General features: G+C 37.0%; 1 protein-coding gene and 1 long non-coding RNA gene across 3 annotated transcripts; one reads left to right on the top strand and one right to left on the bottom strand.

Annotated features, from left to right (window-relative positions):
- Window positions 1–8,206: 8,206 nt before the first annotated feature.
- On the top strand, window positions 8,207–88,204 carry Cenpc (centromere protein C). 2 transcript variants are annotated; one of them, XM_013145836.3, is made up of 19 exons: window positions 8,207–8,431; window positions 12,195–12,241; window positions 13,842–13,912; window positions 15,977–16,065; window positions 23,104–23,212; window positions 37,168–37,441; window positions 38,168–38,380; window positions 55,453–56,057; window positions 58,242–58,418; window positions 63,146–63,422; window positions 64,981–65,136; window positions 66,371–66,450; window positions 67,979–68,044; window positions 72,832–72,936; window positions 73,651–73,779; window positions 74,380–74,475; window positions 76,318–76,472; window positions 80,364–80,454; window positions 81,806–88,204. In XM_013145836.3, exons 1-19 carry the CDS (start codon window positions 8,414–8,416, stop codon window positions 81,874–81,876), a joined length of 2,829 nt encoding a protein of 942 aa, XP_013001290.2. In that variant the 5' UTR covers window positions 8,207–8,413; the 3' UTR covers window positions 81,877–88,204. The 2 variants fall into 2 exon arrangements, with proteins under 2 accessions (XP_013001290.2, XP_063096466.1); XM_063240396.1 differs by lacking the exon at window positions 8,207–8,431 and adding an exon at window positions 11,371–11,510.
- LOC134474046 (uncharacterized) lies at window positions 87,177–91,103 on the bottom strand. The gene is made up of 2 exons (XR_010044621.1): window positions 90,826–91,103; window positions 87,177–90,417 (listed from the first exon to the last, which is right to left on the bottom strand). It is a non-coding gene; the product is annotated as an uncharacterized LOC134474046 (long non-coding RNA).
- Between the last annotated feature and the right edge of the window lie 38,292 nt (window positions 91,104–129,395).

The raw sequence follows: 129,395 nt of genomic DNA, 5'->3' as shown, positions 1-129,395 counted from the left end.
TTGTGACTATAAAGTTGTATGAGAAACCCCAGCAGATAGTAACACAGGAATATTTTTTTGAAATTACCATCTGGTTAATTATATGTTTTATATCTTTTTAAAAAGTAAGCCAAAAGGGGGAAAAAAAACATTCTCAGACTTCAGTGTGTTGGATTGTAAGCATAATTTATCCTCAGTGGACCAAGCACCAAATTATGTTCCTCCCTTCACAAAAATCCCCAAAGAATGCAAAAGTCTGACCTAAACATTATTAGACAGTTAAACCTGTCAGTAAGTCCCAAAACCTCCTTACATATATCTCAAAAGTAATTCCCTAGTTTCCACTATTTTTCTTATCTGACTTATTTAAAATGCAGCTTAAAGTTACTCTTTGCTTAAAAACATTTGATAGATTCTGTTTTTTATTCATTCGTGTTTTCATTGAACACTACATATTGAAGTTCACAATATGTCCAACCAGATGCACAAGGTCTTTCATAATAAGGCCTTTTTAAACCAAGATACCCTCTGTTCTGGTAATTTTGCTTACTCTCAGGGATCTCAAAACCTCTGCTACCTTCTCACACGTTTTTCAGTCCCTTGCACTCTGTTCATTTGCTTCTTTTGCCTTGGTTTATCTGTGATCCTTCAAGACCCAGGTGGAAGCTGTCCTTGACTATGAAGAGTTGCTGATTTCCTGAAGCCTTCTGTGTGCTTACATCTTCTGCATTCCCATAGCACACTTTTATTAAAAATATTTGCCTTCATATATTATTATCAGTATATAGAAATTTCATGTTACCCACTAATTTCTCTTCTAGGATCTTCCTAAAAGTGTTAAAAGACATCATATTACAAAGATACAAGCATACTCATGTTTATAGCAACACAACTCATAATAGCTAAACCTTTGAAGTAGCCTATATGTCCATAAACAGATGAATGGATAAAAATTATCATATATACAAATATGTACATATATATTAGCCATAAAAAGGACAAATTTAAGTAATTTGTAGAAAAATCAATGTACCTTAAGATTACAGTGTTGTGAAAATGACATAAATCAGAGACAGAAGCTTAAATATAGCAGTTTCTATCATGAGAAATCCAAAGTATAAATAATTTAAAATGCAAATAAAGGATAGATAATATGGGGGAGGAAATGAGGGAGGAGGGAGAGAGGGAAGAGGAAGTGACAAGGATTAAGAGGTGGTATATATGGATACTAACTCCGCAGGATGAATAGAGACTATTCATTATGTATTGAAAATATATACTAATTTAAAAATGAGTGCTACATAGAAAACATAAAGCTATTTATATGTTTGCTTATCATTGTTAAACACCATCACCTGTGGATTTCTTCACAAATTCATACACCTACTGTGGCCAAAGCTTTCTGTCACATCTGTGCCTTTTTAATGCATCAAGTGAATTGAGGAAATGGTCCCCAGTCAGACACATTAACCTCATACATTACAAAAACTATTTACTGATATACATTCTGTATCTATAGGAAACTGATTTTTCCAAAAGGACAGGTTGTGTAACATTTATTTAGTGAATAACATCTAACTCAAATGTATGATTCTAATTTGATGAGGTTTAACTTCCATTCTGACAGGCATTCACTTTTTTCTGGTATATCTGACCACCTATAATTTTTTTATTGCACTGTAGAAAAATCATTTTGCTATCAAACTATTAGAAATTTGTGAAAGTCTGTTGGGAACCGCTGAAGCCGGATATCATCACATGTTGGGGGCTGCAGCAAGGCCTTCCTGAGAACAAAGAGCACCCGGGGTGAGCCACAGTGATCAAACTCCTCCAGCCCCACGAACACCAGAACACCAAGCCGAGAGATGGGTTGCTAGGCAAAGGGTGTCCCATGACATTATCTTGCTAGATATATAAATCAACACAGCATTTGCTGAGCAGTTCCTTTTCTTACCATCAGGAGAGGGGGCTCCATCTGACCTCGACTTTTGTCTCTTGTATCCTACCTCTTCCCACCAAAATGTGGATCTGCAGCTGGACGTGGCACAAGCACAACTGTTACAGCAATCGGCATCATCTGTGTCATTATTGTAAGTCAGGATATATGCAAATGTAACTCAATGTCTTGGGATATAGTATAAGAATAATTAATATAAACCCAAAATTTATATTAATTATAAATTAATTATATTTATCTGCTCTTTTGAATCATCTGTATCCTAATACCCCTGGAGTCACTGAGGGTGCAATCCTTAGGGCTCTCTGAGTTACTTTACTGTCTATTCAGGAGAAATGAGTCAGTAAACAAGTCTTAATATAGGCCTTCCAATCATCCTGTCAACTGTGAACTGCCTTCGTAGCAGATACTTTTTGCCTGAATTAGTGATTATAAATTCTGTCTTATGTCATTGATCCCTGGTCCATAAAGTAAAAACATATTTCAATGCTTAGGATGTCCCATAGTCTGATTACCTTTTGCCAAAATTAACAGTTTTCAGTATCAGACAAAGTTTGTCATAAACACTATTTCTGCCCCATGTCTTTGCTGACAGTTTATCTTCCCATATCCTCTGCCTTTGGAATAGTCTCTTGCTTTTAGGTACTGCCTGCAAGGTAAGTTTTGAAATTTTATCATTTATAAGTTCCTAGTCTCTTGAATTTACAAATTATATTTAATTAAAAGTGACCCAGGGCTGGGGAATAGCTCAGTGGCACAAGTGCCTACCTGGCAAGTGCAAGATCCTAAGTTTGATTCCCAGTACCAAGCAAACAGACAAACAAACACAAAAATGACCCAACTTAGCAAATAGTATATTTCACCAAAACATGCATGCTTATAAATTATAGCTGAGAAGAGACAGGCATTGTTCAAATGACTCTGAATAACTTTCTAATAAAGAATCAAAAACACTCCAATCTCAACCTTTTATTGGTTTGAGTTACAATGTACTAAACTTTAGTTTTATCATTTTTTTCATTTCCCTATAATTTTAGTGCAGTAAAAATGTTGTTAACTTTTTCCAAAAAATTTGCAGGTCACATTGATTATTACAATGGCTTTACATTGTTTTAGCTTACATGGACATTTAGTCCTGTACTAGCTGCAGAGCAATCTTTATCTGAAATGTAAAAGCCAGTTCCTGTTAATTGCCAAATTTTTATTCAAAGTATAGGAAGTCTTTTCAAGTCTGAAATTTAAAATGCAGAACTGCATTATTAAAGATTTGAAGATTTAAGAAAACAACTTTTAAGTTTCTGAGACAGGATCTCACAATATATTTCAGGTTGGTCTTGAGCTCTCTCAAGTAGTCAAGGCTGACCCTAACCTATGAGTCCCCATATTAGGGACTCTTCCTGCATCAGCCTCTCAACAGCCGTGTTACAGGCATGACCTGTTGACCTCAACTTCTAAAAACTTTTTTTTTTTTTTTTTTTTTGGTACTGGGGATTAAACTCACCTCACACTTGCCAGGCAGGCACTTAGGCCTACCGAGCTAAATCCTGGCCCTTAAAATGTTTTTGATGACAAAATTTTATTTTTATAAGATCTGTAGACTATGGGTAAACTATAGGAGACAGAATGCAGGTTTAATAGAATGGTGTGTTGTGTGTTCTTAAGGGAAGAGAAACAATGTGTTCATAATAGAAGACAATGCAATCTAGAATCAAATGGTTGACACAAATGTAATTTAGAAAGTCTGAAGGTCATTTAATTTACATAACATATTGCAATTAAGGACTTATTGTGGATCTTAATAACTTATTGACTAGTAAAACTGTTTTTGTGAACATTGCTGCCACCTATCTGTACATTGCAAGGAGATGGTGTTAACTTTGTAACTGCCAAGGACTGTCTTTCAGAAGATAATTTTGTTAGAAAGGTGAGCATAAATTGACTTAACAGCACCAACAGAATTTGGCAGTAAAGAGAAATAAAGTCAACTAAAATGTTTAGCAGAAAATAAAAGCCAAGATTATAAAAGTAAATTTATGTCAGCTAAATTGCAACTGCTACAACTTTTACAACAAATTCATTTTGGCATATAATTGCACTTGTTTTCTGTCACTGTGATACAATACCTAAGAGAAGCAACTTATAGAGAACAAAAGTTTATATTGGCTCATGGCTTCAGAGGCTTCACTTTATGGTTACTTGGCCCCATTGACTTTGAGCCTCTGACAAAGCAGGATGTCACACCAGGAGCACAGGACAAAACCAAGTTATTCAGCTCACTGAGACTTCTCAAAATACTTCTTACAGCCAATTAACTGTCTCCTTTAACTGGAGGAAGTAGGTACCAACTCCTGAAGTGCTATGTGCTTCAAAACATTAGCTTTTGGGGGACATTTAAGATCTAAACCATGGCCTGTGGATACAATGCAGTGGCACAGTACCTGCCTAGCAAGCATGAGGTTGAGTTCGAATGCCAGTACCAAAAGAAAGAAAAGCTAAACCACAATAGTAATTTTTAATAAAATTACATGGCAGTAATTTAACATTTTCTGATGCTTTTTTGAATGCTAAGAATTGGACACAAAGCTTCACACATGTTAGGAAGGTGCTCTTCCACTGAATTACATTCCCAGTCCAGTGTTTTCACTTTTGATTTTTTTTTTGATACCGGAGATCGAACTCAGGACTGTGTGCTTGCAAGGCAGGCGCTTATGCCCCTGAGCTAAATCCCCAGCCCCTTCACTTCTGATTTTTGCAGAATAAGTTTTATTGCATATTTGAATGGAATTTAGCAATTTTATTAATGTTGCCTCCTCATTACATAAATTCTACATGATACCTAAGAAAAGTTGTAACTCCCTGTTGGAGTCATTGAAGCTGATTAACGTGCAGGGCTGTGGCACAGCCTAGGCATGGCTGAACTGAGAACGAGGAGATGCCTCAGGGGACAAGACAGGCCACAGCTGAAGACACCTGGGGACTTTCTCCTAGGACAGTTCTTTTTAATCAGCATCATCTGTTGCTTGGAGGGGTCCTAACCCTAACCTCTTTGTTACTGGCCTCCCAGAGACACTGTCTCAGCCACCAGAGTTAAGAACTCAGCAGAGGGTTTGGTCTTCCTGGATCCCTAAAGATCATACCACTTGTCTCATTCATTTGGGCCTCTATCATGCACTCCTTTGGGAGACTGGGGGTGTAGGCAGACCTCAGTAATTCCCTAATGTTATTTGATAATCAATTAGTATTTTATTGTAGTTATTTTATTATGCTGTTTTTTTGAATCACACTCTAATCAAGATTTACAAGGTACATTTGGATTTTACATAGTGTATTTGCTTCTCTCACACACACGTTTATTGTGGTAAAACTGCAAATCTATTTTTAGAAACAGTTCTAAGAGTTTTGAGAAATATATAGTCATGCAACACGTTAAATCATGAAATATTTCTGTCACTGGAAAAAGTTTACTTGTGTGCCTTTATAGCCTCATTATTGAAGTGATCCAATTTTTTCTCCATATAATCCTTTATATTTGACTTCTTTCAGTTAGTAAAATGCCTTTGAGAATCATCCATATTGTTGTATTTCTGACAAGTGTTTTTATTGCTGAGGAGTATCCACTATTTCAAAGTAATTCAGTTTGTTTACTCACTTCTCAGGTTAGATGCTTATGCTAAACTATGCCATAGGGATATTTTGGTTCTGGGAATGAACCAGAGCTACATCCCTAGCCCTGTTTTATTATTTTTGGAAACAGACTCAGTGAGTTGCTAAATTACCAAGGCTGTGCTCAGACTTGCAATCTTCCTGCCTCTGCCTCATTGAGTAGTGGAATTATAGGTGTGTGACACCATCCTTGGCTGAATATGGACTCTTTCTCTTTTTTTTTTTTTTTTTTTTGTTGGTACTGAAAATTAAACTCAGGGAACAATTTTTAAGTGCTTACTTAGTTCACTTGTGAATATTTATGTGATATGTCTTCCATTTCTTCGTGAAGCCTTATAAACAAAGAGACTTTGATAAATACCCATACCATAATTATCTGATGGAAAAGTCCAAATTAAACAATTCTTTGAAATAGTTTTGACATTTATAAATTTGAAATCATCTAAAATTGTAAGCAAAAGTTTTCATTTTCCATTCACCTAAATTTTTGGATACTTTTATTGGACCAATTTATACATCTAATTACATACACTTTCATAGACTGATACAAACATTTGTCATAGTACAGATGTATTTTCATAAGCATTTAGGGAGACTTACAAAAACAAATCTATAAGTAATAGGACTGGAACAGCGGAAACTAAAACATAATTCTAGCCTCATAATTTTACACATAAGACTTTACATCTAAGCTTGTGCATATTAAAAAATTTCCCTAGAGTTCCACTTAGAATTCCTGAGCTAATACCCAGCTCTGCCATTTAGTGGTGGTGTGATCTTGGGCAAGTTATGTAAGTTTCAGTTCCAGAGCTGCTGAGCATGCATGCAATATATTTTAGTTTATTATGAATTCCTAGTGTGACAACACTAAATCGTATATAGATGTAGATGGAATCGTATGTAGATGGAAAACTGTATAGTACAGTACAGTAAAAAAAACTAGTATTTTTATGAATGATCCTATGTTGCCAGCACTGTGATTAGATTTTAAAAGGAATTTAGTCACAACATCTCAACAATTTTAATGTTACTTCCATTTTACAGGCAAAGAGTAACAGATAATTTAATTTAATGGCCAATAACAGTAAATTTAGTGTCACACAGAGCAACTTAGGTCTACGTCCGAGTTGTCTCTTCTCTATCAAAAAAAAGTTCAATAAATTAAAAATTGGTTTTAATGGGAGACAGCATTTGTTAACACAACTTTTTAAAAAAAGAAATCTTTTTTTTTTTTTTTTTGGTACCGGGGGTTGAATTTAGGAACATGCACTTGCCAGGCAGGTGCTTTTGCCACTGAGCTAAATCCCTACCCGTTAAAACAACTTTTAAAATTATGTGCTCAAATCTCGATTAGCAAATTTATTCCATAAGTAATCTATTTTTTCACTTTTCTTACAACTTTTGGTTAAATCATAAAACAAATCATAGGTTCAGAGTTACACACAAGTACGGTATGAAATATTCAGAGCACCTAATTTGAATTTCTATTGTATCATTACAGAAACATTCAGAAAAGTGCCACAATGTTGCCCTTAATGACACAGCTAGTCAAGTGCACAATTCTTTCCTTTCTTGGGCCTCACGCATGCTGGACAAGCACTAACTATCTCGGAACTACAGGTACTATCACCAAATACTTGTTTGGAATCACAATTTAAAGAATATGTGACAGTTATGACATATTCTGATTTCAATTTCTTCTAGTACTTCTAATTATTTGTATAAATTCATGATGAATTGTCAGACCAAATTTACATTGTTTTTTGAGGATTGGTGTTTTTCAAATCAGGGACCTTTAAAGTTACTTTACATCCATTGGCTTAAGCTTGAAAAGCTGTCTCTCCAGACCTTGCCCGTACCCTGAACTACTGTGGATGCACTCCTAGTCCCGCCGGGGATATGCTGCTCACACACTGCAGTGATACCCATGGCCCTCGGCAGATGAACCTCGATGTTGCCCAGTGAGGACAATGGAGGAGCCTGGAGGAACTGCAGCTCCAGCGCATCTTTGGTCCCGGCTGCCTCAGTGTCCTGAGTCATTGAAGTGTTTCGCCCCACGGCCACTTTGCCGTTGGGGAAGAGCCAGAAGTTGCGAAGCTGGCAGGAGCCTGCTTTTCCGCCGTGCAGCGCTCAGTGGGTGCATTTACTGTATTTCTGATCGCGCCTGCTACAGATTTAGAAGAGGACTGCCGCCCGCGGCTACTGGACCAGGCGGCACCGCGGAAATCTCAGAAGTTATACTTCAGTGGTACCTTTTTGCACAGACCATTTCGCAGGCAATGTACCAGTCACTAGAATAAGAACGAAGTCTCTGCTCAATTTAAATCGTCTACTGCAACTTTGACCCCTGATCCTTCCAAGCATTGCTTACTGTTCCATAATTGTCCGGCTGAGAAATTTTACGCTGATCTTGAAACTCAGACAGGCTTCCAAGATAACACCTTTAAGTCAAAGCCTCAGATCGCCGCCCCAAAATGACTCTGGCGGAAGCGAGCTGAGAGCTGGCGGAAGGGGCGTGCCTAACGGCTGCCTTCCTATTGGGCGGCGCGGTCCGTGTTGCGCATGCGTAGCCTGTTTCAAACCCTGGAGTGCGCGGGTGGCTTAACGTGTAGCGGGTGGGGCTCATGGGCGGGGTCTTCTGAAGCGCGCCCTTGGCGGCTCGGGCCCCTGGCGCCGGTTGCTGGTCCTCTCCCGGGCTTTTCTGGGCCACCGTCTGCTGCTAGCCTGGTGGCTCCTTCGGTGCTCGGCCTCCTCGCGCCATCGCCGGCTTGAGCTTCGTCTTGTCCGCCTGACGAAGCCGAGCGGGCCCGGAACATGGCGGTGTCGGGTCTGGTAAGCGCTGCTGAGGGCGGGACGGGAGGCGGCCGGGCCGGGCCTGGCTGGGCCCGGCGGAACCGCGAGTCTCCTAGTTGGAAGAGCCTCGCTGTGCCCTCCGGCCGGCGCCCAGGTCCTTTCCACCCGTAGCAGAAATGCACTTTTGATCCTGTCCTGCTGGTCTGGAGAAACCGGCTCCGTCGTGTGCCAAGTGTGTCTTGAAAAACTGTGACGTTGTCAGTTGTCTTGTGGAGAAGTCGAGCCTTATTCGCATTTTGGGGTGTAGTGTTTCCGGCAGCGCCCCTTGATTCGTCCTGGGAAGGCGCCTGTAAGTTCAGAGGTGCGGGCTGCGGGAGACTGACACGGCTCGAGGTCCGCCTCTCTGACTTCAAAACTTAGCTGTGGTTACTATGACTACGAAACCCGCGTCTTTCCCTCTCTTCAGTTTGTGTTTGCTCATTTCACTCTTCTTTTAAGAAAAAAGCCTCGACGATCTCTCACTGTGTAAAGTTATGTGTTCTGTGTTCTGTACTGTATACTGTATACTGTACTGTATACGTGAAAGGATAGTAAAATTTGTGATCTGTACAAAGGACACGAACATTGTTTCCATTTTACATAATCACAAAAAACAGTAACCATTATGTTCGGCCTAAAGGAGACTAAAATTTACCAAATTTCTGCAGTTAAGTTTTTAAATTCGTGTTGTAATCTCTGAACTGTTTCAAGATGCCCATTTAAAAGGGGGAAGAGGAGTGGGGAGATAACCTTAGCCATTCCTGTACTTGAGTGGTTTTCAAGGGTGTGTGTGTGAATTGTGTCCCTAGGACCTTTTTAGTGAGGTCTGCAGAAATTTGTTTTGCAAGGCGGGAGTTGAGGTATATGGGGAGGCTGATAGCGCTGCAGGCCAGCTAATGGGGAGCCGGTGATGTTGGTAAGAATTCTCAGGGCACAGTACGGTCAGGAATCGGGCCACCGCGAGGAATCGTCCACCCGAAAATGACAGTGAATTTTGGGGGTTGACAAATCTCTGTTGTACAATGTTTTCTTTGAGGAAGATAGTCTCACAATGAATGGAAGAAGTGCAGACTAAAGCCAATTGAAGTCAAAGCTGGCAGTGTTTATTTTGAAGGTTAAACGTTCGTAATGTCCTTTTAAGCTTAGAGTTGGGGACCTCATTTGTTCACCACCTGCTTTCCAATGTGGCTAAGTGCCATTTGGCGTCCTAGTAGATGCTTAAATATGCCAAAGCATGAGTTCGGTGAAGTTGGTGTCCATCAGTTCTAAGATGGAAAGGGGGGATACAACCACTTAGGAAGTTTTTGGGTGAACTCTTAACAGTCTACTGTGAAGAGGCATGGTGGTGTGAGGTGAAAAGGGCACCCATGGTAGAAGGAACATGTTGAGTTAGCCTGCTGTCTTCACAGGATAGTGACTTGGTACAAGATGTCAGAGTCTCTGTGGGAAGGGTAACTGAAACCAGATGGTAGAGCTTTTGGATAGGGGTTTGGGAAATTTGAGACCAAGCAGAGTAAGAAGAGTGTCATGGGCGTTAAAAACTGTAAATGTTGATGCACCTGCAGAATGCTTAAAAGTATCAGTGTTGAAAGTCAGTTTTCATGGAGGAGAAAGTTCTAAGTACAGAAATTGTTGGAGAATAAGTTATAAGTACAGCAAAGACGAAAATAGGTTTCAATTGGAATTATAAGTATCTCTATTCACTGTAAGATTATCTTCCTCAAAGAAAATAGTGTACAATACAGGTCTGTCAATTGTAGGTTTCCAATATTGATAGACAGATGCAGGGAAATAAAAGTTTAATGGTGATGATGTTTATAATGTGTTCTCTCATTTGTCCACTGAAAGTCTGGAGAGCGGACAGCAGCTTCCTTGAAGCAGTGAATATACATGCCACCTAGTTCATGGTTTCTGAAGACTATTCTCTACCAAAAAGGGTTGGGGCAGGAAAAATAGAAGATGAGCCTAGACCAAATAGTGTATTTTGTTTGTTATTTCACGTATGCACAATTATATCTCAAATAATTGTATCATTAAAAATAGGGCTTAATAAACACTTCATTGTTTTCATTGTTAAGAGCGTTATTTTGTTACTACCTGATCTTCAACTAGAAAATTTCTTTTATAGTTTTTATAATTAAAAGATTGAGCCAGGTAGTCACAGTGGGACATATCTGTAATATTAGCACTTGTGAGGCTGAAGCTCAAGGATTGCAAGTTTTTCCTGCTCAGGCAATTTAGCAAGAACCTGTCTCAAAAAATAAAAGAGTCTTACTACGAAGACCTTGGGCTCAATAGCCAGTGCTGCTCTCTGCCCCTCAAAAGAAAATCAAAAACAAAAAGTCAGACCCAAAGTTTCTCAAATATTATCTTGACTTAAGTATCAGCATTTCTGTGTGTTTTATTTTTACTGTTACTCCCATTTCCTGCCTTATTGCTGGGAATAGATTTTCCAGAAGCATTTTAGATTTTTTACTCTCAATTTTTCTTGCAGTTTCACTCTTACATTCCTACCTATGGTTCTCTAATTCATTACTCTGGCTCTTTATGTCTTACAGATTTGGGAAATTTGATTGTACTGATACATTATCCTTAGGATATGTATATGTATGTATATATATATACATATATATATATATATATATATATATATATGTATATCTTTCCTCTTTGTTTTGTCTGGAGTAATTGTGATCAGAGGTTGGAGCTCTTGATGGTTATATTTTCCTCATCTTACTCTTCCATTTTTCTCATTTTTATTTAAGAAACACCTCAGCTTTATTTTAGGCAATCATGTTTTTCATTAATTTTTTTTGTTCTCCATTCAGTGTAGATAGTATACAGTTTTAAAAAGTCTAGTACTTCAGTTATTTCTTGAAAGTAATATTTCTTATGTTAAGTAATATTATTTCTTATGTTAAGAAATAATATTTCTTAAATAATTCTTATTTTTGGAATTTTCTTTCTACTCTTGACATTAGTTTTTTTTTTTTTGTCTTCTGTTGTAGAGATTCAAGTGTTTAGTGATTCCTTCAGATATTGGTCATATTTGAGATGGACAATAAGCACTAATTGGGAGGTCTGTATTTATAAGAATAAAACAAGCCTGGTCTCTTTCCATAGGTTTCATTCCCTTGTCTCACTCTGTATCCTTTAGATCTTGAGTTTCCCAGTTCTGTATCTTGATGACTTCCCCTGGAAAATAAGTTGCCTAATGCCTCATTGAGGAGTTGCCTCTGAGCTTTTGTTACTGTTAGATCACTACTGCTTTCATTCTGTTTTCTCACTTATCACTGTTCATCTGTTTTCCATCTTTTGGAAATTTGTTAAATTTGTTTACATATGATCATCTCTTCAATTTTTTTATTGTTGTTTTATAGTGCTTGTTCTTTATGGCTATTTTAGTGGACTGTTTCTATGAGGAAAGGATGTAAGTAGATATTATTAGTTAACCATCTTGAATGATTGGAAGCGAAGATAGATGTAAAAGTATGGTAGTGGGTAGGGCAGGTGGAAGAATAATATAATATAATATAAGATCAGCTTGAGGGAAGGGGTAAGGACTAGTACAAGAAAGGTTTGGAAATATTGCATATGAGGCACATTTCTTTTGCACTTGATTCAGAATTCTTTTTTATAGTATAATAGCGGGTGATTAAAAGATACTTAAGAAGTTTTGTCATTCCCATGTTAGAATGAAATTACATTGGAGATAAGTTGTATTTTATTATATTTTAAATAAATGTTTAAATTTTTTTTTTAGGATCATCTCAAAAATGACTACCGAAGAAGATTTTGCCGGCCTTCCAGGTGATTTTATAGTAAAGATAACTTATTTTCATCTTCAGAAAGTGAATTTTTGAGTGAAGGAAGCAGAAATTTTCACCTTTGAGAAAAATAATGATGTCTGCCCACTAAGAATAATTAATTTACTTACTTTATACTAAGAGAAATGTTAAAAAGTATTGACTTAGTGAAGTGAGAAAAGAAATTCAATGATAAAATGGTAGAATAGAAGCACTCATTCTAACCAAATGACAGTCATAGGAAAAATGTACTGTAGAATGGGATTGAATGGCAATGTTAGAAAGATGGTTTATTTTAATAGGGAAAAAGAAAAATATAATACCTGCTGTTATGCATTTGCTGGGTGCTTATTTGGGTCATTTGGCCCTTTTTTTACTTGGAAAATCTGTACAATTAAAATGTCTAATTGGATATTTTATAGTAATAAAATAACAGGATTGACTTATATATACAGTCAAATGAAAAAATTAACAGATTTATGTGTTGTGGATACTAAGGAACACCTTGAGTTACTTCATATGCATTACTTTTATAACTGAAGTATAATAGGACTGTTGTAGGTGAGGAAGTCTGTGAACTGTAACCCACAGACTGGTGACATAGGGTTTTTTTTTTTTTGGCTAGAAATCAAACACATGACCTCATACTTGCCTGGCAAGTACTTAGGCTCACTGAGCTAAATTCCTGGCTTGGTGACTTTTTTTTTGGTGGTGACATGTTCTTGTTTTTTTTTTTTTTTTTTTTTTTTTTTGTGGTGACATGTTTTGTAGCGGGTATTCCAGTACTGAAACATAGCCATGTCCATTTGCTTACATACTGTCTTTGATTTCTGTTGAGATAGAATGTCACAGTTAAGTAGTTGTGATAGACTAGATGGTATGCAGGTCTAAAATATTAATTGTCTGACCCTTTGAGCAAAAATTTCCCATCCTTGATCGGGGTGCATGTGAGAATTTTATTGTGACTGAAATTCTGTCTTTCAGGTAAGTAGTTAAATGTTATGCAACGCACATAGCACAGAACATTACTCAGAGAAAGAGAAACAGAAAGACATTAACATTAACATTTCAGGACCAATTAATTGTACTCATTCAAAAAAGTTTCTGTTTGCCGGGCATGGTGGCTCATGCCTATAATCCCAGTACCTGGGAGGCTGAGACAGAAGGATCCTTGCAAGTTCGAGACCAGCTTGGGCTACAGAGTGAGTACAAGGCCAGCATGAACTGTAAAATGAGACCCTGTCTCAAAAAGACCAAAAAAAAAAAAAAAAAAATATGTTCTGATTGAGATAACAACAGCAGTCCAAACCAGTTTTCAGTGTGTATGTTCAACTCTATAATATCATTGTTAATATGATATAATTGTTTATGTAGGTAATGATGTATTTTCCTTCATAATACAAAGGAATGAGTTCTTTTGCAGGAACTCTTTAAGTTCTCAAGTATGTTTGGTGTTTATATAATGAAACTATTCTTACTAATAACATTTTATAGTGAGATACAGATTTTCAAGTAGATGGTAACATAAATAGTAGAACATAAGTATAAGTGAAAGAATTATCTTGCAGAAATGATATGGTATATTTTTCCTTTCTTTTTATAAGGGCACCTGGCATTAATACTGAGCAAAGCCAGAACATGCTGGAAATCTTACAAAACTGTTTTGAAGAAAAAAGTAAGGCTTCATTTCCAGATGGACTTTGAGGGTTTGGAATGAATGAAAATACAAATTTGTCATTAATATCAAATGTAGCAAATACTTTCTAGCATTTAAATACAGGTAAAACATTTTCTTTGGAATTTTGATAATATGGTAATTATTTCTATATACTAAAGATAATACTGATTTAAAAAAAATCATAGTACTTTGACATCCAGTTCACAGTAGATCTCTGTAATTTGTCTATATATAATTGTATTAGAGCGTATTTGATGTATAGTTTGAAATTCCAAAATCTGAAATGCAATGTGACAGGTAGAATATGCCACATCGTACCAGGGATTGAACTCACAACCTTGTGTTTGCCAGGCAGTTGCTTACACTGCTGAGCTAAATCCCCAGCTCCATAGAATCTTAATTTATGTACAGATTTATTGAACATATTGTATAAAATTACCTTGACGCTATATATGTATATATAATATACATGAAATATAGATGAATTTTTGTGTAGACTTGAGACTTAATCTTAGTTACTTTTCTCTCACTGCTGAGATGAAACACCCAACACCCAAATTTAAAGGCAGAAAAGTTTATTTAGCTCACAGGTAATAGGAGTTTCAGTCCATAATCAGCTGGGTCTTAAGACAGAAGGGCAGCAGTTCCTGCCCTTCTGCCAGCAAAGGTACCAAAAACAGCCAGCAAGAAGAGAGAGAAGTCTTTCCCTGTCTTGTATTGTATACAGGATGCCTGTCCTAGGGCAAGTGTGGCACTGGCACACCCAGTCCCACACTGGACCACAAGCAAATCACAAACTCTAGATTCAGCCATTTCCAAAAAGCCCTGCCCCCATGACCACATGAGGCTTTGGGGTGAGACCTAGACCCACACCATGACAGGACCCATCCCTGAGATACCTTACTAAGTATATGCAGATGTTCCAAAATCTGAAAAAGTAAAAAATTAAATTATTTCTAGACCCAAGCATTTAATAAGGGAAGCACTATATTGGAAATAATTATGCAGAGTTCTTGGGATCCTTAGATTTTGAGATAATCTTTGATGATTTTCATACCTTTAAAGGAAGTGGTAAATTTTGGCATAGTTTTTCAAGTGCTGATCTGTATCAGAATAAGAAAGTAGGCCAATGAAAGGTACCAGGGATGGTGGTACACACTAATCCCTGCCCTCAGAAGGCTGAGGCAGGAGGATTGCCGTGAGTTCAAGGCCAGTCTGGGCTGCATAGCAAGACCCTGCTTCAAAGGAAAAAACAACAGCAGAAAGATTTTGTATGTTAATGTTTCATTGTACTGTAGAAATTTGAAGAGGTGGGACTTTTGAGAGATATGGTCGCTAGATGCTTCATGCATGAAGAAGTTAATGCTAGTGTAAGTCGAGGCTGCAGATGTGAGTTTTTGCTGCCTGGCACACTTATCCTGCCTTGCGACGGCAAAAGAAGGCCCTTTCTAGGTGCAGGCTTCTTTTGCATTCACTATCTTTAGAACTGTAAGAAATAATTCTCTGTTTTTTGTAAATCACTCAGTATCTTTTTTTGTTGTTTGTTTTTTCTGTGGTATCAGGTATTGAATCTTAGCTGTTACGCTTGTTAGGCAGGTACTCTTAAGACTGATCTACACTCTCCAGTTTGTTCTCAGCACAAAACAGACTGGCATAGTGAAGAACTAGCTCTTCTGTACAAGCTGTGAAAGAAGAGTTGGCATATACTTCGTCAAGAAGCTTTTCTCAGGTTCTGATACCTTTCAGGAGCATTTGGATATTGATTTCTGATTTTTGTCAGTTTGTTTCTTTGTTTTTGGTTTAATTGTGGTACTGGAGATTGAACCAAGCCCTTGGTCAGCATTTTATCACTGAGCTATAACCCCAGCGCTTTTTAAATTTTGAGACAGCATACATTTCCCAGGCTGACCTCCAGGTTTGGAGAATTCTGGGATTATAGGCATGTCTTACCAGACCCAGCTAACTAGAGAGTTCTTCATGTATCTCATAGAGCTACCTTGAATTGTAATCAACAGATGCTGTATTAAATTCACTGTCTAAAATTTCTTGCTTTTGTTTTAGGTCTCACTGATGTCACAAATTCTCCAGAATCAGTGCTTTATTCAACACTCAAAATAAAAAACAGTTTTATTCAGTCACCAAGCAAAGATGTAAGTAAAAAAGAACGGAGTTCTATGTAGTATTTTAATGAATGATGCTACATACAGTGTATGTAAACACATTTTAGTTGTTTATCATACTCTTAAAAGAAAATCCTGTATTTCCATTGATAGGCTATAAAATTTGGAGGGGGTGGGTTATTAAAAATTTTAATATTTCTTATGTTTGAAATTGAAAATTAAAATAACTGAATTATAGCTGTTTTTATTTCTTCTAAAATAACACTTTAATAGGTTTTTAGGTATGCAGTTACTGAGATGTTTTTTTTTTTTTTTTGGTGGTACTGGAGATTGAACTCACAACCTCATACTTGTCAGGCAGGCACTTATGCTGCTGAGCTAAATCCCCAGCCCCGTAGTAACTGAGGTTTATGATTAGGTTGACCAGTTGAGCTATTTTCTGAAGAAGGAAGCCACTTTTGCTATCCAAGGAAGCCAGTTTTATTCATTATATGTCTGTTTTTTTTTTTTTTTTTAATCTTGTGACAGAGTCTCACTATGCAGTTCAGGCTGGCCTTGAGCTCACTTTGTAGACCAGGCTGGTCTGAAACTCACAAAGATTCTCCTGCCTCAGCCTTCCAAGTGCTGGGATTATAGGTGTGTGCCATCATGCCCGGCTAATTACACATTTTAAGATGTTGAGTTGATTTAACTATACAAAATAGTAGTTTTTTAGACAAAGTCTCAGTATGTGGCCCAGGCTGGCTTTGAACTTGCCTGGTAGTTGGAGCAGGACCCAAATTTGTGATCCTTTGCCTCAGCCTCCTGAGTGCTGGGGTAATATTCTATGCCACCATACACAACTTGTAGATGTTCAGTTACTTTTTCCTCTAGTCTTGGGGATCTAACTGAGGGCTTTGCATACCTACCCCTAGGCCTAGAGATTTGAATGTAATATCTAAGGCAGATTATTTATTTATTTGTTTATAGCACCTGATACATTTATTAGAAAAGAAGAAAGTTATGAAATATCCTCATATCTTGCCTTGCAAATTAAAAATAAAAGACAATAAAACCACAAACGAATAGAAGAAAATAAGAAAGATCAGAAAACAGTCCCTTATCAAGCTACCAACATGATTTTTCATAAAAATTAACATTCTTACATTTCTGTAAAAAAAAAAGTCTCAGAATAGCCTAAGCAACTTTGATAATGAAACAGAATTAGAGCTCCAACCCTCCCATGATAAGTCAATCCTAAGACTTATCACAAAGTTACACTAATCATGATAAAATGGCATTGATATTAGAATAGAGAAAGCACCAAAGTACCAATATAAAGTCTCAAAATAGATACCCACATAACTAACGATTGATTTCTGGCAAAGATGCGAAAGCAGCGAAGTGGATAAAGGATTGTACCCTCAATAAATACACTGGAACAACTGGATATCCACATGCAAAAACCCAAACCTTGTAGCACAACAAAAATTTCTTATGACATCCAAAAGTCACCTCAAAATGGTGTACAGTGGGTTAGTTAAAGTAAAGGCAGGTGTGGCCTGAGTCATTGCTTGCTGACATAATTGTCTCTGGGACAAAACACATGTTTTTTCCTTATCATACTAATGAAACAATATGATGTTTATACATGCATGACATATTTATTTCACTAGTGAGTATGTTCTCAAGGTGCAGCCATTTACCTATAAAAATTATCAGTTTATCATTCTTTATAGCTGAATAGTATTCCAATATATAAAAATACTACAGCTTGTTTATCCATTCCTCAGTCGATGGACTTTTAGGTTGTTTCCAAAATCTGTTATAAATGGTGCTGCTATAAACATGCACATATATCACTGTGATATTATGTTTTTAATTCTTTTGGGAAGATACCCAGAAGGGCAATCGCTGGATCGAATGGGACTTCTTTCCTAGCTTTTGGAGGAATCTCCACACTGCTTTCCACAGTGGTTGCACCGGTCTACATTCCCACCAACAGTGAAGAAGGGTTCCTTTTTCCCCACAGTCCCTCCAGCATTTGTTATTGGTTGACTTCTTAATATTAGCCATTTTTTCTGAGGTGAGGTAAATTCTCAGAGCTGTTTTAATTGACATTTCTCAAATCACCAGTGCTGTTGAACATTTTTCCACGTATTTGCTGTTTGTATTTCATCTGAGAAGTGTGTGTTCATCTCAGATGCACATTTTTGGATTGGGCCTTTAAATCTGAGAGGACTTATTTTTTTGAGTTCGTTATATATCCTCGATAATAATAATCATTTATCTGAGGAACAACTGGCAAACATTTTCTCCTACATAATGGGTTGTCTCTTCACTCTGTTGGTGGTTTCTTTTGCTGTGCAAAAGCTTTTCAGTAGGATGAGATCCCATTTGTTGATTCTTTGCAGTAAGTCCTGTGCACTCTGGGTTTTATTCATAAGGTCTTTGTCTACACCAAGTCTTCAAGAGTTTTACCTATTCTATTATCCAGCAGATTTAATGTTTTTGTTTTAATATTAAGATTTCTAGTGCATTCTGATTTTAACTTAGTATATGGTAAAAGATATGGGTCTGGTTTTTTTTTTTTTTAAGTCTTTTTCCTTTTTATCGGTACCGGGAATCGAACTCACGACTGCCTGCTTGCAAGGCAGGCGCTTATGCTGCTGAGCTAAATCCCCAGCCCCTGTGGGTCTGGTTTTTAATCTTCAGCATGTGCAAAGCCAGTTTTTCCAACACGATTTATTAAAGAGACTCTCTTCCAGTGCATGTGTTTGGCATCTTTGCCAAAGAAAAGGTAGCTTAGTTTGTATTCAGTTATTCTGCATCTTCTAATCTATTCCATTGATCTTCAGGACTGTTTTTTTGCCAGTACCACACTGTTTTTATCACAGTAGCTTTATAGTGTAATTTCAGCTCAGAGATTGTCTTGTCTTTGTTTCCCAGAATTGCCTTTGCTATTCTAGGTCTCTTCTGATTCCAAATGAATTTTAAGATTATTTTCTCTTAATTCTGTAAGATATGCTATTGGAATTTTGATTGGAATTGCACTGAATCTGTTTAACAGTTCTGGAAGTATGGCCATTTTCACTATATTGTTTCTTCCTACCCAATAACATGGGCTAGCTTTCAATTTTCTCATATCCTCATCAGTCTCCTTTTTCAGAGTACTATAGTTTTCAATGTAGAGGTCTTTTACATCTTTTGTTTGATTGATTCTTAGGTATTTAATTTTTTTGGATGCTGTTGTAAAAGGTACTGTTTCCCTGATTTCTGAGTGAGTTGTTATTCACGTACAGGAAGGATACTGATTTTTGAGTGTTGACTTTGTAACCACCTCTGTTGCTGAATTTGCTTATTAAATCTAGAAATCTTTTGGTGGAGTTTTTGGGGTCTTTTAAGTAGAATATCATGTCATCTGCAAATAATGATAGTTTTAACTTTTTCCTTTCTTATCTTTCTTTTATTTGTCTAATTGCTTCTGTTAAAGTTTCCAAGACTATATTCAGTAGGAGTGGGGACAGTGCAGATGTATCCTTGTCTTGTTCCTGATTTTAGAGTGAAAGTTTTCAGTTTTTGTCTATTTAGTATGATGTTGGCTGTTGGTTTGTCATAGATGACTTTTATCAGATTGAGATAAAGATTATCTATTCCAGTTTTCTGTAGGGTTTTTATCATGAATGGGTGCTGGATTTTGTCAAAATCCTTTTCTGTATCTATGGAGATGATCATATGATATTTGTCCTTGGCTCTGTTAATATGATATATTACATTTATAGATTTACTTATGTTGAACCATCCCTGCATCCCTGGGATGAATCGCACTTGATCATGGAGTACAAACTTCTTGATAATATGGCAGATTAACAGCACAATACTAACTAGAGAAACCAAATAAAAGTCGGGAACAACCTGTAAACAAGCAATTGGCATATTAAATCTATATGTGTCCTTTTGGTTTCAGGAAATAAAGCAGAGCCATTTCTTTGAGAATTGAGGTGATAAATTTCAGTGATTTTTTAATTTTAACGTTTAAATCAACTTTAAGTTTGTTGGGATAAACTTGACTTCATGAATTGATAACTTTGATCAGCTTTGCTAGTAATCTGTGTGTGTTCATGAAAAATAGCCATTATTTCTTTACATGTTCTTTATTGTTTGGTTATGCTAGAGGTGCCTCTTCTATAAAGGATGTAATAAGTCTTATAAGCCAACACATTTGCTGTATAGGTAATAAAAAAAGCAAAATGGAGGTATAATCTACTGTTAGAAATAGTGAGAGCTATGGAAATAAGGATAGCAGCATGTAATCTATGGCTGGTTTTACTTCTGAGGTAAAAACCTATTTTTTACTCGGAGTACCATGACTCATGGAGGTTTTACCCTTGCCTAGTAGGTGTAAGCATTGTTCTAAGGTTCTATGTGACTGAGAATTATTCCCCCTTAGGTTTCATCGTTCTTTCTCTGGCCTTGCAGGGTATCTCATGTGCATGCTCCTGTCAGTCTGCAGGGGTGCTTGAGGGAGCTCTCTGCACGTGTGAAGTTTTACTTGGTGTAGCCTCCACCTGTCCATTACTTCACCCTGCAAATTCTGACCACCTTTACCTCACATGCCCAACCTTGGTCCCTCAACTGATTATTTCTCCTGCTTGTACCATGACCTGTAAGCTCAAGAGATCAGATAGTTTGCTTCATTTATTTCCCATCTCTCAAGGATGAGTGTCCACTGTTTGATGTCAGGTCTCCTGAGAATTTTGTATGCTTTGTGTGTTTTAAAAAGTATTTTAGGTAGATCACACTTGGTTCCTAATAAGTGCAGTGGTAGCGAACCTAAAGTGTGTTTGCTGCAGCAGGCTTGTTTTTGTCGTAGCTTGTGGTAGAGCATTTGTTTGGTATGTGCCAAGCTATGGATTTAATCTGTAGCACCACACACACAAAAGATACATTGAAAAATAAAGGTTTCGCTGTATGTCCTGGGCTTCTAAAATGAGTTCCTCTGCTATTTTTGTTATCCTAATGTCTTATAAAATAGATGGATTTCTTCCTTAAATATTTGGTAGCATTTACAATGAGTTTTTTCTTTGGGAAAGCTTTAAAATGTGAATTCACTGTTTTCCTTATTTAATATACCATAATAGTATATACAAATTTTAAGTGGGCATTTGGTTAAGCATTATCTAGAGGAAGATATAAAATATGAAGGATTAAGATTCTATTTGTAGATAATTCACATCTTCTGTTTCTTTTTTGGAGGAATTTGATCATTTGAATTTTCTGGTTTTTTTTTTTTTTTGGATGAAGTTGTTGGTAGTGTATTTCTATAATCATGTTAGTGCCTTAAGAATCTATTATCCTTTTTCATTGCTGACATTGGTTGTTCATGTCTTATTTTTTTTCCTTGGGGTTTTTTAGTTTTGTTCTTTCAGAAAAATGAACTTTGGCTCTGTTGATTCTCTCATATGCTTATTTTAGTTTCACTATTTTTCTTTTATTTCATTTATTTTTATTCTTTGTCTTTTTGAGATAGGGTCTCTTTATGCAGTTCATGCTGGCTTGGGCTCACTTTGTAGTCCTGCTGGTTTCAAACTTGCAGCAGGCCTCCTCCTGCCTGAGCCTCTCTAGTGCTAGAATAAAACAGGAGTGTGCCACCATGCTTGGCTCTTTTTATGTTCTTTATTTTTATTTTTATATTAACTTTTCTTCTCTGTTGAGTACTCCCAAACAGTAGAAACCATATGTGTTAGTTTTTCCAGATAGGGTCTTTCTATCCTACAGACATTACCACGGTCTTCCATATAGAAATGAAAGCTGTTTACTTGATTTAATAATAAGCTAGGTTAATTAGACCTAAGATTATATATCTTACAAGATTTTCTTTTTGAGAACTTTAAATTTCTAGACTTGGTTACTGTGCCTATCTATATGTGAAACAGGAGATAGGCTCTTACTAAATCGCCTCTTCAAACCTGGAATCCTCTTTCCTCAGCCTCCCAGAGTACTGAGATTATAAGCTTACTTGACCACATCCAGCTTATATTTGTGTTTCTTTAAGCAAGATGTGATATTTTAAGTTTTAACTGAAATACAACTCAGCGTAATAAAATAACTTAGTCTCTCCTGCATTTTGGGATAGTATTAATAAATAAAAATGACCCATTCCTTTAAATTATTTGTGAAATATGTAGTTGGGGATTTTTTGCCGCATTCCTTTTGTGATTAGGACTTTATTTAATGGTTAGCTATTAATTTTTTTCTATTTCTTTTGCTAATTTTGGCACTTTACATGTTTTTGAAGCATCATTTTCCTGTATTTTCAGTTTGGTGTATAGTGATCTGTTGTGATCCTTCGTCTGTAGTCATTTCTTTGTATTCAGCATATTTCTTTTTATTTATTATTTTGGTCTTGTCATGGTTCTTTGTCATTGTACTAAAAAATCCAGTTTATATTGATTTAGTGTTTTATCTTTATTTTCATTTGTTGCAGAATAATTTTTGGCATCAAAAATTATTGTTATTAAAAGTTCATTTAGTTCCACAAGGTAATTGTGAAAAGTGGTAGAGCCTGCTGTTTCTTTCTTCAAGTCCTGACTTGTTAAGTTTTTAAATAATGCTTATTTTTAAGTAATGCATGTTTTTAGATAATGCTTATATTCTTTGATTTACTAAGTTTTCAGATGCCAGGCAAGAGTTAGCTTTGTAAAAGGGCCCTTCAAATGATCAAGACTTTATGTTAACACTTTACTGCATAGACAAATTCTTCAGTACTGTATTGTATTGAATTGAATCTCCTTCTGTCTACTTTGAAATTGATAGCAGTGGGATTATTAGGTATTTCTGCAACTTGCCTTTTTTTTTTTAAGTTAAGATAGTCATTTTTTGGTGTCACTCGTTTGTTTCACTATGGTATATTTGGTAATGTATGACAATATCTACTCTACCATGTTTATTCAGTCTCCTGTCAGTGGTTACTTTACATTAACAGATGGTTTGTTGTTCTAAAATATTTTTTCTGTTTTAAAAACAAATGAGTTAAAAATCAATCGATAACTTAATGAAGTACGTATAATGTGTTTCTTCTGTGCTCAGTGCCAGATATCATTTCCAGTTTCATCGAGGAAGTCGTTGCCATTTTCATCGAGGAAGAAAGCCTCTCTGCAAGGTGTTATAGAGCCAAGTGAAGCTGCCAGCAGATCAGGTTGGTAGCATGTCCATGGGTATTATTTGCCTGGATATAATGACAAAATCTGAAATGCCAGAGGTTCAAGTGACAAGGTCAGGATCAGCCTTGGTAGAATTATGACCATGGATGACCATGGATTTTTGGTTTTCAAGTCTATGATTAGTGCTGTATTTGTTTTTTCTCCCTTTGCTCCATTTTGTTTAGTAATGGCATAGACAGTTGCTTATAAAAGTTTTATCTTCAAGGCTGGGTATGGTAATGCTGCCTGCAAATCCGGTACTGCAGAGGCTTAAGCAGGAGATCTCGAGTTTGAATTCAGCCAGGATTACATAATGTGTTCAAGTGCAGCCTAAACTGTGTCAAAACCCTGTCTCAAAGACAAAAAAAGTTTACGTTCATTTTTCAAGTTAAAGAATATTATTCCATTTGAGGAAAGAATCAAAGATTTAAAAGAAGGGTCTGAGCATTGCTCCTGTCATCCTGTTCAGGTCATTTTAACATCTTCATTAAAGCACATAAGTGAAAAAATTACAGCATATATGTATGTTTTTGTGTCTTTAAGGGCTTCAGAAGAGGCTGTTAAATTTTCTCGCACACAAATAATGATAAAAGTGCTTTTTACCAGATAGACTATTTTGTATTTTGCTAGTTCAATTGGTCTGTAGTGATCTCATTGTTACTTTAGTATCCATGATTGTTACTGGATTTGAGTGTCTGCTTACATGGTTCTTAGAATTTGCATTTATCTAATAATGTGACTTACCTGTGATTGTTTATCCATGTCATTTGTCTATTTTGTTTTTTCCTAGGAGATTTGACTTGCATATCTATAACCATTTGTAGTTTATGAGACATGTTTTTTCAGTTTTGAGTATTATATTTTAACCATAAATGGGTAACATTTTAAAATCATCAAATACATGATTTTTGTGGTTGTGATAAAAAAGTCTTTACCCTATTGATATATGTAATAACTTAGATTGTTACTCTTAATTTTTAAAAATTTAAGTCTAATCCATCTAGAATGGGTTTAAGGATATACCTTATAATCGTTTGTTTTCTTCCAGATGATTAGTAGCAGAGTCCATTTATTAATGTGGTCTGTTCTGATTGTACTGTGATAGTCATGTGTTAACTCTCATATAATTCAGTATAATTTTGATGTTTCTTCCTATGTTAATACAATTCTTTTATATTATAAATTTATAGTGTGGGCTGAGATAAGATAAAGAGGTAAATACTTCCACTATTTCTCCTACTATTGTCAAATCATTTTCTCTGGACTTTCATTTTTACCCAATTTTCAGTAAACTAGTTGAAATTCCACCTAGAATTGCATTTAATTATATAGTTATTTTGAGAGAATTTGCATTTCTATGTTACTCAGTTTTCTACAGAGACATACTTTACATGTTTCTATCTTAGAAAAATGTTAGTTCGAAGATCACTGTCAACAGCATGAAAGGGCAACTCAGTAGGAGAAAGTATTTGAAATTGTTTTATCTGATAAAGGTTGATTTACATTGACAATATATAAAGAACTCCTACAATTCAACAACCAAAAAAAAAACAATACAGTTAAAAAGTGGACATAGGACTTGAACAAACATTTCACAAAGGAGTTAAGTAGTGGGCCAGTGAACATATGAAAAGACACTAAAAATTATGTTATTAGACAAGTACAAATTAAGACCCATATGAAAATTGCACTGTACATGCACTAGGATGACTGTTGTTTACAAAGGTAAAAGAAGAACAACAGTTGTTGAGAATGTGACTAAATCAAAATTCTCATCTAATGCTGGTGACAAAGTGAAATTGTGCAGCCATTGTAGGCAGTCCCTCAGAAAGTTAAGTGTAGAATTATATGACTTAACAGTTCTACTCCTGGGTATATACCCGAAAGAATTGGAAACAGGGACTCAGACACTTGGACACCAGTGTTCAGTAGTACTACTCACAGTGCCCAAAAGATGATGTCCCTCCACAAGTAGTGCATATATACTGGTAGTACATGGAACAAAATGTTCAACTGGTTAAATAATGAAATTATGATACTTGCTGCACCGAGAAACTTGGAAGCATATTAAGTAAACCAGACACACAAGGACAAACACTTCATGGTTCCAATCATTAAGGTTTAGAATAGCTTACACTGAAACCCAGGAAGTAGACTAGAACCTGCCGTGAACCAGGGGTGAGTTGTAAGGGAAGATTAATGCTTAATGGGTCCAGAGATTCTGTTCTGGAAATAGATAGCCGTGATGGGTGCATAATCTTTCATGGAACTTAATGTTACTGAGTTGTACAGTTATAAATGGTTCAAGTGGTAAGTTTAATTTCATGTTATTTATATTTGGTCTGAAAAGGTTTCTTTTCAGTACTGAGAATTGAACTCAGGGCCTTCATACTGAGCTGTATGGCTAGTCCTTTTTACTTTGAGAAAGGGCCTTGGAAAACTTGATAAAATACCCACTCTGGGCTCAAACTTCTCATCTTAACTGTATAGTCACATCAACTGTAGAGGCTTTTAATCTGTTTTATGTTTAGTAGTATTTCAGGCTGTGTTTGCTAGAGTCATCATCTTTGTTGACTAACGAGATCATAATAGTCATTTATGTCTGTTTTAAGATTTCGACTGAAATAGAAGCAATGGGACTACGAATCTTTGCCTTGGTACTGCTCTTAAAAAGCATCCAGTCTCTCAGTATTAACTGTAATTTTAGCTGCAGACTGTCCTCTTACCTTTCCCCACACCCTCAACTGGGAATTGAACGAGGGCCTTGACACTGTGCTATACCCCTAGTTCTTTTTTATTTTGAGACATGGTCTGGCTGAGTCACTAAATTGCCCAGGCTGGACTTCAATTTGGGACTCACCTGCCTCAGCCTCCCAGAATACTGGGATTACTTGAGCACACCACCACATCTAATGTAGCAGTAGTTTTTTTTTTTTTGGTTATCAGCAATCGAACTCAGGACCTTGTGTTTGCCAAGCAGGCACTTACGCCACTGAGCTACATGCCTGGCCCAAGATATAGGTTTTGTAGGTTGAAAAAGTTTTCTATTTGTAGTATATTGGCAGGCTTTAAGTCATGGCTAGAGGTGGCTTTTGTCAAAATTCACTTTGAACATAAATAATATGATCACATGACTTTTCTTTGACATTGTGGCTTACATTGACTGATTTTTAATGTTTAACCAATCTTGGGTATCTGGAAAAATTTCTGCTTGGTCATTGACTTGTTATCTTTCCTCCTTTTTTTTTTTTTTAGTGCTGGGGATAGAGATGAAATCCAGGGCCTTACATATGATAAGCAAGTGCTGTACCCCTGAGCTACATCTCTATCTCTACTGTTTCCTCGTTTAAATGTTTGACTTAGTAGTATTCAGTTTTTTCCTAGCATTGCTGTACTGCATCCTAAGAATTTTGATGTGTGGTATTTTGTGTTCATTGTTATTTATCTCTAGGTATTTTAAATATTTAAAATAAATATATTCTTATATAATTAATATAATTAGTAATATATAATAAAATGTAATATAATTGAACGATAACTTTAATAGTTATTTCTTTGAGACTTTTTTAAGTCACTTGTTTTTTGTAAGTTTATTTTCAAATGTTTAGAAATTTCCCTTTGTCTTTGCCTTATGGATTGTTGATTGTGGATGCTCTCAACTTGAGCAGGATAATATATGTGTGTGTACTAACCAGTGTAAGTAACATGTATAAATATTTTTGCATGTAGCATTCTGTGTTTTATTTACCTAAACAAGTTTACATTGATGTCTGCAGCTCTAAACTATTGCACTGCAGTCTAGCATCTCCCCTTGTTTGTAAATACCTCCACTGTTCACCATCTGTTTAAATTCTTGTATACATGTATAACCCTATCAGAGTTTTTGACTTATGCCCTATAGGAAAAATTTATCAGCCAGAGTACCAAAATTATATACAGTTTCTTTTGTCTTAATGTTGCAGACTCACTAATTCTTAATCTTACTCGGGTCAGCATCTTTTCCTGTTAACCTATTTCAGAGGTGATTTGTATATACAATCTATCAAATATGGGATATGTACATTATAAGACTTTGAGGATAGGTCATAAGGCTATGTGAGTCTTCTTAGCTTTTTGAAGATACTGCTTTCCTTGTTTCTGACTCTTTTTCTGTCCCTTTGCCCTTAAAACGTATTACAGGCCCTAGGCCGGTGAACTGTTTTCTCTGCCTGGGGTCCAGGATCCTGCTGCCTATGGGTCGAATAAGTTCAGCGGAGGCGTGGAACTCTCCTCTTTGCCTGCAGGCTGGGCTCCTCCAGCTCCCTGTTGGTCCTGTAAGACCAGCGGAGGCAAGGAACCCCGCCCAAGGCTGGCAAACTGTTTTCTTTGCCTGGGGCCCAGGATTCGGCTTCCTGTTGAAATCAGTGAGTAAGGAGGGAGCAGGGACCTCTGTCCTGCTGACCTCTCTACCTCACTTGGAACAAAACTTGAAGTGCAAAAATATAGGAAAATGACAAAACGAAAGACCAAAATGCAATTTCAAATATCCAGCCCATCCCAAGAAAGCCTAGGAGCCATGTGCATAGAAGAAAATATATGCCACATACCTGAAATACCTGAAATAATAGTAACTGAAATAAAGAAGCAACTCTGGGAGGCCTTAAAGGAAATCAAACTAGAAAGAATCTCTCAGGTAAAAGAAGAAATGATAAAAGAAATGAAGGAGATGCTGAACATATCTAAAGAAGACACAGTTAAAAAACTTGAGGAGATAAAAAGAATCCCTGGATGAACAATATAAGAAGCAAACAATATATAAAGCAGATGCAAAGAGATATACAGGAAATCAAAAACTCCATCGAAAGTTGTAAAAACTGCCTCAATGAATATGAAGATAGAATTTTAGACCTTGAAGACAAGATTGCAGCCGGTGAACAGGAAAGAAAAGATCTTTTAAAAATAACAAGAAATCAGGAAATAACAATTCAACACCTGCAAGATGACGCAAAAGGAACAACATAAGGTTAATAGGGATAAATGAAAAAGAAGGGAACAACATAAAGGATGTCAAGAGGATATTTAGAGAAATAATCGCTGAAAATTTCCCAAACATGAGACTGGAAATGGATATTAAGATCAGTGAAGCATATAGAACTCCAAATAGCCATAACCAAAATAAAACTACACCCAGACACATAGTAGTGGCCATCCCAGAAATCAAACAAAAGAATAGAATATTAAAAGCTGTAAGAGAGAAAAGAAAGATCACCTATAAAGGAAAACGTATCAGAATCACAGCAGACTTCTCAGCACAAACAATAAAGTCAAGAAGAACATGGAGTGAAGTAGTTCAGATCCTAAAGGAAAATGATTTCCAACCTAGGCTGATGTATCCTGCAAAACTGTCCCTCAAAATGGATGGAAATAAGATACTTCCATGACAAAGAACAGCTGAAAAACTACATGCCAAAACATGCCAAAACTACATGCCAAGCCAACCCTGCAAAGAATACTGAAAGACAGTCTAGATGCATCTAGGAAAAAACCACTAAACAAAGCAGACAGTTAAACAGAACCGAAAGACAAAGATGCAACAGCAGAAAGATAACATGTCAACAATAAACCAGTATATAACAGTTACAACCATTAATGTAAATGGTCTCAATGCACCAATTAAAACAGACTGACAGAATGGATCAAGAAACAAAATCCAACCATATGCTGTCTACAAGAAACCCATCTAACCCAAAAGGGTACCCACAGACTGAAAGTCAAAGGATGGAAAACAATACTTCATGCAACAGGAACCCTCCAAAAAAGCGGGAGTGGCTATTATGTTTGCAGACAATGTGAACTTCAAGCCAATAATGATCAGAAGGGATAAAGAAGGTCACTGCATACTGGTTAGGAGAAAACTCCAAGAGAAAGAGATAACTATCTTAAATATATATGCACCAAATTCCAGAGCACCTAGTTATATGAAACAAGTACTAACAGAAATGAAATCCAAATCAGCAGTAACACAATTCTAACAGGAGATCTTAACACAAATTGACACCAATGGAAAGATCAACCAGACAGAAAATCAGCAAAGAAATAACTGAATTGCACTTGTGAACAAATGGACTTAATAGACATATACAGAGTATTCCACCCAACAACAAAAGAATACACATTCTTCTCAGCAGTACATGGGTCATTTTCTAAAATAGACCGTATATTAATTCACAAAACATACCAAATTGAATGCAAAAGGGTTGAAATCATCCCTTGCATGCTATCAGACCATAGTATATGAAATTAGAGATTAATGATAAAAGATACTACAAAATTCCCACAAAGACATGGAAACTGAATAACACACTCTTGAGTAATCAGTGGGTCACAGAGGAAATCGAAGAAATTAAACACTACCTACAGGAAAATGAAAACACAAATAAAACTTACTGGAATCTGTGGGATGCAATGAAAGCTGTCCTCACAGGAAAGTTTATAGCACTGAGTTCACACATCAGGAAAACAGAATGAATATAAATAAATAACCTGATGTTACACCTCAAACATCTAGAAAAAGAAGAGCAAGTCAAGCCCAAAGCCAAAAGAAGAGAAGAAATTATAAAAATCAGAGCAGAAATCAATGCAATAGAGACTAAAAAAACAATCCAAAAAATCAATGAATCAAAGTGTTGGTTCTTTGAAAGAATAAATAAAATTGATAAGCCCCTAGTCAACCTTATTTAAAAAAAGGGAAGAAAAAGCTCAAATTCATGTAATAAGGAATGAAAGAGGAGAAATCACTACAGACCCTATAGAAATACAGAAAATCATCAACACTTATTTCGAAAACCTCTACTCTCAAAGGTTTGATAACACAGAAGAAATGGACAGGTTCATAGAAGCCTACGAAGTACCAAAGCTAGGTCATGAAGATGTAACACTACTGAACAACCTAATTTCTATTAATGAAATCGAAAACGTAATTAAATCCTTACCTGCAAAGAAGAGCCCAGGCCCAGACGGATTCACTGCAGAATTCTACAAAAAATACAAAGAAGACCTAATGCCGACACTCCTCAAACTCTTCAATGAAATTGAAAGGGATGCAATCCTTCCTAAGTCATTCCTGGAAGCAAATACTACTCTAGCACCAAAACCTGAGAATGACCCAACTAAAAAAGAGAACTACAGGCCAATCTCCCTAATGAAAACAGATGCAAAAATCCTCAATAAAATATTGGCAAATAGGATGCAGCAATTCATCAAGAAGATCATACACCATGACCAAGTGGGATTCACCCCAGGCATGCAGGGATGGTTCAATATACGTAAATCAATAAATGGAATACACCATATCAATAGCGCCAAAAGTAAGAATCACATAATCATTTCTATAGATGCAGAAAAAGCTTTTGATAAGGTCCAACATTCATTCATGATAAGAACCCTGCAGAAAATTAGAATAGATGGTCTTTACCTCAATATAATAAAGGCCATCTATGACAAACCAACAGCCAATATCATTCTAAATGGTCAAAAATTGAAGGCCTTTACTTTAAAATCAGGCACAATACAAGGATGTCCCTTATCACCGCTCCTACTTAATATAGTACTGGAAATACTAGCCAGAGCAATTAGACAAGAGAGAGAAATAAAAGGCGTAAAGATAGGAAAAGAAGAAGTTAAGCTATCATTATTTGCAGATGACGTGATACTCTATATAGAAGATCCCCCAAACTCCATTGAAGGACTCCTAGATATAATAAATAAATTTAGTAATGTAGCTGGTATAAAATCAACACTCAAAAATCAATAGCATTCCTATACCCTAACAACAAAGTCACAGAGAAATAAGAGACGCCACACCCTTCACACTAGCAACTCAAAAAATGAAATATCTAGGAATTACTCTCACAAAAGAAGTGAAAGACCTGTACAGGGAAAATTATATGACACTGAAAAAGTGAAATTGAAGATGATCTCAGAATATGGAGAAACATCCCTTGCTCATGGATAGGAAGAATAAATATTGTGAAAATGGCCATTCTCCCAAAACTGTTATACAGATTCAATGCAATCCTGATAAAAAATACCATCAACATACCTCTTAGAACTTGAGAAATCACTCCTAAAATTCATCTGGAGTGAGAAGAGGCCTGAAATAGCAAGGCCGGTTCTAAGCAGCAAAAGCAAGACAGGAGGTATCACAAAGGCAAATCAAAACCACACTGAGACTGACTTGAAATTATACTACAAAGCAACCGTAGTAAAATCAACACGGTAGTGGAACCAAAACAGAGCTGAAGATCAGTGGAATAGATTAGAAGATACAACCACAACTGCAAACACCCTCAACCACCTTGGCTTCGATAAAGGGGCCAAAATGTTTACTGGGAGAATGACAGTCTGTTTAATAAATGGTGCTGGAAAAACTGGCTCTCCATATGTCGAAAACTAAAACTAGACCCATGCCTATCACCATGTACTAAAATAAAATCTAAATGGATCAAAGATCTAAATATTAAAACAGAAACAATAAATCTATTGGAAGACAAATTGGGTAAAAACCTTGAAGATATAGGAGTAGGTAGAGAATTCATGAACAGGACTCAAATCGCATGGGAAATACTTCCCAGAATCAATAACTGGGACCACCTCTTATTAAAAAGTTTCTGCACGTAAAAAGAAGTCTCCAGCGTGGTGAGAAGAAAACCTATAAACTGGGAAAAAATCTTAATGAACTGCCCCTCAGACAAAGGACTTCTGTCTAAAACATACAAAGAATTAAAAAAAATCAGACCCCCAAAATTCAAAGACCCAATCCAAAAATGGGCATCTGAGATTAACAAACAATTCTTAGATGAAGAAATACAAATGGCAAATAAATATATGAAAAAATGTTCATCATCATTCGTCATTAGAGAAATCCAAATCAAAACCACACTGAGATTTCATCTCACTCCTGAAAGAATGGCCAAGATCAAGAAAACCAACAACAACAAATGCTGGAGTGGCTGTGGGGAAAAATGAACTCTCCTCCTCTGTTGATGGGAGTGTAGACTAGTGCAACCATTGTGGAGGTCAGTCTAGAGATTTCTCAGAAAACTAGGACTGGAAGCCCCATATGACCCAGCTATTCCACTTCTAGACATATTCCCAGAAGAACTGAAAGTATCATACCACAGTGATATATGTGCACCCGTGTTTATAGCAGCACAATTTATAATAGCCAGATCTTGGAAACAACCTAAGTGTCCATCGACTGAATAATGGATAAAAAAAATTGTGGTATTTTTATACAATGGAGTACTACTCAGCTATAAAGAATGACCACATCGAGACATTTATAATTAAATGGACGCAGCTTGAGACCATACTCATAAGTGACATAAATCGAAGTCACATGTATAAATACCAAATAGTTTCCCTAGTGTAAGAAATGATAAGAATACATAGAAGTATGTGGTAATCATGATTCCCAATCATATTGGTTTGAAGCCATATAATGTTTTCACTCATTAATTGCAATGGTTTTAACCTGGGTTGTTCGATTTTAGTATGTATGATAGCACGAATAGTTATTTTGAAGAAAGCAACACAACATAAAAGCTAGTGCTGATTTAATATCATCTTGTTTTAAAGTCCCATCAAAGCTGTAGTACATCGGTTCCCACTGGTTTTAACATGTTGTATCTTACTATATTTCACTATATGCTATAGTATAAACAAAACTCCTTATTAGGCAAAGAGATAATATAGAAACCATTGTTTGTGTTCTATTAGTAGGTTCTAAATACCCTGTAATTCTTGCATTCTCTTGAAAGGCTTCACACTGTCTAGATACGCTTGATATTATAGCACACAAAGTTACACTCATTTTAAGGAAAGAGGCACTATGGTGACTACTATTATGTTAGATTATCTGGTGGTGAAACACAATGATGCTTGAATTGCTCGGGTCTGCCCTGTATTGTTCTATTACAATATCCTCTCATCTCAATCTTCCCCCTATTTTTAAATTAATCTATTTTCTCTCATTTTTTTAATTAAGGGAAAACTAAATTAAAGAATAACGGGACATATTATAGTAACTGTTTTGTTGTCCTATTAACCTGACTTGAACCCCTGTATTGCTCTCCCCATCTTGTTCTGTCTGATTATTATATATTCTATTTTGTTTGATAGTATCAAGTTTGAGGGTATAGGCAATCACTTTGAAGGCAATAAGATATACTATGATGCCCATTATGGTTTGACTATGATTCTTTTTTTTTTGAAGTCCTGTAAGGTCCTCAGTGTAGATTTTATTGGTTTTGTTCCACATTGTTTTGATCAATTCTATTGTACCTGATGATATAGACAACTCATTTTGAAAATAGCAAGAAGCACAATGGTAACCACTTTTGATCACCTGCTATTCTATTTCTGCATCAGGTGCTATGCCCACCCTTCTGTTCTGACTCTGTTTTGTTTAGTCACATTTGTTTTTATTCTCTTCAAAAAAGTAATAAGAACCGTGAGAGTAATAAAGCTCTAAAAGTCTAATTGTTACTGTAAAAAAGAGAGGAAAGTAAGGTGGACTAAGGGATATAACCGCAGGTATGTTCGAGAGTGTAGGACGGAAAACCATATAACTGAGCTTTTGTTGGATCATTGAACGGAACTGTCTCCAATTCCACTGGATGAATGTTCACTTTATATGCTTTAATTTAGTGATATGGACAACTGTTTCTGGGAAGATAATGTGTAGCCTGTTAACTGGTGATTTCGTACTGTGTGTATTTTTTTCCAGAAATACTGTATTATTTGTACCTTTTACTGCATTGTTTTTTTCTTCTCTCTTTAAATAAAAAAATAAAATAAAATGAAACCTATTACAAAAATGTGAAGAGTTCCAAAGTAGCCCACATGGAGAGAAACAGGCCTCCAGCCTACAGATAGCATTAGGTGTCATAGAAGCTTGCACATGATTCCAGGCCTCAAGACTTCGAATAGCCATAAGCCATCCCTCCTGCACCTTCACAGATTTGATTTGTGGCCTGTTTGTTTCGTCCAGGTGTTATGTCCCTGATGGCATGCCATGCCATGCCATGCCATGCCACTGATCTGAAAACTCAGCTTCCATTAATTCCAAACCCAGTGCCAGTAAAGAACTAAACAAAAGTAAAATTCAGTGTCACAAAAGATGATTTATTTGGAGGAAAAAAGATGGAAAAGAAAGAGAATAGACAGCTACCAGGAAGTGGTAAGGACTTCAGAATGGAAATCCTTTGAGTTCTTATTCCTGGCTCCTTTTATTGGGGACTCCTATCTTTCCCTTCTCCCACGTGGGCACTTGTGAATACCTGATCTGTTGTCTTGACTGACTTTGGTCCTAACGTAGGCCTCCTGGCCATTTTATTCCATATTTTGCCTACCTATTCCTATACACTAACTCCATGAATATAGCAAATGGTGGTTATTGCTGTGGAGTTACAGAGTTACTGTAACTATACCTATACTATATAACTCTATAACTCTATACTATAGATGTAGCATATTATTACACAGGTATAGTTACTAGAAAAACTGCTTCACAAGTGACACTGTTGTCAAGTCTTTTTAATATTTTTAAGACTCTGCCATACTGTTTCCATAGTACCATTTTATATTCCTGTTGAAATTGCAGGGATAATTTTTTATGTCATCACCAACAGTTTTTTTGTTTTGCTTTATTTTATTTAAAATTATACTCTAATGAGCATGAAGATACAGCTCATTGTGGTTTTTGATTTGCTCTGTATCAGTCATTACGATGTTTTAAATTAAAACATTTAGAAATTACATCAAAAAGTACATAAAATCTAAAACTAGTTCTTTCTTATAACTTGTTTCTTTGAGATTTTCTTTTTCATTTAAGAGAAGTTATAATTGACTGTTAAATAATTTTGTTTTTAAATTTTTTTAAAATAATTGCAACATGTGAGTCATTCCGTACATTTATGACCGACCATTCATATTTGCCTGTTTAGCTTTTTTTTCTGTCTTCTATTGTTTGACATGGCAAATCATTTGATAGTGTTTTGGTTAGTTTGGTTGTTATGCTAGGAGATTCTTGGTCATATTTAAATCTTTTTAAATGTATCGGCTCTTCCCTAACTTTATATGGAGTCTGTTTCTAGCAATGATATTGTGGTCTGCTTTGCTTTTTAATGCTGCTTTGATTCCAGTTTAGTTCCTGTGCTTTCTTGAGTGAGGAATAAGGTGTTTCTTGAGCCTCCTTATGTCTTTGTTCCCTCGGTTTTGGGTTCAGGTAGAAACTACTGGGCCTGGGTCTCGTATTATGGGTGTGGGACACAAGGACACTCAGATCTCTTATGCTTTTCTTACTTCAGTTTAGACACTGCTAAAAAGCAGATTGTAAAATTGGAACTGGAATGGCTTAGGGCAGTGACGGTGAACTTTTTAAAGACCCAAGTGCCAAATTGCAACCCAGAACCCACTTATTTATTGCAAAGTTTTGACCCTGCAATTAAACCTGAATATTGAGGTTTTAGTTTAGAAAAAACAACTCATACATTAACATCTTTTGTCTTAAAAACACAGTGACTCATACGCCATAAGATCACCACCACCAATGGCCAAAGGTGTTGTTAGCACCACTGGGTCAAAACAACACTTGGGGTGTGAAGCAGGGGCTAGGAAGGACAGGAATTTCTCTCTCCTGCAGCTGCCAGTGGGTCATCACTCCTGCCATATCTGATTACTGAGCCTTTTTCCTCTTCTGTTGTCTTCCCTGTTGCCCAGTTGTTTGATGGAAGTTCACCACTTCTCTGTTGCCCATTCTTTGGATATATAGGAGATGAACAAGAAACTTAACCAAAGAACCACATTGTAGTTCTTGATCCTGAAGTTTCTTGCTAGTCCACCTTCTTTCTCTACCTTTCAGAATCCTGAATTGTGATTTTTGTTTTGTTTTTTTTTTTTTGGTGGTGGTGGTGGTGGTGGTTAGTGGGGTGTTCAGACAGAGTGAAACTATGTAGTTAAGATTGGTCTTAAATTCACTGTGTAGCCCCAAGCCAGCTTTGAATTTGTGGCAGTCCTCTTGCTTAGTCTTGTGAGTACTGGGATTACAAGTTTGCACCGCCATGCCTGGCCTGTTGATCAATGGATAATTTGTAAGGAATTTAGTTGTACTTAGAGGGAGAAGTTGGGCCATTTTATTCCAGAACCAAAATCCTTTGGTGGTTGTATTTTAGATTTCTAGTCTCTGCTTTTTAGGAATACTCCCTAGCCACTTCTTTTTCTTTTCTTTTTTTTTTTCCTCTCTATAACATCTGCAAGATTTTTTTATTTTAAAGAAAAAAAAACAGAAATCAATCAAACAATTAAAAATAACAAAAGCAAAATGATACAACAACAAAACTGGTGATACTGATTTCAAAACAAGATAGGAATTTAATAATGGTTATGTTGTATATTGTTATCCTCAAAGATGTTTTTTCTTTAACATTTGAAGGTTGAAGATTAAGAGAAAAGAATATATTTATCCTGTTCATATATACTTTGATAAGTACATATGTATGTATATGATGTTGTATATGTAATACAAATACGTGTTCATGTAGCTGCCTTACTCAGCAACTTAGCGTAAATGTAGAAGAATCTTGTGACCTTTCTAGATTGTTTCATTATATTGTATACAGATTTATTCACGCCTCAAGACTTTTTACAATAAACTTGTGATTTTTCTGTTCGAGGATTTGTTGTTGCAAAACTTCTAAAATATATATTTTATCACAGATCTTTTTGATTCTAAACTTCCTGACTTGTGAGTCTTCTAAAAAGTACTTCTCATACTTCGGTTTCTCTTCAGATCATATAAATTTTTCACTTTTTTTACTAAGAAGAACTTACAATTTGCTAAATTTAAAAACCCCTTTGTTTTAACATTATCTTTTAAATTAATAAGTGTCTTCATGTAATTTTCTTTTAGTTCAGGTTCATGAAATTAATCAGAAAGTTCCAGAAGCTGACGTTGGTTCTAAGAGTACACCTGACTTGGGAAAAAAGTCAGATAAAAAAACAAATGGTCTTTGTGCGGAAACAGATGAAGAATTTTACATATCAGTTGGCTCGCCCAGTGTTCTTTTGCATGGAAAACCATCTGAATCACAAAATGCTATTTCTTCTGCCCAAAAGAGAGAAACTCACACTTCTGGAAATATACTGTCTTCAGGTACAGAGATTTCTCTTAAAATCAGAAAAAGGTAACTTTTCACTTAAATAATAACAGTATTGCTTTAAACATTTCAACTTTCATATTAAAAATCGGTAGTATAGCATTTAGATTTAGTTTTTTAGTAGGGATTAATGAATATTAATATGCTATGAGAAAAATAAAATGACTTTTGTGTATTCATTTATGTTTAATAATGAAGGCCTTAAAATATACTTTAAAGAAATTGAGGGTTAACTTTTCTCTAGTCTATGGAAAAATATTTTTTGTTTTTGTTTGCTAAGTTACTGTAAGTTCCTAAAGGAAAAAAATTTGTGTCTGCTTCATTTTGTTTATAACTGCAGAGAATATTATGTCATTTCTAGGGTAGTGAGGCAGATGTACTACTGAGAATGAGTTGTGAATACTGTACCACTTCTTGGAGTTTCTCTTTGACCTTCAGAAAGCACAATAGATTGTTCAAGGTCCTTTGTTAATAGAAACCTTTGTAATGAGTATAATTTCTGTCTACAGTATTGTTTTATTTCTGGAGCCAACAAGTTAAGTATATTCTAAGACTTTGCTATTCAAAGTATAGTCAGCTACAGTGTTCTGGGAAATATGGCGCCTTAAGCCGCAGATTTTCTTGGTTTATAATTTAACTTTTCTAATGCCCAGTGCAAATTCTTGTTATGTGGTCTGTATTGTCACTAAAGGAATTCAGGAAGACTTGTAAGAAATGTAGGGGCATTTTACTTCCTTTCTTTTAACCTATTAGGTTAAACTTTGAAGATAAAGATACTTTCAGAAAAGTAGAGAGAGAAACTGACAAGTCAAAAGTAGAGAATAAAATATTAGGACAAGAAGAAAAGAAAGTATCAGAAACATCTTCAAAAAGACTACAAGATACAGAATATGAAATTAAATCACAAGCTAAAAAAAGTTTTTCAACATTGTTTTTAGAGACTATAAAGAGAAATAATGAATCCAGGTAAGTGCTTTGACATTCTTTTGTTTTCCATTCTGTGAACTATATATGAGAATTTAAATATTATGTAACTTACAAATAATTGACAGAAATATTAATAAAAATTTTGATTGCCTTGTGAAGAGAGACAGAATTTTTGTTGTTTTGCCAGTGCCATTCCCCCGACCCATCCTTTTAACTGATACTAAACTAGATGCAAAAGAAAACGAGTTATTTGGTTCTCATTGCTCACCAGTCCTTTCTAAAGTTCACATGATAACAAAAAATGAAGGCAGTATTTAGAAATATAATTAACCTACTATCATGAGTTTTGTCTTTTTTCTGTTTGTTCTCATTGTGCCAGTGAAAGCATTTAAAAAATTTTTAAATTGTGTTTCCTGCATGAAAGCCTTCATTGCTTCTGTACTCTTTATAGTGATTCTGAAACCCTGGTTGCACATTTAGAGTTACTTAGAATTAATGGCAGCCAGAGTTAAGAGCTACTGGTCTATAGAATAAACTTAGCTTTGTCAGTTGGTATTTAAGGTCCTCTGTTGTTGCCCACTTCATCATATGTATTTGCAGTTCTCTTTACATAGACCTTTTTTCCTTTCTATTGCTAGTCATCATTTTCTTTTAAGGTCTGCATTAGACCTCTAGTGTTTTCAAATTCCACATCAGAAATTTTCAAATTTTTTACCCCCTCATATTATAGTTTTGCTAGTTATGTGTATCCTTCATAGTTAAAGACTTTAGTGTTCCTCCCTGGGAATGCAGAGTTTCTTTTCTATTTTCTATGTTATTTGTCAGAATGTCAGTGAACATATGCAGAAGTTTTTGTAAGGGCATGTTGAATGACTGAACAAAATTCCTCTTTTCAGTCTCTGTTTCGATAGTTAATGTCTCACATACATGTGTGCACATAAAAGCATGCACACATACATTTTCCCCTTAGTTGCATATTGTTTTCACTATCCTAGATGAATATGGGCTGATTATATGTGCAAGAACAGTTTAGTATTTTTAATATTCTTTGATAAGCTACTGAACAAAGTTAATTTTATGTTTATTGCTTTATATAAGTGTAGTAACTCACTCTTTCTAGCATTATTGCTTTTGATTATCCTTTTCTGTTTGTCTTTCTTGTATTTCACATGACCAGCTCTTACTGAATCTATCCAAGAGCTTTAATTTCCTTAACTGATTAGATGGAAGTCCCTTAATTGAACAGATTTCAGTAGTTCTTATTGGCTGATTTGGAAGGCTTCATTTAAAAATTCTCAGTATTGCTTCCTTATATACAGAGAATTTTTAACTTTTAAATAATGCACAATAAGGAAATTTAGATTAATTTGGGACAGATTGGCTATTTCTTTAAATTCTGAAAAATAATGAATCTATTTAGTATTCATTTGTGTGGTTTTGTATTTGTATTGACCTTATTCTTTTTTAGGTTTGTTTATTTATTTGTTCTTTGAGACAGAGTTTCCCTATGTAGTCTAGGCTGGCCTTGAACTCACTGTGTAATGTAGACTGGCCTTGAATTTAAGCTGATCCTCCTGCCTCAGCCTCCCAAGTGCTGAGATTACAGGGTGCCTGGATCAATAATATTCTTTAACTCAAATAAAAGTTTGGATTAAGGGTATGGAGGAAGAGAGTTAGATTAGGGAAACATTATTGATTTTATTACAGATTCTGTGGCATTATCTGCTTTGTATAGTTTTTTTCTCTGTGTGTGGCAGTGGACTTTTGTGCGTATACTCCCTTTTTTTGTCTGTTTGAGACAGGATCTCACTATGTGGTTCAGGCTGGCCTTGCACTCACTTTGTAGCCCCGGCTGGTTTTGAATTTGCAGTGATCCGCCTGCATCAGCCTTCTGAGTGCTGGGATTATAGGCCACCACGCCCGGTTTACACTCTCTTCTTAATACATGACTATATATTATATATAAATTATCATATTTGTGTATCATGATTATAATTTTAAAATGTATATAAAATATTTATAAAATATTCATACTTGGGATGAATTTTATGTGATACAGTTTAGTGTTGTTAATTTTTCATTAAAAACTTTTTTTATTAGTGGATGTTTGCAGTGCATAAGAATTACATTTGTTTTGGGTTATATGTGTTTATATTACATGTTGATTATTTTTGAACCCTTTCTTCCTACTGTTTCTCTCGATTACCTTCCCCATCTCCAAAATGTCTACCTATCTGTTTGCTATTGTTTTTCTTTTATTTTACCTTTTAATTTTGAGTTTTGCATACAAGAAGCCTTGTGATATTTTACTTCACATAATATTATAGTTTCAGGATCCATTCATTTTCCTATAAATGCTTGAGTTAACCCTACTTTATGGCTGATTATATTTTTGAGCATACATACTACATTTTCTTCTTTTTTTTGAATAGTGGCTTTTTTAAAAAATACATTAGTAAATGTTTGCAGCACATAATATTTACATTCTTTGTGTGGATTCATATATCTGCTGATGGGTACATAGGCTGTTTAGTTTAGCTGTTGTGAATTGTACTGTATAGGTTTGGGTATATCAAAAGTATAACTTTTATCTGTTTCAGGAGGTATACCCAGGAGAGGTATAGTTGAGCCAGGTGGGATTACTATTTTTTATTTTTAGAGCAATGTATTCTGACATGGTGGTTGTACTAGTATACATTCCCATCAACGATGTGGAAGCGCTTTTCTGCATATCTTCACCAGCATTTTTTTTTTTTTTTTTTTTTTTTTTTGGTCCTTTTGAGACAGTCTCTCACTCTGCAGCCCAGGCTGGTCTCAAAACACATCGATCCTTCTGCCTTTTGTCTCAGTCTCTGGGTTTGTCATGAATGGCTTTTATCAGTTTGAGATAAGGTCTTTGTATTCCTATTTCTGGGTTTTGTCATACATTTTCTATAGAAATGATCATATGATTTTTATCCTTCTATTTATGTGGTGTATTACAGCTATTAATTTATGTGTATTTTACCGTACTTATATCCCTATGTTGAATCTGACCTGGTTGCAGGTATCATGCTGAGGGATTTGCATCTCTGCTTATCAAGGATACCAGCTGGTAGGGTTTTTGTTGTGTCTTGTCTGGTTTTGGAATCAAGGTAATGCTGGCTTCAAGCAGTGAGTTTGGCAACACTTCTTCACTCTCAGTTTTGTGGAATAGTTTGATGAGTATTGGCATTAGTTCTATGAAGCTCTGATAAAATTCAATGATGAATCCATCAAGTCCTGGACTTTTTTAGTTGATAGAGTTTTTACTTGCTGCATTAATTTCATTGTCTCTCTGGGTTTTATGTTTTCTTGGTTCAGTTTAGGTAATTGATTTATGGCTAGGAATTTATCCATTTCTTCCAGATTCTCCAGGTTATGAAATATGTATTCAAAACAGTGTCTTAGAGTCCACTGGATTTCAGTAGTGTCTGTTGCCATTTTGCCATTTCTAATTGCATTAGTAAGGGTCTTTTCTTGCTTTCTTTGGGTAAGTTTAGATGCGGGGTTTATCAGTCTTATCTTTTCAGGGAACAAGCTCTTTGATGCACTGATCTTTCATATTTTATTAGTTTCAGTTTCATTGATTTCCACTATGATCTTTACAATTTCTTTCCTTTTACAGGATCTTGTTTGTATTGGTCTTATTTTTCTAGGACCTTGGATGCATCCTTACTTATTTATTTTGGACTGTGATGTTTTTCTAATGTAGGCACTCACAAGTATAAACTTTTTTGTTAGGATTGTTTTTGTGTCCCACAAATTCTGGTAAATTGTATTCCCATTGTCATTTTAGTATAAAATTTTAAATGTTTTTTTGACTTCCTGTGAACCATTGATTGTTCAAGAAAATATTACATAATCTCCATGTGTTTGTGTACTTTTAGTGTTTTATTGCTGTTGATTTCTAAATTCATTTTAATGTGATATGGGAGCATGCAAAAGATTATTCAGTTTTTTTTCTACCTATTGATGTGTGCTTTATGGCCTAAAATATAGCCTATTTTGAAGAAAGTTCTGTAGGCTGCTGAGAAGAATGTACATTCTGCTGTTGTTGGATGAAGCACTCTGTAGATAACTATTATGTTCATTTTTAGATGAAGAGATTTAAACTCTGAATTTTCTTTGTGAAGTTGTCTGATTGACGTGTTTGTGAGAGTGGTATATTAAGGTCCCCTAGTATGATTATATTGTGTGTTCATTTGTGTCAAGTAGTTGTTGCTTTATGAAATTGTACCAACATTTGATGTGTGTATATGTATTTTTTTCAATTGTCATCTCTTCTTTGTAGATTATTCCCTTTACCAATATATAGCAACTACTTAGTTTCTTTTTACAGTTTTGGTTTGAAGTCATTTGTAGAAATTAAAATAGCTATTCCTGCTTGTTTTAGGGCTCTGGTTGCATGGAGTGTCATTTTCCATCTTTTCATTTTTAGTGTTTTATGGATGAGATATGTTTCTGGCAGGCAGCATATAGTTAGACTTTTAAAAATTTTTTATTTTAAAGAGATTAAGACAAAAGAGGACATAACAAAGCAGATCAGATCAGAACAATGCAAGTAACTACCAAAGACAACTCATAATTAACAGTAACTACCATAATATCTCTTTCTTTGAAATAGTTGAGCATAGCTTCATATACAATAGTATCAAGCATAACAAAACAGTATAAACCATTCAAGAGAACGAAAGCATTACAAGGCTTTCAGAACCAAATAGAGAATGAACAATGGCTACTGTATTACCTGATTTTCCATAGAAAATTTGTTTATACTTTCACACATAATAATATCCAATAACATAACAGGATAGAATCAAAGGCAACAGGAAAACAAAAGCGTACTAGGACTTCAGAGTAAGATGATACTAAATCAGCTCTGGCTATTCTAATGTCTTCTTTAAAATAGCTGTTTATACTATCACAGATAACAAAATCAAACAAACCATTCCAGCTAATGAATGAGAGACATTATAAGGCTTCAGAGCAATGTAATGGGGAATCATGATTACTATAAACTCTTATGTACTCTTATTTATTACACTAGAGAGACAATATGGTATTTATACATGTGACTTTGATTTTTTTCGCTTGTGAGTATGGTCTCAAGCTGTGCCCATTTATTTATAAATATCTCAATGTGACCCTTCTTTATAGCTGAGTAGTACTCCATGTATAAAAATACCACAGCTTTTTTTATCCATTCCTCAGTTGATGGACGCTTAGGTTTGTTTCCAAGAACTGGGTATTACAAATTGTGCTGCTATAAACATGGGTGCACATACATTACTGTGGTATGGTGTTTTAAGTTCTTCTGGGAGTATGCTTAGAAGTGGAATAGCTGGAACAAATGGGACTTCCAATCCTAGCTTTTTGAGAAATCTCCAGACTGATCTCCCCAGTGGTTGCACAGGTCTACACTCCCAGCAACAGTGCAGGAGAGTTCCTTTTTCCCCCACAGTCTCTCCAGCATTTGTTGTTGGTAGTTTTCTTGATCCTGGACATTCTTTCAGTAGTGAGATGGAATCTCAGTGTGGTTTTAATTTGCCTTTCCCTAATGAGTAATGATGATGAACATTTTTTTCATGTATTTATTTGCCATTTATATTTCTTCATCTGAGAAGTGCGTATTCATCTCAGATGCCCATTTTTGGATTGGGTCTTTGAATTTCGGGGGTCTGATTTTTAAAAATTCTTTATATGTTTTAGAAGTCTTTTGTCTGACAGACAGTTCACTAATATTTTTTTCCCGGTTTGTGGGTTTTCTTTTCACTATGCTGGAGATTTCTTTTGACATGCAGAAGTCTTTTAATAAGACATGATCCCAGCTAATGATTCTGGGAAATATTTCCCATGTGGTTTGATTATTATTCATGAATTCTCTACCTACCCCTATGTCTTCAAGATTTTTACCCAATTTACCTTTCAACACATTTAGTGTTTCTGTTATCATATTCAGATCGTTGATCCATTTAGATTTTACTTTACTATATGGGGATAGCCATGGGTCTATTTAGTTTTCGCCATATGGAGAGCCAGTTTTTCCAGCACCATTTATTAAAGAGATTGTCGTTCTTCCAGTGAGCATGTTTGGCCCCTTTATCAAACATAAGGTGGTTGTGTATGTTTGTAGTTGTGGTTGTATCTTCTAATCTATTCCATTGATCTTCGGCTCTGTTTTGATTCCAGTACCATGTTGATTTTACTACAGTTGCTTTGAGTATAACTTCATGTCAGGGATTGTGATGCCTCCTGCCTTGCCTTTGCTGCTTACAATTGCCTTTGCTAATCTAGGTCTCTTCTAGTTCCAGATGAATTTTAGAATTGATTTCTCTAGATCTCTGAGGTATGTTGATGGTATTTTCATTGAAATTGCATTGAATCTGTATAACAGTTTGGGAGAATGGCCATTTTCACAATATTTATTCTTCCTATCCATGAGCAAGGGATGTCTTTCCATTTTCTGAGATCATCTTTAATTTCTTTTTTCAGGGTATTATAATTTTTCCTGTATAGATCTTTTACTTTTGTGAGATTAATTCCTAAGTATTTCATTTTTTTGGATGTTAATGTGAAGGCTGTGGGCTTTTTATTTCTCTCTCAGTGATTTTGTTGTTAGTGTATAGAAATGCTATTGATTTTAGTGTATTGATTTTGTATCCAGCTACATTGCTGAATTTATTTATTATATCTAGGAGTCTTTCAATGGGAGTTTTGGGGTCTTCTATGTAGAGTATCATGTCATCCGCAAATAATGATAATTTAACTTCTTCGTTTCCTATCTTTACCACTTTTATTTCTCTCTCTTGTCTTATTGCTCTGGCTAGTATTTCCAGTTCCATGTTAAATAGGAGTGGAGATAAGCGTCATCCTTGTCTGGTTCCTGATTTTAAGGTAAAGGCCTCTTGTTTATGGCTACTTAATATGATGCTGACTGTTGGATTGTCGTAGATGGCCTTTATCATATTGAGGTAAAGACCATCCATTCCAATTTTCTGTAAGGTTCTTAGCATGATTGAGTAATGGACCTTATCAAAAGCTTTTTCTGCATCTATAGAGATGATCATGTGATTCTTACTTTTGGCTTTATTGATATGGCGGATTACATTTATTAACTTACGTATGTTGAACCATCCTTGCATGCCTGGGATGAATCCCACTTGGTCATGGTGTATAATCTTCTTGATGATTTACTGCATCCTGTTTGCCAGTATTTTATTGAGGATTTTTGCATCTGTGTTCATTAGGGAGATTGGCCTATAGTTCTCTTTTTTAGTTGGGTCATTCTCAGGTTTTGGTACTAGAGTAATAATTTGCTTCCAGGAATGACTTACGAAGAATTGCTTCCCTTTCGATTTCATTGAAGAGTTTTAGGAGTGTTGGCATTAAGTCTTCTTTGTATTTCTTGTAGAATTCCGCAGTGAATCTGTCTGGGCCTGGGCTCTTCATTGCAGGTAGGGCCTTAATTACATTTTCAGTTTAATTAATAGAAATTGGGTTATTCAGCAGTTTTACATCTTCTTGACCCAGGTTTGGTACTTCATATGTTTCTATGAATCTATCCATTTCTTCTGTTATCAATCCTATGAGAGTGGAGGTTTTTGAAATAGGTGTTGATGATCTTCTGTATTTCTGTAGAGTCTGTAATGATTTCGCCTTTTTCATTCCTTATTGCATGAATTTGAGCTGTTTCTTCCCTTTTTAAAATAAGGTTGGCTAAGGGGCTTATCAATTTTATTTATTCTTTCAAAGCACCAATTCTTTGATTCATTGATTTTTTTTTTTTTTTTGGATTGTTTTCTTAGTCTCTATTGCATTGATTTGTGCTGTGGTTTTTATAATTTCCTCCCTTCTTTTGGCTTTGGGCTTGACTTGTTCTTCTTTTTCTAGATGTTTGAGGGTTAGCAACAGTTTGTTTATTTGTATTTGTTCTGTTTTCCTCATGTGGGAACTCAGTGCAATAAATTTTCCTTTGAGGACAGCTTTCATTGCATCCCACAGATTCTGGTAAGCTGTGTTTGTATTTTCATTTGCTTGTAGGTATTGTTTAATTTCTTCTTTAATTTCCTCTGTGACCCACTGGTTGCTCAAGAGTGTATTATTCAATTTCCATGTGTTTGTGCGGTTTTTGCAGTTTCTTTTTCATTAGTTTCATGGCACTATGATAACATGCAGGGATAATTTCAATTCTTTTGCATTTATTTAAATATGTTCTTTGAGCTAGTATATGGTCTATTTTAGAGAATGTCCCATGTGCTGCTGAGAAGAATGTATATTTGGATGTTGTTGGATGGAACACTCTGTATATGTCTACTAAATCCATTTGTTTACAGGTGTGATTCAGTTCTGTTATTTCTTTGCTGATTTTCTGTCTGGTTGATCTGTTCCTTGGTGTCAACAGTGTGTTAAGGTCTCCTGTTATAATTGTGTTATTGCTAATTTGATTTTTCATTTGTATCAATTTGTATAACTGGGTGCTCTGGAATTTGGTTCATATGTATTTAAGATAGTTCCCTCTTCCTCTTTAAGTTTTCCCCTAACCAGTGACCTCATGTAGTGACCTTGTTTATCTCTTAGGATCATTCTTGGTTTGAAGTTCACATTATTTGCAAACAGAATAGCTACCCCTTTTTTTTCAGTTCCTGTTGCATTAAGTATTGTTTTTCATCTTTTGACTTTCAGTCTGTGACCTTCCTTTTGGGTTAGATGGGTTTCTTGCAGACAGCCTATGGTTGGATATTGTTACTTGATTCATTCTGCCAGTCTGTTTCATTTAATTGGTGAATTGAGACCATTTGCATTAATGGTTATAACTGTTATATATTGCCTATTGTTGGCATGTTATCACTTCTGCTGTTGCATCTTTATCTTTGCATTCTGTTTAGTTGTCTACCTTGCTTAGTGGTTTTTTTTCCTTTGTGTATCTAGACTGTCTTTCAGTATTCTTTGTAGTGTTGGATTGGTATTCCTTAAGTTCTTGAGCTGTTTGTTGTCATGGAAATACCTTATTTCTCCATCCATTTTCAAGGACAGTTTTCCAGGGTACATCAGTCTAGGTTGAAAATAACTTTTCTTTAGGATGTGAAATACTTCACTCCGTGCTCTTCTTGACTTCATTGTTTGTGTTGAGAAGTCCGCTGTGATTCTGATGGGCTTTCCTTTATAGGTGATCTGTTTTTTCTCTCAGACAGGTTTTAGTATTCTGTTCTTTTTTTTTTTAAATTTTGTTTAAGGAGAAAAGGAAAAAAAACAGCAGAGAAAGGGTACAAGTTATACAGATTTACAGAAAAAAAATAAACAGTAGGAAATCACTAGTTAATGGATTACATATTGTCATCTTAGAAATAATTGTTCAAGTCACAAAATTAAAGCTTGTAAACTGGACATTCCAACAATGATACTGCAAACAGTTCTGTTCAATGATCCAATAAAACTCTGTGATATCATTTTCTATCTTATACACTTAAATATACATGCAGTTATATAGTTTAGAGCACTTTCTTTTCCTCTCTTTTGTACAATGACTATTACACATTTTGGGTTTCATTGCTCCCACGGTTCTTATTACTTTTTTGGAAGAGAGTAAAACCAAATGTGACATAACAGAACAGAATCGGTCAAGTCAAAAGGGTGGACATAATAGATAATGTAAAAACATAATACAAGGTGATCAACAATGGTCACCATAATGCCTCCCGCTATCTCTAATAGAATTGCCTATATCATTAGTTATAATACAATTGAACAAAACAGTAAAGAATAAAGCCGACAAAACCAAAACATTGGAGACATTGTAGGTCTTAAAAAGTAGATAAAAGTCAACGAGAATCGGCGTTATAATGAATCTCATTATCTTCACAGCTGATGCCTAAACTTTCGAACCTGATACTATCAAGCAAAACAGAATAGGGGAACATCAGTCAAAAACAAGATGGTGAGAGTAATACAGGGCTTTAAATCGAGATAATGGAAAGTCAAAGTGAGTTACTATAATATATCCTGCTATTTTTTTCCTTTATTTAAAAGGATAAAAATAAAAAAGTAAGTAATGGAGTGGAGATTGAGATAAAGGAGGGCATAACAGCGAAACAGCACAGATCAAAACATAACCATTTAAGCAGAATAGTGTTTCACCACCAGATAATCCTGACCTAAAAGTAGTTACCATATTGTCTCTTTCCTTGAAATCCTTGAATACAACTTCGTATACTGTAGCATTAAGTATATCAAAACAATGTAAAACCATTTAAGAGAATGACAGCATTACAGAGTATTTAGAATCGACTAACAGAAAATGAACAATGGTTTCTGTATAATCTCCTTGTCTTTAAAAGGTTTTTGCTTATACTATCGTACATAATAAGATCCAGTAAGATACAACCTATTTAGACCATTGGAGACAGAAGAACAAAAGCTAGATGAGACTTCAAAACAAGATGATACTAAATCAGTATTACCTATTAAGATGTCATTTTTTCCAAAATAGCTGTTCCTATCATTCAACCTTTTCTGCCTCATTTCTGTTGAGCTCTTTTTCTGTCAATAGTGTCAGTTTGTCTTCTTCATTTTGTTCTCTGCTCCATTCGTTGTGGCCTCCCCGCCACTATTTCTGGATTCTTTGTATTTTTCTTTTTTTAGAATATCCTGCAATACTCTCTGTAGAGTTGAATTGGTGATTGCAAATTCCCCCAGTTCCTCTTTATCCTGGAAGCACCTTGTTTTTCCATCAGTTTCCAGGGACAGTTGTGCAGGATATCTCAATCTTGGCTGGAGATTATTATCTTTCAAAGCTTGAATTATTTCCCCCCACGCTCTTCGTGATTTGATGGTTTGTGCAGAGAAATCTGCTGTAATTCTGATAGGTGTTCCCTTGTACGTGGTCTGTTTCTTGTCTCTGACAGCTTTTAATATTCTGTTCTTGTATTGAATTTCTGGAAGTTTTATTATTATATGCCTGGGTGTTGCTCTGTTTGGGTTGTAGGTAGCTGGGGTCCTGTGTGCCTCATACATCTGAGTATCTTTACCTTTTGCTAAATTAGGAAAATTCTCCTGGATTATTTCTGTGAGTAGCTTTTGTAGTTCACTTGTTTGTGTCCCTACTTCTTCTTTTATGTTCTTAATCCTTAAGTTATGGATCCTCTTATCATCTTCTAGTATTTGTATTATTGCTGTTTGTTTCTTTGTTATTTTTAAGAAGTTTTTCATTTTATTCTCCCATATTACAAGTCTGCCCTCCAGTTCAGATAGTCTGTCCTTAGTTTCTTTCAAGCTGTTATGCCAGTCTTCTATAGACTTCTTAGTTTCTTGGTAGTCCCTTTGAACCTGCTTCACGTATTCTATGCTTTCTCTGTTTTCTCCATCAAACAATTCTCCCCTCATTTTCTGTTCTTCCATTCCACCATCTGTTTTTTCTTGGGTGGTGCTTAGCATTTCTCTAACTATTCTGCATCCTTCTAGCTTCAGGTCGTTGATAACTTCATTCCTGAATTGATCTATGAGGCTCTCTATATGGCGCTTTATGTCTATTGGTGCAGTGTCCGCTATTGCCTGTTTCTCAGAATTGGGGGCCGAGGAGCCTTTCTTGTTGCTGCCTCTTCCCATATTCTCTGTTCCTTATATATGCAAGCTTATGTAGGAGACCCAGCTTCTCTCCCTGTCAGCCACAGCCTTATCGAATTGCGCCGGTTAGGTGTTCCCGCCCACCGCAGCACACCAGGGAGTTACGGACCAGGCAGCCTACATGGGGCCCTCCCCTCCCGGCCACCATCAGGCTCTGGGATCTGGGTTTGGCCAGCCTACCGGGTCCGTCAGCAGCATCACGCAGACCAGGCACTTTTCACCAATCCCGCCCGAGAGGGGGATGTGTGGCTGGAGTTGCCACCTCGCCCTGCTCCCGCAGTACTGCCCGGGCCCAGAAAGTCCTCTGCTGGAGTCAAACTGTGGTAGAGTGTCAGTTTCTCTCACTCACCTCACCACAAGTCAGTGCACGCCTCCCTGCCCGTCCTGTTTTCGACTCCGTTCGCAGATTGCCATTCTCAGAGCTTCTGTGCGTCTCTCTCCTTGCCGAGCTGCTGTAGAGGCAGCCGCCATGCGGCGGGAAACCCAAATCGCAGCTTCCAATGGCACGGGCTCCAGCCTCCACACTGAGGCTTTTCTGTTCCTGTTTTAGCACCAGGACTGCATTCCAAGCTGGTTTCTCTCAGCCCAGGTCGTTCCTGAGTCAGCAGAGCATATCTCCACCTGCTTATGTCTCCTTACTCCACACCCTTCCTGACTTCTGAACCAAGCCTTTCCTAGAGCCTCCGTAGTATCTGTTATCTGTCCGCTGTGTTCTCCCGGAAGTCTAGTATTCTGTTCTTATGTTGGGTTTCTTGGATGGTGATTATTATATGCCTGCATGTACTTTTATTCTGGTTATTGCTATTTGGAGTTCTGTATGCTTCACTGATCCTAATGTCAGTTTCCATTCTCATGTTTGGGAATTTTTCAGCTATTACTTCTGTGAATAGCCTCTTTATATCATTCGTGTTGTTCCTTTCTTTTTCATTTATCCCTATCAATCCTATGTTGCTTTTCTTTGCATCATCTTGCAGGTGTTGAATTGTTATTTCCTGATTCCTTGTTATTATTAAAAGATCTTTCCTTTCCTGTTCACTAGCTGTAATCTTGTCTTCCAGGTCTGAAATTCTATCTTCACTTTTCGTTGAGTTGGTTTTGACAACTTTCAGCAGAATTTTTGATTTCTTGTATATCTCTTTGAATCTGCTTTATGTATTCTGTTTGTTTTTTATATTGGTCATCCAGGGATTCTTTTTGTTTTGTTCCTCAAATTTTTAACTGTGTCTTCTTTAGATGTGTTTAAACATCTCTTTTAATACTTTTATCATTTCTTCTTTTACTTGACAGATTATTTCTAGTTTGTACTCCTGTAAACTTTCCTGAAGTTGCTTCTTTATTTTAGTTGCTATTATTACAGGTATTTCAGGTGTATGGCATATATTTTCTTCTATGTACATGGCTCCTAGGCTTTCTTGGCATGGGCTGGAGGTTTGAGATTGCATTTTGGTCTTTCATTTTGTCATTTTCCTCTATTTCCATGTTTGAAGTGTTTTTCTAAGGCTTCCCCTGAACGTGTTGGAAATATTCACCTAAGCCCTAGGCTCCTGGGACTGAATGGAGGTTGCTGAGCGTGATGCAGTCAGGCCCTCAGGCCCTCCTGTGCCAGCTTCAGTGTTCCAGGTAGCTGGGCAGGCACCTAACCACTGTTGATGATGAGCTAAAGCTGTCCCCAGGCAAAGACCAGTCCCCTGAAACTCACTTCACCTGTTCTCAACTTCCGTAATTGAAGCTCACTGGGCATAATCTACTCAGGCTGCAAAACCTCCCAAGGCTAGTCTAGTGTGGCTGGGACCTGGGCGAGTCCTTGAGCTGGGGGAGCCATGACTGTAGTAAGTCTCCCAGGGCTCTAGATGGGGAGCGGACTCACTCCAGCTGCCAGCTGAGTTTCCCAGTTCCAGAGAAAGTAGATTTTGTTTTTTGATGTAATCGGCCATTTATCTTTTCACTGAGAAATTAAGGCCATTTACATTGATAGGTGTTTACCTGTTCTGGTTATTGTCTAATTTTTTTAAGTGCTGTTTCCTTTTTTTTTTTTTTCATTTTGTTAAACTCTTTTCCCAGTTGACTGTTCTTTTCAGGCTCTTTGATGATGGCCTTGCAGTATTTGTTTTAAGATTTCCTTGAGTGTTTTCTGTGGTACTGTTTTGTTGATCATGAATTTCTTCAGATTCTCATTGTCTTGAAAGGTCTCCATCTCTCTGTATTTTTTGAAGGATAATATTGTGACAATTACCTACAAAAGTACATAGAAATCTGGGTTGACAATTTTCTATTTGGGCTTGAAAAACTTTCCTAGACTTTAAGATTTGTGTTGAGAATTTGACTGTTAATCTGATAGGTTTGCCAATTTATATGTTATTTGGCATTTTTCTTTAATAGCTTTTAGTATTCTCTGTTGTGAAATTTTGGGATTTTTTTTGACTGTGATGTGTCATGAAGAGATTCTTTCCTGTTTCTATTTAGGATTTTAAATGCTTCATTTACTCAGGTATACATTTTACTCTGTTTGATTTGGATTTTTTTGCGATGATTTTTGGGAATAACTTTTTATTACTAGTTTCTCATTCTAATCCTACCTTAATCTTTGTAATTCTAAAGTTCTTTCAGTGTCATCTCTGATGAACTTGGGGATCAATGTCTGTTGTGTTATTATCATTTGAGTGTCTGAATAAATGGCTTACTGTATCAACCTGTTCCTCATGTCTTATTATTCTGTCTTCTGACAGGTTATGCTGTAGCTAAAATTTTCAACTGGGTTGTTCATCTCAAGGATTTCTGCTTGTTTCATACTCAGATTTCTTACTGATGTCATTGTATCCTGCATTATCCTCCTTAAATCATTCAGCTGCTTATTTATATCTTGAGCTAAACAATTTATCATTGTAGTAATTGAATCCTTTAACTAATTATTTTCATCTTCTTTAAGGTCATTTATTTGGTTTTGTTTTATTTTCAGACCAGTTACATTTCAGGCTGTCCTTGGATACACTATGTGATCCAGGCTGGCCTTGAATTCATGGTAATCCCCTGCTTTATCCTCCCAAACCCTGGGATTGTAGGCATGCACCACCATGCTTAGCTCATGTCCAGCTTCTTTATGATTTAGTATTTAATAATTTAATAATTGGTATATTCATCTACTTGTCTTTCTCAACTTAGTCTCTTTAACTACTTCTAAACTATAGTTTTTTTGAAATCTGGAAATTTATCCACTTTATTGCCTGTAAGATCAGCTTTTGGAGAGAATTTTTGGAGACGTCTTGTTGCCTTGTTTTCTCTTAGATTTTTTTTTTTTGTGTTTAATGGTATAGATCAGTTGGGATAGTAGAGATTTCTTTAGGGAGTAGTTTTCTCCCTGTGTTGTGTCTTGGCTTTGAGTATGTGTCATTATGCAGTAATCTGCTCTGCCTATCAGAGTACTGGGTTCAGCTGCTATCACTGCCTTTGTAAGGAAAGAATAGTAACCGATGATGACAGATCCCAAGAACTAATCACATGTCAACACTTAATTTAAAACTTGTTCAAAAAGTTTTATTTTTCATTAATGCAGAAAGCGGAAAGAATACAAGTAATACAGATGGAGAACTAAGATGAAAAAAAGGAATAAATAAAATGAAGTAACAATAAAAACCAAAAAGGAGAAAAAAATTGGTAATAATATTTTATGAGTGAATGGGGGGCAGGGAGAAGGTGTTTGAGAGGTTATATGAGGTGGGCAGAGGTATAGAAGAGAAGGAAATACAAGTGGAAAGTGTGAGAGATTTTATAGGTATTGGAACTAGTGTGTTTTTGCCTGCAGAAACTCAATGCTTGAAGACTCAAGAAGCAACCTTTGGTAAGAGAGAACCCAGTAGGTCTATGTAAATCACGTTAGAAATTAAACAGTTCACCTCATTTAAAGAGAATACACATTTAAGGCCACATTTAGCGAGTAAGGGAGTCTGAGAATGCAAACAGATCACCAAATCTGCCTTATGCATTGACTCTAGGTAGCTGTGGAGGGAGAACCAATGCTTTACCTGATTTCAGTCCTGCTGTCTTTAGTCCACTTTAGTCTCAACCTGTTTTTCTCAGTATCCTTTTCTCCCTCTAGTGAGTTTCAGCCCAGGGTTTTCTGCCGGCATAAATTGTCCTTTCCCACCATGTCTGGAATTGCTGTTCCCTTTTTCAGCTGCTCAGATCTCTCTCTGCAAAGTTAGTAGCTTCCAGGAGTTAGGAGGAGGAGGTTTTTCCTTGTTAGTTCTAGCTGTTTCTCTTCCCACTCATTTCCATTGATCCTAATTGGTATAGGCCTCTGAATTTATCTTTATTTCTTCTGTTTCTCTGTGCCCAGAGCCACATAGGCTGAATCCTGCTACAGTGTGGGCAGTAGTGTTTGGGGTGAGTGCTCAGCTGTGGTTGTCTCTTCCCTTCCATGAAAACTTTTTAGTGTTTCACAAGGTAGCTACATGTCTGTGCCTGGGCTTGAGCCTGTACTCACGTACCAGGAATTATTTTCCTCTTATCATCATGCATTCTGGGCCATTTTATGGTGAGTTCCACCAGTGCTAACAGACTTGGACTATAGCATCTGGATCAAGTGCCCAGTTGGGGCTACCCTTGTGTCCCCCTTCTTTTCCTGGAAATTTGATGCTTTCTAAAGGGTGGCTAATCCTCTAGATTTGGATTGGATTCAGTGCCAGTGATTTGGCAGTCTATTGTATTATCACAGAATCCTGTGTGGGAAACTGTTTGGCTCCCCTGTGCTATGAGCAGTAGTGTTTCTGGGTTTATTTTGGGTGAGGGCATGAGCTTAATATGTGACTTTGCTTCTTATTCAAGCTATTCTGTTTTCTGTATTTTCACTGTTCACTTTATCATCTCATGTAGCCACATTTTGACAGACAGCTATGGTGCATACTCTGGGCTATCTGTATGTGTAGCCTACTTCTCTACACCACTGTGACGGATTTGCTTTTAATTTTTACATTTCTTTTACTCAACATCTTTGTATTGATGCTTCTAAATGTGAAGTTCTGTGGTTCATAAAAAAACATTGAAATTCTACTTTGATCTCTTATAGTTTAATAGTGTCCTTTTAAAATAGTACATATAGAAGGTTTTCAGAAATAATCTTGCCCACCTTGTTTTGATCTGAAGAAATTCAGACTCCAAAAAAACCTTTCCTATAACCTTACAGTTTAATATATACAGTAGGGTACTTCAGTTTGGATTATAAGTTAGTATGGCTGAGTTATGATTGTACAACTCTGATATATATATCGTCTGTCAAATTAGTTGCCCTGCTCTAATTTTCTGTGATACTATCAGTGTCATAAATAGGACTGTGAACCGAAAAGGGAGGATGGAATTTGTAAGACTCAGAGATAATGGGGAAACATGTACTGCTTTTAAAATACATGGGTTCTTTTTTACTATAAAAAGGTAAAACTTTTTTTGAGCTGTTATAACAGTATGTATCCTGTGTTTAGTTCTGTTGTTAGGCATACATCAACTGCTCCATCTCATTCATCACCTCCAAGTGATACAAAGTTGTTAGAAGATGAATTTATAATTGATAAGTCAGATAGAAGTTTTACCAATCAATCTTGGATTACAATACCAAGAAAGGGTAGATCTTGGAACCAACATACAGTATCCTCTACTGGGAGTGCTGCCATTCTTCAAGGTAAGAAGGCAAGAGAACATCAGAGTGTATCGCCCGTGACTCTGACAGGTGACAAATATTTACACAAAACTCACCCAGAAGAGAAATCTGAGCCTTCTTGTGAACAAAAGCGAAGTATAAATTGCACTGTGATAGATAAATTGGAAAATAGTCATAGATCTATAAAAATGTATTCTGAGAAAGCTGAAAGAAAAAAAGGAAAGAGGAAGAACAAAACAGCAAAGCAAGAACAGAAAAAAAAATTTAAGACCAACGTAGTTGAAGAACAGCTTGATACAGGACAGTCTGAAGAAGAAAATATATCAGATATTACCCAAGACAAGATACCAAGAAATTCAGAAAGAACTATTGAAGATTGTGAGAAGATGAGAAATGATCACAGTGCCACAAAAGGGATGCCTCCTGTGGGTAAGTGTTTGCATTAAATAATAACTGTACGTTATTCCACCATTTTATGTTTCTAATGTCTTTGCTTTACTTTACTTTAGTAAGTAAAGCTAAGTCTACAAAGAGCCTCAGAAACCTATAGTTTCTTTTTGATGTGTGATTCAGTTCCAACTCTAAAGGTTTTTGCTTAAATTCTGAATTGACGGCATACATAGAGGTAAATTGGAAAGGGGAAGATGGATAAACAAGTTAGTGATCAAAATGTGAGTAAAACAGCATCATAAATAAAGTTACTAAAATTCAAGCTAAAGAAAAAACTCAGGATATTTAGATGCACAGGATTAAAGTAGAAGCACCGAGAACAGTTATCTAAGCAATATATCATAGGCGTTTATGTCTTGGGTGACCATGTAATTTGTTGTCCCAATCAGGACTTTTGAGAATGAGAACATCAAGACAAAACATAATCTGGAATTGTCCCAGAGAAACCTAGGATGTAGGTAGCTCTGTTTGTATCATCATTGTATAGTTGATTTTAACTTATGATGCAGAAAAGTCAGTTTATGTTCTTTGGTTTTTTGTTTTGGTTTGGTTTTTGTTACTGGGAATCGAACTCAGGACCTTATTCTTACCAGGCAGGTGCCTACTGCAGAACTATATCCTGGCTCCCGGAAAAATTCTTATAAAAAGAATTCTTTTCAGAATAGGTAATAACAAAACACTTTATCAAAAGTGTTAGGCACTTTATATTTTTGTGTAATATAAATTAACTTTTGATAGTCCTGTATGCTAGGAGATAACACACAGAAGAGATTAAAAGAAAAAAAGAGAAGATCCAGGACATGTCCTGTGTAGAGTACGTAAAACTATTAACTAAGTGGAATATGTTTTTGGCTACAATATTTACACATGTGGTTTCTAGATGATTATACTGTATTACTAATTGAGAGGAGAGGAAGACAACAGTATTATAAACTTTTTTTTTTAACATTCTACTTTACTACATTTTTAAAATTCTTGTTTGGTTTAGTAGTAATATAGACTACATACTGTCTTAACATAACAGTTGGTGGATTTCCTTTTTGTCTCTGTGCCTTTCCTTATGTTGCTTAAAATAGCCACCTTTTCTGTTTTGAGGAAGTCTTTTGTAAATGTCTTCGTTGTCCCATATTCTGTGAATTGGATTATTTTTTTGGCGGCTTGCTTTAGTATTTAATTAGTTGTTAGTCACTTTAAGAAAATGTAACATAATGACTGACTAATGTGAGGGTTTAGTTACAAGAGTTTTTTTCTTACTGCCCTTAAGCAGAATGTGAATTCATAAAATTTGAAGGTGCAAAATTTTGATGAATCTATGAGTATTAAGAAAAGATAATACTTCATGCTTTCTTATAAATATGAAACATATTGAGTACTTCTTGTATTATGCATACAAATTTTCATGTTCTTTAGATTGGTTAGTAAATTCAATGTTCTGATTAATTACTGCGCTGTACCAGCTGTACTATTTTATTGTTGTAACAAAAAACTAAAAACATAATGGCTTAAAGCAACACACGTTTTTTTTTTTTAATCTTACAGTTCTGCAGGTCAGAAGTTTTACTGGGATAAAACCAAGATATTGACAGAGCCACATTCCTTTCTGGTAGAAAAACAGTTCCCTTCCTTTTCCAGTGTGTTGAAGCCATCCCTATTCCTTGACTTGTGTCCTTCAGTATCACCAAAGCCAGCACTTCAAGCTTCTCATGTTTGAATTTCCCTTGCCTCTTCTTCCATCATTTCATAACTCTCTGATCTCACCTTTTAGAGAAACATTGGTTGATCCAATCTGGATAATCCAAAACTATCTCATTTGAAAGTTTATGATTTAGTCACAGTTTTAATTTCATCTTCCAAAAATGACATTGAAAAAAAGATTGTTTCAAAATAAAAGTACTAATTACCTATTTTAACTCAGGACATTGATATGTAGTCAGAAGAATAACATTTTTTTCCAAATATATTTTTTATTTGTTTTTTTTGGGGGGGTTAGACGTATATAAGAATTACCAAACAACTTGAAAAGTTTGCATTTAATTGACAGAAAGTTAGAAATCTTTTAAAAACATGTGACTTCAGGACAGATACAAAAAGAAACCTATGATAAAGTTTTAAAGACCTTTAAATTTTCTTCAATGTAGGTTTTCATGTCTTTCTTTATTATAGAAAATATGAAAACAAAATGTAGAACCAAAAAAGATAGGAAAGAATCCAGAAAGAAGCATTTTTCCAGTGAGTCTAAGCGGAAAAAACTTGAACCTGAAGAAACAACTTCCTTTGTCACAAGAAGTCACAGAGTTTCCAGGCGTCCATCTGATTGGTGGGTGGTACATTCAGAGGAAAGTAAGTATATTTAAAATAGGTTTATTGAGTGGTTCCCAAAAATCATTTTTGGACAAGTTTATGTTTCACTTACATTGCGTTATACAGAAAAATAGGATAGAATTAAATTGATCATGAAAAGAAATATTAAATCAATTATAAGGAAGTTCCTAGATGTTCCAACATGCAGTGTTCTGGGTGTGTGGATACTGCAGTAGAAAAAGAAGCTCAAAAACAAAAGGTTCTTGCTCTCATGGAACTTACATTCTAATGGGAGAAGACAATATAGATAAATAATTCGTGTGTTGGTAATAGGAAAAATAAAATAATGGATAGAAATAGAAAGGAGATGACAGGAATGGGCATGGATAAGAGGTTAGCAAAGCATATTATTTTTATAACAGTTAGTATGATAGCCTATCATGACCTTTCAGAACTTATGTATGAGGGAGCCACACAGAGACAGCTAAGAGTGGAGCTTCCCGTACCAAGGCAGTAGTATTTGTAAGTGACCTGATGGAGAAGAACTGTGCAGCATGAGCAGAGTGAATCAGAAGGTAAATTTGGACAGGCAGACCCAATGGGTTGAAAACTGCAGTGGGAGAGGAATGTTGGTCTGGGGAAAAGTGGAAGCATTGTGACTAGTTTTAGGAGGATGGTGAAGGTAATAATAATAATTGGATTCAGAATTATTTTTTGAAGAATGTAAAAGGAAGGGGTACTAATGGGTTGGATGGAGAGAAAGCCTGGGATTACTCACAGATTGGTAGGTTTGCTTTGATTTTTTGAATCAGGGTCTCATTGTGTAGTCAGGTTGCCCTTAAACTCGCTGTGTAACCCAGTGACCTTGAACTCAGGAAATTTTTGCTTCAGCCTCCCAGCTGCTGGGATTCAGGCATATGCCACAACTCCCAGGATGTTTGTTTGTTTTTGAGAGAAAAAGATTTGAGAAACATTGAAAAGTTCAAGTTTTTATATGTTAGATAACATCCTCCTGGATATACTAAGAAGGTCCTCAGATCAGCAATGAGACTACATATGTGACGGCTCGTTGCTATGAATTACTGAATAACAGGAACAGTTGTGAATTATTGGGATCTTTGATTGATAACAATTATTACTCACTGCAGGCTTCCTTGGATTTTGAAGTCAAATTTGAGTTCAAATTGACTCCTCTCTTTTGGTAGTACTAATTCCTCTGCTTTGAATTTTGATAATGATTATATGCCATCAATATAGGTAGTAGATTGAAATATTAACTACTACTATATTACTGCTTTGGGGAGCCAGCTTTTCATCATCAAGTTTCCTGAAATGGGTAATAAAAATGGGTAATAAAAATCTTACAGCAGTTGGATAAATGTGCTCTGAAACTTAGCAAAAAACTGTAACAGTCCTGAAAAACATGTTGGATTTCTGAACAAGTTTAGAGTCATGAAAGCAAAGAAGTGTTCATAGTTCGTATAGTCCAAAATCCTTCAGCTGATAGAAACTGAAATCTGAAGTTCAGGAAACAACATGATATTGTGCATGTAACACATATGTGGCACTGCTGCCCTTTTGTGTATATGAATATACAAAAAATACTAAGTGCTTGTGTGGCAGGAATGGTATGCAGGGCTAGGACTAGTGTAATACAAATGAAGCAGAAAATCTTTAAGAATCACTTGGTTTTAGGATCTTGTGAGTTCAGGCTCTTACTTGAATGACCTCGAAAGTGAGTGCTTTCTTAAAATTTTCACCAGAGTTTACTATTTTGCTTTACAAGTGATATGCTGCTGCTGTTAGGCATTACGAACATGAGGTAAAACACTAGTCAGTGCCTTTGTCTGTCACTCTGCTTAAGGAGAGGGATAGTGATAAACAGATGTGTGATGAACATGATCAGAGAAGTGAGAGAGAGAGCTAGCCTAACATTTAGATTCTTGAAGGATGAATGAGGAGCTACCTAATTGGATGGCAGGGGGAGAAAGAATGGGGGGTCTCAAGGGGAAATAGCATGTGCAAGTTTGGTCTGTATTTATTTATTTATTTATTCTCTCTGTAATGTGCCTCAATTATCTGAAGGACTTGTCTGAGAACATTACTGGGCCCTCTCTGCCTGGTTCTGATTCTGCAGGTCTGAAATAGGACCTGAGAATTTATTTTGTAATCAAAGGTTGAACTTAATACTAACCAGTCTGAGGAATGTCTTTTGAGAGCCAGTGTTTTAGAGAAACTGCAAATAATTCATTACTTCTGACTTTTTTGGTTTCTTAGGGAAAGGGGATATGAGAGCGGTCATTAATAAAATAGGCAAACTGTTGACAGTCAGGAGGGTGTGAAGAAGGCACAACTGAGAAGCAGGACTAAAACATCTAGTGATTGATCTGAGAAGAAGCAAGAGTTTTAAATGACTCAGATTTGTGATTTAGACAGCTGGGTAGTTTTACTCTTCATTAAGAGAAAGTAAAGCAAGAGAGACTGATTTAGGGAACAATGATAGGTAGATATCAGTTGATATTGGCAGTTAGCTATTAAAGCTATTTGGAGATAGGTCTGACAGAGATAGTACATAGTGTGTAAAGTTGAAGCTGGAACCTTGAGGAATGTCAAGATCCTAAGGATGATCACAAGACTAGTGGGGAAGACTCAGAGAGGGCTGCTTGAGATTATCATGGATTTAATCAGTCTGGTACATGTCTCTAAATTTGAATTTAATGAGTTTTTATAAATTTAAAGTGAAAATATTTAGCCTATGAAATTACTTTGTGTGTATGTATTTTAACTGGTTCATGAATACTTTTGTTTACAATTTGGTTTGCAAATTTTGTGGTTTTTTGTTTGTTTTTTGGGGTTTTTGCAGTATCTCTTATCATTAATTTCTAATTTCATAGCGCTATGATCTGATAACATGCAAGGGATAATTTCAACTCTTTTGCATAAATATGTTCTGTGAGCAAATATATGGTCTATTTTAGAAAATGACCCAGGTACTGCTGAGAAGAATGTGTATTCGGATGTTGTTGGATGGAACACTCTGTGTACGTTTATCAAGTCCATTTGTTCACAGGTGTGATTCAGTTCTGTTATTTCTTTGCTGATTTTCTATCTGGTTGATCTGTCCCTTGGTGTCAATGGTATGTTAAGGTCTCCTGTTAGAATTGTGTTACTGCTAATTTGGTTATTCATTTCTGTTAATACTTGTTTTATATAACTGGGTGCTCTAGAATTTGGTGCGTATATATTTAAGATAGTTATCTCTTCCTCTTTAAGTTTTCCCCTAACTGTGTATTGACCTTCTTTATCTCTTCTGATCTTATTGGTTTAAAGTTCACGTTGTCTGCAAACAGAATGGCTACTCCTGCTTTTTTTGGGTTCCTGTTGCATGAAGTATTGTTTTTCATCCTTTGACTTTCAGTCTATGAGTATCCTTTTGAGTTAGATGGGTTTCTTGCAGACAGCCTATGGTTGGATGTTGTTTCTTGATCCATTCTGCCAGTCTGTTCTAGGTGATCTGTCTTTTCTCACTAACAGCTTTTAATATTCTATTCTTATGTTGGATTTCTAGGATGGTGATTATTATATGACTGGGTGTAGTTTTATTTTGGTTACAGCTATTTGGAGTTGTTGAATTGTTGTTTCCTGATTCCTTGTTATTTTTAAAAAAATCTTTCCTTTCCTGTTCACTAGCTGCAATCTTGTCTTCGAGGTCTGAAATTCTGACTTCACTTTCATTGAGGTGGTTTTTACAGCTTTCACTGGAATTTTTGATTTCCTGTATATTTCTTTGCATCTGCTTTATGTATTCTGTTTGTTTCTTATATTGCTCATCTGGGGATTCTATCTTTTTGTTTAGTTCCTCCAGTTTTTTAACTGTGTCTTCTTTAGATACATTCAGCATCACCTTCATTTCTTTTATCATTTCTTCTTTTACCTGATAGATTATTTCTAGTTTGAATTCATTTAAAGCTTCTTGGAGTTGCTTCTTTATTTCAGTTGCTATCATGTCTGATATTTCAGTTATATGGCATGTATTTTCTTCTATGTACATAGCTCTTAAGTTTTCTTGGGGTGGGCTGGAGGTTTAAGATTGTAATTTGGTCTTTTGTTTTGTCCTTTTCCTATATTTCTGTGTTTCAAGTATTTCAAGCGTTATTCCAAGGCTTCCCCAGGGTCTACTGGAAATCCTGTTATATGCCCTCAGCTCCTGGGACTCTAGCCACCCAGTTCCCCGGATTGAGAGAGGGTCACTGGGGGTTGGGCAGGCCTGCTCAAGCCCAGCCTCTGGAGCGGATGGCGCCTGCTTGCTTGCTTAGAGCTCCAGAGTCCGCCAAGCACAGCTGGGAGCAGGGAGGCCATTGCAGGCCGGCTCAGGACCCACCACACTTGTCCAATGCAATGGGAAGCCGCGAAGTTCCCTGGGGCCAAACGAGGGTCCCAAACTAGCTGGCCCCGGGTTGGAGGGGAGGACGGGGGGGGGGGGGGTGACGACTTAGCTCAGGCCGCCCAACATCTGGAACCAATGGCGCCCGCTTGCTTACTTAGAACTCGAGAGTCCGCCATGTACCTTTTGTTTGTTTTTTGCAAATTGTATCAGGTGACAAACATGACTGTGACCATCTGTCCCACATACAAATGAGCCCAACTTTTCTAAAATCATAGAACAAAATTTGTGAACTGAGGCCCCACTATAAATACAATTTTATTCACTAAGCCGGATTATCTGGATAATATCGTAACTTTTAAATTTTGATTGAATCCTCCAGGTCCTGTTCATAGCAATTCACCCAGAAATGATGTATCATTGTATCACAGCAGTAGACAAAAACTTGCTGAGAAAACAAATCAGTCATCTAAGAAGAAAACTGTTCAATCAAAAAAGCAGAAGGCATCTACTCAAGGCAACTCAAGAGTACAACAGTTTTCAAATGTTAAAGGTTCTGGAGGTATTACTGACCATGAAGTTTCCAGTTGTCCCCAGAATGAGCCAATGGAAAGTAGTGAGGCAGACCTGACTACGGAAAAAAATCTTGATAGTTCCAGGTAATATTCTACATGTGTTCAATATACTTATTTTTATTGTTTGGCATTTAAGAGCTGGTCTGTTATTTAATCATTCATAGATAGTATTAGCATGAAAGACTCTGCGTTATAACAAACTGTTGTTAAATCCAGGCTCTGGATTAGCTGAGTGGCACCCAGGCAAAGTACTGCTCTGAATTTGTTACCTTTTATTAAAATGGCGGTAATATATAGGCATATAAGATTATGAGTATTTAAAAAAGGATTGTTGTCTGAGTTGCATCCTTTTTAAAAAAGTTGTGATAAAAGATACATAGCATAAAATTATCATAGTAATTTTTTAAGTATAAAATTTTTGAAAATGATTACTGAGATTAGTGATTAGGGGCTTATCAGTAATTTTCTTCTTAATAGTTAGCATTTTTTTTTTTTTTTACTATTCGCTTATTTTTAAAGGATTCTCATCAGTCCTAACAACCTATTGAGCTTATGTTTTTTGTGTTTTTGCTTTTTGCTATAGCACATGTTCAAAAAATATTTGAGAACACTGTATGCGAGAAACAGCAAGGTGCTAAGGATGCACTGAAATAAACAAATAGAATGTCCTAAAATATATTTGTATGTCATCATTGTGCCTACGGTATTTCATGTAAATCCTGAAATTTTAGGTTTTTCTGACCATTTTTCATACCTACAAAAGAAATGTTGGATTTGATTCACTAGTATTTTATTGAGAGTTTTGGTCTATAGTGTGCTTTCCTTGCAATATCTTTGTCTAGCTTTGGTATAAAAGTAACACTGGCTTTGTAAAATGAGTTGGGAAATATTTTCTCTTTTATTTTGGAAGAATTTTAGAATTTATATTAATTCTTCGAATGCTTGATAGAATTGAGCGGTGGAACCATTTGGGGAACTTTTCTTTGTGGGGAGATTTTTAAATACCAGATCGTAGATCTTTTCAGGCTATTTCTTAAAATCACTTTTTTGTGTTTTTCAGTTTCGTTCATCTCTATTACGAATAAAGTTGTTCGTAGCATTCTCTTGTGGTCATTTTTATTTCTTTTGACTCTTGATGATATAGGACTCAGAAGTATATGCTTAAAACCTCTAAAATTAAACTCTCAAAATAGAATATTTTGCTTGCGTATATTTTGGGCTAACTGATCATGTGAGCACTACCAGAGAGGTGAACTGGGTCCTTTCAAGGGCCTATTGTCTTCGCAAATAGGCTGACTAGGAATGTTAAAGAACATGATTTTACCAGTAAACTGATAGATTAACTGAATAGTATGCACCACAAACTGCCTATCGTTCATCTCTCCCATTTCCTTCGCCTTGTTACTTCCTTCTTGGACCAGGTCGCACCACCTCTCTCATCAAAAATTTCCAAATTATTAATCTTATGAACTGCTAGAATTTGTTTCCTTACCTAGCCAGCTGTTAAGTTTTAGGTCGTGAACATAGTCAGCCAATACATGTTCTACCCAATATTATATTGTTTATATACCTTCCTGTGTATTGTTTCTCTGTTTTTTTTTTTTTTTTTTTGAAGAAATATAAAATGTTAAACTTTTCACAGTGATAGAACAACCAAACACTCCAAAGATCGAGGTGGTGTTATGTGCACACAGAATGTTCACCTACAGTCTCAGACCAACGAAGAAGATACATGTGCGGCACCAACAGAGTCTAATTTGGATTCTGGAGAGCATAAAACTTCAGTTTTGGAAGAAAGGTATGCATGAATTCAAAGATAAAAGGATTTATTCACTGTAGTGAATGTTATGTGACAGATTAACCCAAAACTCAATTTTAATTTAATTAATGGCTTCCTAACATTTATTGTTTCATAGTTACTGTGGATCAAAAACCTGGAAGAGGTTTAGCTAGCACTTCTGGCTTTAGGATTCTTAGGAGATAGTAGTTAAGATGTCTTTTGGTTTACAGTTTTTTGCAGGTTTGACTTGAACTGACAGGTCCATTTTGTAAGATTTCACATGTGGCTGTTGGTTGAAGGCCCTAGTTGCTTACTCAGCCAACAGACCTCAGTATTTTACTGTGTGGAGGATGACTTCCTATAGTGCAAGTAATTTAAGACGAAAGTTTAGGAGGCTGGGGATTTAGCTCAGCGGCATAAGCACCTGCCTTGCAAGCAGGCGGTTGTGAGTTCGATCCCTGGTACTGATTAAAAAAATAAAATAAAGAAGAAAGCTTAGCTGGGATGGAGATTGCACGGAGTTTTAGTAACATAATCTGTGAAGTTGTACAGTCACTTCTATATTCTGTTCATTACAAGTCACCAGAAATCCATACTATATCTTAAGTGAGGGGAATTAGGTTCCATATCTTAAAAGGATGCTTATTAAAGAATTTACAGATATATTGTTAAAACAACCACTAATTCTGCACAAGTCAGCTTATGTGTATTTTGTCTGAAGTCATAAAGCCTTTTAAAATGAATGAATGATAGCAAATTCTAAGGTTTAACTGATGATTAAAGGTTTTTACTTTTGTGAGTTGTAGGCAAGCTTATCCTCGATTCATAATAGGAGAGTATCTAGGACTGGGTCAAGTTGATCATCTGTGACAGTTTGTGGATGACATTTTACATTCCATTTAGTGTGTACTGTAGCTTTTTGTAAGATTAAGATAATGCTGATTTTTCATTTTTTCCTATAATTGCTACTGTAAATATAATTGTTTTTGTCATTAGACTTAACCATATAATTTATCTATGAGTTTAGTTTAAAATGTTATAAATTTAGTATTTACCATGTCTGGCCATCAGTTATAATGTTAAATTGTAGCCTTTGTTTTATGCAGCAAGTTAAGTGTATTCTTGGTGACCCGTAACATCATTGTTGATTTTATAAGAAAGAAAACTATGACAGTTTAGGGGAAAAAATGATCATTAAGCTTAGATACATTAGATATGGATATTATAAAAATACAATTTTTTTTTCTTTAAGTGGACCTTGTAGGCTGAAGAATTATTTAAAGTCTCGAAAAAATATTTCTGATATGAATAATGAGGTTCAGGAAAGTTTAGGTAAGTTACTGTTTGTTTTTTACTGTCTTGATTTTTTAACGGCAATGTGGGTATGCAGTAAGGTGTGTTGTTTTATTTTTTTAGCTTTCACTCATGGCGAATGTGTGTACTCCAAAGCTTACTAAACAGAGATTTGTAACTGAAAGAGGGACAGAAAATGAATGACAGTTTTAAGTAGGGCATAAAGCAATATTGGTGTTCAAAATGTCTCATCCCAACCATTTAAAAATGTTATGTTAATGAAGGCATAAAAGAAGCAAGATTAGCCATCTATTTATGGTTATTGAAGTTGAGTGATGCAACATATTAGGCTTCCTTATAGTTTTTTCTCTTATTTTGAATAGTTTTGAAACTTTCTATGCTGAAATTTTTTAAAAGACATCTTAGAGTTTCATAATTTTTTTTGTGCCCCTGAAGAATGTATGCTTACATATAATCTGCTTTTTTCTTTCCTTGGTTCACTAATTCTTTTTCCTTTTTTTAGTTATTTTTCCTGACTTTAGATTTAGTGTTGTTCTCTTTTTGCATCAATATATATATATTAACTCTATGATTATTATTGCTTTATCAACAGTTTTGTAGAGAAGAAGCAGTGACTTTTCCAGAGTACAGTTTTGACTTCATTTTATAATGTGTGATACACTGTAGTGTGGTTGGACTGTGCTCATACATTACAGTGATCTTTTTCTTTGACCCAGGAGTTGTCAATCATTGTGCAGCATCCAGGTCGTGGATTAAATCCAGTTGTACATGTGCTAGCTAGCTATTTTATTCAAGGAAGATATGTCAATGTTTTTTAACTTCAGATTCCTTATCTGTAAAATGGAGGTATTAGTTCCAATCCCATAGATCAATGTATTTGGTATATATTAAATTCACAGTGTTGACTATTATCTTAAGAAGTTGTGTTAATGTTCTCTGGTTTTATTTTATTGTTCTAGACAACTTTGCCTGTATTATTTATTGCTTGAATGTATTAAATTTTTTTTGGTATGTGTGTTCATGTTCTAGTGTAAGCTGTTTCTGTAATATTTCCAGATACATTTAAAAAAGAGAATATTTTGTATTTAGAAAATATATACTTGCTAATTATTTTGTTGATCATATATGTGAATATATTTTTTGGATATACTTTGAATATTTATAGAACTCTGTGGAATATTTTCAAATTTCTTTATTTTAAAGGAAAAAAAAAACACAGAAAAGAAAAACTTGAAATGAACAAACAACTACAAGAAAATCAAAAGCCCCAAAACAACATGTCCTGAATTTTTATCTACAGTGACTTATTTCCTCCATCCATGAACAGTGGAAAACCTGTCTGCTCTTCATTACTTTTTAAACAATTATGCTATCTAAATATGTTTATATATATAGTTTTTATTTCTGTACATTGAAAAAAAGTAAAGCATATTGTCAGGTCAAATATTATTTAAAATACTTTTACTGAAGTTAAGCAAGTAACAACTTTTAAGTAAGTATGGAGTTAATAGCTACTGCTCATGGTATTATCTTTTGCATTTTGCAGATAACTTAAGAGTTGAAAGATTTGAAGTGGCACCCTGGAATAAAGTTAAAATGCATCACAAATTAGGTAATGATTAACTTGTAATTTTTTGTACATTTATTCTTTTAATATTTCCCATTGAAGCAAATGCTATTAAATGTTTTTAAATTTAATTTTTCCTTAGTAGAGGAAATGTTATTTGAATTAATTAATAGATGAATTAAAGTGACATACATAATATTGTATACTGTAGCTGGGGATTTGGCTCAGTGGCATAGCGCCTGTCTGGCAAGCACTAGGCCATGAGTTCAATCCCTAGTACCAAAAAAAAATATTGTATACTATAGCGAAGCCCTTTCTCAGATCTCTCAGTCCAGAAAGTTCATATTTTTAATCTCATGGAGAAGTTATTGGAATTTCAGTGAGAGTGGTGGGTAATAAGTGAGTGCCATGAGCTGGGCTAGGTAAGAGGCCTCAAATCACCTCTGCAAAATACAGAGGGAAAGAAATTGGAGAGAGTGATCTAAGTAACAACTGAGATAGGATCTAATATTTTGGGGTTTGTGCTGGTGATAGGACCTAGGATCTTGTACATGCCAGCATATGCTCTTAACACTGGGCTAAGTCCCTATCCTAGGGCCTATCACTTTGATGTAATCATGGAGAAAAGAGAGTTTAGTTTTTGAGTTCTATTGAAAAGAGAGTTTAGTTTTTGAGTACTATTGATACTTTTGAGAAAAGTATCAATAGTAGAGTGAAAAATAGAACAAATCTTTGACATGATCAAGAAGAGATTGTAAAAGAAATGGTCATTCAACCAATTAAAGTAGAGAGAAAGAAAACTCCTAGATATAAATAACAAATATAAAGTGAGATGGAATAAAAGGAGAGCATGTTGTTATTATACTCAGAAAATGTGAATAGTCTGAATTCCTCTAATAAGTTAGAGACTTTGGATTTAGTTAAGTAATACGTCAAATTGTGTTCATTAAAAAACATTTGCCTATTTTTAAAGAATTAAGTGGGCTGATGTAAACTCCACAAAATACAGTTTTAATATTAGCTAAAGAAGAGTAAAATTTAAGATTAAAACTGTTGAACATGTTAACAATGAACATACAATGAAGTGAGTAGTTTATGAAGAAGGTAGAAAAATCGTATTCTTGTGCACCAAGCAACATAGCAAGTAACACTCATAAAGAAAAGAATGAATAGAAAAAGGAATGCAGATTTTATTATTTTATTTTTTATTTTCTTTATTTTGAAGAGAATAAAACCAAATGAAAGAAAACAAAACGGGATCAGTCAAAGCAAAAGGATGGGCATAGTATGTGACTTAAAATGAAAATACACGGTGATCAGCAATGGTTACTGTAATATCTCTTGTTAACTTCAGTGGAATTGCCCATATCATCAGGCATAATAAAATTGAACATAACAGTACAGAACAAAATCAATAAAAATAAAACATTGGAGACATTATAGTACTTCAAAAGAAAATAATAGTCAAACCAGAATGGGCATCATAATGAATGTTACTGTCTTCTAAGTAATTGGTTACACCCTGGGACTTGATACTATCAAACAAAACAGATTCGAATAAAATCAATCAAAACAAGACAGTGATCAAACAAAACAGGTTCACATAAAATCAGTCAAAACAAGACAGCAAAAGCAATACAGGACTTCAGATTAAGTTAATAAGAAATCAAAATGGTTACCCATGTATGTCCTGCTGTCTTTGAAATAGCTGTCCATGCCATCAAATCTAGTACAAGTAGACAAACTGGAACAGCATATAACCAAACTAAACAGTGATGAAAACAATTTGGATTTCAAATCATGATACAAGATTAACAATGTCCACTGCCTTCCTTTTTTAGGTAATTCCTCCCCTTTCACTTTCACGGGGCGTGGGGTGCATTGTACATTTTGTATCCCACCAACTCCTTTAGTTTTTAGATTAGGGAGTCAACCCGCTATTTACCTAAGGGATTGTGAATCTTTTTACCCCTGAGTTTGATCTCAAGTTGTATTCATTTTCCTACAAGAGCCTCAAGGTTTTCCTTCCTTATAGTTGAGTACTTCTCCATTGTATAAAAGTGTTACGTTTTTCCAACCAATCTGTACCTGATGGACAAGCTACCCCCACTTTTTCCTGGTTGCCTGTCACATAGAGCATTATTTTCTCATCTTACACTTTCAGTTCATAAACCCTCTTTCAGGTTAATTATATTTCTTACATAGAGCATATTGATGGCCTATCTCCTGATCCACTCTGTTTTTTTTTTTTTATTAGTGTATCGAGGCCATTTTTGTTAGTGATTATGGCCAACCATCTCTGCCATGCTATTTTTCTGCTTTTGGTTGTCTACTTTTTCCCTTCATTCCACTGTCTGTCCTATTCATTAGCCCTCTTCTGCTGCTGTTCTTGAAACCATGGTCTCTTTTTCTCTCTCTCTCTAGAATGCCCTTCAGTACTTTTTGTAGGGTTGGATTGGTGGTCATGAACTCCTCCAGTTCCTTTTTGTCATGGAAGCATTTTGTTTCTCCATTAATTTTGGGAGATAGTTTTGCAGGGTACATCATTCTGGGTTGGACGTTATTTTCTTTCAGTGCTTGGAATATTCACTCCAAGCTCTTCTTGATTTGATGGTTTGTGTTGAGAAGTCTGCCGTGATTCTGAAGGGTTTTCCTTTATAGTTGATCAGTTTCTTTTTTCTGACAGCTTTTAATACTCTGTTCTTGTGTTGAATTTTTGGGATCTTGATTATTATATGTCTAGGTGTAGATCTATTTTGTTTATAGCTGACTGGAGTTCTGTATGCCTCATATATCTGAATATCATTTCCTTTTCCTATGCTTGGGAAGTTTTCTTTAGTTATTTCTGTAAATAGTCTTTGTATTTCCTTTGTGTTTACCCCTGCTTCTTTGTGTTCACCCCTGCTGGAGTGGGCGATTGGCTGGGCACCATTTTAGACTCAGACAGGATAAGTCCAGAACCAGAACTGCAGCCACTTTCATTCAGCCACTCCGAGCGGAGAGCAGATTGGTGAAAATCACTTAGACTCACATTTTTTATTCTTAAGTTATAGATCCTCTTGTCATCTTCTAGCCTTTATATTGTTAATTCCTGGTTGCTTGTTATTTTAAGAGATCTTTCCTTTCGTGATCAGAAGCTACAAATCCGTCTTCAAGGTTTGATAGTCTGTCTTTAGTTTCTTTCAAGCAGTTTTGCCAGCTTTCAATGGAGTTTTTAATTTGCTGGTATGCTCTTTCAATCTGTTTCATGTATTTAAATTTTTTTTTTTCTATTCTCCATCCAGGGTTTCCCTCCTTCTTCTCTGATCCTCTATTCTTCCATCTGTGTCTTCTTGAGAGGTGCTTAGCATTTCTTTTATTATTTTTCTCATATCTTCCTTTTATATTTCTGTTTTAAGTTCTTTTGTAGTTTCACGAAGTTGTTTGTTTATGTTAGATGCTGTTGCTTCAGAAACTGCAGGTGTGCCACTCCTGATCTCTTCTGTATTTACCTCTCCTGGGCCAGTACTGCTTGGGTTGGAGGCTGGAGACTGCCTTTCGTTTCTTCCTCTTGTCATGTTCCTGGTTTCTTCCAGACAAGTGGGTAAGGCGGTCTCTGGTACTTGATGTATTGGTTATAATTACTCTGAAACGTGCTGGCTAGGAGTTGCTGGTTTCTCCAATCTGCTGGTGACTACTTGGGTATAAGCAGAGGTGAGGCAGGCTGGCCTGTCCCTTCTGAGCTGGTTAATCACTAGGAGTCTTCACCAGCTAGTGTGTGCTGCATGTTTGGGGTTGACTAGGGATAGCTTTAGGGAAAACTTGGCCTTGACTATTGGATCACACATGAGTGCGACTCAGTCCAAGCAGTTTTCACCAATCTGTTCTCTGCTCAGAGTGGCTGAATGAAGCTGGCTGCAGTTCTGGTTCTGGGCTTATCCTGTCTGAGTCTAAAATGGTGCCCAGCCAATCGCCTACTCCAGCAGGAGGACTGAGTCCCCGACACTCACTGCCAGCCAGTACAGTTCTCTGGTTACTTCTCTCCTCTGCCACTGTGTCTTCTTGCTGAGGCCTTCAGACTTGCCAACCCCCAACTTCACTATGACCATGCGTCTCTGGAATCTAGTGGTGCTTGGCACACAGTGAAACCAGCTCTTGTGAAAGGGAGTCTGGCTCCTGCCTACTGTTTAAGTTTTTTTGTCCTGTCCTGTCCTGTCCTGTCCTGTCCTGTCCTGTCCTGTCCTGTCCTGTCCTGTCCTGTCCTGCCCTGCCCTTCCCTTCCCTTCCCTTCCCTTCCCTTCCCTTCCCTTCCCTTCCCTTCCCTTCCCTTCCCTTACCTTCCCTTCCCTCTTTCCTTCCCTCTTTCCTTCCCTCTTTCCTTCCCTCTTTCCTTTCCTTTCCTTTCCTTTCTTCACTGTAGTTTATTCCTGGATCAAGAAAATCCATCTCCTTTCTTCTGGTCTTCTCTAGAATGCTATATTCCAGAATCTGGCTGTTTCTCTCTGAGAAGCTTTTTACTTTGCTGCTTATTGTTCAATCATCTTCCCAGAATCAGAATGCAGATTTTAATAAGCCACTTTCAGATTGGGTAGCACCAGCAAACAAAAGATAGATAAGGACATAGGAGTTTGATAATATAGCTAACAGGATTTAATATGTGATACTTTTAATATTGTCAGCCAATCTAGAGGCCTAAATTTTCTATTTTTAAAATGATTATCACACATTTTTTTCTAGTTTTTTGTCTAGAAGCATTCATTCTAAAAAGAAATTCTAAAAATACCTTTCCAGTACTAAGTCTTAACCAAGTAAACATTTACATATGTACCTTTTCATCTGGCATCCTTTTACAGTGTTACCGTCCAACACACCAGGTGTTCGCAGGACCAAGAGAATACGTTCAAAACCTTTGGAATACTGGCGAGGGGAGCGAGTAGATTATCACGAAACAGCATCAGGTAAAATCTAATTTATACTATAATGTCTGTTAGAAAGTAATACAGATTGCTATTACTTATGTATGCTTACCATATGCCAGGTTCTGTCTTACATGTTTACATATACTCCTCATTTAGTCATCACCACCTAAACATGTTACAATAATAGACTCAAATCCAGCACTGTCTTATTGCTACTGATTTTCCTTCTGCCCTCTTTGGTAGCTGTTTGATTCTGTGGCTTTGTATTGTTATTTTAGTATTATCTAACAAGGCTTCTAATTGGATAAATGATGATCAGGTTAGAACATGAGAAAATTATTCTTACTCATTTTTTCTTATCATATTTTTCTACAGTATGATAGGTAGGCAAGAAAGGAAGTCTATTGTTCTCTTAAAGTAATTTCTTCCCTTTGATAAACTAAAGGACATTCAAATGTGGCTTACACTATTTATATTTCATTATACGTTTGCCTTTTTTTAACCCTTCACCAATGACTGTTTATTTGAAACAAATAATGGGCCATTCAGTCCTGTTTTTTTCTGTCAGTGGTTCCAGATTTAAGGTGACAAAATATAGGTGAAATTGGCTATTATTTGTGTTTGAATTACTAGCTGTAGAATGTAATGACAGTAATATTTTCTTTGCTACTTTGAAAGGCAATGTACTTAAAGTGTTTATTTTAAGCTGTTTACTTTCCCAGACGTATTTTATCTTTTTTTTTTATATTTCAGGAGGATTTGTGATTGGTGGAATACTATCCCCAAAAACAGTAACGACTGAAAGGAAGGCAAGAGAAAATGTGGGAAAAGTCAACAAAATAGAAGATAGGAAAAGGATCTGTCTCGATAACATGGAAAGAAGTATGAACTTATTACAAAAGTAACTTTTAAATTTTATTTTAAATGATACAGTAGTTTGAAAAGAACAGTTTGAAATATATCCCTTAAAAACTGCTGACAATGCTATAGGTAAAATTTACTTTTTAATGGGCATTTCTTTTCAAATTTTGAAAGTAAGCTAATTTTACTCACTTAAATTAATAGTGTTCTGTAAAATGTTTCCTTTTTAGTAAATGACTCAAGGTAAGGTAAAAGAAATTTCAAACCCAAACTGTGCTTATCATAGACATTTTAATTGAATTCTTTCTATAGTTCATTGCATAATTCCAGCTCTCTTAGGGAGTATGCAGAACATTATTTATCCTTTCAGTGATGCAAGAGTTTAAGAGTTGATGTACTTTAATGGCCTTACAGAAAATAGGAAGTTTGAGTGTTTGCTTCTGTATAAGTCATTGTTTTTAATTAAAATTTATTTATTGGTTGTATGTTAACTAGAAGAGACTGTTAAGTCCCTGACAGTTTTCTTCTACAACTTGTGAGTAGCTGTGTTTTGTACTGGGCTTTTTTTATGATTAAGAAGAATTTTAAATAGTTTGTATTTCATTGGTATTTCTTTTGCAGAAAGTGAATTAGTGCTTAATTTGGATATACCCGTAGGAGATCCTTTCCAGCCAACGCAAGTAAAGGACCCAGAAACAAAAAAAGTTATTCTCATGGGTAAGATAGGAATGATTCTGAAAATTTAACAATAGCTAAGAGAACAAATTGTTGGCTTGATGACACTCACCTGCATCCTTTATCTTTCTCTAGTGTTTTCAGCACTAATATCCCATGCCAATCATGGTAGCTTATGTGAAAATGATCCTAGGGGAGTATTGATGGCAGATAACCTACAGGGACATATGCTGTTTTGTGCTTGGGACTACAAATGTTGCCTTAATCATTAGGAATGTTATCTCCCCCAAACACCCAGGCCTACTTGGATCGGGGACACATGATGGCAGGGCTGTCTTTGGGAAATTATAGCAAGTTAGCTGGCAGAATCCGGGATATACTCTTATTGTGGGCCAGATAGGGACTGGAGAGAGGGCATACTCAGTTTTGTCTATAGATTTCAATGGGTGGAAATTTTTGTGAGGATGACGTAAGAACATTAATGGCTATACAGATGCCAACCTCATTTTAACCTTATGGGTGTTTAGGGTCCTACAACCCTCCTCCTGGCTTACCTAAATATTAAGCTTTAGTTTTTGGAAGGCCATCGGAGGGCAAAATACAGGTTATGTAGGGATGAATATTTAGGTTATCCTCAGGTATTAAACAACTGGGCATCATTCATGCGTAGCAAATATGTAAATATCTTAACATTTCTACTGACTCTTCTAGTTAGTACTAAGGACTGTTTGTCTGAATGAAAGGACAAATAGGTCAAACCAGAAAAACCTACGGTCTTAGTATTCCCACTTAAAATTTTGACTACAAAATAGGTTCCATATGACATTTGAACGTCTTAGCAAAGCTTGTACTCCCTTTCTTCTTTCCCTTTTTTTTTTTTGAGTCTAGCTTTTGCTATGTAGTCCATGCTGGCCTTAAATTGATCTTCTTGCTTTACTCTCTGCAATGCTGGCGTTAGAGGTGTATATCACCACACCTGGAGAGCAAAGTTTTTTCTTTATTAAGATTATTTGGCAGTAAAGGTTGAAGTACAGAGTTTTGTTTAATGTAAAAATGTACTGTACCAGGTTAAAAAAGTTTGAGTGTTGTTAAGAATTAACTTTCTGTCTAAAAAATTTGTGCATTTTTCCATATCCTGTGTCTGTGAGATAACATTTCCAAATATCCAGCAAAATGGAGTTAGAATCTGATGATTTAAAGTCTAGAAAGATTGGTAAATAAGAGGAAAGTTTGTTTGAAAGTGAAATCGTAATTTGTAACAACTCTTTGTAGTTTTACTTCATGAATAAAAATTTTGTTACTTAATCATTAGCCTAGCAAGCAGAAAATAATCTGTTGTCATTTGTATTATGGGCTACGTTAAACTTTTAAAGACAGAATTCTTGTGTCTCAGCTAATTTAATTTCCATCTTAGCTACAATAGAAATAATGCTCTTAAATTGTTATGCTAAGACTATAACATTCCCTTATATCAGACTGTTTTTAGTTTATGCATATTAACTCCTTGATACAGTAACTCTTTAACACAGATTAACCATTACTCATTTTTAAGAAAGGAAATATGATACAGAGAGCTCTTTAGTAACTTGTCTAAGGTTGTACAGTCTGTAAGAGGCATGATTTGACCTCTGGCATTCCAACTCCAAAATCAATGACCTTAAGTAATTTCTTTTTTTTGTTGTTTTTTTGGTGCCAGTGGTCGGAATTATCACCTTGTGCTTGCTAGGCAGGTGCTTGAGCTGCTAAGCTAAATTTCTGGCCAATCTTAAGTAATTTCTAAGACAGGTTTTATTTGTAAAAACAACTCTTTATTTTATATATGTTCATATATGTTACATTATTGAATATCTTGCTTTATTTTTTATATAACTATATTTTCCTTAGATCTTATAAGGCCACGAGATACGTACCAATTTTTTGTTTCACATGGTGAGTTGAAAGTATATAAAACATTGGATACACCATTTTTTTCTACTGGAAAGTTGATACTAGGACCCTATGAAGAAAAGGGAAGGCAACATGTCGGTGAAGATACACTGGTGAGTATATTTCTTCATGTATGTTTTGCTCTAGGTGAAACTGATTTGTTGGATTTGATGAGTCATTAAATTAGTTCCTTAGTAACAAATTACTTTTACTGAACTGCAGAGAAACTGGTTTTTGTTAACTGAGCTTAGAGACACAATTAACCAGTGCTTCTTTAAAAGAACATGTTTTTATGCATACTGCTGTGGTCTTGAGATCAGAGGTTTAAGGAATGGTTTTTACTTAAAGGAATCTTAGAATATAAGCTTGCAAAGAAAGCATTAGAATTTTAGAGCTGCAAGGGAATATAGAGATTAGGTCTAATTCCTTATTTCTATCATGCAGTTAAGAAACAAGTTAGGAGGCTTTAAGCAGTCACTGGAAGAGTCAGGATTAACAGTAGTTTCAGTAAGTAACAGTACTGACAAAGTTATGATGGGATTTAAGGTGAGTCATCCAGTCTCTCTCCCCCTTATTTTGTGTCTCTTTGGAGGTATACATAGTGCCTTTGCAGCACTGGTTTGGGGACTGTGTGTGTATATATGAAATAAACTTCAAAGTTGAATTGAAAGTGCAGTTGAAAAACGTTAAATTTGTGGATGTTTAACAGTGCATGTACAACATCTCAGGAATCTTAAATCCTAAATTAAGATAAAAAACAAGTGTGTAGGACTGATAACCAGATTACTAAGTTCTTGTTGGATCGTTGAGCAGAACTGTGTGCAGTGTCATTATTTGAATATCATTTTGTATACTTTAATTTTGTAACTCGAGCAACTATTTCTAAGATGACTGTATGTAACTTATCGACTGGTGATTTCTTATTGTTTATTTTTCTGAAATTCCTGTATTGTTTCTACCCTTTTTCTCTGTTTTTTTTTTTTTTTTTTCTTTCTTTCTCTTTAAATAAAAAAGAAAAGAGTAGCAGTGGTAGACCTCTTAAACCATGGAGAGCACCTGAGCCTGGAGCCCTTGTTCTGTCCCCAGGAAACTCCCCCCACCCCCAGTCAAATCAGCCAAACACCCTAAGTCTGAGAGCTGATTGTGGAACTTTCTCAGGAGAGCAAAAAGAGGTTAAAAAAATAGAAAATATAAAAATATAAAAGTTAAGAGGTGTGAAGTACAGAAAAGTAAATATGTCAGCAAAAGAATTTTAGGCTGCTGTTATCCAAAGAGAATACAACCAGGCCGTTTCCTAGTGTAGAAGAAAAACACTGTGTAAGTTTATCTCCCGTACTTCCTTAGAAATGTAAAGTCAGAACCAGAATCTGATCAGGCTATAGGCCAATCTACCAGTTTATACATGATTAATAAAGATACCTGGCAGTATAATCAGGATACAGCTGTGTAAAAATTTTTATGGTAAATTGCTTGATGTTTTTAATAAATAAGCTGTATGGGAGTAAGAACCGCTGAGAACTGTGTATCCACTGTTTAATCCTAGTGCTGTTAAGGTTTGCCCTGAAGAGTATTTTCTTGTAGTGAGGCTGTCGTTTTCCTTGTGGAATGCTTAGAAGCTTTCCTGATTCTGCTCTGTGGGACCACTCCAGTTGTAAGAAGCAGTACATCTCCAGAAACTGCTCCCTGTAGCATTGAGTGAAAGATGTCACCAGTTACTGTGTGTGGCTTTTATTTGGACCCTAACACAAACAAATTTAAAAATATGACACTTAAGACACAGAAGGACCAGGGATATAGCTCAGTGGCACAGCAATTGCCTGGTAAGCTTGAGGTCACGAGTTTGATTTCTGGTACCCCCCCCAAAAGACAAATTTGAGTATTGACTATCAACTATGCATTTATTTTTAGGTCTGATAACAAGATGGTAATATATTTAAAAGCACTTAATATTTCAGTATACTCTGAAATATTGTGTTATCCAGGGTTTTATTTCAAAATGAGGAATAGATGAAGTAGGCTGTGGATTAGACAGGTTTTTGGTGTTTACTGTGCATCGGAGTTTATCATTTATTCAACTTCTGTGTTTCAGAATCTTTTTTTACAATGTAAATATTTATTTGAATCATGCTTAAGTTTGTGTTTTTGTTTTTTTTTCTTTTTCTTTTTTATCGGTACTGGGGATCGAACTCACGACTGCCTGCTTGCAAGGCAGGAGCTTACACCGCTGAGCTAAATCCCCAGCCCCCATGCTTAAGTTTTAAGAAAGACAAAAATTGTACATAAAAATTATATGTATTAATGAGGTAATTTGTGATCTGATACATGAATATATGTTGCATAATCTTTAAATCAGATAAAACATTTATCTCAAATGTTCTTTCTTTGTCTTTTCTTTTTTCTTTTCTTTTCTTTTGAGACAAGGTCTCACAGTAGTTCAGACTGGCCTTGAACTCACTGTGTGGTTTGTGGTTTGTAGTGATCCTTCTGCCTCAGCCTCCTGAGGGCTGGCATTACTGGAGTATACCACCATGCTGGACTCATTATTTTTTTAATGATTAAAACCATCCAAAACCTTTCTTCTTTTTGAGATCTATCATACCTCATTGTTAACTATAGTAACTTCATTGTGCAGTAGTGTATTGAGACTTCTTTCTTTTAGGTAAATGTAATGCAGTATCCACTAATCATCCTTATGACCTACTCTACTACCTTTGGTAACCACATTCTGCTCTCAACTTTGTTGAAATCAGCATTTTAAAAAATGAATGAGATCATGTAGTAGTGGTCTTTCTGAGCATGGCCGACTGTATTTGTCACAGTGATCTCTGGTTTCATTCATAATACCAAGTATGACATGATTTCATTTTTTTTTCATGTTGAGTAGAACTCCATGGTACATTTATAACATTTTCTTGACTAATAAGTTGATGGATACTGAGGCTATTGTACCTTTTTTGGCTATTCTTTTAGTATTGTTGCAGTGAAGGTGGAAGTACACATGTCTGTTTGACATACTGATTTAGTTTCCTTTAGATACATACCCAGTTGTGGGATTGCTGGATCACTGGATCTTACAGTGGATCTACTTTTACTTTTTTTTCTTTTTTGTACTGGAAACTGAACTCAGGGCTTTGTGCTTACCAGGTAGGCGCTCTGCTGTTGAACTGTATCCCCAGCCCCTACTTTTGATTTTTGAGGCATTTCCAGACTGTTTTCCATAATGACTGGAGTAACATACATTCCTACCAACAGTGTGCAAGGAAGAATTCTCTTTTCTCTGCATCCTTGCCAATATTTGGTATCTTTAATGTTTTTGATAACAACCTTTTTTTTTTAACTTTTTATCGGTACCGGGGATCGAACTCACGACTGCCTGCTTGCAAGGCAGGTGCTTATGCCGTTGAGCTAAATCCCCAGCCCCAATAACAACCATTTTTACTAGGATGATTTTGATTTTGATTTGCATTTCCTGTATGATTAATGATGGAATCAAGATGTTGGCAATTCTATATCTGACTTGCTGGGGATTCAGAGAATAAACATTTCTTGCACTTTTATTTATATGATTGGCAAAATTTAGTTCCATCAGCCTATCATATTGAGGCCCTCATTTGATTAGTAGCTGTTAATCAGGATGTCCTTCTTAGATTCCAGAAATGTGTATTTCTTGGCTTCTGGTCTCCTGTCTTTATGATTGTCTATAGTGAAAGTCTGTTTTTATGCAGATTTCTCTTTTCTGCCTCATTTTTTGCTTCCAGGAGAAGTATTTTTTTATTTTTAAGGGCTCATGTGATTATATAGGACACATTTGGAAAACTTAGAACAATTTCCCTATCTCAGGGTCCTATTTGCTGTGTAATGTGTGGTATGTTTACAGGTTCTGGAGATTAGTACATGGATATCTATGGGAAGTCACTCACTGTTCTGCCTACTGTATTTCCTTTAATAATTTTGGGAGTATATTTGGTTTAATTTGAAATGAGATTTTAATTTTAATTTTATAGGTTTTTTATGTTAATGTTGGTGACCTTCTATGTACCTTACATGAAACATCTTATATAATAAAGACTGGGGATTCCTTCTATGTTCCTTCAGGTAAGAATAACTAGACATTTTACTTCACATAGTTGAAATAGTATAGTTACTCACATATATCATGAAAATGGAAGCTACAGTGGTCAAAACAAAGTATGGTATGACCAATACCAGCACAGGTTGGTACATTTGTTTTTTTCATTTTATCATTAGGTATTAGTATTTTTATACATGAAGACTAAGAGTCATTTATTGTTAAATGTGAAAGACTAAATTGTATATTGCATTCCAGGATATATTTTCACCATGTCCTCTCTCTAAGACATTATAAAGGCAAAGTGTTTTTGGTGGATTATTTTAAAGATACAGAGTAGCATACTGATAAACATGTCATTGGAAATAATTTTTTAATTTATTCATTTAACAAATATGAGTAAGAGTTTTACTATGGCCAAGATTTCCTCTTACGAGGGATAAATAAGTGAATAAAACACACACTTGTGAAACTTAAACACTAAGGAGGGAGAAAACAGTAGCTGTTTTTATAGAGTCCTTAGTATGTGCTAGTATTATTGTGAATACTTTATTTATTTATTTATTTTGGTGCCAGGGATGGAACTTAAAACCTCACACTTTCCAGGCAGGTGCTTATGCCACTGAGTAAAATCCCCGGCCCTGTGAATACTTTCTTAACTTGGTTAAGTTTTATAAATTTTGACTGTATAGAAAATAACAATAATTCTTAATGATAAAAACCTGCCACATATAATGCTGTCCATCTGCATTTCACTTTTGCTATTAATTACGTTGTTATTAATAGCACCATTTGCCTTTTTATTTATCTAGTTTTTCTTTTTCTTTTTTTTTTGAAGAAGGGTCTCATTTTGTAGTACAGGCTAGCCTTGAACTATGTGATGATTCTCCTGCCTCAGCCTCCAGGCTGGTCTTGAACTGTTGATGATTCTCCTGCCTCAGCCTCCAGAGTTGTTAGATTACACGCATGTACCATGATGCCCAGCACTACCTTTTTAAAATTAAGAGGTTTTAAAATTTTATTTAACTTGTACCTTTTATGCTTCATTATAAATGAAAAAACATATGTATGTGATTTAGGAGAATCTGCAACAATTCCAAAGATTCATATAGATTGCTTTCAGAAAGAGATGTTCTTTTCCTGCATTCTAATGCATTTGTTACAGAGTTATACAAACTTCTGTAATCTTTCAAGCCATGTCTGATTTAATAGGTGGTAGTTAACTCTTGCATCCTTTGAGTTTGTAGAGTTAAGTAAGAATTACTTTGAATTAGGTGAATTGTTTTTATTTTGTGATATGTATTGTAACTGTCAGATGATGGCTAAATACTCAAAAAGAAATGACTTCTATGGAAACATTTAATTTTTTTTTTTTAGGTAATTATTACAACATCAGAAATCTCCTGAATGAGGAAAGTGTACTTCTTTTTACTCAAATAAAGAGATGAAACGACGAGGCAAGGTTGAATAGAGGTGTGTGGGTGGATATATACACACACACTCACTGTACATAAAACAGATTGTATGATTGGGACATTTACTTTTGTAACTAAGCAATATTTTTGAATAAAAATTATGTCCAGTTTCTGTGGAACTTGTATATTTATTTTTTATAACTATAGTGGATTTGTTGCATGTAGTGTTACATTTTAAGAAATAAGTGCATATACCTAACATACTGTGTCTTTTTAAATTTTTAAATTTTTTTTTGTTATAGGGGATTGAACTTGTGACCTCACACTTGCCAGGCAGGCACTTAAGCCACTGAACTAAATGTCCCGCCCTCATAGTGCATCTTGATTCTTTGTTTTCTTTTTGGTTTTTTTGAAACATGATGTTGCTACATAGTTCAGGCTGGCTTTGAACTATAGTGATCCTCCTCCTGTCTGAGCTTTCCAGTCTTGATTCTTTTATTCTCTTTTCCCTTCCTAGCTCTGTCTTTAGATTTCTCTTCATTTTCTTTATTATTCTTTTTAGTTTATGTTTGTAATATGTGATGGTTACATTTGTTATGGGTACATGACACATCTTACATCTTTTTTGTTCCTTTTCCCTATCCTCTAGTTCTCTGTCCAAGGTGTAGCTAGCAGTTTTTTTTTTCATATTCTGTAGATTGTCTCTTTGTACTGTTTGGTTGTTTCCTTTGCTTTGCAGAGGATAATTTGATATGATTTTATTTGTTGGTTGTTGGTATTATTTCTTAGGTCATTGGGTTCTGTCCACAAAGTCTTTGACTAAACCTATGAGTTCAAGACCTTTACCCACTTTATCTTTTGGTAGACTGTTTCTGTTTTAAAATTTAGATTATTGATTCATTTTGATTTTAGTGGAATACATGGTGAAGGACATGAATCTAGCTTCAGTCTTCTGCATGTAGATAGCCAGTTTTCCTACCACGATTTTGAAGAGGCTGTCTTTCCTCCGACATGTGTTTTTGACCCCTTTGTCAGTGACCAAATAGCTAAGTATGTCTGTGGTTGTTTCTTCATCTTCTGTTCTGTTTCCTTGGTCTACATATCTGTTTCAGTGCCAGTACTGACCTGTGTTTATCACTGTAGTCATGCAGATAGTGATACCTACTGTTTTCACTCTTGTTGGCTAGGATTGCTTTTGCTCCTGGGTCTCTACTGGTTCCATTTAATTGTCTCATCTTGTCTCCTCTTTTTAGCCAGGATCTTGGTATATAATTCAAGCTAGCATTGAACTCACAGCAAACCTTTTGCCTAAGCCATGCTAGTGCTAGGATTATAGATGTGCATTACCACATTCTTTGCTTCTGTCTTCTCAGTAGACATCTGGGATTTTGACTAAGATATGTCTTGGGGAGCCTCTTTTCAGCATTGTTAGTTGGAATTCTGTAAGCCTCACTTATCTGCATGTTGCAATCTTTTCCATACGTGGAAAGTTGTGTATTATGATTTCTCTAAACAGACTTTTTTATTCCATGGTGCTGTCTTTTAGTTTTTCTGTAACTCCAGTTAACCTTTAGTTTGGAGGAAGGTTCAGAGGTTGATGACTCAGCAGAAAAGGGTTACCTGAAGAGGGTAGATAAGAAGATACTTGCTCTGGAGGTTTTTTTTTTTTGTTTTTTTTTTTTTAAGAGCAGAGATATTTATTGAGAGAGAAAAAAGCTTCTGTCTGAGGGGAGAGAAGAAGTGTTCCCGAGAGGATTGCCTGGAGTGTTCTTTTTTTAATCTTAGTTTTAGCTTAGTGTTAGTGGATGGGAGAGGATCCCAAGAGTTAAAAAGTCTCAAAAGGATGATATCATAATCCCAAACCTTCATTTTTCTCTTGGGGAAGTAAGCAAAATTACCCATTATGAATTTGTGGTCCCCAACAGCTTTGTAGTTCAGGCTGGCTTTGAACTCACCATGTTAGTCAGGCAGCCGTCTTACATAGCCCTCCTAAGTGGGATTATAGTTATGTACCACCATGACTGCCACTATACTTAGAAGTTCTTGGGAAGATTTTTTTGTCTCTTTTCCCATGTTTCTCTCTCTGTCTGTCTGTCTCTCCATCTCTTAGTCTCTTTGTTTTTGTTTTTTATTTTTTGTGTTGGTCAAAGTAGAGTGAAGAGAAATGTCAGTTGATGTGAAGATCTTTTTAGTTATATTTTGCCTTTTAGTAATGTGTTCATGGCTTTTTATTTTTGTACAAAGATACTGTTCACCCCTTCACCTGTTTAATTTTACTTTGACCCTGTCACTGGGTTGTGATAAGAGCATTGCTACTGGTTAAAACAACATCAACAGATGTAATCATATATTGCTTACATGTGTTCAACCATTTTTTACACATGCACCCTTTCCCCATCCTCTTTACAGTCTGTATCAGTGATGGTGAACCTTTTTGATACAAGTACCCAAACTGCAACCAAAAACCCATTTATTTATCATAAAGTGCCAACACTGGAGTTAAACCTGAATACTGAGGTTTTAGCTTGGAAACAATTTATACATCAACATCTTTTGTCTTAGAAAAACAACATGTATGCCATAGGTTTACCACCACTAGTCTATACTGTACTGCTTTTAGCAGTGACTCAGATATGGAAGGAGAAGGTGAGGGAAGGATGAAAGAGGGCTGACAGTCATGAGGAAGAGAGGTAGGTAGGAGCAGTGATAGTTGGAGGCCTTTTATATTTGGAGTACAGGGGAGTGTTGAGGACTTTGATATTTGTGAGGCTGGGATGAAGGTGGGGGTATAATTTGGACTGAGGAAAGCTGTTTTGGTGGTTGGAACCTGTGGATGTATTTGTGCACTGTAAGGTAAGGGAGGGGCAGTGAAGGGCAAGGGGTCTAGGTAAAGTAAGAAAACACTAAAGAATAGGAAATAGAGGGCAGAAAGTTAATATGAGAGAAGATAGGAAAGACTGAAAGAACTGTATAGGAGAAAACACTGAATTTAAAAGCGAAAGAAACTAGCAAAAAATAATACTAATACAGAAGCAAGAATTAGAGAAAAGGATTAGAAAGAAAATAACTATCAAAGCATAAAAGACGAAAATAAAAAAACAAAACTCCAGTGGGAACCCAGATCAAACACTCCATCAAAAAAACAAACTTGCAGTTCCCACTTGTCTATTGTCCTGTGAAGCCACGTGTGCACATGGTCTCTTCCCCCTTCAGGTGGGGTGTGTGTCTGTGCTGCCAGTTTCTCCTCCACCTCTGGTGAGGTGTGTGAGTTTTCTTAAGTCCCACCTTAATTCTAGTTGTGTTTTGGGTGTTTTTAGCCGTAGTCTTCAGTCTCTCAGGTTGTGGGATAAGTTTCAAGAATTGGCCTTTTTAGCCAGCAAACAGAAGCTGCCATGATTCTCAGGCATGGGTTAGGGACCCATGCTTATTCCTGAGCATAAAGAGGATCACTGTTTAGGATTTCCTGCTCACACAGGAAATGGAAAGCTCAGGGAATGATTAGTCCCACCCTACCCACTTGTCAATATCCATGGTGGGACCCTGTGAGTGGGTGGGCACCCTCATTCTCCTCTTTCTACTTGAGTTGGGGAGGCCTTCCCTTGCCCACTGTTTAGCTTTTGATCAAGCACCTGAGTGCATACTGCAGGGATATAGTGTCCCTAGTGTTTTGGAGTGGTGGAGGTAGGGAGAGAGGGACAACAAACGCAGCCTATCCCAGAGCCTGGCCTTTGCAGTGCCAGTTCATTCCATCAGGCTATTAGGCACACTTGTGGCTGCTCCTAATGGAAGCAGGGGTGGGGCTGGTGCAGGTCAGCTGTACAGGCACCATTTCCCCTTTCAGGGATCCAGATAATTGGTTTGATCTACATGGATCATCTTTAGGATTTGTTTTCTGCTTCAGGGTGTAACTACGTCCACTACATTAGAGTACCTATTCTGTGAATGTCTTGAGTGATGCTGTGTCTCTGCTAGTCTGCCATGTGGCATCTCTCAGACTATAGAGGTTTCAGTCCAAGGCTGCTTGGCTCTGTCACCTTCATGCTGTGCTGAGTCAGCACATCATGGCCACTAGGGAAAGTGATAATGTTTTAATCATATGTAAGGAGTACCAAAATCACTGCTTCTGCCACAGGCACACATGCCTTTATCAGAAGAGAGTTGATTGTTAGTTCATCTAAACAGTGTTTTCAAAATACTAGTTTCGAATCACTGATCATTAGATGGTAATATAGAACTATGGTAGTTGAATATCTGTATTAGTTTCCTAGAGCTGCTATAACAAAATATTACAAATTCAATGACATAAAGCAGTAGGAATGTATTGCCTCAGTTCTGGAGAGTAGATGTCTTCATCAAGGTTTTAGACAGTGATGTTGTGGAAATGTGTAGAAGAGATGCTTTGTTTCTAACTTCTGGTGGTTTCCTGGCAATCTTCAGCATTCCTTGGCTTTTTACTTACAACACTGCATTTCCTGGCTTCATTGTTGGTTGACATTTTTTGCTCATGTTTGTGTGTATATGAATCTATTCAACTACTATTAAGCACTTTTCCCATCAGGTGATTTGCTGCTGGAAGTGGTATCTTCTATCGTTGCTTTCTGCACATAGCCTTCTTCCTCATTTTAACATTAAAAGTGAAATGTTTCAGTAAATCTGAGCTAACACGTATTTTTGATTTTTTTGGTGGGTATAAATTCTTGCTATAATTACCATCAACTTTAAGTAAGTTGATGTTTTAGGGTAAGTTTTCCTGAGGCCAGCAGTTTTTCACTGTCGTTTCAAATTGTCTTAGTTGCTTTTTTCTGCTGAGACAAAATACACAACACTCAAATTTAAGAGAGGAAAGGATTATTGTAGGTCACTTTGTAGAGGGTTCGTTTAGTCCATAGTTAGCTGGCTCTGAGTCAGGGTGGCCTAGCAGCAGGGCATCCCAGAGGAGAAACAGTTGATGGCAGGCAGAAGACAGCAAAGCAGTGAAGTAGCAAAGAAGCAGCACTCACACCCAGGGCGGGGCACCATAAATCCCACCCAGAGCTGTGCCACGGCTATCTCCACAGTTTAGTAATCACAATCCCAGCAGCACACACTCTAGATCCAGCCACCTCTGAAGAGCCCCACCTGTGGTCACCTGAGCTTTGGGAGGGACATCTAGATAAACCATAGCAGCAAGTATGTTTTAAACACTAGTTTGAGAGGTTGAGTTTAGGAGGACTTAAATATGAAATGTAAGGTGTTTCTAAGTGCTTTTTTTTTTTTTTAATATCTCCTTTCATGAAACATGGAGGATTATTTCTTTTTGTGATTTTTTAATGTGTTTTCATAGGGCTATGTATAACATTGGTTTGATTTCCATTCATGTATAACTGTTTGATTGTATTATATGTGAATAATATGTAGATTTCTATTTTTAGTTCTTAAAGTGGAGGGCTAGTTTAAAACTTTTTGTCATTTTTAATTCAGGTGTATAGAGCTGCATAATTCCTTTGTAAATACTGTTGTCTCATAAACTTTATTATGCTACATTTTTATTTAATTCTAAAAATGTTCTAATTTTCTAGTGATAGTCTTTATTGACCAGTGATTTATTTTGATGTGTATATTTTAAAAATTCCACTGGAGAATTCCTGTTATTTTCCTACAATTTAAGTATTTTCTCTTGTATTGATGTGTTCATTCATGGCTGTTTAGTTATGCATTTACAGCACGAAAGCAGCCATAGACAGTGGGTAAATGAATGGGCAAAGTTATATGCTGAAAACTTCTTCATTCAACATAATGAACTGGATTTTTTCTGTAGTTTGCGTTGTGGCCAGAAAACTGAGATACAATTTCAGTCTTTGATACATTTAATGAGGTGGTTTGTTCATGCACAATGTGATGTATCTTGGAGAGTAGTTTGTGTGTATTGGAATCACATGTATTCTCTTGTGTGGGATGGAGTACTGTATGTCTGTTGTAACAGATTAGTTAACAGTATTCTAAATATTCTGTATCCTTCATGGGTTTTTTTTTTTGTGGTTATTCTATTACTGGTACAGGAAAATGAATACCGTTCATTCCTGTGGGAAGCCCTGTAATTGGCTGCCACCTTATATCTGCAAGCAGCAGCCACCTTAACCCCCTCTAGGAGTTAAGTTTGGTAGTTAAGCAGCTCCTTGCCTAGCCTGTTTGGCCTATTCAGGGATTATGTTAATCAGCCCACTTTATCAGCCTACATGGGAGAAATTTGAATTAACTTATAACCCTCGGTCTTGCCTCTGTTGCTAAGTTACCTGCTGATGTCTCAGAACCCAACTCCCTCCTTCCCCAATACCCTATATATTTGTTAATCTTTCTTTGAATAAACAAGACTTGATCAGAATTTTGTCTTGTCTCCATTCTTCGTGTCTCTTGTCCCTTCTCATCCCCACTGCGTCTCTAGCGTCTACGTTGACTCACCCACGGGCCAGGACAAGTGGCACCCAATGTCAGACACAAGAACTGAGGACTTCGTGAGGGATGCTGTTCGTGGACCCAAAGTAGAAAAAAGGAAAAGAAAATAAAGGACTTGGCGACGTGGGAGCCTGCCGCACCGCTGAACCTCGGTAAGTGAACAGCAATTATGGGACAAGAAATTAGCCAGCATGAGATTTTTATTGAAAGTTACAGACACAAAGGGTAAAGGAAAAAAACATTAAGCAATTATGTCTATTAGGGCAAGAAATGAGCCAGCATGAGATTTTTGTTGAAAGGCTTTAAAGACATGAAGAGTAAAGGAAAAAATTTAGTAATTGTGTCCATTAGGGCTTAATAAACTTTTATCTTGGGAGCAAAAGTGACCCAGTAATTGCTAATGCGGAACTCCTTCCAGGCTTAGCACACTGCAGCCCCACCCCACAACAGGTGGCCGGTGCAGACAAAGCCCTTAGCGTGACCCTAACCATGTACCCTCCCCCATACCATAATGGCCACACTGCTCCCACTTCAGCGTGTATAACTTTTGATACTAGGAAAAAATTAAGAGGTCAAATTGAAGTTTTGAACAACAGATTGAACTGGAAAAAGAACATCAGGAGTTAATAGCCTAATTAGAAAGGCTAAAAATCGAAAGTTCTAAAATAGAATGTAAAACAAACCCCCGAGTTTCCTCTGGGATTTCTCCTGCTCAGTGACCCCTCCTGAAGGGCATGATTTCTAATTTTACCCCCGGCCTAACCCAATATTGAAGCTAGATGGTATGGAGGCTTTCTCTGTGACTGAAACGATGGACGCAGAGGGCGGAGTTTTCCGCCAATACTCTGGTTTCCATTTCAAACTGATAAAGAGAATTAAAAACAGTGGTTGTATAGTAGGGAGACACAGCCGTGTATACTCTTGCTGTTTTGGATTCTTTGGCTGAGGCTGGCTCACACATACAGATTGGCAAGGATTGGCCTGAGCAACTTTATCAGGTGGGGATTATCTTTTGTGGAAATCAGAATATATAGAAAATTATGAAGAGACCGCCAGGCACAGTACACAATCTGGCAGTGGGGGGTGGGACCTTGATATATTAATAGGGGAGGGCGTCTATGCAGACAGAGAGGCCCAAAAGCAATTTAGCCCAGCACTTGTCACTCAAATTCAAACAGCAGCTGCTCAAGCATGGAGAAAACTGCTTACAAAGGACGATATGAGTTCCTCTCTCACAAGCATTAAGCAAGGACCTGATATATGCCTTTGCTCTGACATTGGAACTGCTTACCAGCAAGGCCTTGCTATAGCTGCTGCCTTGCAAGAATTTATAGTTAAGCATTTCTTATCTCAAAAGCATAAACAAAAATGTTTTACCTGTGGAGAAACTGGTCATTTTGCAAAGAACTGCAAAAAGGACTCCAAAGATAGAACATATTAATATTAAGCATATAAAAGGCATAATTAAAAGATCACATCTGTTGATAAAATAAAAAAGGGGAGTGGTATCATACAAGGGGGCCACCTAGAAATATGCTATTTCATGCCTTATTCATCCTTAATTTTTAAAACTTGGATGCTGCCAGAGAATCAGCAGCGACCTGTTTTTGCCATACTGAAACACAAAAGCAATTTGCTTCTGTACTATGGAGAGACCCCCTGACTAATTCATGGCATGGTCCAGACCCAGTCCTTTTCTGGGGACGAGGATCAGTATGCATTTACTCTACAGAGATGAAATCTGCGATATGGCTGCCAGAGCATTTGGTTAGACAAATAGATCAAATGCAACAAATACAGGATAATGTTACAGATGACTCCAGGGACAAAAATGATCCCTGAGAGATTTTTTCCCAGCTCTTGTTTTTCAGATGATGGAACTAACAGCTTGGGTCCTGTCCCTTGGGATTATGATGATTCTACGGCTGCCAGAAAAGGGAGGCTTTGGACCCCCTTGCAATGCAAGGGCTCTGAGTGCCACTCTGTTGGGTTCCCCATGTGATTGAAAGGGAGATATAGTTAAAACTAAGCCCACCTCTTACACCAGAATGACAAATTACAATGATAAGATGACATACCTTTGATACAGCTCCTAAGTGGGAGGAGGCAATGCACAAAAATGGGTATGTCTCCCCAAGCCGCCTATAAGGAAAAATAAGGATCACCAAAATAAGGATCAATTAGATCCATGTCCTGACTTAAAGTGTAGTGCCAGCCTCCCCTTTAGAGTGCAGCCTATAGGTTTCAGAGATTCCCCTTATCTCCAGGGAAGTTCTCATAAAGACACCTCTGACATTGAGGTTGGGTTTGTCACCGTCACTAACTGCAGTTCTAGAATTAGTTGGACCATAGCTTGGACTCATTAGGCACTTTTCTTTTTAATAAGTTGATGGCTTTTGTCAAACAACAGGTAAATGCCATAAAAATGCAACCTATACAGGTCCATTACCACAGGCTTAAAATGGCTGATACAGAAAATTACGCGGAGCCTGCAAAACTGTATTTTGATAATGCTTTGTGAAAGCATGCTGCCTACCCCATTTCTCTTACCTTGGTGCGATAGACTGGACAGCCAGAGACGGGCAATTGGGCCTCACACAAGATGCCAACCTCCACTTAAGACAGGAACTGGGCCTCTCGCTGCCCTGCCTTCCAGGGACAGGTAAGGCTAGATTGGCCCCCGCTGTGGAAGTGCCCTGACCCACGACAGGCACAGTCTCCTCAAGGATGCAGCTTCTTACATGCCTCTTATATTTTAAAGTAAAGGGGGACCTGTGGGAAGCCCTGTAATTGGCTGCCACCTTATATCTGCAGTCAGCAGCCACCTTAACCCCTCTAGGGATTACGTTTGGTAGTTAAGCAGCTCCTTGCCTAGCCTGTTTGGTCTATTCAGGGATTATGTTAATCCCACTTTAGGAGCCGTGCATGGGAAATTTGAATTAACCTGTAACTCTCGGTCTTGCCACTGTTGCTAAATTACCTGCTGACATCTCAGAACCCAACTCCCTCCTCCCCCAATACCCTATATGTTTGTTACTCTTTCTTTGAATAAAGGAGACTTGATCGGAATTCTGTCTTTTTTCCATTCTTCGTGTCTCTTGTCCCTTCTCATCCCCATTCCCTCTCTAGCATCTATGTTGACTCACCCACGGGCCAGAACACATTCCATGAAATATCTTCCTTTTTGCATTGAAGTATTTTCAGAGTTATTAAGTTTATATATGGCATTTATTTATTGTTGTATCTTTTGCTTTGTTGACCCTTTTATCATTACGAAATATTCAATGATATTTCTCATTTTTCTGCTATTTCTATAGACACTAGCTACATTGTAGGCACTAATTATCTTTTTCTGTGTATTGTGTCATTAAATGTAAAATGTGTCTTTGGTAGAAAACATAGACAATTTGATCTTTTAAGTACAGTTTAACAGAGCTTGTTATTGGAATGTTTAATTCACATTTAATGTAAATACTGGTGTGCTTACCATCATGTCTGCCATTTTCTCTGTTTTCTAGATTTCTCACATCTTATCATCTTGTTTATTCCTTATTACTCCTTATTTTGTGTTACACAATTTAAAAAATTTTAAATTTAACTCTTCTGGATTTTGTAGCTTTCACTTTTTATTTTTAGTGATTGTTTCTAAGATTACTATATTCATCTTTTAAGTTTCCTTGACATTCATCAGTTTATACTTATTCTGGTAAAATAGCTTTGCACCAACATAGCCTTATTTTTTTTCTGTCTATTATTATTGTATATATTATAACATACATATATCTAATTATGTATGTTTGTATATCCAAACTGTTATGTTGTAATTATTTGAATTTATTTTTAAAATTAAAACATTAATAAACAGTTGTTGATTGTCCTTGGTGCTTTTCTACTTGTGTCTCGCTTGACATCTGATATTTTTCCTTTCAGCACAATGAACTTTAATATTTCTTATTATTAGTACATTTTCTCTGATTATTAAATTCTAGGAAGGTCTCTATATTTCTGTAAGATAGCTTCACTTAATGCTAGATTTATGCCTTGTTTTGTGTCAGCACTTTGTATGGTTTCATTGCCTTAATCCTCTTACCATTTTGACAAGATATCCATTACTAATCATAGCACTGCTTTCTATGTGATGAGTCATATTTGTCAAAGTACTCTGAAGATTTTGGTCTTTAATCGTGATTTGGATCTGAAAAGCTTGTGAGTTGAAGGCTTTTCTGATCTTGTAGCATTCAGAGGAGACAGGTATTTGGGAGGTTGTTATTGTTTGGATCTAAAATGTCCCCTGAAGGACCCATGTGTTCAAAGTGATGCTTTTGGAGGTGACTAGATGGAGGTCAGTGGATTAATTTGCTGATTAGTTCGTACCTGAATATGCTGATAGGAAGTGGGCCAAGTTAAAGGGAGCTCACTAGAGGAGTACGTGGAGGAGTATATCCTACCCCAGTGTTGAATAACCCATGGCACGCATGTTTTCCTTTTAAGACAAATGATGTTAATGGGAGCTACTTTTTTAAACTAAAACCTCAGTATTCAGATTTATTTGCAGCATTGGACTTTGCAGTAAATAAGTGGGTTTTGGGTTGTAGTTTGAGCACTCATCTCTAAAAGCTTCTCCAGCGCAGTCACCTACATCATGCCTTTCCTATGTCTCATGTTATTCTCTCTTTCCCCTTGTCCTCCCCCCTCCTCCTCCCCCCTCTCCTGTGTACTCTACCTACTTCCCTCTCTCCCCTCTCCTGTCTCTTCTGTGCTTTCCAGCCATCATGAGATGAACAGTTGCTCCACCATGTGCTTCTGCCATAAAGCTCTGCTGTGCAAGCCCAGAAACAGTGGAGGCGGGTAACCATGGATGGAAAACTGATACTGAACCATAGTAAATGTTTCCTCCTTGAACTTAGTTTTCTTGCCTATTTTGTTACATTTATGGAAAAGCTGACTGTTTGACCATATTTCTAGGTACTGTATTGATTCTATTAGATATTTGGTGAAATACTAACATTTGAATGTGTTTCATTCAGACTTGGAGATTTGGGTTAATATTTAACTTTCTTTTGTCCTTTTTGTTGCCTTTGTCTCTCAGTACACATGTGGTGGGGTACTTCTTGTCTCAGATCTTTGCAAGGCAGGCACTTATGTAGCTGAGCTAAATCCCCAACCCATCTTGGATCTTTGAAGCTCTTTTTCCTTCCACTTTGTTGAGTTGGATATTTTCTATTGGTATTGTTGTACTCTAAGAAAATAGCTTCGTTATATGTGTATTATAGCAAACCTGCAACGTGGCTTACTAAATGTGTTTTTTTATCCTTTTTCCCTAACATGTCAGTTACTCTCCTCTGTAAAGAATTGTAAGAATCTCACCTAATTGATATGTTAACCATTGTTGCCCTCTACAAACTACAGAAGTTGTGCTAAAACAAGCTAACAAGGGTTGTTAATCACTGTTAGGCGCCTCTATTCTCCGCTAAAGAGCTAAAGAAAACTAGAATGGCCCATTTATTTACACTTGTTTAAAGTAACCTGCTTGTGTGCAGAGAGATTTGCGTATGAGTTTAACCCTTTACCTGACCTTGACACATAACCGCCATTTTCTGTTCTGTATGGCACCTTATTGCCTCCCTCTCCCCTCACCTATATATCTAGGCCATAAAGAATTTGGGTTTCTGGTGACCTCTTCCCGACCCGGTGATGATCTGTCATAAAATGAGCCTGCCCCAAATTTTAAGAACTGTTTAGCTTCAAAGAAATTACTGGGAAATACTATGGCCCAAACCCCAATCGGTGCTTTCCTTTTGTTTTGTATGCATCAAATGAGTTAGATATCAGATCTTGTAAAACTTAAGTTTCAGCTTCTTGTAACTCTTGACCCCTTCACACCCACTAGCGAAAATGAGCTGTCCTGGGATAATTAACTGTCCACTTTCTTCCCCAAATATTGCTGCAGATGTGCCACTCCGAGATAATGTCAGTCTGTAGGATGGGAGTAATTTGAGAAACACCAGGAACTCCCGAGATTGTCAGAGCTAAGTGGGCAGCAATACAGTTTCCAGACTCGGGTCAACAAGTTTGATGGCTCTGCAGGTTTCTTTGTTTCTCTCCCCCCCGCCCCTTTTTCCTCCAGCCTCTTTTTAAAGTCCTCCCTTCAGTCTCTGGGACACAGTCTCCAAATTGGCTCCCGGAGACTGGTCGCCAGGCCTGGAAATAAAGCCTTTGCCACCTAAATTTTCGGTCTCTTGCCTCCTTGGATTTTATACTGGGGCCCAAGTTATAACAGTATATTTTTAAATCATTTATTCCTTAATCTGCTATTTCCTGTTTAGTCCATCTAATAAAGATTTACATTTCCAATTTTAGTTATTTTGCTTTTTAACCTTAAAATTTAGATTTGGTTCTTACAGTTGGTTCTTTATTGACATTTCTGTGTATGTAAACTTTATATTTATACTCCTAAATATTTGAATATTTCTCACAAAGTCTTTTCTCATAAAATATGTAGGTCTGTATAGGCTGTTTTCATTGACTTGGTTTCCTCTAGTATATTTAAAACTTAACTGTTTCTTTGCTAACAATTTTTGTTTGTAAGCTAGACATTTTATGTAATATAGGAACTCCAAATTCTGTATCTAAGATATTTTTGATGTATTTTGTTTTAATTTAGATATTGGCTGGACTCATTGTGGAATTTTTCTCACTTGTGGTGAGAAGTTATTGGCTGTGCCTTTCAGTTTTTAAAATTGTTTATTGAGTCTTTATCCTGGCTCTCCAAGGGTGGCCGCTATGTCTTATAGTTTTGTGGTCAGTCAGTGACTTGGTAATGGATTTATACCAGACTCTTGAGTGTAGGCCTTCTACCTTCTTTTTCTGTGTGCAGGATGGGGGATGTGTTCAGCACTGCAGCCAATGTTTTTATGTTTTCTTTGTTTCTTTTTTAAATGCTTCATGTCTCCAGTGTGCTGCATGCGTCATTCAGAGTTAACCAGTATGGAGAGCCCTTTCCCACTACTTTTCTCAGTCCACAAGTTTTAAATTTTAATCCTATGGAGAGGTTACTGGAGTTCTATCGAGTTTAATTCTGATCTACCACTTCCAGGGCAACCTAAGGTGAGAATAAAGACATTAAGTCATATATATATAGTTATGGGGAACCAAGGGAGTCCTAAGTCCAGCCAAGATGGTAGTTCATGGGGAGACCACAATCAAGAGCCAACCCAGGTTTCAGTCCTTCATGAGAGGAGTGGCTTAGAGATGAATGACAGAGTGGTGGGAAATATGTGAGTGCCATGAGCTGGGCTAGGTATGAGGCCTGAAATCACCTCAGCAATTGTAGAGGGAAAGAAATGCAGAGAGAATAATCTAGTAACACAACTGAAATAGTATCTAATATTTTGGGGTTTGTGCTTCAGCTCTAATGTACAATTTTTTCTGCCCTGAGAAGTTGTAGCCTCGCCTCTTTAGACTTGATACCAGCCAATAGCATGGAGCACTGCTTTTCATTCCAACCATACTCAGTTACTGTTCTCAGGAGTGCGTGTTTGTGAGGGGCGCAGCAGTTGTCATCCTGCTTCAAAGATTACACAGGGACACCTCAGCCAGCCCAGGTTACATTGCTTAAAGCCAATTGAAAGAACAAATAAGTGGCCTAGCCAGCTCTGTGCATGTCAGTACATGGAGATAGGGCTAAGTTTATCCAAAACGGAGATAACTGCTCTTTTTTCAAGGAAAGTTATCTGGGTGGTTCCCCACAAGCCAGGAATGTTTGGAAAACTCATTTTAGCACCTTATGTTACTAAAGTCAATAAAATTTTTGACTCTTCTGTCACTGTCTAGTAAGAGGGACTATGACTTTTGGTTAACAGGTTATTTCGGATTTCTTTCTTGACTTGTAAAGCTAAAAGTTTACATTTGCACTCTGAATCATTTTGGCTCCCTCTTACAGTAAAATTGCTGATTTTTGCAGTTACACAAAATTATAGCCTTACCAATTTAGAAGAGGATGAAACCTTACTCCTAAGTCACAGACCCAACAATTCTTTTCTGAAGCTGTATCAATTCAGAAATAAATGCTTCTAAATTTATTCTTTTTTTCTAGTTCATTAGGAAGTTAATTTGTTAATGAGTAACTTGATCCTGTTGATAATTTATTTTACCCTTTTTTAGAATGCAGTAGTTTTACATTACTTCTTACTCCATGTTAGGTTTTGTGGTGCAGTTGAGAAAGGCAGATAAGAAAAGCCTTTATTGCGGGTGTAAGTCGGCTGCTGGAGACTACAGGGACCCTCACACGGGAAGCTGGGGAATGGATTTGATGGAATTTGGTGTGGTGCAAACTGGATCTTGGTGTTGGGAGATGACTGGCAGATCTTTGGCATGCATGTGAAAGAAGAGCAGAAAGTTTATCTTGGGCTTGGAAGAACATGGATGGAAGTTAGTACTGGAGGGACACACTGACATTCTAGAGCCCAGTGCCAAGGTGGGCAGGCTCCATGATGAGTGGTAGAGTCCCATATGAGTGACCAGGTATAACTTTCATTGTTTTTGGACTTTTCTTAAAGTTTGGAAACATTTTTGATTGATAACTGATACATATGTGGTTTCTACTGTTATGTAGTGTGAAGACATCAGACAATCTGCAAAACTTGTCAGTAGTTCTATTGTTAAAAACTGCTAGAGCTAAAGAAGCCTGATCCCTTAGGAGTAAGCTTTCTTTGTTTAAATTGCAAGTGTAGGTTACTCATTGGAAATTCCACTCTGGTTGTTCAGAACCACAACTCCTGAAATTTTCACTTAGTATTTTATCTTCAGCTTCCAGGCCCCTGGGAGGTCTCATGAATTTTGCTATATGTATTTGTATCCTAAAAGCCTAATGCAAGGACTTTGGTGGCTAATACAGTTGTCACAAACCATAAGTTATAGTCATTTAAATTTAATTTAAACAAAATAAAATCTTACTACTTTTTGTTGTTTTTGACACACAGTCTCTGTATGTAGTTCAAGGTAGGCTTGAACTGGTGACAGTCCTTTGGCTTTAGCCTTCAAAGTGCTGAGATGACAGGCATGAGCCACCATGCCTGGCCAAAATAAACTTAGTTTCTCTTTAGCACTTAGCACATTTCAAATCCTCAATAGCACATAATGCTGGTAGCTACCATAGTAGACAGCAAAGCTGTATATGCTTCTATGGTGGAAGTTCTATTTCACAGAATTGCTCTTGGGCATCCCATGGAGCTTTCTGGAGCTCTTTTTCAACACATTCTTATCTCTCTTGTACCCTGATTCACAATTCTTGTCCTCTTAACAGTCTCAAATTGAGATCTGCAGTGTTTGTGCAGTGAGACCTCTGCTCATTTTTGAACTTCAGTTTCCTATTCCAAGTTTTGGAAAGTGCCCTCAGGTATAAAGTTAGGTGACTGAAATCAGTGTCTTATCTTTCAACTGCACTGTTGACCAGTGCACATAGTTACTTTTAATATGTTTCTGGTTTGGACAAGTTCAGTACCCGTTCATCCATCATGACCATTACCCACAGTAGTTTTTATTTTTTATTCATTTATTTTTATTTTTTCTCTTTGAGACAAAGTCTTGCTCTGCAGTTCAGGCTGGGCTTAAGCTCATTTTGTAGCTCAGGTTGGCCTTAAACTTGTAAGGATGATCCTGCTTCAGACTCCAGAGTGTTAGGGTTCAGGTGTGTACCACCATGCATGACTTCCCCAGTAGTTTTTAATGATGCTTGTAATCCTTCATTTTACTGTTGAACAAATATTCCATTGTTCTTTTAATCTGTTCATTTAGTGTATGGCTTATGCACCTTTAATTTCTTTCAGTAGTTATATCTTATGTAACTATAAAATACAAAAATAGGAAATAAGTTATGTGTAAAATGTATACATATGGTTCCATGTCATTTTACTGTGTGTATAAATTTTTGTTAGCACTACCATATTCCTAGATGTGGAACTAGCGAGGTTAGTCTTACTTGTCTGATCTGCTACTGGTTTTAATCTTGGTTGTATTCAGTCAAACTGGGGGGAGTCAGATAACATTTATCTGATCTGAAATCGCTTTGACTGGATGACTGGGGTGACTTGGCTGTCCACATATATCTTTCCCATTCTAGCAGATTACCTAGCCAGACCAGCTATGTATCTTTTGTGTTGGCAGAAGGAAAGAGAAAGCAAGAAAAATTTTGTAGGTCCATAGATCCCTTGTCTTACTTTATCAGCCAAAACAAATCAGAGACAAGTCTAGATTCTATGGAAAAATATGTCCTCCATTTCTTGTGAGACCCTATTGGGAAATCACATAGTAAAAGTTATGGAGAAAAGGACAAATAAATAGACCAATGTTGGCAATTTGTTATATGGAATGTAAAATTTTATTGTTATAAACATTTGGATGCATTTATCTCTGTAGTATAACGCTTAAGATCTTTGGGGAAGATACTTAGGAGGCCAGTAGCTGGATCACATGTAATTTCTAACTTTTGTTTTTTGAAGGGAAACTACTAGTTTTATCTTCCCACCAACAACATAGAAGTGTTCTTTTTCACAACAGCCATGTCAGCTTTCATTACTTTTTGATTTCCTGATGACTAAATTCCATCTAGAGTAAGATGGAATTTTAGTATTGTTTTAATTTTCATTTCTTCAATGGCCAGAGATAAACACTTTTTCCATATAATTGTTGGCCACTTATACCTCTTCATCTGTGAAGTGTCTGTTAATTTTACTTTCCCATTTCTTAACTGGGTCATTAATTTTAGGTGATTTTTTTTTTTTTTAGTTCTTTATATATTCTAAATATTAGTCCTTTGTCTGAGGAGTAGCTGGCAAAATGTTTTCCCGTTCTGTGGCTTGTCTTTTCATTCTGCTTATTGATTCTTTCACTGTATAGAAGATTTTTAGTCACATAAAATTCCATTTTTCAATTCTTACTGTTACTTCTTGTGCAACTGAAGTTCTGTTTAGAAAAGTCTTTCCTACATCTATGTCTTCAAGAGTTTTATCTATTTTGTCTTTCACTAGATTTAATATTTTTGTGTTAAACTTTTGATCTTTGATACATTTTTTATAAATTTAGAACGTGGTGAGAGATATGGATCTAGTTTCATTCTTCTGCAAACTTATGACCAGTTTTTCCAGCACCATTTGTAAAATAGGCTTTCTTCCAAAATATGCTTTTCAAATAACAGTGTGTCTTGGGATGTCCCCATACTTTCTATTCTGTTCCATTAGACCATGTATCTGTTTTTGTTCTACTACTATGCCGTTTTTTTGTTTTTTCTATTGCTTTGTAGTACAGCTTGACATCTGGTATACTAAGGCCTCCTGTTTTATCCTTGTTGCCTAAAATTGCCTTTGCAATTCTGACTCTTTTTCTTGGGAATCTCTTGGGTTTCATCTTTTCTGGCATTTACCCTTGATCAGCTCCCCTGGACTCTACTCTGTCCTCCTATTGTGAACTTTGGTTCTTACACCTTTTCTTTCTTTTGTCTTTTTTATTTTTTTTGAGATGAAGTTTCACTGTGCAGTTGAGGCTGGCTTTGAACCTTACTTTGTAGCACAGGCTGGCCTCACACTTGCAGCAAACCCCCTCCCCCAGCATCCTAAGTGCTGGGATTATAAGCTCATGTCTAGCTTTTCTAATCACCACCTAGTAGATTTATTCATCCTTCAGAACAGCTTTGCTCTCAGTTTGATTCTTTTTTTCTGAAAACGGCCTTTACTGCTATGTGGTTGTTATTCCTTGTCCTCCACCTCTGCCCCAGGCTCACACCCCAGATGCTGTTGGCAGTCTTGTCTTGTGACCTCTGTCATGTATCCAACTTGCCAAGCATGTCCTCACAGCCCATGTCAGCATGCTCAGTAATTCCATGTACATTTCAAGTAATCGTAGTCAGCTGAATTAAAGCCATTGGAATACATAGCTTTGGATCACCCTCCCAAGGTTGGGGAAGGTAGAGTGAGTGGAGTAAGAATGAGAGTTAGGGTTAGTAATTATAGAAGAAATTCAGCGATCTCTGTGGTTATTGCAGTTCTTTAGAGGGCTGATATGAATTTCCCCCCCATTGCCTTAATTTATAGAAATGAGCAAATACTGAACTATGGATACAATGTGGTTTTTTTGTTGTTGTTTTTCCCCTCAGTCATTGACAAATAAATGGTAGAGCTGGGAGTATAGCTCATTTTCTTTTTTTTTTTTAAATTTTATTTAAGGAGAGAAAAAAAAAAGCAGAGAAAGGCTACAAGTTATACAGATTTGCAGAAAAAAAAACAGTAGGAAATCACTAGTTAATGGATTACATATTGTCATCTTAGAAATAATTGTTCAAGTCACAAAATTAAAGCTTGTAAAGTGGACATTCCAACAGTGAGACTGCAAACAGTTCTGTTCAATGATCCAACAAAACTCAGTGATATCATTATCTGTCTTATACACTTATATATACATGCAGTTATATCGTTTAGAGCACTTTCTTTTCCTCTCTTTTGTACAATGACAATTACCCATTTTGGGTTTTGTTGCTCCCACAGTTCTTATTACTTTTTTGGAAGGGAGTAGAACCAAATGTGACATAACAGAACAGAGTCAATCAAATCAAAAGGGTGGCCATAATAGATAATGTAAAAGCATAATACAAGGTGATCAACAATGGTTACCATAATGCCTCCTGCTATCTCTAATAGAATTGCCTATATCATCAGTTATAATAAAATTGAACAAAACAATAAAGAACAAAACCGACAAAACCAAAACATTAGAGACATTATAGGTCTTCAAAAGTAGATAATAGTCAACGAGAATGGGCGTTATAATGAACCTCACTATCTTCACAGCTGTTGCTTAAACTTTCGAACCTGGTACTATCAAGCAAAACAGAATAGGGGGACATTAGTCAAAAACAAGATGGTGAGAGTAATACAGGGCTTTAAATCAAGATAATGGAAAGTCAAAGTGGGTTACTATAATATATCCTGCTATTTTTTATTTATTTTTCCCTTAATTAAAAGGATAAAAATAAAAAAGTAAATAATGAAGTGGAGATTGAGATAAAAGAGGGCATAACAGCAAAACAGCACAGATCAAAACATAACCATTTAAGCAGAACAGTGTTTCACTACAAGATAATCCTGACATAAAAGTAGTCACCATATTGTCTTTCCTTGAAATCTTTGAGTATAACTTCGTATACTGTAACATCAAGTATATCAAAACAATGTAAAACCATTTAAGAGAATGACAGCATTACAGGGTATTTAGAATCAACCAACCGAAAACAAACAATGGTTTCTGTATAGTCTCCTTGTCTTTAAAAGTTTTTGCTTATACTATCGTATATAATAAAATCCAATAAGAAACAACCTGTTTAGACCAATGGAGACAGAAGAACAAAAGCTTGATGAGACTTCAAAACAAGATGATACTAAATCAGTATTACCTATTAAGACGTCATGTTCTCCAAAATAGCTGTTCCTGTCATCCAATCTTCTCTGCCTCATTTCTGTTGAGCTCTTTTTCTGTCATTAGTTGTCAGTTTGTCTTCTTCATTTTGTTTTCTGCTCCATTCATTGTGGCCTCTCTGCCACTATTTCTGTATTCTTTGTATTTTTCTTTTTTAGAATATCCTGTAGTATTCTCTGTAAAGTTGAATTGGTGGTTGCATATTCCCCTAGTTCCTCTTTATCCTGGAAGCACCTTGTTTTTCCATCAATTTCCAGGGATAGTTGTGCAGGATATATCAATCTTGGCTGGAGATTATTATCTTTCAAAGCTTGAATTATTTCCCCCAACGCTCTTCGTGATTTGATGGTTTGTGCAGAGAAATCTGCTGTAATTCTGATGGGTGTTCCCTTGTACGTGGTCTGTTTCTTGTCTCTGACAGCTTTTAATATTCTGTTCTTGTATTGAATTTCTGGAATTCTTGTTCTTAATTCTTAAGTTATGGATCTTATCATCTTCTAGTCTTTGTATTATTGCTGTTTGTTTCTTTGTTACTTTTAAGAAGTGTTTCATTTCATTCTCCCATATTACAAATCTGCCCTCCAGTTCAGATAGTCTGTCCTTAGTTTCTTTCAAGCTGTTATGCCAGTTTTCGATAGAGTTTTTAGTTTCCTGGTAGTCTCTTTGAACCTGCTTCACGTATTCTATACTTTCTCTATTTTCTTGATCAAACAATTCTCCCCTTTTTTTCTGATCTTCCATTCCACCATCTGTTTTTTCTTGGGTGGTGCTTAGCATTTCTCTAACTATTCTGCTTATTTCTAGCTTCAGGTCATTAATAACTTCATTCCTGAACTGATCTATGAGGCTCTCTATATGGCGCTTTATGTCTATTGGTGCGGTGTCCGCTATTGCCTGTTTCTCAGGTTGGGGGCCGAAGGGCCTTTCTTGTTGCTCCCTCTTCCCATATTCTTTGTTCCTTATATATGCAAGCGTATATAGGAGGCCCAGCTTCCTTTCCTGTCAGCCACAATCTGATTGAATTGTGCCGGCTAGGTGTTCCTGCCCACCGCAGCACACCAGGAAGTTGCAGATCAGGCAGCCTATGCGGGGCCCGCCCCTCCAGGTCACCCTCAGGCTCTGGGATCTGGGTTGTGCTAACCCACTGGGTCTCAGCCAGCAGTGTCACGTAGGCTAGGCACTTCTCACCAATCCCGCTTGAGAGGGGGATACGTGGCTGAAGTCGCCGTAGCACCCCGTTCCCGGAAGTCTGCCCAATCCCAGAATGTCCTCTGTTGGAGTCTCCCAAACCGTGGAAAGAGTGTCAGTTTCTCTCACTCACCTCACCGCAAGTCAATGCACAGCTCCCTGCCCGTCCTGCTTTGAACTCCGTTCACCGATTCCCGTTCTCAGAGCTTCTGCGCGTCTCTCTCCCTGCTGAGCCGATGTAGATGCAGCCACCACGTGGCGGGAAACCCAAATCGCGGCTTCCAATGCCGTTGCCTCCAGCTTCCACACTGAGGCTTTTCTGTTCCTGTTATAGCATCAGGATTGCACTCCAAGTTGGTTTCTCTCAGCCCAGTTCGTTCTTGGGTCAGCAGGACATATCTCCACCTGCTCACGACTCCTTACTCCGCACCATTCCTGAATTCCAAGCTGATTCTTTCAGAGAGCCTCCATAGCTGCTGCTATCTGTCCGCCATGTTCTCCCGGAAGTCGCTCATTTTCTTTTTAGTCAGTGCTCTTCTTGTCAGGTTACTTCACAATAAAGAAATTTCAGGAAAAAAATTTGCTTTCTTTTCCTTTCCACTTCTATCTCTCCACCCTTTACTAGTTCCTTTTCTTTTGGTTAAATGGAGAATATGCATTTGGAGAGCCTCCTGGTCCTCAGGTTTAATCATGAGGCTGTCTTCTTAGGAAGCCACCCAACTGTGGAAACTATATGCAAATGTTTTATTGTCTCATTCCTAATCAGCTTTTCCCTTCCACTGGAATGGGTTGTTTTTCAGTGTGGCATTGAGATTAATCATAGCTTCTCATTGCAACCGATGGGGCTACTATACTTTATAGTCTGGTTGAGGCAGGATGGGTATTGTGTAGAAAATGTGTGAGAATGACATGGGAATGGCATCTAAGGGTAGGAGAGATGGGAAGATGAGGAGAATTATAATCCCAAATATCGAGTTCTGTCATCCAAGTATTAAAACCCTCTTTCTAGTTTTCCTCACAATGCAAAAAGTTGTATTTGTAATCCCATTGAGATGTTATTGGAATCTCAGCAAGTCAGTTCCACTCTACTAGCACCAGTGCAACCCATGATGAGTGGAAAGACACCAAGATGTATTCCAAGTTAAGGGCTGCCAAGGGGTTCTAAGGCCATTCCTCATTAGGACAAACACACAAAGGCCTTGATCCTAAGCCTCTCCCAGAATTTATCTTGTGAAGAAGGGAGATGGCTTAGAGATGAATGACAGTGAGAATGGTGGGAATTACATAGGTAACTTGAGTTGGCTGGCCAGGTGGAAGAATGACATCTGTAAATTGCAGAGATAGAAATAAAGATATGCAGAAGGACTAATTTACACAATCTAATTAAGATAACAATGGAATTGTTTTAGGAGGCTGTTGCTTTGGTTTCTGATATGCAAACTCTTGTGCGCTGGGGAGTCATAGCCACTTTATCTTGAGGCTTGTACTCAGTTGACATTCTCGGAGCTATTGACTCTAACATCTCACTGTGCTCATGTCCTGTACATGTCCTATACAGAGAACACTATGCAAGGAAACAGGACTGTCTGTTGACTTTAGAGTGCACACTAGCACCTCAGCTAGCACTATTTGCAATGCTTAGAGCTAGTTGGAGAGAGAAGGAAATGCTCTAGACAGCTTTTTACATATCAGTATAATAAGTCTCCAAATAATCAGTCACAGAAATAGTTTTGCATTCAAGGGGAGTCACTGGAGTTGTCTCCCACGAGTATGAAAAGGCATAGTATGGACATGTACCAATTCCCTAAGACAGATGCAAAGGTTTCTAAATATACACTGATAATGAATACATAGTTAAAAACAAATAAGTTTCTAAAGAAATACTATTACTTTGAAGCTAACATTGGAAGTCTGAGGTCACTGCCCTAAGTTGAATGAGAATAAATCTAAAAAGGTCATGTGATTACATATGTTGGGTATAAAAATGGTATATTGTAAAAGGTGGCTATGTTTCTACTTTTTCCTTTATATTCTTGCAACTGACCTTAATGATCTCGTGATTTATTTTGGCCAATAGAATGCAACAAAATTGAGACTGTGTCAAATCTAGGCTGAGACTTATAGTTATTGAATGTTTCTTGGCCAGTAACAAGTGTGGGCCTAAATAAGACTTGAAAACCTGCTCATATGTAGCACAGACCATCCCACAATAGAATGCTGGATAGAATACCATGGGTAGCAGAGAAAAATCCATTGGAGCTGCAGCCATCCTAGACTGTCCCCCTTCAGGCAAACCTAATGAATGATCACAGAGTGCATATGAACCCAGTGAAAGTTAGAAGAATTACCTGGCTGAGCTCATGCTTAACTAATGTTTTAAGCCAATAAAATTCAGGATGTTTTTTATATAGCTATCAGAATACACTGCCTACCATTTGCTACAACTAACAACTGATTCATACAGAATAGGGAATATTTTCCAGTGGATTCATTTATGATGCTTTTTCTGAGATACAGCAGGTCAATGTGCTTTTATACTTTAGTTGAAAATTGATAGACCTGCTTCTTGTTACTGTGGATTCCATTTAATTTTCAAAAGTTACCTCTGTTCATCCTTTGGGAACCATGGAACCACAGAATATATGTTTTATGTAAATAAAAGTATTCAATGAGGAGTTAGGGAACTTAAAAGTTTTTCCTGGCCTTTTTACTGATAACTCTGCCTGCTTAACCAAAGCAGGGTTGTCTCCTCCTCAGCAGCTTGCAATGAAGAAAACAGCTGTTCTGACATGTGACAAGAAAGGTGATGAGAACAGCTGCAGAAACAGTACCTTCAAGGTAAGTGGTCTCAGTTGTGTTGACTGAGCCATCTAAGTGTACTGCCAGTCATATCTGGGCAGAGAATGAAGATTGTAGGTCAGAAACCCATAAAACTGCCTTGCTTTGTAGACTCAGCTGTTCCTCACAATGTTCTGTCTCATCAACAGATGTTTAGGAAGCATCCTCATTTTTATTTTGTTTTATTTTTTTATTTTGAAGAGAAACCAAAATAAAATAAAAGAGTCAAATCAAAACAAAACAATGAATGTGATACAGGATTTCAAAACAAGATAAAAGGAAATCAATAATGGCTACTATAATGCCTCTTATTATCTTCAAAATAACTGCCAAAATAACTGCCAATCAGACATAATAAAAGCAAGCAAAACAGAACAGAATAGAGTCAATCAAAACAAAGAAATACAGGACTTCAAAACAAGGTAGTAGAAAAATAACAATGGATATCATAATGCCTCTTGTTATCTTCAAAGTAGCTGCCTATACCATCAGACATAATACAATAAAAAATAGGATAAAATCAATTAAAAAGATGAAAGCAATACAGGGCTTTAAAACAAGATAATGGGAAATCAATAGTGGCTTTCACAGTATATTTTATTATCCTTGAAATAGCTGTCCATGCCATCAAATATAATAAAATCAAACAAAACAAAACAGAATATAACCAATCTAAATAGAACAATTGGAAACAATACAGGATTTCAAAACATGATAATAGATTAACAATGGCCACTGCCTTCCATTTTAGTCATTTCCTCCCCTTTCACGGTTGTGCATTTTGGATCCCACTCTTAGTTTTTTATACTCGGGACATGATGTTCACTCATGTAACAACTGTGAACAATTTCATCTGTGAGCATGATCTCAAGTTGCATCCATTTACCTACCAGAGCCTCAAGGTTATCTTTCTTTGTAGCTGAGTAGCTTTCCACTGTATAAAAATGACATATCTTTCTTATCCATTCTGCAGTTGGTGGGCAAGCTACACATACTTTCTTCTGGTTCTCTGTCATGTAGAGCATTGTTTTCTGTCCTTTGGCTTTCAGTCTATGAATTTTCTCTTTTTTAATGCTTGGTAATGTGTTTTATACCACTATTTTATTTAGAGGGGGAAAAAAAACAAAACAGAAAAAAGGGTAGAAATAATACAGAATTTTAAAAAATGACAATAAGAAATCACTATTGTTATCTTGGAGTTGTTCAAGTTATAAAATCAAAGCATAAAAAGTGTACAGACAAACAATGACAGTACAAACTTCTGTTTGATGAACTAACAAAAGTTTAGTAGTATGGTTATCTATCTTGCACACTTAAACATACATATAGTTATATACTTTAGAGCATTTTCTTTCCCTTACATTATTACAATATCTATTACACATTTTGGGTCTTATAACTCTTTCAGTTTTTTATTATTTTTTATACTGGAGAGACAATACAATATTTACAAATATGAGTCTGATTTATTTCACTAAGAGGATAGTCTCAAGTTGTCTCCATTTACCTATAAAAGCTTCAAGACCATCCTTTTTTATAGCTGAGTAATTTTCCATTGTATAAAAATACCACATTGTTTTCATTCATCCTGTGGTTGATGGACATTTTCATTGTTTCCAAGGCTTAGCTATTACAAATTGCACTGCTATAGACATAGCATATATATATCACTGTGAAATGACTTTCAATTTTTCTGGGAAAATGCCCAGGGGAGAATAGGTGGATTGAATGGAACCTCCAGTCCTAGTTTTTTGAGGAATCTCCATATTGATTTCCACAGTGGTTGCACCAATCTACATTGCCCCCAACACTGGAGAAGTGTTCCTTTTTCCCCACAGTTTTAATAGTATTTGTTATCATTTGATTTTGTTGATAGCAGCCATTCTTTCCACTGTGAGATGAAATCTCAATGCTGTTTTAACTTGCATTTCTCAAATGACCAGTGATGGTAAAAATTTCTTAATGTATTTATTTTCCATTTGTATGTCTTTATCTGAGAAATGTGTGTTCATCTCAGGTGCTCATTTTTGAAGAGGGCCTTTGAATTTGGGGGTCTTGGTATGTTTCAATTCTTTATAGTTTTGGATATAAGACCTTTGAGTGGTTGCTGGCTAAAATTCTTTCCCATTCTGTGGGTTTTCTTTTTACTTTGTTGGTGACTTTTTCAAATGCAAAAACTTTTTAATAAGATGGGATCCCAATTGTTGATTCTTTGAAGTACTTGCCTGCAATTTGCATCTTGTTCATGTATATTTTACCTACCACTATGTCTCCAAGATTTCTACTTACCTTGTCTTCCAGTAGATTTAATGCTTCTGTTTTAATAATTTAGATCTTTGATCCATTTTGACTTTACTTTAGTTCATGGTGATAGACATGGGTATACTTTTGGTCTTCAGCACATGGAAAGCTAATTTTTCCAACACTATTTATTAAAGAGGCTATACTTCTAGCGAATATGTTTGGTCCCTATGTCAGATATCAGGTGGCTGCGTGTCTTTGTAGTTGTGTTTACATCTTCTAATCTGTTCCACTGACCTCAGGTCTATTTCTTTGCCAGTACCATGCTGATTTTATCACTGTAGCTTTGTACTATAACTTCAAGTCAGAAATTGAGATGCCTCCTGCCTTGCTTTGTTGTCCAGAACTGTCTTTGCTGTTCTAGGTTTCTCCTGTTTTCAAATGAATTTTAGAAATGTTTTCTCTAGATCTACAAGGTATGTTAATGCTATTTTGATTGGGATTGCATTAAGTCTGTATAACAGTTTTGGGAGTATGGCCATTTTCACAATGTTGGTGCTTCCTAACCAAGAGCAAGGAATATCTTCCACTTTCTAATATCTTCTTCAGACTTCTTTTTTAGAATAGTATAATTTTCAGCATATAGGTCTTTTACATTCTTAGTTAGGTTCATTCCTAAGTATTTCATTTTTTGAATGCTATTGTGAAAGGCGGTATTTCCATAACTTCTTGCTCAGTGAGTTTGTTGTTTGTGTACAGGAATGCTATTGACTTTTGAGTGTTGACTTTGTATCCAACCACACTGCTAAATTTGTTTATTAACTCTAGTAGTCTTTTAATGAAGTTTTTGGGCTCTTCTATTTAGAGTACCATGTCATCTACAGAGAATGATAATTTAACTTTTTCCTTTCTTACCTTTATTCCTTTTATTTCTCATTCTTGTCCGATTGCTCTGGCTAATATTTCCAGAACTATATTGAATAGGAATGGTGATAGTGGACATCCTTGTCTTGTTCCTGATTTTGGAGTGAAAGCTTTTGGTTTTTGTCCATTCAGTATAGTGTTGGCTGTTGGCTGTCATATATGGCCTTTGTCAGATTGAGGTAGTTATCATCTATTCGAGTTTCTTTAGGGTTTTTATTATGAACAAGTGTTGGACTTTATTAAAAGCTTTTTATGCATCTATTGAGATGATCATATGATTTTTGTTTTTAGCTCTGTTGATGTAGTGTATTACATTTATTCATTTGCATATGTTAAACCATCCCTGCATTCCTGGAATAAATCCCACTTGGTCATGATGTATCATTTTCTTGATGATTTGTTGTATTCTATTTTTCAGCATTTTATTGAGAATCTTTGTATCAGTGTTCATTAGTGATACTGGCCTATAGTTCTCCTTTTTGTTGGGTCTTTCTCTGGTTTTGGTATTAGAGTAATACTTGCCTCCTGGAATGAGTTAGGGAAAATTTCTTCCCTTTCAATTTCATTGAAGAGTTTGAGGAGTATTGAAATCAAATCTCTAAATTTCTTGTAGAATTCAGCTGTGAATTCATGAGGACCTGGGCTTTTCTTTGTTGATAAGTTTTTAATCACATTTTCAATAGCCAATATCAGGTTATTCAAAATTGTTATATCTACTTGATTGAGCTTTGGTTGTTCATACATTTCTAGAAATCTGTCCATTTCTCTGTATTTTCCACCCTATGCACATAAAGATTTTCAAAGTACTTATTCAGGATCTTTTGAATTTCCATAGGATCTGTAGTATTTTCTCTTTTCATTCCTTATTGTGTGAATTTAAGTTTTTTCTTTTTTTTTGGATAAGGTTGGTGTCATGGTTTATGTGGGTGGTCCCCAGGCCTCATGCATTTACATTATGCATCTGTTATTGGTTCATTGTATAGTGCTTGGATGGATGGTGTCAGTGCTCCACATAGGAGTGGAGCCAGAATGTAATGTAATGGCAGGAAGAAGGTGTATCTCGCTCTTTTGCCGGTTTCTGCCTTGCTGTTTGCAGCCACCATGAACTGTGGCCCCGCCATGCCAGCCTGCCTTGGAGCCAATTGAGTATGCATTGAAACCTCCAAAAACTGTGAGAAATAAACCTTTCCTTTCCCAACTTTGGGCTTCAGGTATTTTGTCTCAGCAACGAGTAAAAGGTAACTAAGACAGTTGGCTAGAGGTTTATCAGTTCTGTTTATTCTCCCAAAAAACCAGCCCTTTTGATTCATTAATTCTTTGTATTGTTTTTTAAATCTCAATTGCATTAATTTCCTCACTTTTGTGAGCTTTGGGTTTTACTTGCTCTTCTTTTTCTGGGAGCTTAAGATGTAGCATTTGTTTATTTGTGCTCATTCTGTTTTCTTGATATGACAATTTATTGCTATGTATTTCCCTCAGGACCACTTTCATTGCATCCCACAGGTTTCAGTATGTTGTATTTGCATTTTCATTGCAGTCTATGAATTTTCTTTTGTGTTTCTCATATAAAGCATTATTGATGGATCCTGTATCCTGATCCACTCTGCCTGTGTTTCTTTTTATTGGTGAATTGAGGCCATCTACATTAATGGTCATGGCAAACATGCACTGGCTCCTCTCTGCCTTGCTATTTTCCTTTGGCTGGAAAATACCTTTTCCCTCTTTTCAGTTGTCTGATCTGTTAGTGATCCCTCTCTGCTGCTGCTGTTGGAAACATGGTCATTTTAATCTTTCTAGAATGTCCTTCAATATTCTTTGTAGGGTTGGTCTGGAGGTCATGAATTCCTTCTGTTGTTCTTTGTCATGGAAGGTATCTTGTTTCTACATTAATTTTGAAAGATAGTTTTGCAAGATACATCAATCTGGGTTGGAAGTTATTTTCTTTCAGGACTTGAAATACTTCACTCCAAGCCCTTCTTGACTTGTTGGTTTGTGTTGAGAAGTCTCATGATTCTGATGGGTTTTCCTTTATAGATAATCTTTTTTTTTTCTCCAACAGCTCTTATTATTGTGTTCTTGTGCTGAGTTTATGTGATCTTCATTATTATATTCTGTGTGTAGATTTATTTTGGTTATGGCTGTTTGGAGTCCTATATTCCTCACTTATCTGAATGTCATGTCCTTTTCCTATGCTTGGGAAGTTTTCTGCTATTACTTCTGTAGATAGACCTTTTATGTCATTTGTGTTGATCCCTGCTATTTTGCTGACATCTATTACATTTTTCTTTGTGTTGACTTGTAAGCCATTGAATTGTTACTTCATCATTCCTTATTATTTTTAAGAGATCTTCCCTTTTAGGGTCGCTAGCTACAATCACGTCTTCTAGGTTTGAAAGTCTATCTTTAGTTTCTTTCAAGTGGTTTTGCCAGTTTTCAATGTAGTTTTTAATTTCTTGGCTATCTCTGTGAATCTGTTTCATGCATTATAAATGCTGCTTATATTGTTCACTGAAGGTTTCCCTCATTTCCCTATGCTCCTCTATTTTTTTTATCTATGTCATTTTTAGAGATGCTTAGCAATCTTTTATTATGTTTTTCATTTCTTCTTTTACCTGAGATAGTATTTCTGTTCTAATTTCTTTTATGGCCTCATGAAGTTGTTTCTTTACTTAAGTTGCCATCACTTCAGAAACTTCAGGTGTGTGATTCCTAAACTCTTCCAGTTTACATCTCCTGGACTTGCTCTGATTGGGTTGGAGGTCAGAGACTGCCATTTGCTTCTTCATCTTTACATATTCATGGATTCCTTTGGACAAGCAGATAGTGAGGTCCCAGATGCTTCCTGCATTGGCTACAATTTCCCCAAAGTGTGATTGGCTGGTTCTTCTGGCTAGTCCTGGCTATGGGTATCCATTGGTGGCCACTGAGTTAGCTGGTGAGGGGCTGGATGTTGTTTTTTTCAGCCTGAGCTGGCTACTGGTGACAGGAAGCATTCCTGATGGTGGCTGGTGTGCATGTGGGGCCAGGGCTGGCCACTGCATCCTAGACCTGAGCTGTTTACCAGCCAACATCTCCCTTTTTAGAGACAACTGAAAACTGAGCATTTGAGTGTCTGACATTATTGAAAACAGGACAAAATGCAATCATCTGGTAGTTTTAAATAGCACTTTTACATACATTCCAAAAAATTAAAGGTACATGGATGAACAATACATCTATCTATGCAGCATTTTAAAGAAAAGTTTAACATATTGCAGTATGGGAATCTATCCACAAGATGGCAAGAGAATGACTGTAATCTTCAAAGCTCTTCTTTTTTTTTTCTTTCACCTAAACTAAAAGATGTAACTTGTTTGAGCTAATTAACCCTGTCATTTTTTTCAATTAGAGGGTTAATTAGTTAAAGCTGGGTGTAATAAGTTTGGTTTTCAAAACTGTTCTGGCCTTTTAACAATATATTTCATTTTTGTCCAAGGAACAGAAAAGAAAGAAAACTTGTCTTCACAAGAATAAGTCTACATTTTGGGGAGTGAGGTTTAATGACTGGAATCTAACATATAAAGTCTATTGTGGTAAAAAGATATGGAACTCAGATATGCTAAGATCTCCCTGGAATTCAATTGAAGTTAATTCTCTCTTGGTCCCAAGTTATTTTATAGAAAAAGGAGATTAGGGAAAATGAAGCTTTTTCTGTAGCTTGAATTTGAAAAATGTGGATTCAGAGGCAATTTAAGTTTAATTTCCTACTTCAAATTATTGCAGAAGCAGGCCACGTTAATATAAAAGAGAGAAAGAATAGAGCTTTCCTAAGAAGGTTTCATGACTTGTTTTGGGGAACGGTCAGAGAATTCTAGTCAATCTGCTAAATACTCTATGATGGGATAGCATAGTCTGTCACAAATTAACAGTGACTATAATTTTATTAAAATATATTTTAATGTAGTTGACATTTTTTATAAGGTGAGTAAGACTGAAATAAAAGTCAGGACATTTATCCTATTGCCTGATTCATGCAAAAATTTCCCAAGAGTTTGACTTGATCTTTTAAAAATTGAAACACTACTGTATCTTAATGGGCAGTTTTCTGTTTCATGCACCTCTGGAAAGAGATTTGGAACTTTCTCAAGTTCAAGGTTTTTGAATTTGTCTCTGCATGTGCATACATTTGTGGGAACAGGTGTGTGCATCGTTAACCTTTGTGCATTTGTAGTTTTTAAAGCTGAGAAGTACATTAAGACTTTTGAGAAGACAAGGAGAGGACAGATACACACACACACACACACACACACACACACACACATGGAAGTGAGACAGAGGAAAGAAGAGAGAGGGATGGAAGGGGAGCGTGGGGAGAAGATTGAATAAGTAAACCTGCTTTGGGCTGATGCCATCTGCCATCCCATGTTCTATTCTGTCCTTTCACAGTTAAATCTTTTCACGTATTGATCACTAGGCTTTGACTCCTGCTGCTGATGCTTTCTCCCTACTACACTCATTGTGCCCTGGATACTCAGCTAACACTCAGTCTTGTGACACCCCTCTGTACAGGACATATGTGAATCTTATGATCTCTATTGCAGGAAAGTCAGCTGGGATTTTATACCCTGCTTTAGAGGAGAAGCCATGAGTGGGAGGCAGAGAGTAACCTTCTGACTTCTACCTTTTTCAGTCCTCAGGTATCATGTTTTTAGGGTGTTGGGTAGAATGCCCTGAACACCAGATCACTCATTATTTTTCCACTATTTCTCAGAGACTCTGGTACTTTATTTCATTAAGAATTATTTTTCATCCCAAATTTTACATATTGGGAAATTAAAGATTAGTGATATTAAAAACTTGCTTATAATCTCATGGCTGAAAGTTGGCAGAGCCAAGGCAGCTTTCTTTTCCCTCCCCTCCCCTCCTCCCCTCCCCTCCTCTTTTCCTTTTCTCTCCTCTCCTCTCTTCTCTGCTCTGCTCTTCCTCTCTCTCTCTCTGTGTGTCTCTGTCTCCCTGTCTCTCTGTCTCTCTCTTTCTTTCCTACAGTGCTAGGGTTGGACCCAGGGCCTGATATATGCTACTAAACCAGATTTTCTATCACAAAACTCATGTAATTTTTTATCCCAGGTGGAGTATCCTTTTTTATCCACGTATTTTTTTTATCCTAGGTGGAGCCTAGGATACAATAGCACTCACCAACAAAGAGCTCCTTTTTCTCTACTCTCCTTTCATATGAGCTAGAAAGGAAAAGAAAGCCAAGGAGTTCAAGAACAGACAGAGAGGGCTTGGGATGTAGCTTAGTACTTAGAGCACTTGGCTATACCTTTCTAACTGTTAGAAATTTTTGAATTGCCTCAGGAAAGGAATACACACATTTTGTATGTATGTTAATTAATTTTGTTCAAAAATTATTCTTGTTTTTGACTTGGTAATGTGAAATCTGGTTCCCCAATACCCGTTGCAGTCAAGAAAAATTGCATGAACTTACACAACATGCCAGGAGGTGGCATTCAGAGACCTTTAATCTATTCAAAGACTCAATTTCCAACTAATGTTAGACTAATGTTAAATTTATTGTAATAACACCATGTAATTTATAGGTCCTCTAGCAATTTTACCTTAGTTGTCATAAAAGGCTCCAATAAAACTGGATCAAAATAATTCAGAGTTTGGAAGCAAAGCCCTGGAGGGAAGATTTGGATATATTCTCTTATTTTGGAAGTATCTTACTTGTCTGTGTAAGCTTTTATTTAGTACACCAAATTATTTAGTACAGAGAATTTCAATCTTTAGTTTTATGGCACATCAGGAGGTCTCCAATTATCTCAAAATGTTGCAAAAATAGTTATTTAATTCTCCTGTAGTGCAAATATAGATTGTAATGCTTTTAGAAGGGAAAAGAGAGAGCAATTTAGATAAATTACAGACGTAAGAAGGACTGAAACAATCCCTTCTTCCACATCTAAAACACCTCCTCACTGATTTTCAATAGTGCTCAGAGTTTCCATTACTTCTTCCTTTTGGGTAAGACTCTGAAGGGCCCAGGAGACTTTGCGATGTTTCAGATTGGAGAACCTGTTACATCATTGGTACTTATTAGCGCCCCAACAGGAAGTTGCTTTGTTTGAGTCCTCTATTCACCTGACAGTGATTTGAATGTAAAATAAAAAGGTCAGAAAAATCAGATGGAAAAGAAGATTAGGAAAGATCAATAACTTGGAGTGAAGATGTCTAGTGACCTGAAGGACCTATGTTTTATACATTACAGTTTTATACATTTTTTATACATTACAGTTTTATACATTATCCTTTTCTTTGCTTCCTTTTTGTGGAAAAGAATCACTGATCATACTACCATGAAAAAAAAATTCTTGACAAGTGAACACTTTGGAAAGTAGCTTGGCTTGGGCTGTTGTATTTTTCTCTTACTTGGCTGAAAGGGCTGGTTCCAGTTGTGGGACTCCAGGAGCACGAATCTGAGGGATAGACACCAAAAGTGGGCATTAAGTGAGTGTCCAGAGGAGCTAAGCTGGAGTAGACCTCCCGTGTAAGGAGGCCAGCGCCTCATACCCTTTTTCCTGAATGCACAGGCATCTTCCTCCATGCCTGCCACCCCAGAGTGGTGGAGCCTAGGATACAATAGCACTCACCAACAAAGGGCTCCTTTTTCTCTACTCTCCTTTCATATGAGCTAGAAAGGAAAAGAAAGCCAAGGAGTTCAAGAACAGACAGAGAGGGCTTGGGATGTAGTTTAGTAGTTAGAGCACTTGGCTGTAATGTGTGAGGTTTGATCCCTAGCACCACAAGGGAGGTGAAAAGGGAGAGACAGAGACAGAGAGAAACAGAAACGGAGAAACAGACAGAGACAGAGAGGCACACAGAGAGAATATGTGACTATTGTTGGTTTATACCCCATTAAGTGCAAAAATATGGAAAGCCAAATTTCTATAAAAATTTTAGTACCATATCACCATCAGACAAAGTTGCTAAAATATGGTTAAAAGCCAACAACTCTGAGACTGAGTCTTGAGCATACTCACTTTATCTGTCCATTGATTCACTCAATAAGCATTTGCTTAGCTGCTGCTACTTAGTACAGCTACTAATAATACAAAGGAGATAAAAATCAGATGTGCACTTATTTTCAAAATTTAATATTTGTGGAAATTGTGGAATATTAGCCAAATAATACCAATGACTGTAAACTGGAAAGAGTATTGTGAAGAATAGAAATATAATTCTTTAAGATTCTATACAAAAACATCATTCAAAGCTATGACAAAATACCTGAGGAAAGGCAACTTTAAGGAGGATTTAATTGAATGCCCAGTTTCAGAGGTGTTAATTCATAGTGGGTTGGCTCCATTTCTTTGTACCTGTGCTGAGCCATAAATGTCATCAGGACAGTGTAAGGGAGGATAGCTGCTTGCTTCATGGCAGCTGGAGAGAAGAAATAGACAGAAGCAGGCGGGAGAGAGGGAGAGAGAGGAAAATAAGAGGAGGGGGATGCAGAGTGGCAAAGAGAGGAAAAGAAAGAGAAGGAAGAAAAAGGAAGAGGAGGAAGAGGGTGTTATGGTTTGTGTCTAGATGTTCCCCCAAAGCCTTATGCAGTCATGGAGGTGGGCTTCTAGAGTTTGTGATTGATTCATGGTCCAATGCTGGGATTAAGGATGTGCGTGCTACAGCTACCCTAGGGTGGGCTGCCTACATAGAATACAAGGGACAGAAAGTATTCTTAGTCTCTGTCTCTGTCTCTGTCTCTCTCTCCCTCCTCCCTCTTGTTTCTTTTCCTTTCTTCCACTACCATGAACTGTTGTCCTGCCATGTGCTACCCTGCCTTGGAGTCAGCTGATCATAGATTGAAACCTCCACAAACTGCAGTATAAATAAACCTTTCCTTCCAAAACTTTGGATGTTTAGTATTTTGTCTCAGCAACAAGAAAAGTAATCAAGACAGAGTGGGAGAAGAGAGGACAGTAGAGAAATAGGGGCTAAGGGCAAAGTTAAACCTTGAAGGACATATTTCTGTGACCCACTTCCTCCAAGTAGGTCCCATCTCCTAAGTTTCTGCCATCTCCCATGGCACTACCAGCTGGAGAACACACCTTCACACATGTGGTTTGGGGGAAGAGTCCAGATCCAAAGCGAAACACTTAAGTCTATGAAATTAACTGGCAACAGGCAGATTAGCAACAGAAAAGGAACACAAATCTCTTATGTGCTCAGGTATGTCACACGAAGGGAAAAGGAACACTAAAACACAAGACAAATGTAGATGCTGATATACTTTATTCATTGGAGAGGTCAAAGAGAAAAAAAAAATAGAATTGGGGAAGTAAATGATTTTGGAGACAAATGAATGGGTCCTGAGAAAAACAGGTGCTGACTTGTGGCAGTTTGTCTGCTGACTTCTAATCTTCCTTTAAAATAATGGTTAATCTTGCCTGGTTCATGAAACACCAGAAGAGGCTCAAGGCCAGCTGAACTCTTGAGGCTCCGTTCTCATAAGGACGAAGGAGGAACAGAGAAAGCTTATCCTTGTGTTTGCTGGTCTCCGATGGCCCTTGGCTTGAAGTAATCAGCATGCTGGGTTGGCATGTCTTGGGATAGCATTTCCTTAACTCTTTCATCATCAAATAAGCAATAAGAATATTCTCCTAGTTACTTAGTTTCTTCGCCATATAAGTTTCTTTTTTTTTAAATTGGTACCAGGGATCGAACTCATGACCACACGCTTGCAAGGCAGGTGCTTATGCCGCCAAGCTAAATCCCCTGCCCCACCATTTAAGTTTCTGAGCAATTTGAGCAAGAATTGTTCTTGTAGAGTCCTGACCCATAATAGAAGATTAACACCTGGTGTGTCTCACTTACGCTGAGCAGCTTCCGTGTCTAGAGGTCATCTCTGCACATGCTACTTGGAAGAGAGCCTTGCACTTAAAATACATATTGATCAATGAAGTTCATTAAGTGGGCGAAAGAAAAAAAATGTCTTTTCCTTCCACCCATTTTAAGTTTATTGACTGTCCCTTGTAAGAAAAGGCAGACTAGTAGGAAAGCTTGGTGGTACAGAACCATAATCTCAGGATTCTTTGAGGCTGAAGCAGGAGGGTCATAAATTCAAGCTGAGGTCCAGCCTGGGCAATTTAGCAACTTGGCAAGAACCTCAAAAATTAAACATAGAAAGAAGGGCTGGGGATATAGCTCAGCACAAAGGCCTTGGGTTTAATACCTAGTACCAGTGTCACATAATAGAGAGGGAGAGAAGAATATTAACAAGATAAAAACATACAAATTTAACAGCGCAGATTTTACATAACACAAAGAAGATGTTGTAAGAAATGACCCCCTCCATGAATACTCCTAAAGATTTGGTGAAGAGTAGAAACTATGGAAAGTAGCATGGGGCAAGGGGTCTGAGCTACGAGTACTAGGTGGGGGTGTTAACACCTACCCCTGTTCACTTGCATCCCTTCCTTGTACCTTTCTTTCCACAGACAAGGACATTTTCCCCTGTGGATTCAGAGAGAGACCCTGTCATGGAGAGTGTTACTAACTGCTTCCAGGAATGGTCAGAAAGTTCCTGCCATACAAGTGACTTCTGGAATTCCCTCAGTTTAAATTGTTCATATGCCAAGGTGCTTTAGTTTGTGGTAGCAGGCCCAGAGTCCTACTATGTTGAGTGCATGTATCATAAAATATCACCTTTGAGGAGCTGCATAAAGTGGGAAAACACTTTGTGAAGTTTAAATATGTCAGAGAATTGTTTGGAATCTTTTGAAGATTAACGTTTTGGTTTTTTTTAAGGCCAGCATACAAACCCACTAGAATTATTCACAGAGATCATTTGTTACAACATTGAAATGTTCTGTAAAATGTGGAATTTTCTTGTCATGAACAGGTTACAAAAAAATTACATGAATCCATGTAGCTAAAACAGCTGTTCAAAATTTCAAATCCTTTAAAAATGATCTACTCTGCATAATCTGTGAACTAGTAACAAGGATTCATATGTATGCTGCTAATGTGATGTTTTCCTAGTTGGTTTTTATGATTGGTTTTTGTTTTCTTGAAGGCTAATCATGTGAGTTGAGATCAAGAACTCTCCATATAGAGGGACAGGGAGAACAGTGGTCAGCCCTGATGGTCTGGAAAGGTCTGTGGCAGGTACTTGGCCTTCAAAGGTAGGAAAACTCTGCTCGTTTCCCAGGTCATTGGTTTGCATGGCCTGGCTTTGAAGTTTGAAAGCTATAACTTAATGGTATCATCTGATGATCCTAACATCCTTTGAATCTGCTTCAGCTTCTCTGTGGCTCAAAAGAGATAATGTATGCAAAAGTGCTTTGCAAAGTGTAAAGTGCTAGTTAAATGTGGATATTATTATTATTACTCAGGAAGAACACTTAGCTCATTGCTCAGTAATGGTGAGGCAAACAGTGTCACTTAATAAGACAATATAATGGTCTTAAGAGGCTCTAATTTAGTTTCTCCTTTTTATTCAAGAATACAATTGCATTCGAACAGTTCACAGACAGCCTGAAATGGGCCCTGTAGAGGCTGATAAGGAAAATTAGAACAAGGAGCTATATGAGCTCACATTTTAATACCAAGATGAGGAGCTGGCACTTTAGTACATGAAAGAAAGATCACTTTCTTTTACTCAGTCCTCGGCAGGATAATGACTCCATTACAAAGCATGCCTTCATAATGGAGGATGCTGCAGGCTTCTCCTAGCATTGGGAGAAGGAGAAAGAAGCAATCAGCATCATCAAAACAAAATGTCCTCTAAGGAAAAAGCGGAGAACTAACCACCGTTTATTGTCATCTTCATAACATTTTTTGCTATTTTGTTTTCTTTTTTTTTTTTAATTGCTGTATCTTTGGGATTAAAAAACCCTCAGTCACACAAATACCAACTGAGTATCAGGCCTTTTGATTGCATTCTTTATAGATTCTTATTCTCCTCATTGTCCATATGCATAGATGTGTTTCTGTGTGTAAACTTAATTGGATTTTAATAAGGGAGAATAAAAAATCTCCTTGTTTAGGTAACATGAACAAAAACTCTGGTTTCTGTTTACATAGCAGTATGTGGTTGGAGGTAGGGCTTTTTAAAATTAGTGCAATTAGTTATACTGAGTATTGGGCTACATTGTGACATTTCATGTAACATACTTTGACACTATCTATTCTCTCTTTCCCCTCTCCCCTGGGCTCCTTCCTCTTGTCTAAATCATCTTCAGGAGCATTTTCCTTTGTTAATGCTCAGTGTTAGTGAATGATGGTCTGAGAAGCTTGAAATAAGAAAGTGCTTCTCAGTGAACTTCTGAGAACACTATCCAAGCCTTCTGTGGAATGCCTGCATTGGAACAGACAGTCTGCGAATATTTACGGAATAACTGAACTAATACAGGAGCGACACCTACATTCTCTAGTGACAAGCAAGAGCAAAGTCTGCTGGGTGGCTGAGCTCCCACACATACCATGTATTCTTTTTAAATGGTTTCCAGGGGATACTTCTCTCACATCCAGTGTTTTAAGTGATAGTATTCTTCTTTTCCTTCAATTGTAAGCTAAAGAGACTTTCAAGTCAATGAGGCCAGTGCTGGAAAATCTTGTGAACAATTGATTACTATGTGTGTTGGTTTTTTTTTCCCTGTGAAGTAAAATGCATGCATAAAACCTAATCACTAGTGTGATGGCATTAGGAGGTGGGGCCTTTGTGAGGGGATACAGCTATGAGGGCAGAGCCCTTATGGATCAAGTTAATGTCCTTATCAAAGAAGCCCAGAAAGCTGCCTTGCCTCTTCACAGTGAGGAGGTGTTAGTTGTGTACCAGATACGAAATCTCCCGGTGTATTTTGGGCTTTACATTCTCCAAAACTGTGAGACATCAGTGTCCTTCTTCCTAAGCTCCCTAGGCTGCAACAATTTCTTTTGCAGTCCAAACTGACCAAGACTCATTCTACTTGCATGTGATGTTTGTGCACATATATGCTTTTGAATTTATGTAAATAAAAGTTTGCCTCACTACATATCCAGATGTTGAATTGATCTTGACCTGATCCTTTCTTGTCCTTATAAGTCACCTTTCCCATTGCTAAGATAGAATGCTCAACATGCACCATTTAAGGGAGGAGAAGTTTGATTTGATTGTTGGTTTCTGGGAATTCAGCCCATGGTTGGCTGCCTCCAAGGCAAAGACATCAAGGTAGAGCAGCCTCATGAGACAGTGGTACTCAGTTCACGGCACCTGGGATGCACAATAGGGAGCAGTGCCAGAGAGGAAGAGGTGGTCCTGTACTTTGTGAGGTGGTATTATTTTGTACTATTCTTTCATTACATATTTCAATATATTTTCATTTCTTCTGATTATAAAAGTTCACTATAGGTAATTTTAGAAGTAGAGATGTGAATAAGTTAGAGGGACCTGTAACCTAATCTGGGGTAATAGAGCATATTTTTCCAAAGTTTCTGTATCTAGATTTGTTGAAACTATATAGTTAAAGACACATTTATGACATTCATTAAATTCATCACAGGAACATATCCATCAACAAGTGCTATGGTAAGCCCTTATCAGTGAACTTCTATGTAAACCATACATAATCTTTCATTCATTTAATACTCGTGTCCTCCTCAGAATAGTCCAGTTAGGTAAGTATTCCCATTTTAATGATGAAGACACTAAAAAGTAGAGAAGCCAAACTATGTGGCATAGTCTGTGATAGCTCGGACCCTGGAATAAAACCCAAAGAAGCAAGAAATTAAAATTTGGGTAGCAAAGGCTTTATTTTAGGCCAGGCCTGGCATCACAGTCTCCAGGAGCCAATTTGGAGACTGCATGCCTTACAGCTAGAAAGGTTGGGTTTTAAAGCCGAAAACCACAGGAATGCTGTGAACTTTGACCTAGTTATATAGCATCCGGGCCTTATAGGGCTTCCTGTAATTTCCTTGAAGTTAAGCATTTCCTAAAGAACAGCACATTTTATTACAGAGAGCTGGATGAGGGGTAGGGGAGAGGGTTACAGGAAACTGATACCTAAGGCTTTTATAGCTTTCTCAGGAAATAGAAACTTAACCTAGAAAGATAGGAAGGGGGGGGGCTGAGTGGTGCATACAAAACAGAAATGAGGCGCAAGGGTTAAAACTAGGCTATAACAAGTTCATTCAGGTAGCACATGGGAAGAATCAGCAACAATACAACTGTTTCTTTACCACATTCTTTGTCCTATTCATCTTCCAAATGATCTATGACATGCTTCATTCTTTATCTTCAAATGTCCACATTTTTCAGATCTCCACAGTTTCTCCCCACATGTTTGGTAACAAGTTCTTCACCTTCCCCATCATCTCATTGTGTCCCACATGTTGCCACTTCTGTCAGCAATTATTCCTCTAGGTACAATTTTTTTTTTGGCTGGTTCTGGTGTTACTCCCTCAGGTCAGGTCTTAAAGAGGTTACCAGTTCTCTTCCCTCTGCTGGTTTCTCTTTCCCAGCCCCATCTCTTTGTGTTTAACAATGCAGACCAGGCTGCCTCCTGACGCATGATTTGTTGAATGTCAGGGAATAATATAGGGAAAGCTTAATACTGGCTCCTCACGAAGGCTGCTCTCCAAGTTGCATGTTTGCCAGTCCTCAGGTCCTGGAAGGCCTTCTCCCTACCTCACCTCTTGCATGTCTGCCTTTGACTGGAGTCAGTTGTAAGCACTTCCTTGCCTCTGCGAAACATTTGTGCTTGAGTACTGATTCTTATTTTCTGGCCTATTCAGTCTTTTTACAGCATGACAAAAGAGGGAATACCTCCTCCATTTTCTTGGGGAAATTGCTGATGGGCTGTTCGTTGTTTCCCTGGGGCTGCTGACCTATGGTCTTCCCTAGTATTTGTGGAGTTAGGTCCTCTTCTCTGGGTGCCAGGATTAGCATTCAGTCTGCTTCCTTTTTTTCCCCATGTGTTGTTTTTAGTTTCCCCAGTGTCTTTGTGGTTTCTAGTCTTCCTTTCTGCTCTTTCTTGATTCCTGGAGCTCCACTTCATCTTCTTTTCTAAGGTGTTTTGCAGGTGTCTTGATTTCATGTCCTGGAGAGGCTCTATTTCTCTGGCATCCTTTACTCCACCATTTTTAATCTTCCTATGTAAATTAAAAAATTATTTTATTAATTCATATCAGGGACACTTGCAGTGAGCTTTCAATCTCCTGCAAGGTGTTTCAGAACATGGTGAGAGAGAAAGAGCAAGAGACAGATAGCAGGTAATGAGTTGTCCATGGGAAACAAAAGGCCAAGGGACAGCCAGAACCTGGGAATTTATTGATACAGGAGGAAATTATTGGGTGACTCAGGGCAGTGATGATCTTAAACTAATGAGGGTCTTGACCTGGATCTCAGTGTTAGCAGATTTAGTTTTATATTTAGTCAGGTGGGTGAGGATGGCCCATCCCTAATAGGATAATGGGAAATCTCAAAAGGACAATACCAGTGATCTCAAGCCTTCACTTATCCCTTAGGGGAGTATGTAAAATTAGTCATTTTGAATTTGTGGTCCCCAACACCTACATATATTTGCAGTACATGATGTTTACATTCATTTTAGGGACTAGGTACATGTACCTAGCACACTTTGACTCTTTTATTCCCCTTCTCCTTGACAACCTCCCTCTATCCTAAATCCCTTTCCCCATTTTTACTCTTACTGTTACTATTATTTTTGAGTTCATCTTTATATAATATTTACATTCTTTGTGGGTCTTTGGAATATGTACACGACACATCGACAGTCTCTTTATTTCCTTTCTGCTCTTCAAATCCCCTTGCTGTCTATCTCCTGGACACTTCCCACCTGAAAAACATGTTAGGTGAATGAGTCAAATATACAAGCTTAAATAACAAAAGGCACTTTGATTGGATTATTTCCAAAAGATGAAAAATATTTCCAAAAGATGAGAAGTATAAAATAAAAAACAGCCTTTATTCTGAGAACATAGAGAAGATGACCAGCACCCCCCCACCACTGGTGTCTGGCAATGTCTCCGGCAGACACATGGCATGGGGATATGTAAATAGCCTTGGTTTGGGGTGGAACCTAAGGGGGGCATTAGGGATGCACAGGTAGCCCATTGGTCCTAGGTTTGGCGCCATATGTAAATTTCCAGGGGTGGGAAGATGGTGTCACAGGTAAATTCCTAGGGGTGGGGGAGATAGGGACTTCCTGCTTCTGGTTGAGGCTTTTCTGGCTACAGTGTCCTGTCTGGGCCAAAACCCTTTCATATCCCGTCTTTGACTATTATTATGAAAAGGGGCAAAGATTTCTCTCTTTAACTACTTCCTGCTGGCAGAGGGTGCTGCACTGGAGCCTAGGGGAGTCGACGGGATGAAGGTTGATGCCCAGGTAGATGCGGGTGCCAGGTGTTTTTCCAGGACAACTTCACTGGTGAATGCACATATGTTAGACTGGAAAAACAAAGAGACAAGATGTTATGAGGAAACATAGCACTGTCATATTTAAGGACCTAGGTGAGGTAGAGGCAAAGGTGCCTTTGATTTAGACATGTTCCTCATAAGGCAGAATTCTGAAAATTAAATGTGGGATTAGGAGGAGTGAAGTTATGAGAGGTGATTACTCTCCCATCTAAAGCATAAAAGTTAAGAGGGTAGGTGTATAAAACTTGTCTCTGGTCCAGGAGTTGAACTGGAAGAAATAGGGGGAGCAGGGAAGGCTGTGGCTGCACCAGTATAGGGAAGGTAAGGGCTTAGGCTTTCAGGAATGTCATGTTTAACCAGACAGCTGAGGGTAGAAAGGACTGCAACTGTTATCATATAGAACATTATGAAGATTATCTTACCCATGATGTGGGAGTCTTTAGGAAAGACTGTCAAGAGTCCTGCTGTAAAAATGATCATTAATAGGACATAAGAAATTAGGGACCAAAGTGGATAACAAAACATGACTTAGCCTGTTAACTGTGGCTCTGAGGCCTTTGTGAGACAGAGATGGGTGGGCAACAGAAGATGAGATGACCACTCAGAATGATCAGATTTAGGGCTGGGAGGGCACCTCTTAGCCTGAGTGATGGAAACCAGGATGTCAGTCTAGCAACTTTGATTTAGGCATGGGTCGCTGTAACCTGATTGTATTAGCAGTTTACCTGGTTGTGGGAAAGGCTTTTATGTCTCCTGAAAAAGTATAAACAAAGTGAGAAGACAAAATGTATCTGTCAGTTTTGACCAGGGTTGTCTGACAAATTGGTGAATAAGAAAGGAAGGGGGGTTTTATATCATTGAGGAGAGGTTTACTAGCAATAACAGGTGGAAGCTGTTGCCTCAGTGTGTCTAAGTCAGCCTGTATAAAAGGCATTTTAAGATTTAGGACTGGGACCTGCACAAAATAGGCCCTGTTTATAAATGGCATAGGTTGACCATCAATACCCCATCATAGAAATTGAGGACTTAATATAGCAGCCTGAAAACTCAGGAAGAACTCTGTATATATGGCCTCTATGTCCACAAATATAGAGAATTGTCTTACCTGAGATTTTAGATTGGACTCTGAGATAGACACTTTAAAGGGGGCTGTTGTTGCCCTGAATCCCCTCAGTCTTCAGCAGCAATTTTTTCAGCAATGAATCTGACAGTGTTGACATTTCCTGTGAGGGCTAGAAGTTAGGATGGCTTACCCACTCTTTGGTGGCTAGGACAGTCCAGCAGCCCTGGAATAAGGTCTCAAAGAATGCCAGGATGGGGCATTTTGTTGTCCAATGTCTTCTACTACATTTGATTGTGGTCCATGGGGAGGCCACACAGCTCCACCTTGTGTAGGTTAACCTGTCTCAGAACTCCAAGTGTCAAAAGTGTTAAAAATATGAAAAACCATATTAAGATCTCTATAAGATTTGAAAGTCAAGTTTTGCCTTTTTGTTTGGGATTTGGACTACAGTAAAAGGTATCTGTAGAATTAAGTAAGCATATAGGAGTTTAATATTGGCATTTCAGATCAAAGAGCAGGCTTTATGGGACAGCTCCACCTTGTGTAGGTTAACCTGTCTCAGAACTCCAAGTGTCAAAAGTGTTAAAAATATGAAAAACCATATTAAGATCTCTATAAGATTTGAAAGTCAAGTTTTGCCTTTTTGTTTGGGATTTGGACTACAGTAAAAGGTATCTGTAGAATTAAGTAAGCATATAGGAGTTTAATATTGGCATTTCAGATCAAAGAGCAGGCTTTATCTGGATGGCACACTGCTTTTTTTTATAGGATGCCACATGGAATTAACAATAAAGGCTTTAGTCTGTCTAAAAAGGCTTTAATGGAAATATTTTGCAGTAAAGGGTTAGCAATCTTATGAATAAATCTATCAAAACTGATCTAATACTGTCAAATTTTGAACACATTTACTTTTTAAAGTTGTTATTTGCAGTAGTATGAACCAAGACAAATAAAATAAAACTTTGAAGAAAACCCTTGTTTTGGAATAGAGCTAGTGGTTTCTATAGCAAAAAGGAATTTATAACCTTAGTTGTTAAACAGGAGATCAGTGACAACACAGTACAATACAGGCAAGAAGCTTAACATATAACATTACTGGTGGTCCACAGCAAAAGGAATTGATAAATATCTCTTAATTTTAGTCATTAAAACAGGAGATTAGTCAAGGCTTTAATTGATAAACAAGGCTGGTAAAATTATCAGGTGGCCAGTAACCTTGATTAAATGGTTTGAAAATTGTAATAAAAAAATAGCATATTTTGAGTGGAGCCGAACTATAAAAAAAGCATGCCTGAGCAGAGCCGCTGAGCTGATGTCTCGAGGCACACCGGCAGAGCATGCCCAGGGTGGGGGTGGGGTGAGCGCTGGGACGTAGCCTGCAGGGGCAGGCTGGGACTGCCCCTGGAAACGCATAAGGCAGTGGTGACAACGATGCATGGGGGAGGGAGGGGCTGGGAGGGCGTGTGAGGGAGGGGCTAGGAGGCAGCCCGACACAGCACAAGAAGCTCATGGGGCATGAGGATTAGAAAGCCAATTGAGGAACACAGCTGGGTTTTTATTAGCCTCCTGGACCTGTTTTTAAAAGTTTGTTATAGTTAGTATGCTTGTCCTGCTCTGGCACAGCTATAGGCCCAGGGTCATTATCAGCGGTGTTTACCTAATGTCTGGGATCAGCTTCTTTTCAAGCTGCTTACCACAGCTGATTTTGTTCTTGTGAGCTGAGAGTGGTATTTAGAATCACATAAACATCCTTAAAATGTAAACCATAACAATTAGTAATAAATTTAAATTGCCTGATATAATTCTGTGGGTCAACAGAGAAGCTACTTAACTTATGGGTAATCTGAGATAGATCAGAAAGGGAAAAAGGCACATGGATGTTAACAAGTCCCTCAGGGCCAGCTTGCTCCCGAAGTGGTAGCAGAGCCTGAGGGGAAGATTCCAGAGCAGAGGGCCATTGAGCAGCCATCCGTCTGGTAGGCGCGTGTGAGCAATCGTCTGTAGAGTGGCTACAGAGCTGCTACCCGTCACCCTGGGAAACACAGGCAGATGGCATCTCACTGTGTGCCTTGCAGCGAGAGGACTGCTGTCGGCAGCACAATGAAGCATCATGTGCCCTGCAATAGGGCGGCTGTTGCAGTTCACAAAAGGAGCCACAAGGGGGTGCCCGTTGACAGTGAGGGTCCTGGGAACATGGCGGTGCCCTGTCACGTGGCCCAAAACATGGCGGTGCCCTGTCATGTGGCCCCAAACATGGCGGTGCCCTGTCACCATGTGACCCTCCTGCACATGGTGGCGCCATGCCACGTGGCAGAGGGTTGCAACATGGCGACTGTTCCTGGCGCAAGCTGGAACAATCACGCAGCCTGATGGAAGGACATAGCGACTTAGACCTAGTATGGTGGGCGGGTGGTGAGAATGCTGTAGGGGATAGAGAATTCTCAGGAGAAGAAGTCAGAGACTGTGAGGAAGTGCTAACAGAGGGATCAGAGCAGCTGGGAGAGTTATGGGTCCTGGGAGATGGAGGGGAAGAGGATTGCACAGCGGGAGATAACTGCAACACAGAGGGATTAGAGCTGCTGGGAGAGTTATGGGTCCTGGAAGGCGGAGAGGGAGACGATCGCACAGCGGGAGGTAACTGGGACGAATCGGGACCAGGACTGCTGAGAGAATCAGGCATAGCGGGAGGGGAGAGCAGTCCGGCGGGAGGTAACGGCAGGGAACGAGTTTGGGGGTAGGCAGGCGGCAGCTGGGAAAACACTGGAGGAACGTCCTCAAGTGAATCCTGAGGGCAGGATGGAAAAGTTTGCAGCACAGTAGAGTTAGCTAAAAGTATCTCAGTGGGAGCACAAGACTTAATGAGAGACTGGCGTGTTCTCAGAACAAGAAAGGCCTGGACATAAGGGAGTTCTAATAACTTGTCGCCAGCCTGACAGAAATCATACAGGTTTCTGAGAATGCAGGGCCAATGCTTGCCGATAAGGAGGTAGGTTGGCCAGACCTCCTGGCAGTAAAAAGTTAATTGTTTAGTTTTTATGGTACTTTTAATTTTTAGAGTACATAAATTGGAAATTAGGCATTTTAAAGGCATCTCTTGGGAGTTAGAAAATATGTTTCCCATGATTGATTCAGGCAAGAAATAAGCCAGTGGTCCAGAACAAGCCATCACTCATTTGTGGCACCACACAGTGGCTATGGTTCCAAAAACTTGTATATTCCAGTCGTCACTGAGAGATTTACAAGTGGAGCCCACGTGGGATCAGTAACAGTTTTGCCCATGAAAGTGCGAGGCTTTAAGGGTAGTGAGGGCCTTTCAGTGTGGGTGGTCCCAAAAATCTCTGCTTTGGGCTATCTGAACCCAAAGAACGTGAGAGATTTTATAAAGTGTGGACACAGGTTTGCCCAGAAAGAACCCTGCCCTGGGCTGTCCTAAGGACATGAAAATGCACAGACCCACGTGAATGGGGAGAACAGTCGACTGGGGCTGCCCAGTGCCAAAAGTTCCCCGGGGAGTGCTCACTGAAATCAATCTGGCCGATGCTGAGTGCAGGTGGCTGGCGACAAAGACATCTCGGGAGAGGAAAAAGCTCGGAATTAATCCAGGATGTTATCCAGTTATCGGCTAGGGGACTCAACTGGGTGTGTCCCAGGAGTCAATCGCCTGCCGACCGAGTCACGGCACCAAATGATAGGATTATTTCCAAATGAAAAATATTTCCAAAAAATAAGAAGTATAAAATAAAAAGCGGCCTTAATTCTGAGAACACGGAGAGCAATGACCAGCACCCCCCACCGCTGGCATCCGGCAATCTCTCTGGCAGACATGTGGCGTGGGGGTATGTAAATAGCCTTGGTTTGGGGTGGAGCCTAAGGGGGGCATTAGGGATGCACAGGTAGCCCATTGGTCCTAGGTTTGGCGCCTTATGTAAATTTCCAGGGGCGGGAAGATGGTGTCACAGGTAAATTCCTATGGGTGGGGGAGATAGGGGCTTCCTGCTTCTGGTTGAG

This window comes from Cavia porcellus, unplaced genomic scaffold, assembly GCF_034190915.1.
Source record: "Cavia porcellus strain 051 isolate PalLab524CR breed Dunkin Hartley unplaced genomic scaffold, mCavPor4.1 scaffold_30, whole genome shotgun sequence".
In the NCBI taxonomy this organism is placed as follows: Eukaryota; Metazoa; Chordata; class Mammalia; order Rodentia; family Caviidae; genus Cavia; species Cavia porcellus.
Note: the sequence above shows the minus strand (reverse complement) of the source record. Positions and strands in the feature narration are given on the sequence as shown.

What these genes read in the sequence shown, in the direction of transcription:
- Cenpc (XM_013145836.3), top strand. An exon ending in AGATTTTGCCGGCCTTCCAG is followed by an intron (nt 12,242 to 13,841) that starts GTGATTTTATAG and finishes TCTTTTTATAAG; the next exon opens with GGCACCTGGCATTAATACTG. An exon ending in GGTGGTACATTCAGAGGAAA is followed by an intron (nt 58,419 to 63,145) that starts GTAAGTATATTT and finishes TGAATCCTCCAG; the next exon opens with GTCCTGTTCATAGCAATTCA.